General features: G+C 45.9%; 5 protein-coding genes and 1 long non-coding RNA gene across 18 annotated transcripts; 3 read left to right on the top strand and 3 right to left on the bottom strand.

Annotated features, from left to right (window-relative positions):
* The first annotated feature begins 5,664 nt into the window (after positions 1-5,664).
* On the top strand, positions 5,665-10,274 carry gabrp (gamma-aminobutyric acid type A receptor subunit pi). Its single transcript, XM_037460151.2, has 10 exons — positions 5,665-6,033; positions 6,784-6,859; positions 6,959-7,071; positions 7,207-7,274; positions 7,368-7,585; positions 8,134-8,216; positions 8,389-8,526; positions 8,643-8,795; positions 9,349-9,542; positions 9,627-10,274. Exons 2-10 carry the CDS (start codon positions 6,807-6,809, stop codon positions 9,960-9,962), a joined length of 1,356 nt encoding a protein of 451 aa, XP_037316048.2. The 5' UTR covers positions 5,665-6,033; positions 6,784-6,806; the 3' UTR covers positions 9,963-10,274.
* A 157-nt stretch (positions 10,275-10,431) lies between these two features.
* Positions 10,432-29,394, bottom strand: afap1l1a (actin filament associated protein 1-like 1a). Of its 2 annotated transcripts, none has more exons than XM_037460143.2 (19): positions 29,230-29,394; positions 18,188-18,313; positions 18,006-18,089; positions 17,808-17,887; positions 17,300-17,441; positions 17,101-17,196; positions 16,806-17,020; positions 16,539-16,718; positions 16,369-16,452; positions 15,737-15,812; positions 15,487-15,606; positions 15,183-15,394; positions 14,939-15,084; positions 14,765-14,837; positions 14,224-14,338; positions 12,575-12,742; positions 11,792-11,967; positions 11,567-11,692; positions 10,432-11,127 (listed from the first exon to the last, which is right to left on the bottom strand). In XM_037460143.2, the coding sequence occupies exons 1-19, from the start codon at positions 29,270-29,272 to the stop codon at positions 11,101-11,103; spliced, it is 2,289 nt and encodes a 762-aa protein (XP_037316040.2). In that variant the 5' UTR covers positions 29,273-29,394; the 3' UTR covers positions 10,432-11,100. The 2 variants fall into 2 exon arrangements, with proteins under 2 accessions (XP_037316040.2, XP_062416761.1); XM_062560777.1 differs by lacking the exon at positions 29,230-29,394 and adding an exon at positions 21,157-21,317.
* Positions 29,395-29,930: 536 nt separating this feature from the next.
* ablim3 (actin binding LIM protein family, member 3) lies at positions 29,931-63,006 on the bottom strand. 8 transcript variants are annotated; one of them, XM_037460145.2, is made up of 23 exons: positions 62,537-63,006; positions 56,968-57,102; positions 48,085-48,268; positions 44,286-44,401; positions 42,374-42,500; positions 42,201-42,294; positions 39,942-40,029; positions 39,752-39,810; positions 39,580-39,651; positions 38,127-38,288; positions 37,377-37,406; positions 37,125-37,251; positions 36,269-36,364; positions 35,950-36,000; positions 33,754-33,870; positions 33,497-33,567; positions 33,170-33,338; positions 32,245-32,274; positions 31,823-31,878; positions 31,560-31,626; positions 31,453-31,463; positions 31,255-31,335; positions 29,932-31,033 (listed from the first exon to the last, which is right to left on the bottom strand). In XM_037460145.2, the coding sequence occupies exons 1-23, from the start codon at positions 62,547-62,549 to the stop codon at positions 30,920-30,922; spliced, it is 2,070 nt and encodes a 689-aa protein (XP_037316042.2). In that variant the 5' UTR covers positions 62,550-63,006; the 3' UTR covers positions 29,932-30,919. The 8 variants fall into 8 exon arrangements, with proteins under 8 accessions (XP_062416763.1, XP_062416762.1, XP_037316042.2 ...); XM_037460144.2 differs by having other exon boundaries at positions 33,754-33,888; XM_062560779.1 differs by lacking the exon at positions 36,269-36,364 and having other exon boundaries at positions 29,931-31,033.
* A 3,455-nt stretch (positions 63,007-66,461) lies between these two features.
* Positions 66,462-80,979, top strand: sh3tc2 (SH3 domain and tetratricopeptide repeats 2). 5 transcript variants are annotated; one of them, XM_062560780.1, is made up of 23 exons: positions 66,462-66,746; positions 69,478-69,595; positions 70,413-70,511; positions 70,717-70,845; positions 71,361-71,488; positions 71,695-71,800; positions 72,043-72,186; positions 72,748-72,949; positions 73,110-73,183; positions 74,018-74,213; positions 74,450-74,586; positions 74,746-74,796; positions 74,891-75,195; positions 75,491-75,685; positions 75,797-76,657; positions 76,744-76,964; positions 77,053-77,219; positions 77,742-77,919; positions 77,997-78,147; positions 78,299-78,421; positions 78,542-78,692; positions 78,800-78,996; positions 79,535-80,979. In XM_062560780.1, exons 2-23 carry the CDS (start codon positions 69,571-69,573, stop codon positions 80,234-80,236), a joined length of 4,542 nt encoding a protein of 1,513 aa, XP_062416764.1. In that variant the 5' UTR covers positions 66,462-66,746; positions 69,478-69,570; the 3' UTR covers positions 80,237-80,979. The 5 variants fall into 5 exon arrangements, with proteins under 5 accessions (XP_062416764.1, XP_037317814.2, XP_037317816.2 ...); XM_037461917.2 differs by lacking the exon at positions 69,478-69,595; XM_037461919.2 differs by lacking the exon at positions 69,478-69,595 and having other exon boundaries at positions 66,462-66,629; positions 79,535-80,978.
* Positions 80,980-84,742: 3,763 nt separating this feature from the next.
* Positions 84,743-86,388, top strand: LOC134107215 (uncharacterized). Its single transcript, XR_009942707.1, has 3 exons — positions 84,743-84,841; positions 84,980-85,169; positions 85,849-86,388. It is a non-coding gene; the product is annotated as an uncharacterized LOC134107215 (long non-coding RNA).
* A 1,956-nt stretch (positions 86,389-88,344) lies between these two features.
* On the bottom strand, positions 88,345-93,305 carry adrb2a (adrenoceptor beta 2, surface a). Its single transcript, XM_037462111.2, has 2 exons — positions 93,153-93,305; positions 88,345-92,900 (listed from the first exon to the last, which is right to left on the bottom strand). Exon 2 carries the CDS (start codon positions 92,898-92,900, stop codon positions 91,629-91,631), a length of 1,272 nt encoding a protein of 423 aa, XP_037318008.2. The 5' UTR covers positions 93,153-93,305; the 3' UTR covers positions 88,345-91,628.
* Between the last annotated feature and the right edge of the window lie 27,265 nt (positions 93,306-120,570).

The following is a 120,570-nucleotide window of genomic DNA, read 5'->3' on the forward strand; positions in this document are numbered from 1 at the left end:
AAGCACAAACTGGGGTGTTTAAAGCCCTGACTGGTCCTTTTCCTTCCGGTCGTTGCCCGGGTTATGGCTAATAAGATGACCTGAAACCACGCGAGATCCCGTGGGATCCACAAGGCCGGTTGATGGATTCACACTTAAGTTACCTTGAGAAATAGCAACTGGAGCACTCCAAGGACAGGACCTTTCACTTGACTTTTGTAAAGTGGACTCGAGACCACCGAGAAGATGCTAAAGATGGAAGCTATATCTTGTTTCATAAAACAAATCGGCCTAAAATGACGCCGGTGTTTTTCCTCAACCCCCGATGGGTGGAAGAGGAAGCTCTACCACCGCGGCGCTCCATTCCTTGGAGTCTACCCTCACACTATCATTTGCTGTTTCCTGGTCCCAACATTCACACATGCATCTAAAAGCATTTCCCCTGCAAAACAGTTATGTTCCATCATTATGCCGTGTTGATAGTTGAGTTTCATGGATTGTATGAAAGATGCAAGAGAGAAGTGGTTGGCTAGTGTGATGTAGGTTAGCGGAATACAGAAGTTCCTCAGGCAGGAGAAGGTAGATAAGTGATTTATGATATGATCGGAGGACTTTCCTCCCTGCCAGGTCTATGTGAATCCTGTTCGCAGAAAGGAGCTTCCAGTCATCTCGGCAGCTGACAGTTCTTAGGAGAGCGTGATTGGACCTCAGGGCAGAGCAGACAGGTTATTTTTTTCCTGGCTGAACGTGCATGCAGTATGACTTCTTGTATGATGGTGTAAAATACAATAGTATTATTGTATCAACACAGAATTTGCCTAACTACAGAATGTGCAGCGTATATACCTCGGGATAAAAGGATGAATGCTTGTTTGATGAAGACAGGATGGGAGGCAGATGGGTAATTGAGTGTTATCCAACATTAAAAGTCTGTTAAAAATCATGCAAATTCCATCTTTGATCAAAGAGTCAGTGACTTTCTGAACTACCCAGGCGTACGTGACTTTACATTGAGTTGTGTGTCAGTTTGCCTTTTCTGTGCCTCTCTACATTTTCTACATTTTGGTCGCATGAGCCAAAGTACACAGCGAAATCCTTAGAGTTAATTTTCCGATGTTAGGCAAAAGTGTTGAAGTGCAGAGTTAAAATCACACTGCAAAAAGACTTTTACAGCGTCAATTGTACGAAAGCGCTGGAGTCAATATCCAGTGTCAAGATCAGTACGAGATGAGTTAAAGATATATATATATTATAAGAAATATTTATTATTTTTATATTTTATAATATATTTTTATATCCCTAACCCCTAAGTAGTTAGTTCTTAGTAGTTAGGTGTATTGCTCAGAGATGACTTTGAGATGGCACATGGGGCAGCCGGGATTCAAACCACCAACCTTGCTGCTCCCTGCGCATCACACAACTCCATGCATCACCACCGCCCCTGTTACTGTACATGTTTCAAACTGCTCTGTTTGAACTCCAGTGTTACTGATAATATTAAGTAAATGTAAGAGAACTACTGAACATCTGCATTGACAAATTATTCTCTTGTTGTTACTCAGTTCATTATGTCCAAAAGAAACACATAATGTTTGACTCATGGTTAAATAGCTATACATAATTGCGTAATGGTTAAAGGAGGATACAATGTCATGATAGTAATAGTCTTGTTTTATACAGGCTAGGTTTTTGAGGTTCTCTGAAACCTTCTGGATATTGAATTCTGCCTGACGAGGGCGGTGGCGAGCCACCACTGAACCGGATCATCTCCTTACACCAAGGAGTTGAGGAGTTGGACCGAGATGTTTCCTGTTGCTGAGGAGAAGACTCCTTCCCCTTTGGTTCTCGTCACCTGAGGGCACCAGTGTGGTAGGACAAAGAACTGAACTGTAATGTATTGGCTGACTTTTGAACAAACCATGAAAGAAAACAAGGAAGGAAATTGATCTTAGACGAATCAACTGAAGGAACACTGAGACAATTCAAGGATCCGTTTACCAATTCAACTCAACGGTGTTGATAATACATCAATAAGAGCATAGTCAATGTTGTGCAGGATTTTACTTGAAAGTATGTTTTCCTGTGTTTATTCGGTTTAATATAATCTTTGAAATCAAACCCTTCAGTGGCTCCATTTCCTTTGTGTGTGTCAAATTCTTATCTTGTATCCTCTCCCAACAAACCTAGACCATGGCCCAATAATAATTTTAATATCCTGCGCGGGTTACATAAACAAAACCCAATTCTAAAAACACCCATTTCGACACACACAACGTCGCTAAACAAAGTACTTACATCAGCCCAAAACTCAATCTTCCATTCAACCGAACCAAATTAGCTTTGTGAAACTGAAGAGGCTGGCTAGCCTGAGGGCTAAAAAGTGACCCCGAGGAGTCCTGGCCAACCAGATGTATGTGACGATTTGGGAATGGGAACGGGTGGTTGTTTCTAACCCTCTGAGGGAGTGTACTTCTGATAAGCTATTTCACTGATGCACCAAACACATTTGTGGTTGCTAGTCCCAGTGGCGGTTCTGGGCACGGGTGAACTGGGCAGCCGCCCGGGGCGGCATTTTTTCAAGGGTTTTCAAAGGTTAAAAGCCATCAGGTTCCCACTATAGAAAGAAAAGAAGAGGAGGAGAAACGAGCAAAAGATGAAGGTATGCAACTATGTTCTCTCTCTGTGTGATTATACATGTGTCATGAATGAAGGGCTAAAATTAATTGATGGGGTAACTCTGTTAGCCTTTTTGCTATGTTGCTTAATGCTTATACAACAATAATTTGGTTTTAACTCAACAGACACAATGTTTGTAGTTTCACAATAATATGTGCTTTGCAACATAACTGTTCCAAGTTAAGTTATTATTTATTTCCATCATTTGGTTTAACGTTAGGTCCTGAGCTAATGTTTCCTCCCTAAAAGTTAGATTAATCTAGCATGTAATGAAAGAGATTTAGCATAAGGGCATGTTTATTTACCCTGTTTTGACCCCAGGCTGTTTTAGTTGTATAAACCACAATCCTACGGCCTTTTGATTTAAAATTCAATTGCAGATCAACTACAATTTCAGGGTCACTTTCAAAATATTTTGGAGCATCCTCTGCTACTGGTCAGGACCAGCCATCTATCTCCTCAGCTACATATATGTCTCCACAAATATCTGATATTGAAGATGAAGACCTCTTTGCCTGTACTCCCCAGCATGAGCCTTCAGGTGAGTTTGTGTGTGTGTGTTTGTGTAGGTGGAGGGGGTATGCCTAGACGACATATTTTGTGCAAATGTGTGTTTCCTGTTGTAATTGCAACAGTAACTGGATTCTGTTAAGTGTGTTTTTCTAATGTAATTTTCTCTCACTTATGTTAAAATTAAAAATATATATATAACTGCAGAATTTTGTGAACTTTTTATTGGTGGGGGGGGGGGGCACTCAAAGGGGGTCTCGCCCTGGGTGCCATTCAATGCAGAACCGCCCCTGGCTAGTCCCATCGGTGGCTTTCTGCTCCCAGTCCCAAACAGAATGCTGTGCCATGCTCTATCAACATTGTCATCAAAGAATTTTAATTATGCTTTTGTGAATATATGGCTCTCAAGGGACCAGGCAGCAGTTCATGTTCCCAAAACTTTAACTGCAAAGAGATAAAAAGTACCCGACAGGAACTTCAAACACTGAGATGAGATAGAAAGAAGACAGCACTGAATCCAGGGGATTTCTTTGGGATCAGAGGGTGGAATGACACGAATAAAAAGACAAAATTAAAAAGAAAAAGTGCCGTAAGCTCCAAACCTGAGTAAGCAGTCCTTCTGGGAACCGAGGAGTTGAGAGGAGAATGTCAAAGTAAAACTCCATGTCCATTTTTGTGTGTCAGAAAGACAATAGAAAAACACTTTATCTACAACGGTCACGGAGAGACTTAACGGCACATTGATTCACGGTTCCTCGTGGACATGGCAGCCGTCACGGTTATTTAGGAGAGATTTATCCCGGTCCGTCTCAGGAGCAGTCCTGTGACATTTCCATTTGTCACATGACAGCATGTCTACGGACCAGAACGTGGGGGTGGGGGCGGCCTGGCTTCAAACGTCGTTGTGTCGTTGAAAAAAAGCTTTTTGCAGCTCTAAGTGTTCTTGACTGTGCAGAAGATGTCAGGGAAAGATGTGTGAACCTTTGGAAGAATCAATGAATTCATGGATGGGAGAGGAAACTGCCGGCTATGAAAAGGGAGCTGAGAGGAGCAATAGTGGAGACGAGTGATGCATAACTAGAAAGTGAAATTGCGGTTCATGCATTCAGCGGGGAGCCGTTAGCTCTGGTGAACGGATTGTGTTTCAAATGATAAATGAAGTGAGGTGGCGATCAAAAGAGACCAGTTTAGGTATATATGGACCATCTATGAGCGAGGCGTTTTGATTGACACAGTGGTGACAGCTCTGGCTCAGGACTAGTTGGCTTTTGGCAGCATTCAAAGGGCCACAAAGCATTAAAGCTGAATTGACCAAGGAGGAATATTCAGGGGGTTCAAAGCTGATGAAAGAAAATACAGAACGTCTGATGGATAGGGAAGATTTCACAGGCGAGAGAAGTAAAAAAATGAGAAAAATAAACACATAACCAAATGTGAAGATACCGGCAGGTAGTCAGAGGCCGCCAGCTGGATTGGTGACTAACACCGAGTTGTTTGCCACTCTGACATCGCTGGTCCAACCATAATTATTCATTAGACCCCTAACACACAGATCTGACGTCTTCCCCTTAAGGGGCTTCTCAAACGTCTCCATTTGTCTCTGTCACTGTCAGTGACCGTGTGTGTGTGTGTGTGTGTTTGTATACTTTACAGGTTGGTTGCAAATCCGATTACCCCTTGTTCATTCCGCATCATCATAAAATGTAAACAAATAATTAGCTACCAGAGCATGAAATTAAGAATAATAATTTCCCACAGATAACCACAGGTGCATTAAACCGCCTGGAACATATCAGTTTGTTAGCAGCCGGTTGACATGAGTAATGCTGAGGTACGCAGGCTGTTAAAGCAATCGGCCGCAGCGGGTCGATGGTGTGGGCTGAAATCCTATAAGGCGTTATTAGGCTGAACCCCCTCTAGGCCTCCTCACACACGCTGCAACTCCTACCAATGGGTCTTCTGGGCTCAGGCATTATAATCAGAGTTGGGAAACTGGGAAAACTAACCCCACACACGGATAAATCACACGGCTTCACCCATGCCGGGGCGGAGAGATTGAGAGCGCGTGGGGGTGGGTGGGGGGGTGGGGGGGCGTGGGCCACGGCTGTGTGCGGACAAGTCATCACCATCACAAACGCTGTGATTGTGCCCCCCCGTTATTACCACTTTCAATAAAGCTCAATGAGAGGCTAATGCGGAAAAGTGATGGTAAATGGTCTTCTCGTAGCATACTGGACCCACATTGGTATTTGTGGATGGAGCTCTGAGGAAACTACCTTGCACGATGGACACCGATGAGAGGGAAACCGTTGGAGGGGAGGAGGGGGATGGGTCTAGGGTAAATTGGATTGGGAGGGAGGTAGATGGAAAGAGTTCAAAGGGCCAAAAGAATAAGAAACGTGTGGGAGGAGGAGAAATGAGGAGCTCACTCTGGTTGTTAATGTGTGTGCGCAGTCTTGTGTGCATGTGCGCGGAGGTGGGGGGGCAGTGAGAAGAGAGAGAGAGAGATGCCGCACAAATGAGAGGGTGAGTTGCATATATAGAGTGGGTGGGAGGGAGGATGGGAGAGGGGGTGAACAGAGGCGCATATGAGGGGGGGGGGGACTCCAGATGTGCAGAGAGACTGAAGGGAGACGCACAAACAACCAGCACTACACCCCTCCACACACACACACACACACACACCAGCACCATTGACAGAGGAAGGCGGGGGTTGGTCTTTCAGATCGAAGAAACAACAGGATTTAATCACCAATAATCGAGGGAGGAGAGAAATCTCACACCCTCAACTATTTGGGGCAGCGGACGACGGGAGTGGGGGAGGAAACGAAGAGGAGCGGTGACCCGAGGCGGAGAGAAGACGAACAGGTAGGAGAGAGACAGCAAACCTAAGAATCAAAGAAAAGTGTGGTTGTCATTAAAGGAAATTACAGGTAACGAAAATCTTAGTTTATTTGGCAAAATGCAAAGCATTGATGTTCATGCTCTGGCTGTGGGAAGGTATAGATTATGAATCAACACATGCTTAAGGGAAAGATTTGAAGCGAAGTGGGGAAACATTGGAGAAGGGAGAGGCCATGAACATACTAACGCAAGAAATCGTCTAATAAAAAAGCATCTAAACGAGGGGAAACAAATTAATCAACAAGTGGCATGCATAGAAAAACTAAAAACAAACACAATATGGCTCTCTGGCTCTAAATCTTGTATTATTATTATTATTATTATAATCTGCAATGTGTCTGCAATTGGGAAAACCTCTGCTGAGGTTTCTGGCAACCGCCGGGCAATCGAGAGACTTTGATTATTACATAAAAGTAAGGGGGAGTGTGTGTGTGTGTGTGTGGGGGGGGGGGGGGCTGGGGGGGGGAGGGAGGGCTTTGTGAATAACCCGAGAGGTGGCAGCCACATTAATCAAGCCTGCTAGGCAACGCCGGTCTTGTGTCTCCCTGGGCTCTATAGCAGCTCCCAATGAAGAGGCGGGAAGGAAGGGGGGGGGGGGGGGGTGAAGAATGAACCTGCCACTTCACCTGTGGCGAGACGTCTCGCCCCCCCTCCACTTTTGGGGGGCGGCATGTGGTTCTTACGTGTTCACGTCTTTGTGTGATTGTCGCACAGCTGCTGCCCTCTGACCCGCCACAATGTCTGCCCGTCTGCACGCGCTGCTGACCCTATGGCTGACCTTCACGCAGGGGTGAGACACCTGAAGGGACACACACACGCATTGATCCGGCTCGTCTTCTGCTACAAACCCCTGGTTCCCTCCCTGTGTCACCTTTGTTTTTCCCGCCAGCGGTTGCACGCACTCCAACAACCACTGGGGAGACTGGAACGACTCGCAGCTGCAGCCGACCATTCAGAAGCTGATGAAAGGCTACAACCGTTACCTCAGGCCCAATTTCAACGGTACCACGGAACGAGCTTCTCGAGGGATGGGGGTCAAGTTGCTGCGGTTGAATCAAGCGCTGACTCAAAACAGACTCGTTTCTACCCCCCCCCGCCCCCCCTGCCCCCCCTTCTGTGTCTTCCCGTCTTTGACAGAGGGCCCCGTGGAAATCGGGATGAGCCTCGACATCGCCAGCATCGACGCCGTCTCTGAAATCAACATGGTGCACCCCTCTCCCCCCCCCCTGCGTTTTGTGTCGGTGGGTGGAATGAATGAACAAACAAAAGAATAAAAAACATCTCCTTCTTTTTCATAGGACTACACGGCGACCATCTTCCTCCGCCAGCGCTGGAGGGACTCGAGGCTCGTGTTCCCTGGCAACGAGAGCGTCAGCGTGGACGGCCGTTTGGTGTCACTGCTGTGGATCCCCGACACCTTCATCCCCGACTCCAAGCGCTCCTTCCTGCACGACGTCACGGTGGAAAACCGCCTCATACGCATCTTCAGCAACGGCACCGTCCTCTACGCCCTGCGGTACAGGTCGACGCTTATCGATTGGGGGGGGGGGGGGGGGGGGGAGTTTCGATGGTCGCGCGCGTGAGCTTTGGCGGCGAGGACGTCGGGCCAAGGGGGAGGAAGGGGAAAGTCTTCACATCTCCTCTCGGTTTTCATGATTGTTGTGGTAGTCAAGCGTGAATTGGCCTTGGGTTGTTCTGTCATCAAAAATAAAAGAGCACTTATGTATCACCACTCAGTCATATAACTTGAGGGAATACCACTATCTGGGTTTTTTCATGGCCTTCAAAACTGTTCAGGATGTTAATGAAAATTCCCCCAATGGCACTGATGCACAACAGGAATGCGTCATTGAAGACAGAAAGGGCAGTACTGGGTAGAATGTTCATATTTTATATTTTATATATTAGGACCTCATTTTGATTCATAGAGTGAAGTCCAGATTAAATACATAGTTACGTTTGTCCATTTTTGTCAAACTGCTTCTTTCATTCAGCATGTTTTTCTATAACTATACCAGTTACGCATTTGGTTTTTCACCCGATCTTGCTGTGATTACGCAACAGCATCACGGCTACGATTGCCTGCAACATGGACCTGACCAAGTACCCCATGGACAGGCAGGTGTGCACCCTGCAGCTGGAGAGCTGTGAGTACCTGTGAGCTCCATCATCCCCATCCTCTCGTCATTCTGCTCATCACCATTTTCATCATCATCATCATCATCGGTGTAGTGAGTATCCAACAGGAGAAACGCACAGGTGAAATTCCTCCAGCCTTAATTTGTGTGTGTGTGTGTGTGTGTGTGTGTGTGTGGTCAGGGGGCTACAACCTGCAGGATGTGGTGTTCTACTGGACCCGAGGGAATGATTCAGTGAAGGGTCTCGACATTCTGCGGCTGGCACAGTACAGCGTGGAGAGCTACTACACATCAGTGTCCGAGGCCGTGTACGAGACAGGTAGGACCCTTCTGACTGCCAGAATCTACCGTCACACGTGGCGCTGCACACACACACACACAAGAGAACACACACATTGAACACGTGACCTCGTCGAATCTCGTCCCCTCACGCAGGAAAATACCCCAAGCTGGTGTTGCATTTTGCCCTGCGCAGAAACGTGCTGTTCTTCATCCTGGAGACGTACGTTCCCTCCATCCTGCTGGTAGTTCTCTCCTGGGTCTCGTTCTGGATCAGCCAGTCGTCCGTTCCAGCGAGGACCTGCATCGGTCAGTTCCAGATCCCTCACTAGAGTTCCTGTGCGTGTGTGCGTTGACTATAGGTCCAAGTGTTATGACGTCGGTATATTTGAGTGCATCCATTTGAATTCATATCATCCAAAAACCTCATTAGAAGTTTGACTCTGGAACATTCCTGCACACACGGACATATTCACACGGGTGTCAGGGCGGATCTGCCGTAGGTGGGAAAAGTTAAATTCCAGACTTATTCAGGGCGGGAAGTGATTTCAGCGGATATAATGGTTGGGGAAAACACTGACATGGCATACGCTCTATATCACGGGCAGACATATATGCAGAGAGCAGAGAATGGATCTGAACATGATCCATTATTACCCATACAAAACCTTTACATTGTCCTCGTTGAAATCAGTAGCTTAACCGCTTAAAATGAATAATTAAACTTAAAAAGTGGTATAAATACTACTTTAACAGTCTTGACAGTGAGCCACTATCCCAACATAGATTGACCCTAAAGATAACAACACATCCAAGCACCATCTTGCATTATGCAAACACCGACTTTGATGTCCATTTCCAGGAGTAACAACAGTGCTGACGATGACCACACTGATGATGGGGGCCCGCACCTCCCTGCCCAACGCCAACTGCTTCATCAAGGCCATCGATGTGTACTTGGGAATCTGCTTCACCTTCATCTTCGGGGCCCTGGTGGAGTACGCCTACGCCCACTTCTACACCGTGAAGCACCACACCATAGAGGACCTGCACAGGGTGAGAACATTCAAGTCCCTCAAGGAAAACGAATGGTCCAAAAACACGGCGGGTTGGTGAATCTTAATCTGTCCCGTCTACCAGGAGCTTCGGAGGGAGCTCAACGGATACAACGGGAACGGCTCCATCCTCAGCTCCACCCAACCGGACCGGTCCGCGGCGACCAGCCCCCCAGCGGAGGAGCCCGTGGAGCGGCAGGCCGACAGCGAGGCCAGGATCAGGGCCGGGCACCGAGAGCCGGCGTCGGGGTCGGGGAGGGTCGGCGGCCTCCGGGCGGCGACGACGGACGCGTCCCGTCGGGCGGCGTCCGTCTTCGCCGTGGAGAACCCGTACGAAATCGACCGCCGAGCTCGCACCGTCTTCCCCGCGGCCTTCCTCGTCGTCAACGTCCTCTACTGGCTCTACTATCTCTTCCTGTGAGCGCCGGCTCCCCCCCCCCCCCCCCGAGCTGCCCGCGTCGCGCCGTGCGCCTCCTGCAGCTGCTTCGGGTCCTACGGGTTTTCGAGACCCGACACCGCCCCCCCCCCCCGCTGCCAGGATGTAAACTAATCGTACGAGCCGTTTGTATCGAATAAGTAAAAAGCCTCTTTGTGGCGCAGACGGGGGGGGGCACAAAGTGATGGAAGAGCAGTTGATCTCTTCTTTGTAACCCACTGTTATGAAATGTATGATTGATCATCTAAGCACGAGAGGCTTCTTACATTTTCCCATTAAACTGCCTTTTCCAAGTGACTGGTGTAAATGTGTAAACGTTCGGTCACACATTGCTCGTATGAAACCGTACTGTGTGAATTCAATTCACAGCATATCATGTGAAATCATAGCAGAAAGTCAGTGACTGAGATTGCAAAGTAGGTCTGTACTGTAACAATTGATTAAAGATCACCTGCGTGAGAATAAGACACATTTATTATTCCCAGGTTGGAGAACAGTAAAGTGCACAAGTCATCCACAGGTTGGAACCAGAAGAGTTGATAAAGTTACACAAGTTTTTTTTTTTTTTTTCCTAGAGGAGGAGCCAATAAGTGCTGTCCAAAGAAACGAGAACACCCTCAATGGCACATGACTGAAGGTTGGTGATGATGATGATGAGTAACGGACATAAAAGAACCATAAAACACAGTAACAGTAGTAAAAAAAAAACACGCTATATAAAAAGGCACATTTTGGCTTAAACCATCGCCGTCCACTTATTTCCCAAACACTACATATATAGAGCCTCGACGTGATGAATTAAACATTTCACTGTGTGCGACACGCACACCCTTTTTGTCTAGCAGTAGAACAACATGCAATTCGCTTTACAAACGTGTTCTTTCTTGTGTTTTTCTCACACAAAACTTTTCCTTTTTGTCTTTTCACCACATTTGAATAAAATGTGTCCCCGGAGACAGTGAGCAGGCCGTCCGGGCATCCGTAGGAAGTCACATGAGGAAATATTCAGGGAGTTGTGCCTCCACCTAGTGGCTGATTTCTTTCATTACGGTTGGTTTCCTCAGTAGAAGTCTGCGAATGTGACGTCATCCTTGATATCCATTCATTCTTCACAATGCTGCTCTTAGGTCTTTTTCTTTGACTCCCATTCCTGTGAAGAGTGGATCATGCGAAGGGGATTCGGTATTTGTGTTTAATGATGAGTAAAAAAAAATAGCGCTTAATAAAACCCACTGTAACAAAAACATATCCTAATTTTTGACAGGCTTACAGAAATGGCATTCATTAATCATTTTTAGAAAAAGAGATATTTAGGTTATGGCTGTATGACTTTGTCACGGCAACTTACAGTTAAAAGTTCTTAAAAAACACAGATTACTCAATGAGCAGAATATGGACGACCTCTATAAACTCTTTCTGGCAGCTTCATCTCAAAACACGCCGTGGGTTTTTCCTTTGAGTTTTCACTGCTTTCTCAAAATCCCAAACATAATGCCACAAACATCTTCAGACAACGCACATCCACTAGGCCCACTAGTAGCGGGGGCAGATGGAGGAGCGGCCCAGGGGGGGTGTCTGGCGAGAGTTACCTTCGCCTTCTGCATCACGGTCCCCGAAGCGGAAGCGTAAACCGACAGAGGCCTCCGGCGCATCTCTGCCGCGCAGTTCACCGGCAACGAGTCGCTGTAGATATTCTGCTTCTTTTTGCTGGAGGCCTGCGACAGAGAGAGGGGGACGGTGAAGTAAACCACGTGATCTCTAGTGCGCGTTTCCTCATGTTGGGGGGTAAAACTTTTTAAAATAAAAATAGGAACCTTAACCGGAGGTTTGGCCTCAACAGGCGCGCCCAGCGCTCCGCCGGCCTGGCTCTTCTTGAGGTTCTCTTGGACCTGAGTGAGCCGGAGCTCCAGGTCCACCCGCTCCGCCTCCTTGGCTCGACAGGCGTCCTCCAGCTGGGACATCCGCTTGTTGAGGGACAGCTTCCTCCTCTCTGCTCCACAGAAACACAGAACACAATGAGACAAGCGACACACTGAGAAGGTGCATTTCGTCGGTCTAAATCGACTTGATGGTATAATGACTTTTACTTGACTCTTTCAGAAAGGCTGTTGTACTTCTTATTCTCAAAGGAGGTATAAAAACTCAAAGTTTGCATAGAAACCTGTTGTGGGTTTATAATGTGGAATATATGAATGGATTAAACTAAACAAAAGTAGGCAAAGCTAATCCAATAGTAGTTGGAATGGAGTGTGTATGCTGCATACTGTGCGAAACTAAAGGAAATACATCTTATTTTGAAGGAATTTTCGTGGCCATGTTTTGGGTTTTGATAATATAAGCAATTAAATGTCTTATTTATTTATGCCCGTAGGGATGTTGTCTCCTCACATCGCCCAGAGTCCAGGGTCAGACAGCAGGAATACAGATGTGCACTTCATGTACAAACTGAGTAATGTGCAGACTAGGAAGCTCATTATTATGCTAATCAGGGTTCACAGGGGTCTTGTGTTCCAGCTACAGAGATCATTTTGAGACATCCGTGATAAGTTTGGGCTCGGGGGACATTGTCCGTTTTGCTTTGCTTTGCGTCTCCTCACCAGAGGCCGTCTTCAGCTCCTCCTTCAGCTCCCTCTTCTCCTTCCGCAGGGTCACGAGCGCGTTGCGTATCCCGTCCCGCTCCCTTTCCAGCTCCCCTTTCTCCTTCGTGTAGCGCTTGGCGTCCTCCTCTGCTCGCGTTTTCCCATAGCGTCCGTACTGGTTGGCGTCTGGGGTGGAGATTGGAGAAGGGAGCCCAGGGGTCAGGAGGTGCAGGGGTTATGGGAAGGAGACAAAACAACTCACAGCCATCCTTCTGTCTGTCCCCAATGTCACGCTCGCTGCCCGAGGACACTAATCCTGCCCTGTTTTTCGGGATTTCGGGAAATATGCGGGGTGCGGAACACGGATACAATATAAGAATAACAAATAATTACACACACACACACACACACACACACAGACTCCTGCAGAGGGAGAGGTCAGGAGGCAGCGGATCTAATGAGAGGGTCCAATAAATCTCAGGTTGCATCCAGAAGCTCTCGGCCACGTCTCTTTGATGTGTCAGACCGTCACGCCGACGGCCTGAGACAACCGAACACGGCGGTATCACGTTGCAACACACGCGGGACGCTCTCCTCATTTTTCTCCTCTCCTTTCAGACAACTGAAGCAACGGAGCCAATGGTGGAGGCGAAGAGAAGAGATTATGGATGAAAGCGAAAATAGACGATTGACAGGAGAGAAAGAAAGAAATTGAAATACTGAGCCAGATGAAAAAGGTCCAATGCCATGTCTGTGAATTGGTCCAAAGCAGAAAGGATAGTATGACGAGTGTAAGCTTGTGATAGACATAGAGCTTTGCAATTTAACCTCTCTGTGACCCAAAACTAACTAAGATGGGCCATTTGTCTTTTTCTTATTTCCCCTCAAAGAGCAGCAGGCCCTTTTTTAAATTTATTTTATTCTTGACAGACGGACGGAGAGGATACTTCTAGAACCACGTGGCCATACTGTACACGAGGTTGAGAATAATTTAGATAGAACAATGTTAAGCTCTGCCTCTGAAGTAGTACAGGTCATTGTAGTGTCTCACAGATGATGGGGAAACAAATCTCAGTGTGTTGTGGCTGATCCTCACAAAGTTCTGGGGGTTCTCTGCTCTTCACAAACGATGTCATTGACCCGAACGTGACTCCTGATGGAACTGTTTTGGCGGTCCGGGTGTGTAACGCTCGAGCGGAGATGAGGAGCGGGCCACAGATATCTGGCGAGCTCACACGTTTCCACCGGCAAACCCAAAAATATGACTCAAGAGGCGTCACATGAGTCAGCGTCTCTGTCCCACAGAAAGGAGTACCGCGCTCTGCTTATGTATTCATATGGAACCGATTCCTAAAACACATCATTATGTCATTGACCTTCTGAACTGTCATAACTATTTTCACCCCGCGTTTCCTAATCCGTAGGTTGAAGACCATCCAAGTGGTGGAAATAAGCTTTTAGTGTCTCTGCTCCTTACTAACGGAACAACCTTTAAAGTACATCCGGGCTTTGTCCCTCCGTTATTGAAAAACCGCTTGATTGAGACTGTTGTACTTGATCATTTTTTACCTGTAGATTAAGATTTCAGCCCATCTGTCAGTAGATTTCATGTGGATTACTGGAGGAATGGCAACGTTATTCCACGTGAACGCAGAACACACACTTACTGGAGCCCGTTCGTTTGAGGGAGACTGAAGGCTTCGTCCTGTCCGAGTCGCTGCTGGAGAAACTCGAGCGCCTTTTCCCTTGATTCCCAGACTGCTGTCTGCCGTTCTCCCCTGACTGGGTGGAGTACAGGGGGGGGGGGGGGGGATGCAAAGGGAAGGATGAGGTCACAGGGGAAAAAGAAAGCAAAAGATCGTATATTAGGCGACTCGTCTTCAGATTTATTGGTTTGCGACGTCCGAGGTGTGATGTTTGTGGATCTAGGTGTTGAAAGGCATGTGTTTGAGTGCGTGTCAGTGGGGTTAAGAAGGGAGTTTACAGGCTGCGAAACAGCCGTGACCTCTTGCCTTCCTGTCCCCAGTTTAATCACTTGGTCGCCCTTTTTTCCCCCCTTTCTCCCCCCTTTCTCCCAGGCCCACACACGGCTTTTACTCACACACACACACACACACACACACACACACACGGCTTCTAATCTTGTCGCGTCAGAGCAAGCCATAAATAAGTCATTTCAAGGTTGAACTCAACTCAAAATCGTCCCACCTGCATGTCCTCATTCGGGACCTCATCGTACGTCCTGGAGTCTGTGTAGGAACTGCCGGAGGACGTGGCCCACCTAGGACCAGGGAGGATGGAAACATTGATCATGGCGGCCTTGCCAGCGAACACTCGCCCCGAGTGTTGCAACCCCGCCCCTCTGCCCCCTGACCCACTCACAGGAAGGAATGCCGCGCAGCGTCGCGGATGTTGGCGATGGTTTCCACGTCGACGTAGTCGTAATGCAGCGACTCGGGATCCGTCGCGCAGCCCGTCTCCGCCAACAGGACGCCGAGCCACCTCCCGAGTTCCTCGGAGCTGCCGGCCTGAAAACAATAAACAATAAAAAAATAAAAAAAAGACGCAGAACGTCAGCTTCGACTTCCGCTGTCCGACCGCGACGAGCGTTGGAAACGCGCCTCACCTCCAGAGCAGCCACCTCCGTGCAGTGGCGTACGATGCGGAAGGCGAAGGGGTGCTTGGGTCCCAGGCCGGGGACCACGTCGCAGCCGCGGAGAGGAAGTGAGGGCAGGAAGGTCCGAGCGTCCCCTTTGTCGTTGTAGAAGTGCAGGGAGCCCCTGCACACGCAGCACCACTGACTCCTCCACACCTGATTCACCAGCACCGACACGTAGCCTGCGTGGGAAAGTTACGTTACGATCCGAAGAGCATCGGTGAGTTGGGGGGGTGGGGGGGGGGGGGGGGGGGGGGGGGGAAGGGCGCAAGACCTTGTCGAGGGTCGGTGAAGGAGGTCTGCAGATCCCCCGGCCGAGGGGGCTTCTTCTTGGAGAAGCTGATGATGCGTGTGATTTTGCGGCCCGCAGCGAAGGCGCCCCGCTTCACTTTGCCTGCATCAAACATGGAAGCGTGGAACCACTTTTGTCCCGATGCATTTCTGGCACGTGGACGTTACCTCGCAGTTACAAATACAAAGACATATATATATATATATATATTTTAGGCGGTCCCCCGTCTCACCGCTCTCTTTGCAGTTCTCCACAGTGGACACACCCACACTGTCCGAGTCCGACGTGTTCCTCTCTGCAGAAAGCCTCTGAGGGACAAGCACACAGACGTTGTGGTTTCTGTCCATCTGTCCTGCACGGGATTCTTCCATCTGCGAGGGACAGACTACTGCTAACTTGTCTTAGTTAAAAGCTAGATCTGAGAGAATTTGTCATGAAGCTTACATGCCACTGCCTCTCGATTATTTTCACATAGCGGTGTGTTTTAAAAGACTTTGCCTCGAAACAACTCCATAAAAGGCTTCTTTCTCTTCATCCTGGGCTTTCATTCATGAAAGGGCCTCGAGTAGTTTACGTTCAGGTTGTTAAGCCTTGAAGAGGATGCGGCGGCTCCGACCCTGACTCACCGCCCCCCCCACCTATAATAACTGCCTTAACACTCAATTACGCGGCAAATGCCTCCTTTGTCCTGCGAGCAGTCCCCGAGATCAGCTGTCCGCCGGGTCTCGCCCGGGGCAATTGTTTAGGAAAGGTTGATGGTACACAACGAAAAGCGCTGCAAGCCACCAACCTCTCATCACCTCAGCTGTAGAGATGATGATGACGACGACGATCACGATGTGAAGTCCTCCTCCCGCGACTTACCTTGTCGAGCTCAGTTTTCCTCGGAGTGGCGGGAGACGCAGATCCCTCTGGGCCGGCACTCTGGCCGCTCACCTCTCTCACGACCTGCGGGCAAGGTGTTCCCCAATACGTCAGCACGCGCCACTCTTCCAAACGTACAAAACGCGTCGTCGTCACAGAGGGTCGCTCACCCGGAGCCACCTGCGGGCCTGCTCCTGGCTCTGCACGGCCAGCACCAGCGCGTCGCCGTTGGGCAACGTGAAGCGGAGCTCGTGGTGCTTCCTCTTGCCGTCTTTCGGTGCGTAGACCACGGCGCACTGCGGCAGGAGCATGTCCACGTAGGGGCTTGCGTCCTTGGAGCTCTTGTAGCACTGCGGGTGGGACGGGATACTTGGGAGGTCAAAGAAGAGGAAACGCACGTGGTTCCGAGTGAAGTTTCGAGTGGAAGGGATTCCCACCTGGAGTCGGTTCTCCCGTATGACGGTGAGCTGCTTGGCCCACTGGCCGAAGCGCTTCTTGCGCAGCAGGAAGGCGCAGATGCGACAGTCCCTGGCAGGAGGCATGGAGCTCTCCTCCGAGGGCCACTGGTGAGTGAGCCGGACCCCGGGCCCCCTCTCGTCCTCCTCCTCCTCGTAGGACTCGTAGGAGCTGCTCAGAGCATCGGAGTCGTTGTCTGCAAAGGGCCAAAGAAGGAGGAGAGGAAGTCGTTACTTGTTTCCCAGCAGCGTGTTATTAACCTTGTTCTCAACTCACAGGAGTTTTTGCGCTGGGTGTTTATGCAGGTCGAGGGGTAGTTGTTTTCAGCATCTTCATAGCCATCCTCCATGGAGTTGGGGGGGCTCGGCCTGACTGAAGAAAAAAAAAAGAGGAAAACACATCCCTCATCACCTTTTAGGCTTGCGCTTTGTAATTACGGACTGGGAGGTTTTCTACAGCCAAATGAGATACTGACCTCGCGTGATGATGTACTCGGGCAACTCGCCGGGACTAAGGGGCACCGCCTCCTCATAGTACTCCTCGGGAGGAGGAGTTGTGGGCAGAGGGGGAGGAGAGGCCTGCAGGCGCGGCGGGGCCGGCGAGTCCGCGCAGTTTTGCTAAGGGAAACAAACAAAGGCAACTCTCAAATTCCCCTCATAACCAGGAGAACATTGATTTTCCATGGCCTGTGAACTACATCATCAAAGAGAATCACAGTAAAAGCCTCAGACGGAGATCCGTAAATTAGACCCGAGGGCTCGGGGGCGGGACCTTTTTTTTTTTTATCTCAACAGCTTGATGAGCATGTGCGCACGGGAAACTCCCCAAAAACGTGGAATACAATCTCGGTTTTCTCTTTGCTTTCTTCCCACGAGTCACAAAGAGGTGTATTAGTCCTCTGCAAAGTCAGGTCTCGGCTGGTGACGTAAGCATCTCGTGTGGTCAGGAAAGGGCCAAGTCAGGAACCGACGGTTTCCACTCGCCTGATTTAAGGCGCCAGTCGGTGTGATCTTGTCTTCTTTCAGATGATCTGTGACATCCTTTAGGCCGCCGAGCTCGCAGTCTGTAAGAGACGACGATGCAGGGACACTTCTATATGAAGATATAACAGTATAACTGTGGCTTATTTGAATGGATCGATGAACAGCCCTCATGGCTCTGCGTCCGGAGCTTAAACTCACCGAACGTCTCAAAGAGGGACTCTACGAAGCTGGTTCCATTTCTGTACACGGCTGAGTTCATGTAGATGTAGTCTGTACCTGAAACTGCAGGCGGGGGGAAACAAGAGGTTTGAGTGAATTCCCGGAGAGTCTAACTCCAAGAGGCCTGAAAACAGAGTTGATCTTTCCTCCTGCTCACTGACCTGATGGCTGGATCTGCTGCAGGAGGTTCCAAACGGAGGCCTTCTTCTCCTGCGTGGAGGAGCTGAGGCTCTCCTGGTCCAGCATCTTCAGCAGGACGCCCAGCTCACTCACCAGCACCTCCATCGCTGCGCAAAGCAGAGGGGAGTGGGGGGGGGGGGGGGGGGGGGTGGTCAAAGGTCAGCGGCTTCAGTTTACCAGTAGAGTGCAAAGGTCAGACGGACGAGTCTAAACAAACCAAAGGGGTGTAGTCTCTTTCTCTGTGTGTCTCTTTCATTTTCTGTCACTTTGCTTCACAGTTCGTCAATACCAATCGCCCACCTTATCAAACGGTCTCCCTCCTCCTCCTCCTCCTCCTCGCCGAGTTACGAGCCAGACTAAACAAGAGCAAGAGGTCGGTGGGACAGGAAACTAGTTTGTTAATTGCTCATTAACCCAGAAAAAAAAGGAAGGAAGGAAGGAAGGAGAGCCACCAGAAAATAACAAATGTAACCAAGAAGATCCTGCACGCAAAATAGAACCCAAACTTCAGCTGACTGATGCTCTCAATGCTAAGGACGTAAACCACTTTTTCCAGTCCAAATGTACAAGAAGAGTCTTCATCCAACAGGAGAGATTTAAAGTGCCGGCCTCAGTCAGGACCTCCTGCGAAAACGCATTCCTCCCAGGGATCTCCAGGTTTCGTCACACTTTGAGGACTCGGCCTATAGGAATGCATATGATCCACATTGCATGTTGATCCGGTCCACTCCCTGTTTTCAGAACGGGAGTTAAACAAACCCACTCCCTCCCTCGGCTGCTGGACGTCCTGGGAACAGGTCTGCAACCTGCTGCAGCTTATGAGCGTGTGTGTGTGTGTGTGTGTGTGTGTGTGTGTTTGGAGTCCTCCTTAATCCGAACCTCTGCCTGACCGAGGCCAATAGCCGGCCACAAATGTTTGTTAACAATCGTTTTAATAATCCCCAAAAGTATGATGGCTGACTCATTGCGGTGCACAATCCTCTGCCTCCCCTCGCCACCCACCTCCCACTCCCTTCGTCTTTTTCTCTCTCACCACCCCCATCCCTCCCAGCCACACATTTTCACAGTCCGGCAACATTAGACCCGCTGAAGCGTACGTCGTGCCGGGGTCATCCGCGGGACAGCTGCTGAGCCAGAAAAGTCTTTGACCAACCAAATGAACACACACACACACACACACAGAAACGCTGTCCAAGAATCGCCCTTAGCGGGCCACGGTCGAGGTCAACGTGCTGGTTTGAGCAGCGGCTGCATGAACGGTGGTGAGGTCTTGACCAGTGGGAGTGTAAGTCATCTGCGAGGTGCATGCGTTTGCTCCCATCCACCAAAGACAGGCATACTTTTCGGAGGTGGGTCTTCCTCTGGGCTTCGCAGTGCTCTGCCAAGGTGCAGGAGAGGTATGTGTGTGTGTGTGTGTGTGTGTGTTTGCCCGCGTCCGTTCCTCCAGCTCTTCACGAGCCGGTTTCCTTCTATTGTTAAGAAGAAAAAGCGCTCAGAGAGGCTGGCATGAGGCACAAATAAACGCGCAGACCAGGAATGTCTCCTGGTCCGGATGGGATTCGCCCGGAGGAAACAAGGACGCGGGGGTCCGAGGAGAAACTCTCGACTGGAAGGTTTTGGGCCAGGCGAGCGCTGTCTCTCTGCCAGAGGTTCCAGCTGTTCAGAATCTGGCTGCAGCGCCCCACTGGGCTTCCCCTGACCTAGTGGAAGGCAGAACTTTATCCCCAGCATGAGTCATCCCCATCGGAGACAAACTGAAAACTCACACCGCTCAGCGTTAAATCCAATTTGACTCGGAACTGGAGGTGGTCGCTTTCAAGGAGTGGCGCTCCAAATGCCATTTCACCGTCTCGCTTATAAAAAAAAGCCCCTTCTTTTATTCATTTTTGCTGGTTCTGTGTTATTCCGTTTCTGGCAGAATGAGCAAAGGGGAATTACTGCGTAGTATTTGGCAGGCAAGGCCCATAAGACCCCCCCCCCCCCCCCCCCTTTAAATCCCTGAGTTGATAATCAACACCACACCACTCTCACACATCCAAAACAGCACACGATCTTTTAAATCTCTGCTGCGACCCTCTGTGTGTGTGTGTGTGTGTGTCTTTGATGTCTTCAGAAGCCAGATAAAACACACGGGAGTCCGGCCGGCACCTGAGAGGAAAATACACCCAAGATAACAACACGACATGGAAACTGGTTTTTTTTTTGCCGGAATCTAAATATCTGCAGCTACAGGAACCCGACGACTTTTTTCACCCGTCAGAGGGAACTCGACGACACCTGAGAGAACACAAGAGACGGGGTGCGGGCGGTGCGCCGCGCAGGAATGCGCCGGGCCGTTCGGAGCTGAAAAACATTTCACCTCCTCACACCTCCCGTTTAAACGCCGGGCACATTCCTCGCCATGTTCACCGAGCGAGACTCTGCAAAAATGTCTTTGTGCCAGTGTGCGAACGCGGCGGGGGCCCCGAGGCAGAGGCTCTGTTTGAAAAGTGCAGACTCGGACCTTTCGGGAGAAAAAAGGCTGCCGCTGGCAGACCCTTTTTGCACAATCTGATCGAGGGAGTGGGCGAGGGGGGGAGGAGGCGAGCACCTGTGCTAACACGTCCCACTGAACCCTGATATGGAGAATAACGTGACCTTCGTCTGCCTCCTTATAACGCAGGGGGCTTTCTTCGTGCTGCGCTTGCTTATCTTGCTGCACATCGCACACCAAAATCAACAAAACACACCCACACAAAAAAAAAGGGGACAAAATCCACCCATTTGGCAGCGACTCCGTTTCACAACACTGTTGCAGGCAGACATTCCTATCGCACAATCGTTTGCATCCCACAAAGAGTCTGAAGTGGCTTAAAGAAACGTTTCACCATTAGGTCCGGCCTGAGATACCTGCTTTGATGCCTACTTCGCCTGTATCTCCCCCCCCCCCCCCCAGTGAGGCTTCACTTACCCTCGACAGCGGTGGACGAGAGCCCCACCATTTTCCGAAGTCACCGAGGAGACGAAGGACGGTTGAAGCCTCCTGTGAAGCCCTTTGTGTCGGAGGTGTGCTGCAGTCTACCTCCTGCTGAATTCACACTTCTTTCCCCTCTTCCTCCGATCTGTTATCTCCCAATACCACCCTCCCACTCTGCCTCCCCTCCGCTTGTTTCTCTTGTCTTTTAGGGACGGGGGGGGGGGTAGGCGGACCATGGTGGTGCTCTGTGTGTGTGTGTGTGTGTGTGTGTATATAAAGGCCCCTCTGCTGTAATCCCTGGGATTGTGAAGCACCTGGGAAAGAGGACTGCTGTGTAAACGCACACATGTAGACTAATGGCTAACCAGCATTTTTTCCCCTCAATACATGATTAACCTTTAACTAGTCACACATAATAGCTGCCACCCAGATGATGCCAGAGAACTCAATCACATGCCAGACACAGAAACAAGTGGGGACCTCTACATTCGAAATGCATTTGTTGGAAAAAGATCCACCCCAGGAGGGCTTGAGTGAAGGCTTGGAATCGGAGATTCGAGCAAGTCGAGACTTTTTGGGGTTACACGTGGAGGACGTGTTGCCTCAACACGAGGCCTTTAATCACCAAACAAACCCCTGAGCACAGCGATGCAGGACCCCCCCCCCCCCCACACACACACACACACAGCAAAGTATAGGCTTTCACTGTATATCAGCTGTAGGATGAAAACAGTGTCAGCTGGTTGTAGACTGCACAGCCGTCACTGTGAAGTTACTGTCAGATGAAAATGTAAAATAGCTAATTCCCAGTGGGGCCTCTTTTCGCCCTCCCCCACTGAACACTCTTTGGTGTTTTCAGAAATATGCTTATTCACTTTAGTGAGACAGATGAACAGACATCTTTCCACAACCATTTTTTTTTTTACACAAAAAGCAAACATTTGATTGACAAATATTGAACTCAACTGATATTCAACTTAACTCAACTTTTGCCATAATTTGATTAAAATTAGTTTAAAATTAGAAGAAAACAAAATCACATACATGACAATGACACTCATTAAAAAAACACCAGAATATAATAAAAAAAGGGCCAGTAGATGGAATGTTGATCTTGAGTCGTACACCACCAGACAATGAATGATGAAAGAGACACACTCTGCACAAGTACAGACAATGTCCAAATAAAGAATTCAAAAGGATGTGCGAGTTGAAGAATTTAGAAATGATTGCCTAACCGTGCAGACAGGAAGTGCCCCTACAATAAAATGTGACACAAACAAAACCACAAACATTCCCCCGAGGCCAGTCTCCCAACTCCTCCAGAAACCCTCTCTCTCTGTGACACACGGCGCTAGATTTGGTCACGGCCTGACAAACCCCTCCTCGCCGTGACCGAACGCGACCTTTGACCTCTTTAGCAAAGCTGTGAACTCGCACTGGAAGGCAACGGAAGGGACACCGCGAAGACTCGATTGGAAGGCCGACCCCCTTTCCCAGGTTCACAGCGGGTCGGGGCTAATCAAGTCCACCACACATTACACACACACACACACACACACACACACACACACACACACACAAAAAAAAGGTCGGGTGGGGTGTCAACGCGTGCTAGACGAGGCCAGAGGGAGGAACTCTGAACGATGGTGCCATCTGCGACTCCGCGAGGGATCAGCCTCTAATTGCCTTTTCCTCGGGACTCTCCCCTTCCTTGTTGTCTTTGGACATGTCGGATCTGCGGCCATTTCCCGACCCGATCCGGCATGAAAGAGAGCTGCAGGTTGAGGCATTTGAGGCGTCCACGCACATTGGGGGGGGCGGGGGGGGGACCCTCTCTTCAGGACAAGGCAACTTCTAAAAGGAAATTAAAAAAACATTGCTTTTGTGCGTGTGCTTGTGTGAATCTTGTGTTAATTCAGCCACGGCGGCTTTTTGGAGTTCAGAGACAGCGCGGTTCGAAAGGCACGCGAGGGTTAACAAAATACCAGCATCCAACTTAGACTAAGACAATCAGATAAAACGGAGGTCACATCCATCTTATCCCGCACGTACAAGCCGTGTATAAATCACTGAGGTGTGCGAGTGTGTCGACGCCGCATGCTAACGGTGAGGTAAGCCAGACGGCCAGATGTGCTCGAGCTTTTTGATTACGCCGAGGGCCGTGCCAACAGTGTCGTGTCTCCCTCGCGGGGGCCTGTGCCCCATCACGATGAGATCTCCTCTCCTCGGATTCCAGGCATTTCCCACGTCTGACGCTTCTCCTCTCCGTCAGCGCCAAACATGTCTGGGCATTTTCAAGCCAATCCCCCCCCCCTGAAGCAACACTGTTGCTTAATCGAGGAAAGGAATCAGCGCCGCGTGACCCGGAGCCCCCCCGTGCTCCTGTCTGGCCAAGGGGGCCTTCGTGCCAGCTGAGGTGGGGGGGGGGGCAGTGAGTGAGTGAGTTCCCGTTCCTGCAAGGCGCGTGGTTTTGTTCTGTATCTTTGACTGCTTGCTCCATGAAGACCCCTGAAAGAGCCATTCTTCCACATCTTCTTCAATCTGATGAAACCTTTCTGGTCCTACATCAGTCAACGGCACGGGGATGCCCCGTATGCTCCCCTCAGAGATGAACTTCCTCCCCTTCCTCTGATGACATCACTTATCACCTCCGGCCTTCTGTTTCCTTTTCCTGTCAGCTGACACGCTCCCACTTTTTCTTTACGACCCCCGGTGACCCCGCTCTCAATGCATCGCGTAGATCCTCGGGTTAGATAGCATCTACCTCCCCGTGGGCCAAAGGGTGGACAGCATAATGGAGCTATAGAATGGGCCATTATTACCCAACCCCCTGACTTAGCCGCTGCAGGTATCCCGGAGAGAACCCGTTTCTCATGGCTTGGACGTGCACATTTATCACGTGGGTGGACATTTTCGACAAACACACAATGACAAACATGCCGAACTGATCCAGGCAAAAGTCGGTCGAAGTCGAGCAGCAGGTGGGGCGAGCATGTGGAAAAAAGCGGATTTGGCTTGAAGCAGTCGTAAAGGTGCACAAATTAGGGGGAGGGGGAAAACACATGTTCTCCCCGACTGCTTTTATGGCACACGGGAAGATGCTCCAGGTTGTCATAAAACTCCGATCCCGCCTAACACACAAGTGTACGCACAAATAAGCGGCGGGTTCATTAACTCATAGACTTTCTTGAGTAAGCCGATGGCTTGCTTGAAAACAACACTTCATGTCCTTAAATCTGGAAAAAACCCCGAAGCTTTCCACAAGCACAATTACTTCCAGCTTCCATCTCGTTTAAGTCTCCCCAAGGTGAGGTAAAGATAAAAATCAACAAAATCTTTGCAGACATTTGCAGACATAATTCAAGTGGCCGTTTGTGTACGTACCGCCGATTTCTAACTTGAACGTGCATCCGCACCGGTGTGTAATCAGGCCACTCTAATTAGCTTGTCATAGACAAGAGAAATGTACTCGGTAATTGGGCCCTCTTCAGCAGGCTGGGCGTCTCCATGGTGATGTAGGAGGCGGTTATGGGTTTTTGCACTCCCACTAACCAGCACTAACCGGCTTTTGAAGTGGGACAGTGAAGAGTTATCGCTTTCATCTAACATCCACTAAGTGGATTCACTGCGTTATTGCATTTTTGTAGAAGCCTTTCGCCTGAACTCAGAGCGATGATGGCCATAATCTGACAGCTGCGAGACCTCAAACAAAGGTGTGTGCGACAAATAGTTTGGTTGCATAGTGTGACATGAAGAAAAAGTGTTTAGGACTCCTTGTGTCCTGACACATTGTTACTTGTTCGTTTAAAAAGTGTCAGATTCCTTCCTCTCAGCACTGTTACAGGCATGTAAAGCCAGAAGGGGATTCCCCCGTCTTTTCCCAATGCATTGTGGGATAGGCTAATGACCCCAGAGACCATGGACCGATAAAAGAGAGGCAGGTAGAGAAAGTGGACAGATGGTTAGAAGTCATACAACAGTAGCACTGGTCAGTTGCGTCTGGTTGTTTCTCAATACGGACTCAAGCCCAAAAGGTCAAAGGTCACAGAGCGGACCACGCTCTGGAGAGGTTTGTCCGTCTGCTCAGCCTCCACCGCCTCTCCCTCGCTTTGCCGTCTTCTGCTCTGTGATTTATTCGGGTCTGAGATGGCACAGAGGGCTTGACTCAGCCTGCTGCCAGACAAAGGGCCCACAGTGCAGTCAGTATTATTCAGATCCCAGATCTGCCCCCGAGTCCCATGAGATCACCACGATGCTATGTCTCCCTCACACTAAAGTATTCACACACTGAGAAAGATGCTGTTCGGCAAGTGGAAGCGCTGCTTTGCAGATGCTGCACAGACAAGGGTAATATAGACAGAACACACACACACACACACACACACTAGCAGTGACACTTATACAAAAAGGGGGGAAAGGAGCTGCTTTGTCTTTGTCTGGGAGTTTGTGTGTTAATGGGATTTAGATTTTGTCCTCAGTTGTTCACCAGAAAACTAGGACACTGTGTCCTCCTGCTGACAACTGTATTTTGCAAAAATGTAACGCATTCACTTGAGAAAACATTTGCCCAGTTGGTGTTTTTTCTCCAACTTTTCATGATCATCGTCTCAAATTTCAGAAAAATGAATAAAGGTTTTGTCCGATTTTTATCCAGCTTCGGAGACGGACCTTCAGTCAGCGTCTGTAGCGACTTGAAGTCAACACTAGAACCAGTTTTCCCCCCCCCTGACAAAACATTTCTTTCCAGCGAAACTTGTGTCCTGAAAAACAACAGGCGGCAACCGCGCATCTGAAAACGGTGATATAGGGCAGTCCTCGTTGTTTGGAATGAGACATGAATTGGCTAGCTAGAGTCTCTTCCCTGCTATCTGTGCACTCTACTGTTAGATCCGACAAGCTGGATGCATCCCCAGGGGCCGCAGATTTACAACGATATACCAGTATGAGTCACATCGCAGTGCCAGACTAGGACTTTTGTCATAAACTGAGGTTTAAGCTCTAAGCCAAGTCTCCAATAAATCTGAAATTTTCCCAAGAGTATGTTGCGTATACCTGTACGCGAACACACAGCCTGTGCAACAGAAGAAAACCCCATATTCAGACGGGTCGTATCTGTAACCTTGTGCAGCATATCTCCATGGAAACAGCTGTGCAGAGTATGACAATTGCCTATGCACAATGATCTTGTGTACACCCACACACAGACACACGCCCTGCACATCTCTCAGACATATGAACCAGAGCGACCTCCTCATCCCCCCACGGGTTAAAGAGGGGAATTCCACTGCTTATAGGGCTGGTCCACAATCATCCATGATTTTACAGCTTATTCATGATGGGGCACATCATGCTGGATAAAACATATGTATTAGTGTCAGCCCGCCTGCATATAATTAGGATGGATAAAACGAGGGAACTTATGGAACTTACATGTGTAATTAAAAACATGAAGAAAGGGAGATTCCCTCTCCTTGTATCTCTGTGTTATCATAGCTGGTGTTTCAATTGGTTAGAATAACACAGCATTAATCAAGCACTGCAGAGACAGTCAACCAGAGCAGCCTCGTGGGCCAAGAAATCCACAAACAGCTATGTTAAAGTTGGAAAAGATGTCATTTGTATTTAGTATTGAAGGTGAACATAACACGGTGATTCCCAAACAATCTGTAACTAGCCAAAAGTTGATTGATTTCAAACTGGACCACAGGTTGAGCCTCGAATGTTGCGTCGGCTACAGTTTGCCTGGAAGGCCGCTTCCATCGGAGCATTTGAGCGCTTTATTTTAGTTACATAGGCAAGAACACTGGAAGTATTAAGAATGATGTAAAAAGTCTTTCAAACAGACCCTGCTTTTACATTGTGCAAATGCAGATCACAGCATACATAATAATGAGCAATTCAGCACACTGAATTGTAAATCGCGCCCTTTGACTCTGCAGCCAACGACACCAAGTGTTAATTCCACTTTTAACAATCCAAACCCTTGTTTGCCCGCACGCTCGACGACTTGGATCTCATGAAAACGAGTGCGAATTGTTGCTGGCAGCTGGCGAGCGTCGGTGAAAGACAAATGCGAGAGGGGAAACGGATTCCTACAGGCATGCACGGACGTAGGCACACCCACGTGCACAAAAGCACATTGAGAAACAGCCCACAGGTTCTCTTTTCACACAGGTCTCAGCGGAATGCAGATATGCGGAGGAGGCCATGGCGTTAAGAGGAAGCACGTGGATTGTAGTGGAGCGTTGGGACTTTTGTGCACAACGCGGCAGACCTGCGCCTGCAAGAGCAGCGCAACATCTCCATCAACCACTGCGGGGGCCACGGCAGATCGCGGCCTCGTCCACAAGCTCTTCCACATGCTCCAGAAACACCACCCCCCCCCCCTAACCCGACAGTAACGATTCATCACGACTGCTGCGGCTGGATCATGTGCAGACGATCCCAGTGACCGCAATGCATCTGCGTGGGGGAGAGGGAGAGGGAGAGGGGGGGGGGGGGGGAGGAGGGAGGGGCGGCCTCTCCCCTCTCACACCCAGCGGTGCTCCGCCGAGGCCCCCGAGGCCCCCGATGCGTGTGCGTCAAGAAGCTGCAGAGTGTACGAGCTCATACCCCGCGCCCCGCGTCGACCTTAGCGAGTGGGACAATGAAACAAAACGACGCTTGTGCAGCAACAATGACACGTACTGATAGTGAACAATCCCTATGGATGGATTTAACACTTGTAACTGTGTTTAGGACAATTCCAGGAAAAGTGTTCAAACAGCAGCCAATGGGGGGGGGGGGGGGGGGGGGGGGGGATTCATTCAGAACACATAAACAGAAGGGTGTTCCCACCCCCCCCCCCCCGAGATGCCCCAGGGGCTTTCTCCTGTGGAGCTTACACAAACACAAAGCTCAGATAGAAAGCCGGTCAAGCTAAATTCCTGTTTGTTCTTGTGTGTGTGTGTGTGTGTGTGTGTGTGTGTCTCAACACATATGCGTAAGACCAGGACAAGACCTAAAAAGACTTCCTTCTTTGCAAATGTACACTCAAGACACACACACACACACACGCACGCAAGCAAGGTGAGGACGGACGGAAAATTAGTAAATCAATGGCAGGAAAGGCAAAAGTGACAAATGTGACTAAAGACACAAAAGGTTTTTCCTCAAGGCAAAGAACAAGAAAAGGTAGTGGGGGGAAAAAACAACAAGTTTGACCCATTTCGTTTCACCAGTTGAGTAAATATATCCATTGAGTTGGATGTTAGAATCACTCGCCCATGTTTACCTGCCTGGCAACAAGCCGGTGAGAAGCCCAACATAAAAAAACAACATATAACATATCAAACAAAGTTAATGCAACTAAGGGGGGGGGGGGGGGGGAATGGCTTGCACTCCACCCCCCCCCCCCCAAAAAAAAACCCAAACAAACACATGGGGCAGAAACACGTGTGTTTTTTGCTCTTCAGCTCAAAAAGGCGGGTGCACTTTCTACAAAGGACTCCGAGCTGGAGGAGTCCATCATCAAACAATGGCAGCCGCGGCCGACTAATCTCCAAGTATCTCGTCTCCACATGCAGATGTTTGACTTGACTCGGGATGAGGGAGCTTTCCTTTCTACAACAACAATCACACTTCAGATGAGGACTTGGGTCTCTGCCTCTCCAAGCAGATCGATGGGGGGGGGGGGGGCAATTTACATGTTTAAAAGGGTACTACCGTTGTGTGGAACAGCAGAAGGGAACTCAGACAAAACCAGAAGAAAAGAACAGATCTACCATGAGATAAAATTCCGTGCAAATAGGACAGACATTTAGAACATATTTACGAATAGATATTTACTTTTCCAGAAATTGTCTCATGTGTTCATAGTAAATCCAGTAAAGTGTTAGTGATAGCCTGATGGTGCAGCAGTCATACGTGCGTGCGTCTGTGTGTGTGTCTGTGTGTGTGTGTGGACGATTAACACAACAATTAAGACAACAATTGTAGTAGTGTAAAATGCGCCGTTTGCAAACTGCACGAAGAAACGCAAAACGTTCAGTCACAGTAACCAGCGGCACGAGGAAGCGAACTTACATTTGGTGCCGTTTGCTTCCATTCCTCTTTTGACGCTGTCCATGAGAGTGCTTGCATTTCAATGCAGGCCCATGAGTGAGTGAGTGAGTGAGGGCGTGAGGGCGTGTGGAGCCACCTCTGACAGATCCACACAGTCGGTATACACTACCGAGCCTGCTCGAGGCACCTTCTCTGCTGGGTCCTAGTGCCGGGACGCCACAAAGAGCTGCCTTGTGTGCCTACACGGCTCAGAGCTAAACTGAAATTCAACAAAATTAGCGAGTTAGCGAACTGTAGCCATGTTAGCCGTTTAGCTTCAATAATGCTGTGAACCTTTAACAATGAGACAATGTTATTCCCAGACAAAAGAACGGGAATGAATGGGAATACACTGATTTACGGGGGTTTTACGGGATTCGTGTTCCTGTCCTCGAGGCCCATGGTCCTGGCCAGAAGCAGCCTCCGCTGGTTGCATAGCAACACGTTCTGCAGGCCGAAAAATGGCGAAACTTCTTCAACTCTTTACTCTTTGTTTTTGTAACCATCAAACCTACGGGATAACATAAGTAATACGTCCCGACAAGCGAACTATAGCGGTGCTGGTCATGGCTGAGTGAGCTCTTTCCGTGTGCACTTCTTCAAAAATGACTCCAGTAACGCTAATTCGAAAAATTCCTTTAAAAAGGCTTGCATGTGGATGCCTCCAAACAACAAATAAAAAAAAGAGACTGAATTTATTTCATTTGAATTTTTAGTGACAAAATGACAAAAAGTATTCAAAGGAAGTCTTGGTCAGTATCCTAAATACCTTGAATCCATCTACAAAATGATTGAATAATGATTAACAGTGGGCGTCAATGTTGGGATGACCACAGCTCCTCCTAAAACATTTTGTCATTATACCATTGCAATAAAACACGGAGCAGGAGGACTGAATCTTTGTTTCAATTATCTATTTAATCTATTGAATTGCACATTATTGTAGGTTGCTATACAGCTGCACAGGTAACTGCATCTATTGGTGACCTTTAACTACTCAACCAGAACATTACATAGAAGTGATCTGCTAATCTTTACATCTGCATTCTCACTTTGGTTTTAATTTGCACACAAATCAAAGGTCACGCTTACAATAATAAAAAAATTATGCCCACCTCCGATTGTTCCATGTTCCATTCTATATAAGTGTAAACCAGAGGGACACATTATTTCAAGTGACAGAGCAAAAGTTGGGAAAAGGTAAACAAAATGCATCCCGATAAACCAAAGCAAAGTGATGCTGTACGCTCACCCGCTCCTTCTCATCTAATCATTCACACTGATAAAGTGTCATAAAGAATATACAGTATCTACATTCTACTCATTCAGATTGCTGGTGCTGCACACTCATAACTAAGAGAGCATAACAAATAAGGCAAAACAAAAATTCTCCTCTTTATGTTTTAGTACCGCGCCTCGGGTCATGGACATCCCCACAGTGTCTTCCTCCATCATTCAGGCTTGGAAAAAAAAAAAAAAAACTCTGTGGCCTTCCCTCTGTGTCTCTGGTGGGATTGGAATTTGGTTTGTCATATGAGGAAAATCTAGAACAGGTTCTCAGCCATGGCAGTGAAACAAAGCAGAAGTCTTAATATCTCTTTCTTCCCCTCCTACAACCCAAGGGAGTCTCTTAATGTAGTTATGGCAGTATTCAACAGACTTCCACAAGTTGTTAAAACAGTCGTGCCTGTTTCTTCAGCTCATTTCTTTTCCACAGAGCCAGCCGGTCAAAATCTTCCACAGTCATGCCAAACACTTGCAGGAACTCCTCTGGGGACAAGTGACGCTGAGAACACAAGCACATGGAGATGACACACAGTTATCACTTTGTACCTGTGGTATACCTTTCAAGTACCTGAATAACATACACTCATAAAATGCAATTTTTTAAAACTTGTCCCAAGGTTTTTTTTATATATATATATATATATATATATATATATATATAACTAGATCAGGGTAAACTAATCCCAGTGCAGTTAGCCCACGTGCCCCTTCATAACTCACCTCCAGTCTGGCTCTGTCTGCATCTTTGGGCAGCCTGATGCGACCTCTAGTGGTGACAATGAGCGCCTCATAGGGGTAAATCTGTACAAAGAAAGAGGCAGAGTTCGTCATCAAACAATAACACGGGGGTCGCTCGAACATGCAGGCTAACTCACACACTGCAAATGAATTATTCCAGTGATTCACTTAAAAACATACCTTGTATTCTGCTGCGAGGGAAGAAATAAAATGGAGTCAGTACAAAGGAAAAAAAGTGAATCGCTTCATTTTAGGTGGTAGGTGTTTTTCAATCCTTATCAAATTACCTCTGCTTCCCCAATTGACCTCACTGCCACTATCATACTGGTACTGGTAGCAATCAGCACTCTGAGGCTGGAGGTGTAGAAAGGAACAACAACTTAAACATGTAGATGTACTGGCATAGTTTTAGCCTACGATATGTAAACATATGTATTAAGGTAGTAACAGTCATAGCAATACCGGTACCTTCTTAGAAATGTCAGACCTATCTTAAATAAGCCCCAATTATTAATTGTATAATTAATACAGCTAATCACTGTGTTCTCACCCTCTGGATGCCGTTCCGTCCGTATCCTGGAAGCGAAGCGGTCTTACAAGCAAAATCTAAAAAGAAGAAGGCAGCAGTAGAATAGCACTAGTCAAGTCAACAGTTTTTCATTTTCCTATAATTCTGTGTACCATGTGTGGGACTTTGTGGCGGTACGATCAGTGCCAGGGCCGTGCCAGAAGATGGCGCTCCTCACTAACCCCAAAAATCCCTGAGTTCCAGATGTGAGCACATAGTACTTAAGCTTCGTTGATTTAAGGTAATTCACCAAATGCCCGTGGTTTATAATGCAATCTTCATTCGAAATCTACATATAAAATCTTGAATATGCAAACAACCCTTTTAAAAACCCACAACTTAGGTCTTCAGTATTGAGCAAAAATCATTTGAGAACAATGATGAAATATTATTGAGAAACTCACCACTATCAGCGCTGTACTGAGATCTTGGAGCTAAGAGATAAAGAGATAAAATAGACTTACACGACTGTCTCACTTATTGCACAAAAATACATATCCGGCTCCAATTGTTATCTGCCCTAATCTAAATATTACTTTGACTGTTAGTATAAGCAGCAGTAAAATGAAATGAAAAAAAAGGAGCAAGTTGGGTTGCAAGTTAGATACCCATCAAGCCCCGGGATGAACGCATGACATCAAAGGGGCAATAAGGCAGAAACATTTCCTGAAAAAAAGACATGTTCTTTGGTTACAAGCCTCTCAACAAGAGACCTGTTTGGTTGTGTCCCCTCCCATGTGAGAGACAGCTTTAATGAGAGATTCTACTGCTCATTAATAAACCAAGATATGGGCCACCAGCTGTGAGATTGAGAGGCTGAGATAGATATAGATGAGATAGACAGAGCTAGATGGATGGATACATAGAACGAATGGAGTAAGAGCGTAACCAGGACGCCAGAGACAGAGGAAGCCAACCACTGGACAGTGATGGAGACGGACTGGTGCCTCAACGTCCCAGTACGCCGCGCGACCAGTGACGCTTGGTCCTCTCAAACAGTAACTCCACTGGTAGCTTCAGACCCAGCTTAACCACATCTGCCCCCCAATCAATGACAGTCCACATCTGCTGAACCCGTGAGTGGCGGCCGGCCGCAGCAGCTGTTCGGCCATCCCTCCATCCCCATAACGCCTGCAGCAGCGCTGACCCTCTTTGACCCGCCTCCACAACCTCACTGCAGTCACTCCAAAAACCGCCGACAGCAGGTATGAAAAGGCATCGCGTGTCCACACTGGGAGGGACTGAGGCCTGGCAGCACACGCGGGAACTTGCAGGAACAGAAGAGGGGGGTGCGTGGGGGAGTGTGTGTGTGGGGGGGGGGGGTCTTACATCCGTTGACAGTGTTGTTGTACGCCGTGGTGCCGTAGCCTGTAGTGTTGAGCGTTTCCTTGCTCCCACAACGAGAATTCCTAGCACTGCCCCAGGGGTCGTTGTCATAGGAGCCAGATCTGGCTTTCATCTCCTCCTTTAGGATCAGCCTCCCAATGCCACTCCCGATCTGGGAGTCAGAAAAAGAACAGAAACACTGCTAGTTTTGAATTGAAAGGCACCACGCCATAAGAAGTGGATTATTTATGGGTGTTTTTTCTTAAGGAGAGGACTTTCCGTTCTACCAAATGTTGAAAGAAAGAGAAACGGAAATATCAAAGCACTTACTCTTTGAAGACCGTGACTCCAACTCTCTTCATCTCCCCCTGTCGAAAAGCGTCTCCTCGGCACCCGATAGGCTGAGAGACAAAATATGTGAAAGTCATTCCTCTTACGTGGGAATCGGGCTCGATGTGGAACGCACTGTGTGAGTAAATAAATACGACAGCACTGTAACGAAAGGAACTGCACTACAGAGCCCAAACGATGCAGCCTCCTATGCCGCTTGCCCCCTTTGAACTCTGTGAAATGACACAGGTCCGTACCCCTGGGGGAGCTGGTGTAAGGGTAGTAGTCCGACTCCGACTGGGCGTACGGCTCCGGAGAGTAGGTGGACAGCCGGGAGGATCTGATGATGTCCTCGCTGGTCCTGCTTTTGGTGGCTGCGTCCACATGATTGTCTGAAGAAGTAAAATGTACAGATTAGCAAAGGAAAGCAAGGAAACAAGTGTGAAAATCTATTCTCGCGTCGTGGAGAATTAATCTCGTGGCTCCAGCTTCAATTTCCAAACGGATATGAGCGGTGTCTCGTTTTGATGTGAACAAACTGATCCTCTAAAAGGTGAAAAACGGGTAAATGAAGAGCACAGTGATTCACAGCCATACAGTACATTCCCGCTTCATATCCACAGTCATCGCATCCTTCACCGCTGCCAGAGGAAATCCATTCGTCAGCCGAGAGCATGAAAAATAACATCCAAGTGGACTCAGTCACCGCTCGGCCTGCGGCACGCAGTCGCTTCCCCGGTGTGGCGTAAGGCGGTGACATCGATGCCACTCGCCACTAAAGCACCGCCAAGGGAAGTCAATGGATGCGACAGACGGATCGCTCTTCACTCAGTTTGCCATTAGCCATGCGGATCCATGAGCCATTGAATTCCTATACACACGATGCATGACACTGACGTCGGACATTGTCATCTTTGGGACACACACTTTCAGCTCGACGACAGACACACACACGCACGCACGCACGCACGCACGCACACACACAGACACAGATTGAATCTTCTTCCAGAGGAAGTATGGCTGTACACAAGTGACGTGGAGGGACAAATACACAAAGACAGAAATATACCCACACGAATGACACACAAATGCTTATCTACAACGGCGAGAGCAGAGAGGTACTTACAGTGGCAAGGTCACCGGGGGGTGGGGGGGGGGAAAGTGACGCAGAGGGTGGAGGGATGTGAATAAAAGTGATTGAATGCAATAAAAAAAGAGGTGAAAGGAGAAGGGAAACATTATTGGAGCGTCCCCAATTGGGACAAAGTGAGAGCTTTGCTGGCAACATTGCCGAAAAACGTGATCTGATTTTTTTTTTTTTTATTAAATCGGCGGCAAACTGGTTAACGGAGTAGTACATAACAGGCCTTTGAGGCACACACCAACATCACGTGTGTCTGTCGGAGCTATGATTATATGTCAATCCTGTGCAGAAAGTGCAGAAAGAAGAGCGAGTAGGAATCAATAGCTGTTAAGAAAGACATTAAGTGTGAAAAGGATCGATGCGACTGATGATTTTCCATATTCAGCTTCAAGGTTTTTGCGGAAATTGCGGATTCCTTTATTCTCCAATTGGCAAATGGAGTGTTGTGGGATCTTCGTGGCCTGCGATGTACTCCCTTTTAACCGAGACACATATGTGGGTCAAACTGTCTATACACGGGTCAACACGGTTTACTCACTACCCAACGTATACCAACACACACAGCACAGCAGGACATGCAGGGCGACGGGAAGACTTTTCCACTCAACAAAACGGGCTGAAGACCAAATCTGTTTAATGACTCGCAACGAATCCCGAAGTAGCACCCCGAGTTACCCGCGTTGCTGCGTCACTTGATTGAACAACCCCGTAAATGAGAAACCCGAGTTTTCTCTCACACACAAACAAACAGCCGTCCCTGCACTCTCCCCTCAAATCGCACGCTGACCGCCAGTTACCCGGGCTAGAAAGGGGTCCCCCCCCCCCCCCACACACCCCCACCCCGTGCTTTGTTTTCGTTGTTCCGTTCTATTCCGGTGACTCGTGTGTCCACAGAGCCCCATGTTCTCCGCACTTGTCACGCCTCGGCGACCTTCCGTTCATCCGGGGGGGGGGTCTCCTCCAGCCCAGGAACCTGGCGTTCTGCGGGAGCTGCACGCGTCAGCGGCGTGCACGCTGCGGCGCTGCTCTTTGGCATCCAGCCAATTACAAAAGGCAAAAAGTGTCTTCTTCAATTTTGAAAGGTGCCGTTCAAGTCAAATTCTGTTCGCTTTGCGCATTGTAAAGCACAGAATCTGCATTTTTTGCTATCGGTGGCTTCATTCTCGACGCCGACCCAAGCACCAATATCAGGGCTCGCTCATTAAAACGTCAACATGTCGGTAAAGACATCCACATGGAGTACTCAAACACAGTAGGACTAAAGCGACAGGAGGGCGGGCAGGCTAAGGCGTGGCTAGCTGCACTGTACCCGTTCTCGTATAGATGGGGGGCTTCTTGTAGAGATTGGGTTCCTCTGTGGCTGAGGAGAGAAAGAGGAGATGAGGGTGAACGAGGCAAGGATCTGAGTTCCTGTGATCGAAGGGAACAAGTTGGACGTACGATTGGGGATGGTGATTTAGAATGAGTTCAAAATAGAACTTGGTCACATTTTCCAAAAAAAAAGTCTGCTTTCCTGGACTAAAAAATGAAGGATTTGCCTCAGTGAGTAATGGCTGATGAAATCGTCCACATGGAGTAAATCATCCATGAGATTGTGCGCAGTGCAATGAGGAGATGGGGAATCCTACCTGGTACATGAAAATGTTTAGGGGGCTGGATTGTGGTGGGTGTGCTCGAGCGCCCCTCTTGGCCGTAACAAGGTGAACTCCTGCCGCTCTCAGAGCCTGCAGTCAGCCGCAGCCAATCACAGCAAAGGAAACATGAGAAGGAAGCAGGGCCTCAACGCGCTCGTCTCATCCATGCAGATACAAAGCAGACCGCATTCATTCACAGTACAGAGTGACACTGGATAACCATTCCACTTGTGCAATGACAAAGTAATTGCAGTGTCAACGCACATGTGTAAGAGTTGAATGAAATGTCAAGCCAAGGAGAAACTGCAGCATATGGGATAGTTAAAGAATTATTTGTAGTGAAGTGAGTAGAGAGTCTGCCTCAAGGCGGGAAATCTTTTTATCTTTTGTCACCACAGAAATACCAGGGTGGCTTATTTGTTAATATATATCTATATCTATTTATAGATATATATATATGAACTGCAATGGCGTTCAAATAAAAATGACTGGATAGTTCATCGGAAGTCGGTTATCTTAACTAAGCATAGAAACGGGAAACAGTGAGATAGCTAACCATTCTGTTTTAGGAGTCGCTGTGTGTTGAATTCTTGGTGCTCATATGCAATGCTAAGTTAAGCTAAGCTATACAGCGTCGTGTGTATGTGTGTATGTACACACTGATCATACACATTTAATAGTGGTATCAAACCTCTAATCCCAACATCAACAATTGAGAAAATAGGCATACTCTGCAAAAACTAGGGTATTTTCAGGAAAATCCTTCCCAAAACTAAGTTCATTGAGTACTGCTTGATTGACTCTTCATGAAAAAACAAAAACAACATCCTGATGTCAAACTAGGACTCACCAGGGTAGGCGTAATGCTGCGGAGAGCGAGGCATGATGGGTGACATGCCTTGACGACTGTATGTCGGCGAGTCAATATAACCTGGACTGGAGCACCGCCTCTGCTTTATATCCAGGCTGTCGTAGTCCTGGCAAGAGAGAAGAGGGGTGATGAGGAAAAAAAGAGCACGGGGGGCGTCAAATAACTCACTGACACGTTCAAATGAGACTTGTTTAAAGTCGTCTTAGGTGCTGTGCTGGGGAGAATGCTTACCTGAGAATAGGGAGAGAGTGTCCCGAGTGACTGCAGGATCAGCGGAGAGAGAGAGAGAGAGAGAGAGAGAGAGAGAGAGAGAGGGAGAGGAGGGAGCAACGTGGTGAAACCAAGGCAATATGTCAGTCATCATGTATTTACAGGATCACAAGAACAGACAAGACGGTCTTTTTAAATTCAAACTATATCATTTGTTTTATCTTACATAGGGAGATCGCTGGGGTTTCCTTCATGGGATAAAGTCTGATAATAAGCAACATCACTTGAACAACATGAAGAAATAATCCAAATAATTAAAAATAAAAAACAGATAAACGCTGTCGAACTCCTCCCCGTGCTTGCAGCTGTTATACCGTGCATAGCTATGTGAATGTTTTATCATCAAACTCATCAGCACTATCTTAAATGTATTTTCCAAAATGTCAAACTTTTCCTTAGTTATTGTAAAATGAACCTCTAACTTCAGGCAAACACAACGAAAAATGTCTACCTTTACTGAATTTCCCAGGATTAAGTTTGATAAAAAACATTTCTTATCAGTAAATTTTTTTTTTTGAAAGTCAAAACTATTTTTGAATAACATTTTTAGCATTATTTTTAAAAAATACATTCAATCATATATTTTTTTTTAAAAGAAGAAAAAGTAAGTAACATTTGTGTTATAATGGAAATACACATCGTAAGCTCAAAAAACATCTTGAGACATTGAGAGCAAAGCTGAGTCTGGCCTTAAGTGTGTGGCAGCAGTACCTCCCCATAGCTGTAAGATTCTAGCCTGTCATCAGAGGTGTATCTCTGGTACGGCTGGTATGAGGAGGATATGAGGTCTGGCTGTTGGACCTCATATATGGCCTTGACCTTTGGCAGGGCAGCTAGGTCCTTATAATCTAGGAACTGATTCCCCACTCTGGCCTGGAGAGAGGACACACACACACACACACACACACACACATACATACAGCCACCAAAGTACAGAGACAACAGCAACAAGACCCAACTTCAACCACGCAGACAACGCACGTAACAAAGTAGGATGGAATCTGCACCAGTGACGCACCAGTGATGCAAAGGTGGGAGGGGTGAAGCTCACGGAAGCTCGCGCGTGAACATATACACGCGCGCGTGTGTGTGTGTGTGTGTGTGTGCGTGTGTGTGCGCGCGCTCATCAAACGTACACATGTACACTGCAGAGCACGACAGCAGCGTACATGTGTACGTTTGCTCAGCATGTGTAAGAAAGAGAGAAGGAATGGCAATGACAGCGCGGCGGGGGGACGGGGGGTGGGGGGGGGGGGCGGGGGGGTGACAGTATGGATGACCAACGTGCTTACACCGCACTTCTCCCTCATCCATCAACCTAAACAGAAAGGTCATTGATTGTGAGACGGGTGCCGGTCGGGGCAGGGCTGGGAGCGGTGACTCTTGCTTGCATGCGGACATCCTCTGACATGCGAATGCTGCCGACATGCAGCGGCCCTCAGCGCAGTCGGACACTGTTCCATGTGGCCGAAGGCCCGCTTTGAAATGGACTGCAAAGCACAGCGTGATAACCTTCACATAAACGTGGTAGGACCGATTAAAACCCATTATCATTTATTTAAAAACTGGGATAAATTTGCTTGAAATAGGAATTTGAAATATCTTGGTATTATGTAACCGTTTCGGTCCCGTTTTCAGCGACAAAGTGCTATCAATGATGCAAATGTTACTTTTTAAAGGAGTAATCAGTTGTCAGTAATCCGATTACTTTTTCAAAGTAACTGTGGCAACACTGCTGACAACTGGCCTGCTTATGCTGCTCATTGGAAACTCAATGAGATTCATCCTCTGGGGACCATGAACGACTAAGGAACGTTTAACGCCTCCATCCGTTGATACTTGGACACAGTGACTGATCGCCTGAAACCGTCCTCATCCCCAAGGCAGAATTCTTCTTTGGCTTTCATCCAAACTCGTCCCAGTTTAACTCGACCAAGATAATTGCCTCACTTGGTTTTAACTCCTGCCACGCGACGGGGACACAGACAAGTGAGCCCGAGTGAGTGAGCAGCCTCTCAGATCAACACTTTCACCATTCATGCCTGTGGGCGTTGTGCTTGTGTTTCTAGTGTGGAGATTGAGTTTTTAGGATAAGCTCGGGGGGGGCGGGGGGGCCACTGGCATCTGGAAGTGTCTTTGAGCTGCAAAGTTCTAGGCTACTCACGCATATAACCCTACTGGGGGAGCCTATGGAGGAGCCCGGTGGGGAGAGGGAAGCCTCCGACAGACGTCTATGCTGTGAGGTGCAAACACAGAGAAAGAACACAAAGGAGAGGGTAAGAGGGCGAATGGACAGAATCGACCTTCAACATTTCACATTTCCAACTCCATCTCACCCTGAGTCTCCTCTCGGCCCTCGCTGCCTGCTTGCATAATGGGTGCCACACCTCACATCCTGCAGAAGAGGGAGAGAAGAAGATGAGACAGATTGGCGCTGGGTGCTCCGGCATGCCACGCAAAGTGCTCTCTGTGTGTGTGTGTGTGTGTGCGTGTGTGTGTGTGCGTGCGCAGTGTGTCAAGTTTCACCCGTCAGGTACATTTCCTCTCCCTCTTTGAACGTCATGCTACAGCGGGAGCATCGAGCGCAGGTCGGATGGTAGTGTTTCCCACCCGCCTGTGGGGGTGGGGGGGGGGAGGAGAAAGACGAATCATCATAAAGAGTTTGACAGCTAGGGGTTGATCTTAAAACGAGCAGGTCATTACTTCCATATGTTTTGGAGTAGTACATCACCTGACCACCGATATATAACCATCATGCCGAGGCATCGCCACATTGCCTCTAGGTCATCATCAGCATATGGGTATCACATGATAACCACCACCCATTATCCTCCATATTATAATTAGAACCAAAAACCCCTGTAGGTAAGTCACAGATACAGAGACAGAGCGAGGTGGGGGGGTCAGTGAAGGACACAGGAGTGAGATACGCGTCCTTGGATGAACAAAGCGTCCCGAGGGACAACATCTCCACAGGCCGGATGGACACATGGAAATGATGCAGTGTGATGTCAGCGTGCCCGGCCCCCCCCCCCGACGGCCCTCACATGTGACCGACAGCTGAGGTGTGGCCCCGTCAACCTCCCCTCTGACACACCACCAAGAGCATTTCTATTCATAGCAGCGCCGCTGACATGTGGCCCGAGCGCTTTCATCCGAACAAACCTAGCGCGCGCGTGTGTGTGTGTGTGTGTGTGTGTGGGGTAATGTGTCATTTTCTGCTGCATCGACTGTTCCCCTCTTTTCATTAAACTGATAGTATCTAAGAGGCATTTTAACCAACCCATGCGCTCTTTGTGTGTCTCAGGTCCCTCTGAAAGGAAAGCCAGCGGGCGAGCCGTGCTTCCCGACTAACGGGGCGCTGACTGTCTGCGGTCGGACCGCATTCGTTTAACAAACTACTGTTTCCATTCCTAATGAGGTCCCCATTCTCTCTTGTGGCATTTATAGGCCGGTGTATTTATTGCCAAACGAAAACCGAGGGAGGAAGGAAAAGGAGAAACGCACAACTAAAGAAAGGAGGTTTTATGGTCCTCTTTCTTCTGTTTGTGCTCTTTATTTCTCCTCTTCTCCATCTGTTTTAAGCTATTCATTCAAACTAACCACCACAGTTATGTTGTTTAAAATGGGTTGACTTTGAAACAACATAACAGCTTGGATTAACTAAAAACCAAAAGTAGAAAAAACAAAGACATTGCGCGTAACTTATTTGTTCCAGGCCCAGGTATCCAACACGGTCCATGGTGCTTATTTCTGGCTTTTCTTACAGTTCTTTTAGAGAAGCTTTTGATTGAATTGAAAAAAAACATGCTGTAGGGTGTTCTGAGAGGGTACGTTTTTTTTCACCCATATAGTTCCATTGGCCACATGTTTAGGAAATTAAACAGGTTGATTTACCCTAATGTTCCTTTTTAGGTTCATAGTTCAAATCAGGTGCTACACTACAAGCACACCCAGGTGGAGAATACACTGTTATCCAGATCCTAAATGAAAACTGCATGTTTGGGGTGTTATTTTTTTTGGATCTGTGCTTTCGTGACTCGAAATCGATTCTTAAAGAATGAGATCATTAAAAATTCAAAATCTGACGGGAGAACGAAATGAATGGCATGCGTGCAAACACGGCAGGAATGATCATGGAGAGAAAGACACACAGAAGAGAGAGAGAGAGAGAGAGAGAGAGAGAGTCACAGATAAGGGCTGACATGTCCCCATGTCTATAAATAGCCCAGAGAGGCTGACAGGCAGGAACAAAACACTTTACACCAGCCCGATTGACAAGCAAAAGAGCACAGGGACAACAACTCCTTGTGCGTGCATGTGTGTGTGTGTGTGTCTGTCATCCAACCCAATTTTGCTCCCTTTCCTTTGGTCCCGACGGACAAGAGAAACCCTCCAGAAACTTGAATTAGCAGGTGCACGTGAAGACCTCTCCTACCTTCACCCCCGTCTGGTGCCTTTTCTGTTGCTGGTTTCAATCCAGCTTTTGCCTCCTTGTTATCCCAAAAGTCGACGCGTAAAAAAACGTGGATGTGCGCTGATGTTTGACACGCGCTTGGCGCACCGCAAAGTTGTTTTGGTTGAGTAGAGCAGCGGATCATTTATTTTTTTTTATCCCCCCCCCCCATCTCAAGCCGCTCACTCCCTAAAGCCCAGCCGGGCTTAAACGGAGACGAGGATAAAACACAACTGCTCGACTGATAACGCTCGATCACGCTCCCAATTCGGATTCGTGTGCCACTGCTGGATTCTGCCCGGCTAAAAACCTGCCCCCCCCGTTCTCACCTCCAGAACCCTCCCACTGATGTATCTGCTGCAGGTCTCACACTTCACCCCGTACTGGGCGTGGTAATCTGCCTCACAGTACGGCACTCCGTCCCTGCAACATAAAAAAAAAAAAACTGCTGTAGCGTGTTAAATGCAAAGCTTAGTGACAAGGGTTCTCCGTGCACACTCACTTGCTGATGTACTCTTCCGTGAGGACCATGTTGCAGGTCCGACACCTGAAGCAGCTGACGTGCCACTGCTTCTCCAGCGCCAGGAGGGACTGGCCCTGCTTGATCTCGGCTCTACACCCAGCGCAGTCTGGCCAAGGTGAGTGCGTGAAAGGAGAGAGGAGAGACAATGGGAGCAAAGGAGAGAATTAGAGAGAGATGAAGTGAGTCAAGGTGTAATTGTGCGTCTTTAAACACCCATCGTGCCCATGAGGGAGGTTTTCTGCCCATCTAGCACACCTGCTTAATCAATACACCCCTACTAATGCGGGACATCAAGAGCCGTGAGGCTCGTTCTCTCAACTGTAACCACTGTTAAATGTGATTGAATGCAGGCAGGAAGGAAGAATGACTGAAAAAGCCTCAGGGCCAAACAACTCACCCCCCCCCCCCCCACCCCCTGCCGCCCTGCAGTCCAAATAAATCAACGTTCATTTGGTGGCGATAGTGCTGAGTCGATACAGGGAGGCGGGATTCCAACAGCGTGCACAGTCACTGTCGAGTCATCAAAAGGTTTCGTTTCTACAGCCAACGCACGTATTGAAGGTTTAAAAATGCAGGAATTTTTGGAGACTGAGTGAAAACCACATTTCGTACACATTCCACCATCTTGTCCGGGGCAGGTTCTGGACTGCTTTGGAAGGGGATGAGGCAGAAAAGTGGGTTCGTCATTAATTTGGTACCAGCGTCTTAAGGACTATAACGCACAACGTTTCATGATTCTGTCTCAAGCTGTTTCATTACGAGCACAGGTTACACCTTCCATAAGGGAGTCAGTGAGATAAAGTAGTAAGCCAGGGATGGTCCATACACACTGATCTAAAATATCACATAACTCAACCAGTTTGCCTTCCTGATAGTAAACATGTGGTGAATTACTGTGAAGGACATCTAGGCTTTGTCTGCTTTTAGCTCACGCAGTCTGTAAACAGCTATTAAAGGTGGCATGTTTCCTCTCCCTTTCCTATTCTACTCAAATCCTCCTAAGAACTCGTTCTCAGTACATCGTTGGTCTGAGACACGAGCTTTCTTTTTCATCTTTTTTTTATCAGGCTGTTATAGAAATATAAACATATTTATTTGGTTGAACTAACACATAGGAGGATTCTTATCAACACCACTGTATCTCACTACATACCTGGTCCGATAGTGAGCTTATTGATGTTACACAACATTGTTTGTCATGTGGCTTCAGGCTAAAACGCTTCTAAGGGACCAAGACTACGGTGAGTCCCGGTGACCTAAACATTTCCATAATTAAAAAGCATGATGCTGAGTATGACGTGACTCGAGGTCTGTGTGTTCATACCGTAGCAGCCCTAACATGGTTCGGGAGACCATGAAGTCCGTCCAACAATTGACGGTCAGTTCTACATGAAAAATGTAGATAAACATGCCACTGATGCATGGAACTGGCCTGAATTTTGCTTCCTGAGCAATTTCCTCCAAAATAATCATTTAGTATGCCAATTTTTTAATAACGTCTTTAGCACATAGTAGAGGTAACAGGTAACAGGTACCCGGGGATTTCATTCCCCTGAAGGGAGTGACCCGAGCAGGACAGTTACTCACTGCCTCTCCACCATCTGTCATCCGGAAGCCCGCTCTCTCTCTCTCTCTCTCTCTCTCTCTCTCTCTCTCCCACCTATCTGGCAACGTATAGGAACCCCCTGCACAGGATACACTCGTTCTCATGTAAGGATGTGTGCCAGGTGTACAGCGACCGACATAAAGCCCTCGACCCTCTGCGTGTCCAGTGGTGACACCGACGGACAGACAGACAGCTGATTGGCCGAATGGGCTAAGTGGGCCTTGCGGACACATCGCGTTGAGGCCCCGTCGGGCCTGAACAGACAGGACGGCGCTCTGGACTCACGGCTGGGCCCGTGGATCTTGATGGGCTCATTTGGCTTGACGAGGGTGCCGGAGCACTGCTGGCACACGCAGTCCTTCCCGCTGAACGTCACTCTGTCTCCGATGGGGAAGGGTTTACTGGGGAGGACAGGAAAATGGAGAGAGAGAATGAGTGACTCTGTATGTTTTACATTACACCAAATACTGATACGAGCTAAATACGGTCCGACACCCCCTCATGAACCTGGCAGCGCATTTCCAAACAGCTAAGGCGGTGTTGCACGTGGCTGCTCTGTGATTAAAGAGGCGATAATGGGACGCTGCCACGGGCTTCTAAAGGGGAAAGCGTCTCTCTCTGTGGGGATGAAGGCCTATCACGGGGGGGGGGGGGGGGACCGACACACATGGTGACCTCAACCACCTCTTTCTCTCTCACACCGTACGTCCAGATCGCTCCGTTTCTCTCCCTCCCAACACAGCTGGCGCCACCCGGGTCACAGTTTACCTTCCGACCTTCGACGTTATGGGCGGAGATTAGGAGGAGGGGAGGCAGGGGGGGGGAAGACCCGCACGTGCAAACAAGCAGCGGCTGTGAAATCAAATTTGCCGCATCGCGACGAAGAAGCGCTTTGTCTCTTTCCACTTGTGTAGCATTTTTTGTGTGGACAGATTGATTTGTTTATGACCGAGGGGAGGATGTGAGAATGAATGAGGGGAGGCTGAAAGGCTTAGCGAAGGCTGTTTAAAAGACACTGACGGCAATAATCCTTTTACTCCCTCCGCCGAAGCCTGGAGCCGGTGGGGGGGGGGGGGGGGGGGGGAGGCTGGAGTCTACTGAGCTCGAGCAACACGTGCGCAACACCCGCTGCTGAGGTTGTGAGCCCCAGAATGTGTGTTTCTAGGGAGCTGTGTTACCATTTGGGGGGCTGCCTAAAGATTTGCGGGATGTGCGCGTGAGAGTGTGAAGGGGCGCCCCCCCCCCCCCCCCCCCCCCCAATGATTCAACAAAGGTTCTGGTCAATAAAGTAAAAAGAATCTCTGAAAACTGTTGAAATTTTTTTTTTTTTCATTTCACCCGCCAGTTTTTAAATGATTATTTCACCAACAGGACCCCTCGGGAGGGGTCTGCATTTGACAAATCCTGTTTTCTAGCTTTGCACCTGTGCGCACCCACATTAGGAAAAACCCCAAACTATGATCAAAGAAACGCGACGACTGCGCAGGAGAGAATGTTCCTCTTTCAGTCTAACCTCGTCCCTCCCCGAGTGTCGCTCTCACTGCCCTAAAAACACTCTCTCTTTCTCATGCCGTTAAAAATTTACTGCTTAAATATTTAATGCGTGTTTTTTTTTCTTTTTTTTCCCCTAAACCGGCTACAGGAGTGAAGCTATTTCTGGCTTCGGCCCTTTATGGCCCTTTATGGCTTTGATCACCGCCGCTTGATTACCAAACGCCATCCGGGAGCAGAGAGACAAAGAGCCGAGGCAAAGGGAGGGGCGACCACATGAGGACAGTGAGATGGATGGAGCCGGACGATGACCGCCGGTATTGATGAGGAGGATGAGGATGAGGAGACAGAAGAAGAAGAAGAGGAGGGGGGGGGAGGGAGGGGGGGGAGCAGGGTGTTGAAGGTAAAAGAATGAATTGTGAGCAATGTGACAGAAGGCAGACGGAGCAGGAAAGAAGAGATTCACCCTTTGGCTTCTTGCTGTCTCTTCTGGTTTACTCCTCACACGCTGACACACACACACACACACACACGCACACAGATGGCGCCGTCACTGACAGGGCTGCTGCTCCACTGACTGTCTCTGGCTTGTTGGTGTCAGTTCAGTATTTTTTTTTCTTTTTTTTTCGCCCTGGGCATGACCGCGTGTTTCAGCCGATGTCAAGAGGATCAAACAACCGGCCGACACGACTTTCTCCTGGAGGGAGGCGAGGGAAGATCACTCTGACGCTAAGACTTTTAACAAAGCAAAATTGAGGACAAGAAACCGTCAGATGGGAATTTTTTTAAGAATGGGTCACGTAAGAGAAAGAGAAGGGAGAGGGAGAGGGACGGGAAGAGTGAAATTAAAAAGAAGGTTGCTTCGTTCCGGAGGAGCTTAACACAAACATTGATGAAGGTCAAATGAGAGATGGCCTACTTTTCCTTGATGAAGCACCAGGTCGGCTCTCTTTTTGGAACTAAGCAAATTGATTGACATTCAGGAGACTGAATCACAAGCTCAGTGGCATTAGAAAGAAATGAGTCATCATATCCTATTGAAAAAGATGCATCTTGGGTAGCATCTTTTTTGCATAGTCATTAGGCAACAAACATTGTTATTCAGGAGGTCCGTAGTTTATTTGCTGTTCTCTATTGGCTACTTTCACAAAGAGATTGGATTAAGTATTATAGGGCTGGGCACGTTAACGTGTTATAGAGGCATTAACGCAGACAATGGTTTCAGCATGCGTTAACAGCATTTCTTTTCTGAGCATTGGGAGGGGGGTATGGAGAAAGCTACGGCACTTTTAAATGGACATTTTAATATGAAATCTACCAGACGGCGTAGTCGATCAAACCAGAGCTATTTGCAACCACTGCAAATTGTAAAGTATCTTATCACGGGAGTACTAGGCGCTGAGAAGGTGTTGCTGAGAAGAAGAGAAGTTCTTTATCATCCGAAAACGTAAAGGACCTTGTGTGTCTTTGCAACGGTGCACAGGAGTAAGAAAATGTAAAGTAGGAAGAATGGATGAAATTGTGGACGTTAAAAGTTCATTTTGTCATTGTGAAACTGCTCAACCTGCATCACTGAAAGAGTTATTTTTTTCTTTGACAGAGATATATTGTTCTGATGAAATCAAATAAATGAAAGCGTGCAATACAATCGTTTTTCAATGTGTTATTGAATTTTACGCATAATGCTATTAGTCGCTTTTTAATCATAGAAAATCATGCGATTAATTGAGTTAAATGTCTTTTCCCAGCACTAAATATAAGTGGATAAATATGTACAACTAGGAGCCAATATTGATAAAGTGACCTGCTCTATCCTCTATAATACTGTAAATGTTATTTTGTGTCAATTGATGAATAATTGTTTTTTCCTGCATCCTAAAGCACACTAATGAATAATTATACAAAAATGAGGGGTGAAACTACTGTGTTTAATATGAAATAAGTCGCCTGTGTTGTAACAAAACAGCTAATTATCGAATTATCACTCAGTGGCACTCAGTTCAGCCTCAATTTTCTTTAGTGCGTTTCTCAGCTCATTGTTTTGGATTTAGGGTCTATAATCACACTGCTTGTCTCACCCTCTCACTCTGCTTTAGTCAGAAAAATCCCACTGTATGTTAACTGCAAGGCACTAAACTGCAGAGAGACAAATATTTCTTATCAGACGCTGGGTTTCCAGAAATTGTCCTCAAGATAAATGCGTATGTGACCAGGTGAGAAAATAGTCTGCGGTTTGCTTATAGTTTAAACATATTCATCTTTCAAGATGATCATTGAAAAAATTTAGTTAAAGGGTCGCAGCACTGATAGGAATTCAAACACATGACAAATCAAATGGATATTGATACCTAATATAATCTAAAATTCATCATAATGTATACATTTACCATGTAAAGACAACTTTGACAAAATATATCAACTCCAATAACCACTAACAGACGAAGGTTGGTTGGTGAACCTTGTGGAACCCAGAGGTTGTTTTTTTTTTGTCAGGGTCTGGTGAGGACCAAATCAAAGCCCAGAGAAGATATTACTCCAGAGCAATAATGTTTGTATATGTACAGCGTGTGTGTGGGTGGGTGTGCGCGTGTACCTGCAGACACTGCAGACAAAGCACTTGGGGTGGTACGTGCGTCCCAGGGCGGAGACCACCTCTCCCGTGATGAAGCTGTCACAGCGGTCGCAGCGCGTGCCGTACAGACGCTGGTAGTCGGCCGTGCAGATGTACTCGCCCTTCTTCTGGAAGAAGCCGGATCGGGCCAGATCACAGTTACACACTGCGGAGAGAAACGGGAAAAAAAAAATATCAAAACTCCACTGCATAGATGTCATGTGCAGTTAACATCAATTGACATCCAATGTTTGTTCCCCCCCATTAGACTTGACACAACGAGTTTGTTTTTTATTTCTCACTTTGAGCACCCTCCTCTCTACCTGACAGTGGCACCATCGGTACTCGTTTGTGGTTCACGCATGACTGCCGGGGGGGGGGGAGTTATTTTGCTCCCCGGCAGTGGTGAGCCAATTTGCTCTGATGGGAACATAATGACATAATCAGCCAAGAAAATCTTTTCGCGCTAAACAACGCGAAGACGGAGTCAAAACAACAGGGGCCACGAGTTCCTGGCATCGTCAGAACCTCCACTGCAGACTCATTAAATACCAATGTGGGAGGCACCAAAATGGAGTGCGTGCGTCCCTGTGTTGTGTATCCTGAGCAGACAATGTAAGCTTCCGTGTAACTGAGAGTGCACTCAGAGAGCGGGTGTAATGGTATAGCTAAGAGGCGTTTTTGCGGATCACTGGCTGCGTCTCTGGTTTCTCACAACCTCTGCGGTTCAGCCAACCGGAAGAGTTGCAGGTTGTTGTAACCTTCAGCGGGGAAAAATACAAAGACCCTACAGACATGGCCCCGATCAAGGTCATATGTTCAAGTAGATTTCCACATGTGTGATGTACCCAAATACAGTATGTATATATGTATATATGTCCAAAAGGTAAAAAATAACAATTCCAGACTGTTGAACTTCACACTCTTGGGCCTTATGGTCTAGAACCAATGATTAATGCCCATTAATTATCCAATTACAGAGACCGTGAGACACAACGTAGCTGACGTCAGCTGACAACGCACCAATCAGCCAGGTCCGACATCATCTCATCTAGATGCTGTAGCGTATTTCCCCAAACTTTAAGCGTATTACCTCCTTCTGGGCGTACGTCGACATCTGCTACGGTACCTCGTGAGCTATCTGGCAAAGATGAGTCCTCACGACAGTGCCACAGATTCAAATCGTTGGAGAGACAGGAGAACGCAAGTAAAACAGAGCGTAGCGGGAAATACTCAGAACTAAACCCGGAGACTCACCTGAATGATTCCTAGATGAATGGACCTTGTGAGACTCAAAGAACAGATTCTTAGTGTAGAGACCCTCAGATCCTCCCGATAAGTCTGCAGCTCATGTGAAACGCTTCATGAATTGGAAACACGATCAGAGGCTTTACACATCATCTCAGGACATGAGAACCAGCCGAGAGAGAAAGAGAGAGTCGGACCAGCTGGATGAAGACAAACCCCCCCGTATCATGAAGCACATTTACTGTATCGCCAAAATCAAAGCTCTTTGGTTTGACCCAAATAGCAGGTGTTTTGATTCTGTTTGCCAAATGTGTGCTCTGACGGGTGCAGTTCTGATTGTAAACTTAAAAAAAGGGTTGGTCACCCCGCTTGTGAGCGAATGAAGAGCCTTGACGACCGAAAAAACACACGGCAGATAGATGCCGTAGGCTTAGCGATGCCACAGAGGCTACAGTTTCTGCTACAGGACACATTGGGCTCCAGCCACCAGTTGTCAGTGTGCGCTGGCAGCCCGAGAGTTCGCAAACACACACACACACACACACGCAGACAGACACACACACACATACACACACACACACTTAAACCCTTCAAAGGGGCTCATTTAATCTCAAGCTGTTTATGAGTTGAGCGTATTGACTTAATGGTGTAATAAAAGATCAATGGGCCCCTCACTTAAAAACAAAACAATCTGGGCTCCCACAGGAGGTATGGAAACACATAAATCCATCCCCGATGACACGGCGCTGTGCGTTTCCCGGGGTGGGATGATGAAATGGGACAGTGTGTATTGGTGAGATATGATGATGTATCTTTATGATTGAGAAAGGTCATCGGCATGAAGGCAAAGCGGCTGCAGAAGTGCAGAGGGAAGGGAGGACGGGGAAGAATTAAGGGGAGCCATGAGGCAGACCACAGCCAAGATTTAGACTGTTTCTAAAATGTGGATGTGCGCGCGTGCGTGTGTGTGTGTGTGTGTGTGTTGTGTATCTGCAAACCACATTTCCATAACCACTGAACAATGGCATAGAACTCTGTTCGTGCTGCATGAACCAGACTTACTAAGACTGTTACCAGAAACCTAAATCACAGGCTATCTGATGCCTTAACGGAAAAAAAGATGAATGGGGGGGATATTTCCACATCTGCTAAACTCTTGGAAGACTTATTGTCTCTTGAAATGGTCCAGTGTATTCATTTAATGGCATGTTTTTAATCTTCTAAAACAAAATTGAAGTTATATTCAGTGCTGCAATTTTCAGCATTTTTATTCTCCCTCTGGCTGTCGTCCCGAAATGATTTGCTTTTCAATCTGCACCCGGATTGATTTTCCATCGACTGGAATTGGCTCAATTAGCCTAATGCACTTCATTAGCATACGGACGCCTGACCAACTCACAGCCGGCAGATAGGATCTGCTGCGACTGGATTGGACGGCCCACCTGTTCTGGCAAATCATATTGTTTTCTTCCGACTGGGCGATTGGCTAGATGCCTCACAAAGGACGTCCCCCTTCCCCAGTTGCCATAGGAGACGTAAACCTTCCACAGTTGCCCTAGAGACAGCTTGGTCCCCGAGTCTGAACAATGTGGTACTGGTGGTGGCACATCTGTTTTTGTTGTGGTTGAACTGGTGGCTGTGAGTGCCAGATGTTTTCGGTGATGATAACCCTCAAATCTGTGATGGCAAAGAAATACGTTTTGTTGAATTATAAAACAAGTGTTGCCTTCATTTTTGACAAAACCTAAATGATGAAAGTCGTCATGCGTAAAACAATAAGATAACCACTTTAGGTTATCACTCACAATTATTTACATTGACTGAAAAACACACAGCAGGTACATTTTTATCCACGTCACATTTCAGGTGATTTCCAAATGGTTCTTTGCAGGTTGAGAAAATTCATAAGAATAACTAAAAAAATGACGACCTTGGATTTTACGGGCACATCAGTGCGCTTTGCAATGTCACACCAATATTGAAACCTCCCTATTTGAACCTCCATGTTCACAGCCCACTTGCAGGCAGTGCCTCCACCTTTCAGAGATTTTATCTACCCATCAGGCAGAAGTTTAAAACCTCTCCCCCCCCGGGTTGTTGTAGCCGCCAGCGGCGTGGGTGGAGTTGGGTCGGAGCTTGGTGTCTCTGCCGCCGCAGGGACGTGGCTCCACGTGCCGACCCATACAAACAACAGCCCAACACAACCAGCGCAGAACCAGCGCAGAACTGTGAAATCATACTCATGTAGAATTCCCAAGTTAATAGAAGATTTAGCTCATTTGAGGACTTTGCATTGCTTAATGAAGACGTCGTCAGGTTTCTCGTCAAACAGCTTCGCAAGCCAAACACTATCAGCTTAGCAAGACGACATCAAAGACTTAATTTCATCGCGTTGCCCATTTTAGGATATTACCCTGAAAGGCGCTCTAATGAGGGAAAACTAAAAGATGCTGCTTCTCTCTCTCTTGGCAAGGCAGGAAGGTAGCATCTAGATCATAAGTCTAGTCATTAGAGGTTAGCATGTAGGCCGTGTCTGCAGCTGTGGTCATTACAACCGCACTGATTAGGCACCCACAGGGGGTCCGCCTGATTAGGTATTTATCTCCAGCCAACAGTCGCAATTAAAATTCTCTATTCAAAGTCGGCCCGGGCCGGAAACCCAAAGCAGGGCAGACAGCGCCGGCCTCCTCACCGTCCTCTGCCTCCGCCTTTCTGTTGAAAGACGGGCTTCCAGAGCTTTGTGGCTCTGAGCACAAGGTCTCCACTTTATCTCAATTTGCACCCTCTTTTCCCTCTGCAGAACTGCACGTATCTATATGTGTGACCTTCCCTTTCTTTTAAAGTCTCCCTTGTTCCCCCCGCTCTCTACAAATGATCACCCGTGACTCTTCGCTGAGCTCATGACGCTACCGTTAGGTCTTCATTAAGAGCTATTAGGTAAATGGACACGCCTTGCGCAATACTTCAAAGTAGACCCGCAACACATTCGGATGGTTTTAGCAGTCAACAATTGTGCTAAAATACAAGATTGTTGATTTTTTTCTTCTTCTTCTTCAAATTAACACGGGTCAGCCACACATCTGTGCAAACCAACCATGGCCCCCGGGCTCCTTTGCCCTCCCTCTGTCCCCTGGACCTGAGCCCCTCTGACAGGGGGAAACACTTGAAGAGTAAATAATGCGTTTTCTCAAGTTGTGCCAAATCCCAGGGTGGGAGAGGAGGCGGCAGCACAGGCAGGAAGAGCAGTACAAAGAAAGTCTGAATACACGCCGCAGCTTTGTGAGGCTGAGCTCTGGCCTCGGTGCTTTCAGCAACAAGTTTACACATCACTGTTTCATAATATCATGCTGACATTGGCTGTATCCTGATGGTGGCCTTAGATGAAAAGTCAGCCGATGACCAAAGCGATTTTAATTCATCTTCTGCCAATCAAATGGTTGCAAAAACCAAATTTCTATTTACCAGAAAAAGGGAACGGGATCACTAAAGTCGTTAGGATTCCCTCTCAGGGAACAATGAATGTCTGTAGAAATAAAAGTTTCAATCGATCGAGTTGATATTTTACTGAATAAGTGAAATGTTTTAGATCCTAGTGGCAAAGGAAAATATCCTCTAGGGACCTTGAGTGTCTGTAGTAGCAACCCACCTTACTGGATATTTCACCTTAAACCAAAAACGTGTACCCCAAGATGGCACTGGAGGAAAAGTAAGGCTATCAAGGTCTGTGGGATTCAACCTCTGGGGACCATGACTGTCTCCATAAAATGTCATGGCAATCCATGTGTTAGTTGCTGAGATATGTTGAGGTGGACAAAAGTGACAGGCAGACACCGCTGTCCCCAGAGCAACGCTGCTCTCTGAAGAAAACCGGCGGAGATGTGGTCGTAGAGGAAGGTGAGAGACGTGGGAGAGAGAGAGAGAGAGAGAGAGAAAGAGAGAGAGGAGAGGCTTGGGGGAGGGGGCCGGGGGGGAGGCAAAGAGGCAGCTAAAGGCTACAGAAAGAAAGGAATCCGTGCATGAGCGACCGGCGGTTTGGCTGCGGTCGTTGATGGAGACAGACGGTGGCCCAGTGGAGGCCCTTCATACCAGCACACCGGCCCTTTGGCGTTTAACCCTCTGAGGGCGGATGAGACGCTCGGCGGTGCATAGGAGTGATGATGCCATCGCTCACACACTCACACAAACACACAGAGATAAGCAAACTGACGCAGCCTTTGGAGAAGTAACAATAAAATGCTACAGCTCTATGTGTGTGTGTGTGTGTGTGATGGGGTGATCGTCCAACACAGCAGGGTTTGCCACTTAATGATCCTCTTTATTATTCAGAAATCACACCTTCACTAAGCCAGCCACTTGTACGCTAAGCAGTTCCACCTCATTGTGGTGCACGCACACACACACACACACACACACACACACACACACACACACACACACACACGCAGACACACTTAAAGAGAATGGGCCATTTGGTAAAGTCCCTCAGGAGGGGAATGCTTGAAAGAGACAAGCGGGGATCTAATCCCCGTCATCTATCCCAGATCCTGGAGAGGGGCAAGGGAGGAAGCGCCGCCGCCTGCCGCGCTCCCTTCTCTCTCTCTCTCTCTCCGCCGGAATCTCTCCCTAGCAACCAGGCATTGCCGTGGTGATTGGACCAGCGTACCAGCGGTTGCTATAGCTACAGGAAGCTCCCCTTCCCTGTAACCCCCCCCCCACACACACACACACACACACACTTTTTCCCTGTGCTGTGTGGCTCTGTATCTTAACCTTTTTCTTTTTCTCTTTCCTATTTGTCTTTTCCGCTCCCTCCTCGTTGTTTCTCTCTTTTAAAGTCCGTCCCTCGCCTTCAAAGGACAGAAGGGAGCTACAGCACAGTAGGTCGACGTTATTAACACAGAGGTTGAGCGACGGGGGCTAATGGCATCCAAAGCTGAACTGACTGAAAAAAAAGGGTCTGCTGAGAAAAAGCCTGCTGCAACTGGTGAGAACACCAGCCCTCGAGATGGAGCATTAGAAAAGCAGTCAGGTATCTATCTATCTGACCTGTCTGTGCAAACCTGTTATCCCCTTTTGCCACTGCTTTGTGACCACGATCCGTTTTGTTTCCGTGCTTCTGTGTTTTCGGGTTAGCGCGCGAGGTGCTTGCACGGTAGAACGCGCGCACATCTTGCGCGTGATCTATGTGTGCGCTAGCATCGCGCACGTGGCCCCGACGACAGGCCCCCGTTATTACTGTTGGAATCCAAGAGTGCCGATTATGCTTCAAAGGCAGGGTGAATGTGGTCACTATGTCATTAGGCCAGTATGCGCGAGTCAGCCCGTCTGCATGTAATACAACACCACATTATTCCTACTGTACAGCCCGCTGCTGCACTACAAAGTGCCACACACACACACACACACACACACTGAATTCTCCTCGTCTGGAGTTGATACATCAGTCTCTGTGAGCTGGCTTCTGTCTTTTCGGCATTTTCCACAGAGTTTTTTTCTCAAGCTGATTGCATGGCTGCTGTTTAATGGGCAGCCATGCAATCACACGAGAGGGTAAACGCTAGTGATTGGTGATCTGTTCTTCTTCTGACTAATGCATGAGTTCAGAGTCATGACGGTGTGTCATTAGGAAGATAATGTGGCTTGATAACGTGTGAGGAGATGGACGGATGGATGTGAGTGTGTCTCATTTATACAGAAAAAAACTGATGAACTTTACAGTTTTGTTTTTTCTGTGACGGGTTCATATGATGTCATCGGTGAAGGTACACAAGTACACCATCTTGCCCGTGGGCGAGGCGGGGTGGGGGGGGGGTGCGGCAAGGAATGAAGCGAAGAATGTCTGAACGCACACCCAAGTCACAGAGTTCAGAAACCCGCCTGACGGATCAGGCAATCGGCGGCTGACAGCAGATTGTCACTCTGGCGCAATGGCGTAATACAGCTGGGCTTCACACTACCCACATGCCAATGTCATCCTGTCCCAAGATGAGAAATTGATTTCCTGCTAACGCTGACTGTAAGGAAGGAAAACATGAAATAAAAGGGATAAAAAAAGTGAGAGGAAAAAGACAACTCAAAATCCCGCCATTGCATTCTCACAAAAATCAGATCCGGAAAATATACAGCGGAACGAATGGCAATCAGAGAGCACATTGAATGGATTGAGTTCATGAAGTTCAAAGACAGCATGCAACATGTTTTCGTGTGAGGGGGGGGGGGGGGTTGGACACTGAACAATGAGAGCTTTAAAAAAGCTGCTCGCTCTGCAGAGGCCCAAACAGGAGAGCATGTTATAGACAGGCATGTGACGCCGCTGAGGCCTGATGGCACAATAGTGCCTCATTGCCTCCTGGGATGAGGAGAGCTTTCTGCAACATGAGATGAGAGGGCCGTCTGATCGGTGCATTTAACATGATGCTCATCAGTGACAGTTTTCCATTACTGTGGGCACTGCTGCGAGTGAGAGGGCGAACGCAAAGGAAGATGTGAATCAGACCGCAAATTACACTTACGTGATGATTTAATGTTTAGGCGACAAACAGCACCACCATCCCCCGCTCTTTCTCTCTCTCTTTTTTTCTGCTTGCTTCCTGTTTTCAACCCCCTTCTTCTCTGGGGCACAGAGTGGAGCCTTCCGATTGGTTAACAGCACCATAGAGATGCTGAGAATATCCACCAACCAGCGCCTGGGTGCCCCTTCACACCGTTACCACAGCAACCCCTCACAACCACCCGCGAGCGTGCGTGCATGTATGGATGTGCGCACGTATTGTCGAGTGCACGTGTGTATGTGTGCACTGTGTAGTTCATGTGTTTCATGTGTGTGTGTGTGTGTGTGAGGGCTACACACAGTGAACACAACACGTAACAATGAATAACGCACAGTGAGTTCATCTAGTGGAACCGCTGTGGGCTGAACAACAGTCTAGAGCAGCTCATGGAGGAATAACTTCTTAAAAGAGTTGAAGACTCAGAAAAACTGAAGGTCTTCTTTGTAATCCTGAAAATGGCACTGAATGATTTATTGAGATGGGCGTTTGAATTAAATGCACATGGGTAAAAACACAGGGGCTTTTTGCACAGTGTGAAAATGAAAATTAAAGCTCAATTAAACTGAAATGATTTGGACTGAATAACTTCAACTCTACAATTCGTTTCCATTCTTAGAGAAAATGCGATGAACCCAAAACGATTTAATTAGCAGAGTCATCATTATATCCATCGCTGTTGGGATGTAATATGTCACCACTGGATCCCTGGCAGCCCCCCCGTGCTCACTTGCGGCGTTGCAAAGCTAGTTGGGTCACGGTGTCATTAGACTACAACTGGAGGATATCCTCTCAACGTCTGCAGCGGTGTGAGGTGTCTCAACGTGAGCATAAGTCCCCTGAAGGGCACCTCTGCTCTGTTCTAATCCCCACCGAGGGCTAATAAAGGCACTCACCATGAGATGGATGAGAAGTGTGTGTGTGTGTGTGTGTGCCAGGTAAGGATGTTCCCAAGATATATGTCGGTATCTTTTTAACTTTGACAACTCATGCTGGACCAGCCACGAAGCCCTGAAGGCCTTGTAAGACATCCATGTGTTTGTCTACACTTCCACTCGCCACGTCTTACCGGTGCAGGTGAAACACTTGACGTGGAAGTGGGTTTCTTGTACTCGCACCACCTCTCCTTTGCATACTTCTCGACATCGCTGGCACCGGATTAGTCCAGAACTTCGTTCACCTTTTGCAGATCTCTGGTGATAAGCTGCGGAAGACAAGAACACACACATTTAATATTGTTATTTGTATCGTTTTTGGTGTTTGTATAAAGTTTACAAAAAGGAATGTGAATAAAACACCATGCGTACTAGAGCACCATGTTTAACACCTCTTTAACATGCAAAAAAATGCAAGGCTGCCGTTCCTCTTTATTGTTCATGAGCTATGATGATTGGATACAAATAGGTGTAATCTCACAGTTGCTAGTCTAGAATAGAAATATAATTGCTTTTTTTCATATAGCCTGAAACCAACTTGGCTTATTGCAACTAATGTAATTAGTCAATTGACAATGCCACTGTCGATAACGTAGAAAACACTTCCCTGTTTCCAGCCCCAACAAATGTACCCATTTATTCATGTGATGAAATAGTAATAATTCAAAATCATAATTGGATCTTCTCAACAAAGGTTTCTTCGCCACCATTCATCACTAGCGCTGGGGCTGTGATTAGCCCACACCAGACTGTACTGCAGGCGGTTCCCATAATAAGATCAGTGTGTAACTCTGTCAACACTCGTTCTGAAGAAGTGAGGTCTGACACCTGTATAAGCTTCAGACTTTCTCTCCCACTTTCTCTATTTCTCAAAAAAAAAAAATGTATCTAAGAGCATTTAAGCTTTTAGAGGCTCTTTGAGGGTCCATCCTCCCCTCTGGTCTATACAGAGATTCTCCTGCATCCAGAGAGACAACCAGCCTCCCGATTCCCAAGACTGTGCCGGAACAGCTGTGTTCACTGTCTTCTTGTTCTGCTTCATCTTCCTGAAGGAGCCTTTGAGTGTGTCCCACTCGGCGTGCGAGGGGTGTAATGGAAGGGTAACCAGCTGGCCTTAATGTCTAGCTGAGTAGCTGCTTCAGTCCGAGACGCATCAGCATGCGGGCTGGCGTGACAGAACTGTCTGATTCCATTTCACTGGCTGTATCCCGAGAACTCGCAGCACTTAAAAAGTCTAACAGCCTCGCACGCCTCATAGCCTGAGCACCCTTTGCAGGCTCCCAGTTGGACGGCGCCACGCGCACCGTGTAGGCCGCAGTAGGTGAGAGGAGATACACACATTCCATGGGATTGTGGGCGCTGGAAATGTGCAACGACGATTAATTCCCACTCCAGATCCCCCCACCCTCAAGTCTCTGTTACTTCATTGTTTTCCTCACAATGCCGACAGCGCCACTGGGACCCACCAGCCGCCTGATAAGTGCCCACTGTGTGTGTGTGTGAAAACAGGCACGAAACCACATGAGCAACACTGATCCCACCCGCCGTGATTGAGAGACAATGGGAACTAATGATCGGAACATGCGAGCCTATGCCAACACCTACTGGAAACACACAATGCTGAGCTTCTGAAATGTGGCCAGAACAAACCTCTGGCACGGGATACATTTCCTCCTATTTGGCAAAGTTGTACAAAAGATAACAATCCGGAAAAAAAACTGCAGCAAGATGCTGAATGAAGATTATTAACGCGTACGTAAATGAAACAGACAGAGAGGAGCGGCACATTCCAGGGAATTACTAACAAGTGTGTTTTCATGAATGAGATGCCCCGTTGAGCTGGTCGAGTGTGCATGCCGGGAAGAAAAAAAAAGCTCCACCCACGCGGAGAATCCAGGTGCACAATAAGCTCGGGAGCCGACACCTCACGTAACTATCTTACCGGCTCAGGGCGTTCGTTCTCATCGATTCTCGCTCGCATGCCGTCCCAGCATTAAACCGTTTAAGAGCTTTCAAAGCACGCCTCGCCCTCTCCCCCCCCCTCAGCGTCCCAATGACAGCCACCGGGGCTACAGCGTCGTGTACAGGAGCGCCCACGGCAGAGCAGGGCCAGGGTTCAGAGGGGGGGGGGGGGGGCAACAACAGCCTCCCCAGGGACGCAGAGGCTGCTGCTAAGGATGCTGGGAGATCAGTGGTGACGAGTGAAGAGCATGGCGATTAAACATCAATTGTGAAAGGAAAAATGTGGTGTTTTGCTTTATGTAGCTGTATCAAGGTAAACTATAAATCATCTGCTAAAACAAAACTTATTCAGCCACTTGTATTTTGATGAGTAAATCACCTAATTTCATGTAGCATAACTGCTGCTATGCAACGGCAAAGGCGATATATTGTGCTTATTAAAAAGTTCATGTAGGACTGGTTGTGCTCTACTCAGTTTAGTACTAGCTTAGTGGTTTTTTGGAAGGCAGTAGCTTATTGAGTGAACTTTCCCAAGTTGCCACTAGTTAAAGTTGGCAATACGTTCTTTGTATTTGAGAGTAACAAAGTCGCATACTCAATATTGTCAGGAGAAAGCCAAAACCATGCTTTCCCTGTCATCCATCCGAAGCCACCAATGATCAGGCGTCTCAACCTGTCTTCATCCCGCCTCCGTCTGCGCCGGGCCCGCGGCGGAGAACATCCATCAGAGCAGTGACGGCGTCCAGTGGTATCACAAACACACCCGACACTCACCCGAGGGAGAGAGAGAGAGAGAGAGAGAGAGAGAGAGAGGGCGGGCGGGCGGCTAGTGACAGTCTGAAGGATCGCTCAATCCCCCCCCTCCCTCCAGGGGTCAAGGTCGCGGAGACAGTAACCTTGAGGCAGTACCAGTGGATCTGTGCATCTTTGCCTCCCGCCTTTGTTCTCTGTGCTGCTGAAGTGAGGCGTCCGGGAGGAGAAGGTTCACCACAAAGGGCCGATGAGCAGGAATCACACATGATGGAGCTCTGTTCCCTGTCCAGCCTCCTTCGGGCCCTTTACACAGATCCTGTGGATCCATACATTTATTTATCGTTTTGTTTCTAGAGGTGGGGCCACAAGAGGCACTTTCATACACTTTGGTCCAGACCAAGTACAATTTGAATATGAGTGGTTCCCAGAGATTCCTCATGATTACATGAACCTGCTGACATTTTACCATCATTAAACCAATATTTCCCTTTGGCCAAAGCTTTCATCAGTAACACGGTGTCTAGAAACGCTGGATTTGATCAAACTTCACATTCTGACATTGGCAGAGGAGTCTTATTCTATTGCCTCCATCGGTCATTCATTTAACATTTGGTCATTTACCCATGTTGGAGTGTGATGGCTAGTCAAGGATTCTTTGTCTGATAAATATTAAGTTCATGGACCAAATTTAGAGCCAATTCCAAATTTTCACTTAAATGAATCCCTTTTACAAGAGGGTCATGCCCTAGATAGCAGCGTAATAGTTTCATTGCATGAAACACAGACCACAGAAACCAAATGTTAAATGGGATTAAAACACACAAATACTAGAAAAGACAACTTTAATAACCCTGCTAGTCAAGTAGTTATTGAGATATTTTTGAGCGGGCAAAAGCCATTATGCAATGAATATCTGTAGTTAATTGTAATCCGTCCAAATATTATTGAGATTTGTCAGTGTGGCTCAAAGTGTCAAAGTGTCAGTCGCGGATCGACCCTGCAAGGGGGCCAAAAAGACAACACGTTACGCAAAAAAGCTTCCCATAACGGCCCATTCTTCCCCTGAGGTTGCAGGTAGAGCGTCGTTGCCCACACTTCGTCGTGCATTCAAACCGGGGCTGACGCGCTTTTTGAAGTTGGGGGATGTACTCTGTCCGCTGCTTGAGAACTTTGCCATCCAGTGAGAAGGAGAGGGAAGGACAGAGGTACTGCCTCTGATGCTCCACGGCTCTGCAGGTCCCCTCAACACATGTTTTATCGCTCCCCCGAAGCCCACATACTGTACATCTTTTACTCTGCGGGAATATTTCTTAGCGTTCATTAAGTACATCTTAAGTAATACCAAAGTTCTTACCACCTGAAACTGGCCTGCTGTGTTCCCAGTCCTGCCTCGAATGCCAGTCAGGCAGAAAACACAAGTGTGAGCAGACACACACACACACACACACACAAAGGCCAGCGGCCATGAAAGATTCAAGGCCCGGAAGATGAAGTGTAATTACTCCGCGTGTGTTGTTGGCCTCCCGGGTTATCACATGCAAGGGGGGGGGGGAGAACAGTGCACACGGCCCAACGGGCCCATTCATGTCCAACCCTTGAGTGTGCTTGAGAGTCAGAGAGGAGCGTATGTTCGGGCCGAGTGGAGGGGTCGGTTTAGGGCCCCGATAGGCCAGACGCGTCACACCGAAAAAAACTGCCAGGTGGGAAAAAGCGCTGACGCACAAACTCAAACTCACAGCCCAACGGAGTCACCTGCAGCTTCTGTTTGCATCTGCATTTTAAAGCGCGTGCCTTTAGAGCTTGTGACAGCTCTCCACGCGCTGCGCCCTCCCCTCTCCCTCCGTGTCAGCTGAGAGAAGCATTTCGAAGCTTAACAAAAGAATCCTACACATTTTCTAGGGGGGGGGGGGGGGGGGGGGGAACGTGGAGCGGCGACACCGCTCGGAGGCGCGCTGGGAGGGCCACGGGGGGGGGGACGGATCTGGGTACAGTTGAAAACTGTAGTGGCCACACACACATGATGCAGCAATCCCCGGGTTCCTCCTGTAGGCAAGAGGACAGGGGAGGGAGGGAGGGGGGGGATACTTGTCACTTTTACGCAACACGTTTAGTGAAAGCACGAACAGGCGTGCATGTGCTCATGCAGCTGACCGGTCAAGCCCTACTGGGGGGGGGGGGGAGGGGGGGGGGGGAAAGCCCTGATTCAGCTGACGGAGGATCAGGGTCACAGTCGGGCTGATGCTAAGGTCAGCTTAGCATCACGGCAGGCCCCCCCGGGATGCTCCAGGGCAAGTATGACAGAAGCCCCTCAAGCTGTCGGACTTGTTTTGTAACGCGCCGCGTCACAGCGGGCTGAACTCCACGAGACCCACCAGCGGCGTCAGGTCAGAAAGCCTCCAGCCGAAGGGGGGGGGGGTTTCCTGCTCCTGCAAGGAACGCTCGTGTTAGAGGAAAAACAGCTGAAAGGCCGGAGGGTCGCCCACCACGGGGTCAAACGCACTGCTGGTGATGGGGTGGTGGGGAGGGTAGGGGGGGGGGGGGGGGGGGGGGAATGAGGAAGAGGAAGGAGAGAAGAAGACGAATGAGGAGGGACGCTGGGAGGGACTGAGCAACAGCTGTTATGCTGATGAAGAATGCCACAAATGCTCCGCTGTGGATGAAGTGTGGGAGTATATCCCATTGACCTCCAGGTCTACTTAGCTCCCCTGTGCGCTCTTAGCCGGCTCCAAGTCTTTAAGGGGGGGGGGGGGGGGGGATTTGTGCACATTAAAAGCGGAGACGTTCCACAGCAGTTCTATAATTAACGTCCCAACGACATTGGCTGAAGGATATATTGAGGTGAAGCGGAATAACAGGGTTGAGCTTTGATTTCAAACCTGGCTTCAGTTGACACTTTCTCCTCCATCTCACACAGCCCACCATTGTTTAATTGTAGTTTTTTTTAATTTTTTTATTACCCCTTTACTTCACGTGGCGAGATGGACTTACCACTGGAACTCATGATGAACCCACTGTTGTTCTCACTCCAAACAAAGCGTCTCCGTCGAGAACGATCCCATGGAGCGAGTGGAGATCGTCACGGGTCAGTTTATTCCCTCGGAATTGCGCGGTGTAAACAAACGGTACATCCAGTGGAGGGGAACGATGCTCCTCACTCTGATCTGCCTCAAAGCTGACAAGGTGGACAGAGCCAGAAAGGAGGGTACAACAAAATGTGTAAGAAAATAAAAAAAATAAAAAAAAGCGAGGGTATTTCCAGTGATGACAAAATCCAAAATAAAGCTTCGGTTTTTTGCTCTGAGAGAATATTGCCGGTGTTTCTTTTTTTTTTTTAAATGTATTTTTCTTCTTCACAGAAACAGGTATCAGTTGCAACACAATGCTGCTCAGTCGGAGTCCACCTTCACATTTTCGCTCCAGCCTGAGTCCCGCTCCGCCGCTCTCTCGCTGGCGGTGTGATGCTGCTGTCAAACGCACCCTCTCACGCAGCCTGCGTGCGGCTGCAGCGGACTGGTTCCGGCCATCACTTTCAAAATAAAACGAGCAGCGGGAAGTCTGTTGCGCTGAGCTTTTTCTGCGCGTCACTCCAAGCGCGCAATTAACCACAATGGCAGTGGCAATCACATTAAATGATATCAGATTATTAGTGTTAATACATCATTTTAGAAAATCTAAATAGTATCTCATACGTTTTTCAGGTTTTATTATTGTGATATAATATATTCAGGAAAAATAATGTACTAAACACCAAAGTATTTTCAAAATGTCTTTAAACGTAGAATTCAGTACATTTAAAGGGCTATGGACTTTTCAGTTACACGTTTGTTTGAAATGACAGCCTCTAAAAAAGTTTTAGAAACGCCTATTATAGGTCGATTACAACCCATTGAAAGGTAAAAGACTTGGACAGTTTTGTTATTATGGGATTGAAAATACGAAGAAAAATACATACATAAAAACAACAATATGAATTCACACTAAATCTGGATTGAAATAGGCTTCGAGCTGTTTCCGTATAACAGTGCCTCCTTGTGAGACTATAGCTTGGTATATTTACAATATTATACAATAAACAGCCTTTTTGATGCCACTTGGATCTGAAAGAAGTGGTTCGTGGCTTTATTGTGACAGTGAGGTAGCCTCGTTTCCGGTAACACCCTACCCCTCTGTTGGTGACTTGATTGGCCCCCTGAATATCCTGCGTTTAGCGACGTCACCCTGAGCTGCATGTGAACGCTTCGGGGACCCTGAGCCCCGCATCACAGTCCGCGAAGTATTAAACGCTATAAAGTCATTAGTCTCAGTCGGAATTCATTTTTCACACGATATGAGACAGAGAGGCTCAATGTCTGACGTGTTTTAAAGGAATCATTTGTTAAACTGGTGTTGTTTAATTCTTGCACAACAGTACCGTGGATCACATGAGGGACATTTCGGAAGAAATTCACAGACTATGAAACACATTAACTTTAGGATTCTTCAAAGCCTTTTTTGTTGTTGTGATCAGGATTCACACTGCGTTAGGACACCGCCCTCTCCTGGAAAGTCCACGTAAGCAATTTGTTAATTGGATTATCTGCTTTTAGAGGAGTAGAGGTTAATTTCCAAGCTGTTGAGGGATTTACTTTGTTGTTTTTGGTCGTAGAATCCGAGGAGTTCCCTGACACCTTTGACCTTTAAAGCTAAACGACACGACATGACTTTGACCTGCGTGATGACTGAGAGCAGAACTGTAGCGGTATCCATGAGGAAAGATCTCCATCTAAAAAGGTGAAGCTCCCATCCGCTGTTTCCCAACAGCCATTTGGCCAAGTATCCTAATTTAAAGCCAGCTGAAGTTGGTCAAATGCAACAAAAGTCAAAGACCCGCCAAATTAAGAGACCTCAATACGCACTGAGCAGTGGGCAAACAGAAGATTTAAATCAGTTGGAAAAAGCCTGATGATCGCGTGAGGTCTTCTAGACACATATGATATGTTTATATCTATATATAAAAATAAATTGCCATGTCCCGTGTCCTGAGGAAGCCGTAGTTCTTAGAGGACAATGGGGGGATGTAAGAGGCATCTCTCTCTCTCTCTCTCTCTCTCTCTCTCAGCCCTTGTACAAGACGTTCTCTCAATTTGTCCCTTTAATCTGCTTCACTCTGCCACTCAGTTCCAACGGAGACTTTTGTAAAAACCAAACTGCAGAAGAGAATTTTTTAATTACAGGCCTACGGCGCCCCCACCTGTGTCCCCTTCAGCCAGCCTGAGGCTGTGTCAAGTTTTACATTCATGTAATGAGCTCGCAATCTTCCTCAGATGGCAAATCAAATCCAACCAAAGCACATCACGCCTGTCCTGCATCCTAGTTGTTTTACTATATAAATAATATTTATAGCTTACTGACATGCTGATTGGATGAAAAATGGTGTGGTGTGTGTGTGTGTGTGTGTGTGTGACACCCTGCAGGTGGGTGCCCTGAGGGCCTGACGTGTGCCAGGTGCTGATTGGTCTCTTCTGCGTCGGTCCGGCTGACGTGCTTTTGTCCAAACGGACTCGTGGCCTCAGAAAAACAGGAAGCTGGCCTTCCTGTGCGCCGCAGGCAGAGGGCCAGGAGGCCGTCGGGCCCGACGCGGCTTTGTCACCGGAGGCGCCGGCGCCCCCCCCCCCCCCCCCCCCCCCACCCCCCCTCCCCCCTCCCCTGATCAACATTGACGGCAAATATCTCCTTTTGTGTGTTATTGCTGGAACGAACCTGCGCCTTTCCGAATGGAAACCGTTTCCTCTCGAGCGTGACTGGCGGAGGGGGGGGGGGGGGGGGTAAAAGAGCCGAGCTCGGCACAAATGAAAATCTCTCTCCACGAGCTGCCAGCCACATGACCGAGATCACGTGTCGGCTGTAGGCCTGATGTGTTGCCACATTGTATCGACTAATCATCCAGGCAGTGTTTCACTTTTGGTGGTAAGGTGTGACACGGCCCATGTGCCCACTGTGAGTAGCCCCCCCCCCCCCCAATCAGCACTATGCTCCATTCTTCACAAATCCTCCAATCCTTGCCCTTTGTCAAATCACATGACACACACAAACACGCGCACACAGACATGTATCTCTACTCATTTCTGTCTATTTCTAGTTTGTTGCTAGTCAACACACACACACACGCACGCACACACACACACACAAAAAAGCAGAGTAAACGGTCTGTGTCCTTCGGCCGTTGCATAGCGAACTGCGTGATCACATGGGCAGCAGAGGGCTGCTATTGTGTGTTCAGTTTGACTTTGTCATAGCACACTGGGGGTTGGGGACACACAATCAGTTTATGTTTAACTAAGCGGGGCAGAAATACCAAAGAACCGAAGCAATGACGGCCTGAGGATCAGAAGCTTCCTGAACACAGAAAGGGTTGGGAGTGAAAATCCTCTAATTAGTGCGAGTTGGGTGAGGTCACTGGTAAAATACTTGACATTTGCATTACTGTACACTTTGTGGAATGCTAAAACTGTGAAGCGCTAAAACTGTGAAGCACCTTTGGAATGAAGATGAGTGTGGTCAGCAAGTGCACAAACCAGCCGATTGTTCCTGACACCAAACTGGTGTGACTGGTGTCACAGAATGAGGAAACAGACTCCAAATAGGAAGTGGTGATACATCACAGCTGGGGTTTATAAAATAATAAATGATTGAAATGCAACTACAACCTGACACATTTTCAGTGGCTGAATCTCCCTCCAGGGTTTTTCAGCTTTGAGTGACAGAGTGTGTGTTTGTAAGGGGTGAGAAAGAGAGAGAGAGAGAGAGAGAGAGAGAGAGGGGTGGGGGGGGGGGAGAGAAGGGGGTGGCTGTGTCCTTGTTGTCCCACAGAAATCATGGAGGAGTTAACAGCAAAGCTTCCTCAGCCAGTGACACGCCGTCTGGGGTAGCCTCTGTCGCACTCAGCGGCACAAACACACACGCTCACACACACACGCTCACACACACACGCTCACACGCTCTCACACTCTGACTGGCCGACGCGTTTCTTCTCTCCTGTGCGTTTGGGCTGACAGCGGAGAATGACAGCAGCTGTCATGAGACACAACCCGCCAGTCAAATGGTGAGGCAACACGCACACACACACACACACACACACTCACAGGGACATAGAGGTACACCCATCCTGCAACTCACATGAGGAATGAAATGAGAGAAGGGAGCCGGCAGCAGCACACAGGTGAGAGTTTTTTTTTACTACTTTTCTAAACCTGTTCCTGTGTGGTAAAGTGTCTCGTGTGTTTTAGCAGGTTTAACACTGCTGCACTTTGCACTTCTACCATAAAGTTCCTGTCAGCCTGGAAGACATCGACGTCACGCAGTGATTGCAATTCCTGTATCTGTTAACTGGGTGCTTGACAGTGAATGTCAACGCTTCCTCTCTCTTGTGATGGACTGACACCGGAGCACCCGGCTCTTGTTCTTATTATCTCACACGACGGTTCTGGTTTCTTTAAAGTTTGATTCAGCGTTGTTCAAATGGCGCATTGTGGGAATCTCCCTGCAGGGAGCTGTGTGTGTCCTAGCTCACTCACACGCAGGCATGTGAGTGAGCTAACGGGGGGGGGGGGGGGGGGGGGGGGGGTGAGTCTAAACTTAGAGTCCACAACCCCTGTCTCATATTACTCTCCCCTAACTCCTGATCCTTATTTTTTTTTTCATGCACGCTTCATAAAACCTAAAAGGTGAAATGTCCCCTTTTTTTGGGGGGGGGGGGATGCTGCTGACACCACATGTTTGTCGTTGGGTCCAATGCTATTGTCATGCACTGCCGAGTGTCACAACTGCAGTGCTGGCCTTTTGATGGTGGTATCAGACCCATAAGGGCATGCGTGGTATGCGGCCCGTTGGACTCAGAGGACCCGGGTCAATGTGACAGTAATTACCGTTTGTGGACTCGAATCACATGTGTGCTGCTCGTTTGAGACTAGCCACACAACGGGGGAAGCTTTTGGACCATCCAGCAAACAGGAAACAAAAAACATATCAACAGGTTCCACAGAAGAGGGGGATTGAGCTTAATGGTTTAACGGCATCGTTTTAACAGGTTCTGTGTTTTAAAGTGAATGTCACCGGGGGGCAACTGGGGGCCCCTCCTGCAGCATTTGGTGGGAACAAAGGCGTGGCATGTGACCGCACACGTCAGCCTTGAGGAGTCTGTGTTTATTAGATTAGACGGAATCTGTTGCTCCATGCGGAAAACAAGCGAGCGTGAGCGTGAGGATATGCCCTGACACGCATTCGGCCTGTTCAATGCTTTCTGCCTCACAAGATGGACCCCCCCCCCCCACACACACACACACACACACCGATTCAATCATGTCAGCAGCCACGTAAACAAGATGAAAGGACAAGTCTCGGACGAGGACATCAGCCTCTTTGAATCCGGCGTGTCGAGCCGCGGGAGGATTATGTCACCAAGGAAGAAGAAACGTTATGCGTTTGTTTTCTTTTGATGAGGAGATACGCGACAGAACTCACACAAAGCAACTTGCACAGGGGGGGGGGAAGCCCCACATCCCCACAGCGTCATTTTATAGATATAAAATATTACATAAATATATATATATATATAATATATAATATTGCAATTAGCTAGTCCTGCATGTCTCATGTTACTGGCTGTTGTATTTTCTTACGTAATACCTACGTTATGTGCTTCATTCAATTGAACAGTTATGTGTCTGTATGTGGGCAATATTTTGATGTTTCCACTGTTTTACCAAAAAAGGGAAAAATTCTAATTTAAAGCCTGATATATTAACAACTGATAATACATTTCTCCTTAACGGATCATTCGCAGCCGTCAAATAAAACAGACTTATAACGTTAATAAAGTCTGGGTTTATCCTGCAATCGCATGTACTGTAAAAGAAACCCCACACCCGACACGGCGTTAACATGTGCCACTATCAGGGCATTGCATTCCCGCCTGGCTGCTCACATTGTCGGATCATTACCGGCCAATTATCTTGTTTACCTCCATTAAAAAAAAAAAAAACCCCGTCTACACTCTGTATCCTTTAGAGAACGTTATAATTGTACTGTGAGGAAAGTCTATATTTCCTTCTAATATGTCACAAGGGTCACATGAGGTCAGTGCTTGTGATCCCCCCCGATTCCTGCACGCCCCTCTGTCTTCTCGTCAGTCTGCCAACCGATCCTCAATCTATGCCACAAGGCTACTCTCCACCCCCCCTGCCCCCCTACCCCCGCCTCCGCTTCCCATCGCTGCGACCTTGCAGCCTGCCCCCGTGTGGCATTGCCTTACGGTGGCTCAGCAGTGTGTCCTCCCAGCGGCACGCACACAAGACGCGCGAACACGCATCGTCGCTGACACACATTGTGTGCATATTTCCCCTGACGCACACAGGGAACACACAGGGAAGCTCTCACTGAGGCCTTTTCCCCCCTCCCACCCTCCACAACACAACACACAGTGATTTCAATCGCAAAGAGTGCTTTGTATATTTGCTGCCTTGACTGGGCACCTACAGCAGAGAGAGAGAGGGGGGGGGGGGGGAGAGAGAGAGAGAGGGGGAGAGAGCGAGGCTAGTGGGAGGAGGGAGATGGAGACAGTGAGAGACAGAGGGATTACAAACAGAGGCAGACCCAGACACACAGGAGAAGAAGAGACCGAAGGGGACACGTCCAGGACACACTGACCGCTGAAGGAGAGAACAGAACAGGACAGGAAAGGCAATACAGAAATAGGAAGGGAACCGGGGCTTGTCCTACAGAGAGGAAGAGAGTTGTTGTTAAAAAGGCCCGCGGAGGGTGGAGGCTACCGATGGCATTGATCTCCGGGGGCTGCCGGCTCCTGGGCCTGATGGCGTCTCGTTGCTGCAGACCGCTGCTCAACTCCTGCTGCTGCGGACGGCTCCTCAAAGACTGCCTCTCCTCCCTCACAGGTCTGTCCCGGGCGCGCCGCCCGCGCCGCCGCCGTGCCGTCATGAGACGGTCCGCCGCGCTCAGATAGACAGGAGCGTAGTTCTGTGCACAGCATGGGTAACACACTTAGCCAAGAAGGTAAAAACAAATGGGCATGGGGCGTGTTTTTTTATTCATGTGTACTTGTAGCAGCGTGGCCGTGCTGGTGCTGGTGCTGACTGTGCTCTGTGTTGTGGGGACGGAGAAGAATGGGCCGTTGTCCTCCTCGAACTCATGTCGTGTCGCGTTGTGTCGTTGAGTTGTGGCCCCCCCCCCCCCCCCCCCCCCCCCTCGTCCTGTTGTAAATGCTTTGCGTCGAGGTAATGCTGTTCTGCTGCGCTCTCGCATTGACAAAAGCATGTGGAAACAGAAGAAAAAGGGACATTTTAAACAAAATGATGAACTTTTTTTTCTCTATGATTAACATTGTGTTCTGTCTTTCTCGTAAATGGTGTGCGACGGTATGTCTGAAAAACCCCAAAACCTTTCGGCCGTGCTGACATTGAAGTGGAGGAGTCGGCTGTGTGTTTCCTGATGTCTTTGCCGCCCCTCCTAAAAAAAAAAAAAAAATAACCCAGACAACCCTTTACACTAACCAAAGGCTTGAGGTTGACATTTACAATAAAAACAGCTGCAGAAAAGCAATAAAAGCACCTCTGTGATAGCCCTTGTTACTTTCTTGGCCAGGGGCAGTAACCTCCTGGAGTCTCAACTGCTTGTTGCCTGGCGACTGCTGCCAGCCAAGAAATAGTCCAGCACGTAATTTAGAAATTGCAATAGTTTTTGTCAAAAAAAACGTATATGTCGTCAATCTTAACATTTGGCAATTGATAAAAGGGAGCCGCAAGGAGTAAATGTGTTTTTTTTTGTTTTTGGACGTTCAGGTTCATGAGCTGTAACGTTTCCCTATTTACAGACATCTCTCCTGCTGAGCTGGACGCTCTTTGGAGGGAACCACCATATACCCTCGGGGGAGCAAATGAACACTTCTCAGGAAATGACATCATGACTCAAGGTAAGCTGTCTTACGCATTCTGTCTTCTTTTTTTGTTTTGAGATGAAAGAAGAAGTTACCAAGTCACACCTTGCTATTTGTGTCATTTCGTGACTTTCACCCTGTGACTACATACTGATGTCTTTTCTGAAATGCTTGCCATCTTGACTCATCTCTCATTGTAACTCCTTTGAGCTGCCCATTCACCCTTTTCTCCTGACTTCAGGTGAAGGTGAGGAGGACGGCATTCCAGTGGCGGAGTCATGTGAAGGAGGGGCGGCGCCCGACAACTACTGGAAGAAGAAGGCGGCCCTGAGAGGAAGCACTGTGTCACTGGGAGGGAAATTCTCCACAGGTGAATTTAAACGTAGTATGTTTCAAATATGTAATGTTCGCAAACCCGGGAAGCAACCAATGATTTATCGACTCAGCAGTTTAGCTCCATCACATCCCTCTCCCTCAGGTTCTTCCTCTCAAGTAGATTTAAATGGCCTCACGGAGTCCAGTGAAATGCCTAATTTTATTTATTTATTTGTTATTCCCCCTGTGAATAACTCATGGAGCCTCACGCTGAAATATGAACTCTTAAAGGAACTCTTGAAAGTTCTGTTCCACCATACATATCCTCATCTTACTCTGTGACTTCAGGCACAGAAATACACCAACGCGCATGTGTACAGTGAGATAAATTAGAAATATCATTATAAAGACATTAGTTTATTCCTTCAATTCTGGCAAATGATCAATTCTCCCTATTCCCCATTATTGTACACTTTGTTAACTTTTCTTTTGCCATAACTTTTAATGTCTTGCAATGCCTTGCAACAATCGAAGGGATCGATCACGACGCTCCCCTTGTCTTTGAAACAGACATCGAGCTGCTGTTCACCGGGCGGCGGCGCTCCGGCGAGGACCCCGACGGGGCCCTGCAGGAGTCGCTGCGCACCCGACTCCGAGTGGTGGAGAGCAACAGCCAGGACGTCATCCAGCTCTTCAAGGTGAGGGACGGTCACACCTTACAACGCAGAACTCACCTGGGCATTAATGTACTACTCAGACCTCCTCGTAAAAAAAAAAAAAAAAAGACAAATGTGCACTATGACATGATCAGAGTCCACCAAACGCAATACGATACGTCGGGGTCGTAAATGTTTAGTGCACTGGGTAGATTCCATTATTGAAACGTGAGACTTTGTTTCTGCAGGACCTGTCGGCGCGTCTGGTGTCCATCCACGCTGAGAAGGATAGCTTCGTGCTCACGTTCAAGACCGTGGAGGAAATCTGGAAGTTTTCTACTTACCTAGCATTAGGTTAGCAGCTACGACCATTTAGCACCTCTAAGGGCCTGTTTTCTCAATCACGTCCGACACTAATGCATCCTTTTATCATTTCTGCGTGCTCAGTTTTTCTTCTTGATGTATTATTAAGCCTTTGGATGCATTATTTGTGCTCTTTGTTATCTTGAAAGTGTATTGTTTGGCCAGCATGCCGTGATAGCAGCATAGATAAGGTCAGCAGGATTTTCTTCTGAGTTGCATGTGCTCCGTCTCAGGTTACGTGGCCCGCTGCTTGGAGAACTTCCTGTGTGATCAGTCCTTCTGGCTGGATCCAGAGCTGCTCAGTGACCTGCAGATCAATGTCAGCGTGGACGAGGATCGACTGGCCACCCTCTACCTGGGACTGTTACTGCAGGAGGGTGAGTGATGCCGTGCTCTGGTGCTACGTAGAAGCTCAGTCAGAGTTTTATGGACTTTTTTAGAGTGGAATGAGGAAGGAACGATTTATCGGAAGCATCTTACATGCACATGTTTCTGTACTTATTAAGTAGCCAACCTTGGCTGCCATTTGATCCCATTACTTTAAAATCCATTTCACTCACCCCAATTAACCTAATGAAAGCCTCAGAAATACCTTACGTGCCTCACTATGTCTGAGGTATATATATATCTTTTTGACAAAACAAATGATGATGATTTCTATTCTTTTCTTGTTCCTCTGGAGAAGATCAGAGCAAAACATTCCCTGTGAATGTAAAATAAAAAAAAGCAGTGCTGGCAAATAGTGCTGAGAATTACTTTAACGTAACATCTGAAGGATGTAACATATCCATCATTCACCAGTGGCTGAGGGGCCCCGTAAGCTGTAGCAATTTTGCTGATTTCTTCCACTTCAGAGTTGGATATTTTATCAACACAAAAAACCTGAAGGCTCCCGGTTGTGAATCCAAACATGCTTTTGTTCTCTTTCTTTCACTCAGGCTCTTTCTTCGCCAAGGCGTTGTTCACAAGGACGGATTATAACAAGGACGACGAAGAGCAGCTGTCGTTCAAAAAGAACGATTTGCTGATGGTGAGGGACACGGGGCAGGAGAGCATGGGGGAGGGCACCATGCTCTCCACAGGAAACCACGGCCTAGTGCCAGTCAACGCCATGCAGCCGCTGCCGTACCCCTTCTACCAGTGAGTCACTCCGCGTTCCTTTAATGAACGACGCCTTTGTTTACCATGTCAGCCACAGTGGGATTAACTTGTTTTCTTGTCAATCGCTTTTTGGCGCAATGAGTGAAGCGGCAATGCAGACGTAGGAACATGAGTTAAACTATGCTTCCTGTTTGGTCAGATGGTTCCTGAGGAACTACCCGGTCAATGTTGGATGCTCGCCAGCAGAAAAGGAACCATACGAACATGCTATTGGTAAAAGGATTCTACATGTAACGCACATTCACACAGCGTTACACTCACATACAGGCTTCTGAACTCCTGAAACCCGTTGTGTACTCCAGCACCGAAGACCAAACAGTTTAAGTGTGAGACTCAACATATTGAGCATTTAAATTAGATTAAATAGCCCCATTGGCAATACAGCCAATACAAACAATTTGTTAAAATTTCTTAACAAAAGTCCGGCCTACTCTTTGACGCCTTCCGTGTTTCTCATGCAGTCTGATGATACATATGTGTTGTGTTGAATGCTGAGGTCAGCTTAGGTAGTTTAATTTCTGAAATTCTATTGTTTTAAATCCGTCAAGGTTCTGATTGTACTGTCTAATTTAACAAAAATGTTGTTTTTTGCCATTCTTTAGGAGTGGAAATAAAAGATGCAAGACTTTGTTCCGTGCTCACAATGGATTATTTTAGCTCAAACTTTATTGAAAAATGTTGAATATGTTGAATAACTTTACGTTTTGTATTACGTTTGGGATGTCAGCAATATCCCTTTTTTAAGAGCACCTACTGAAAGCTAATGTAAAATCCACTTCCTGTTTACTGGAATACACGGCAGTGCAGAGGCAGAGTGGATCAATACTAATATGTTTATGCATATAGTGCATTCAAGGCTGCAACCTGAAAGCACTTTTGAAACGCATTCAGACTTAATTGTCAATCGTTTGCAAAATAGACAAAAATACTCATAAAAGTACAAAGATATACCGTCTCATCATATTTATGGTCAGACCCCGTTTGAGCTCAAAACCAGGTCAGGTCTGCTGCTCGTCCTCACCCTTTTCTCCTCATCACGTACCTCAGTGACAGGTTCCTGTGCAGCTGTGGTCGACTACAGTCCAGTTGGCCCGGATGAACTTCAGCTGAGCCAAGGAGACATTGTGGAGATCCAGGGTCTTCTGGTCCGAGGCCTGGATGTGTTCATAGCAACGCACGCTTCCACGGGTCACACTGGTTTCGTACACAAGGTCCACGTCAAGCCTCTGGACACCGTACCCCTGTAAGATGATCCGTTCTTCTTTGTTGTATAATACCTGCCGCCGCCAGAAACTACTGGTCTCATGACGTTGTGCGTCATTTGAAGCGCTTTATCTAAAATCAGCATTTAGTTGCTTCTTGTGCATCTTTTTATGGAATTCCGGTTCAGTGCATGCGCCATGTGAACGGGTGGGATGGGCATGAGGGGGCCCTGCGGACTGCAGAAGTGATAATGCTGCCTTTGTTCCCCTTGCACAGGGACAGACGGCTAGTCTTTCTGACTGCCGAGGAGAGGGCGAGCCTCGCTCAGGTCAACCCCTGCAGCTCCGAGCCAAGTGACAACGGCCTGCTGGAGAGACTCTTCTCGTCCGACATCAGCTCCGTGTACAGGCTAGGTAGGGGAACCGCGGGGCAGATTCTTTGGTTGGCGTGTGGCAGAGAGAAAGCGTGATGCCAGACGTCTTGGCTCCTGTTTGTTGTCCTTAAGGTGTTTCCCTCTCGATCCCCATGTGGGAAATTAACCCATGTACCGGTTTACCTGGTGTGTTTCTCAGACAGGCTGGATGAGACAGACTTCCTGTACATCAGAAAACGGCCAACACACGGTAATGCGTTACAGTTCATAGTGGAGCTCAGCTGTCCACGAGCTTATTGGACTAAAACAACTCATACATCGTATAAATGCTCTCCTCTTCCCAGATCACAAGATCCCTGCCAGCACCCGTCACAGTGTCATGTCAGAGAAAAGTGAAGGCGCCTCCACCTACCTGTCCTCTCCTCGCACCTCTGTCTCTCTTCCCTCCCCTCGCCTCTCCTTCTATCAGTCCCACAATCCCCTGCCTCGCGAGGGCGAGCGTCTGTCCTTCCATGTGGACGACACATTCAAGGAAATGGATGAGTTCCAGGAAGACCCACCGCTTTTCTTGGAGGAGAACAGCTGGGAGGGGGAGGACTCTGAGTTCAGTGACCCCACACTGACACTGCTCAACCATGAACACTTCCAGGTCTGCGAGTCTCTGTTTATGCAATACAAGTTATCCTTCTCTGGTCTATACACAGTAGAAACCTGATGCTAAAATGTACATATGTGCACAACTACAACCATGGCACCATCCTTATTTGAGGAGATTATTTTTCTTATTGGCTTGTTACTACTCTATTCATGTCTAAAAGAATGAAACGTCCGGTTGACGCAAATTTAACGAATGATATCGTTGTGTTTATTATTGATTGTAAATTCTTTTGAACAAACACATACCACCAGCTAAGAGCCAGCTCTTTTGTTTTTTTTTGTTCTAGGAAGACTTCCTGCCACTGTACGACCTGAAGTACTCCTTCCTCTGGGTGACCTTCAGTGGCAAGACTGAGGACGAGCTATTGGGTCACCTTGAGAGTGTCAGGGAGAGCGCCAAGAGGATGGGCCTGGACTGGGCACATCGACGGGCATGCTTCCTGTTGGGAAGACTCTGTGCCCGGAAGCTAAAGCTATCCCAGGTTTGTCCTTCTTTGTGTATTCAGGATACGACAAAATGCTCAATTCCTCCTGAAAGAGACCCACAGTTTACACATTATAATCTATACAAACCCATGTTCATACTTCCTCAGGCCCGTGTGTACTACGAGGAGGCTCTCGGGGTTCGCGTGGACAGCTTCTCTGACACGCCGCTCCTCGTCGCTCTCTACACAAACCTCACCGCCGTCTACCTGAAGCAGCGTATGACGGACAAGCTGCCCCAGACCCTGGAGAAGGCCAGCAGCCTGCTCCTCTGTCTCCCCTGCCACACCTTCACCTCCACGGACGAGGTGGAACTGCTGCAGCTGCTGTTGAGAAGGTCGGTGGTGACGGGGGACAAACACCTGGAGGCTCGCGTCTGCTACCTCATCTCCACCCTCTTCCTGCTGCGCAGGAAGACCGATGACGCCCTCCCCTTCGTTGAGCGACTCCAGTTCCTCTCGTTGACGCTCTCGGCCGCCGAAGGGCGCCCCATAGTTCCTTTGGACCTCAACTGGCTCTTGAGCTGGCTCTATCATCGCAAATACATGCCGTACTTAGCGCTGGCCTCTCTGAGCCTGGACTCAAGGCAGGACCACTCACTTGACGAAGGTTTCAAGAAGATCGAGTTGTTTATCAGGAACTCTGTTCGCCTGAACCCGTGCTGGAATGAAGGAACCTCCCTGCTTCCTGCCCAGATAGTGATTTACCTTCAGCAGGCCCTGATTTTAGCAGAGCAAGCGGAGGACATCAAGACACAGAGGGACCTGTGTCAGGGCTTGGCCACAGTCTACCAGCAGTACGACGATCTAGACAGGGCGGTGCTGTGTGCTCAACAAGCTGTGGAGACGGGAGGCCACATCAACGAGGAGGAGGGCTTCGAGGCCTCCGTGCTGCTCGGCTGGCTGCTGGTGTTGACGGGCCAGGCTGAGAGGGCCCAGAGCGTCCTGCAGCCACTGCTCACCTCACTACAGGTACGGCCAACAACAACAAAAAGCGATTGGTTTTAAATGTCAGTCTTCCTGCTGCTCTTTATGAACATCATGTGTGATCTCTTCAGGGCACAGACAGTCCCACGCAGCGAGGGGTGATCCACAACCTCTTGGCTCTGTGCATGAGGCGGCAGGGTCGCATCCCAGAGGCCGGCTGGCATTTCCACTCTGCCTGTGTGATCTCAAGGGAAAGTGGAAACCAGAGGAACCAGGCCCTGGCACTAGCCAACCTGGGCTGCCTGGCACTGGATGTGGGGGCGCCTTTGGTGGCAGAACGTTTCTTGGTCAGGTGAGACATCAGTGTTGTCATTTCCCCCTCCCAAAACTAAAAATAAACACAGAGGAGTTGTTTATTGGGCTGGTGATTGCATTTCTAGATCCCTGCATCTTTTTCTGGAGCTGTGGGAAAGCCCTATTGACGAAGAGCATGTTCAGACTTACCTCTGGCTGGGGAGGAGCTACAAGGACAGGAGGAGGAGCCAGGACAGCAGGGCCTGTTATGAAATGGGGCTGCTAATTGCTCTACATGCCAGAAACTTACACAGTGAGTACAGTTGTTCACTAAAGTGAACATTCATACATACAGTAAGTCACACACAACCTGATTGGCTCTACCTATAGACTTAGAAAAATTGAACCCATTCCAGAAAGGAATTACGTAGTTTTTCTACAGGCAATATTGAAATTCTCATTGAATGTACTCAAGCAAATAAAAAACTGCTTGGATATAATGTTTGAGAATAAGCCCTCTCTGTAAATGTTTAACTGTTCCTTGAGGGAATAAAGACACCTATGAATGCATTATTACTAGTTTTAGTCTGACGAAATAGGAGTATGACCTCTTTTTATATTAATATATGGGATATGTGTTTTTTCTGTCCCTTTTCAGTCCCAAATCAATCCTCTGTCCTGTCATTTCTTTGCTAATAAAGTTTGCTAATAACATTAGCTGTGCCAATCGTACAGCAAAGGTTAAGCTTGATGTCGGTCTCATTCATTATCACTTACGTATCACACTGTATTGAGTTTCATCGGAAATCCGCTAACACACTTGTCTCCTTTAAAGGTCGGATGGTGGTGGCCAAGGTGCTGAGTCGTGTGTATGCCGACATGCTGCTGTACGGCCAGAGTATCGTGTACTACGAGCACTGTGTGTCGGTGGCCAGGGAACTGAAGGACAAGAGACTAGAGGGAGAGTATCTAGAAATCCTCAGCAGCCTCTACCTCACACTCAACACGGAAAGGTGAGTTTGTGCCTCCCCTTCCCACTGACTTATTCTCAATCCATCTCTTCCAAATAAATCTTATTTCTGGATTGCAGATCATCTCGCAAATCTCTGGACTACACCAAGCAGAGCCTAAGAATTTCCATCGATTTAGGCAAGAGAGAGGAAGAGTCAGAGACCTGGCTGCAGGTGGGGCGCATCTATTACCTCATCCAGGAGGACGAACTAGCGGATATGTACCTGCAGGTGAGGGAGGGAGGGAGGGAGGTGAACACTTTCCGCTGTTTCGTTTCTTCTGCTCTGGTGTTTGGGGAATTCGCAACAAGCCCCTGACAATCATCGTTTGACATTGTGATTGTTGAATCAATATTGATCGACAATGTGATCTGATAAACAGGCAGCAGTGAAGACCGCCCTGAGGATGAATGATCATCACTTCGCTTTGAGCATCTACGAGGAGGCAGGAGACGTCTACTTCAAGGGCTCCAGGAACCGAATGGCTTCGGTGCCTTTCTACAGGGTAAGAGGATGCAATGCAGACGCGGTTTGTTTGGGTCTCATTAAATGCTTTTTCTTTTACATCGGTGGAGGCGCCGATCTCCCTTTTTTGTGAACAATTCTCTGTGTTTTTTCGTTGCAGGATGGCAGTCTTCCATTTGCACGCAGCATCAAGGACATCCATTCAGAGTTCCGTTTGCTGAGCAAACTGACAGAGCTGTTAATGAACCAGGGAGAGCAGGAGGAGGCCTTGCAGTACGCAACACTGGCCGTTCAAATCGCCGACAAAACAGGTGCAAGGAAGTCAAGCGTGGATGGAAAATCCCGGCCTGACGACTGTTCACTTTTCACAGTAACGTAGGAGTTTGTCATCCATTGTTTTTCTCCCCCCCCCCTCCAGGGTTGCACGTGAATGAGAGGACAGCCTACCACCGGCTGGCTACCATCTACTACAACCTGCAGCAGTACGAGTTGGCAGAAAACTACTACCTCAAGTCCCTGTCCTTCTGTCCGCCCTGGCTGCAGGACCCTCTGGAGGCTCGCTACTACACCAAGCTGTACTGCAGACTGGCCAACGTCACGCTGCACAGGCTGAAGGTAAAGCAGCCCGCTGTCTCTCTGTTTTCATTCTGGTGCAGATTGAGCAGACAGAATTCATACAGTATGTTTTTTCTGAAATATTATTTAAAAGTCATTTTGAGCCAAGTGAGGGATGTTTATGACATGTTTTTCTATATTTGTGTTAAGTTCTTTATTTCCTTTAGTCTTTACATACCAATGGTGATTTTTTTATCTCACCATGAACAAGTGGCGATTTTCTGTAACAAATTGGTTTAAACATAAAAATGTTGTTTTTTTTTTCCTTTTGAGGAACTTTGCAACCTGAGAATAAGGTATTTCATTCAAAGTAGGAAGTACAATATTAACACTGAAACTATTGTAAAACGTAGCTTTCCTCTGGATGCAGGTGAAAGTGTAGCTAGTCATTAAATAGAATTTTGTTGTTCTTAACATTATCATCTTAGTATCCTTTTCACAGTATCCATACACTGTGCAATGGAAATCCAGCCTGAAAGCCATTAAATGATGGTGTATTTGATTAAAATGAGACCTGTGCTCTGTGCACTCTCCCAAGGATTCATTTGACGCTGTGGGCTACTTCCATTTGGCTCTGGCAGCGGCCCTGGAGGACCGAGCTAACCCAGAGGCTCTGTATGTGGTGTACATGAAGCTGGCCGAGATCCACGGCAACCACTTGCCCGATGATCAGCTGTGCAGAGACTACAGAGACAGAGCCCAGAGTCTGAAGACAGTTCTGGCTGGAGAGGAAGGCGCTGCTGCTGAGGAGAACATGAAGGACGTGGACACAGGGACGGGCCAAAAGACGGACAAGGACTCTGCTGCTGATACGGAAAGTTTGCTGAGAACAAACTCGAGTTTCACTTCAACTGAAAATGAAAAATGTGAAGATCACTTGCTTGTAAATACTGGAATAATTCTGAGAGACACAGAGGACGGATCCACAGACACTGCAATTGGAGATAATCAAGTGAATCGTGATGGCGACGGCCCTCTTTTGGACCCCTTGGGGCCTGGGACAGAAACCACGACCAGTCACTCGTACAGTGACAGTATTTTCACCGAGTCCTTTGATACAGCCAAGGAGCAAATCTCAGACTGCAGCACTTCCACCGACACTTTGCAAACTCACCAGAACCAAGCGGATGATAAAGACTTTGACACTGACTATCACACGCCGAGTCAAGTACCTGATCATCTCCCAAGTGCATCACAAGACACACATTCTGATGTTCAGGATGAACAGAAAACTCCCTAAAGAAGCTCCCTAATGAAAATGCAGATCCAATTCAGAAATGTGTCAGTCTTGAGAACAACAGGTGGGAACAGGGACTGTCGGCATTGAAACCGATGAAGCTGTGGAAGACTAAACAGAGAGATGAGTGGGAAACAGGTGGACCTCGACTACGTCTACTCAGAGTGTTTCTTTATGTTCTTCACTTACATTTCCAGCGTCTGGTCAAATGATTTTGGACCAGCACATTGACTCCGACGTTCCAGGCACATTATCAGTGACTGTAAAGCATGTGCCTTTTTGTATGATGCACCCTGTGCTTGTTGCGGTTTACTCTGCCTGTCGTATATATCTTTTTCTAAATGTACATTTTTGTATCTCTGGAAGATATGACAAACATAAATATTGTTATTTTGATGGCAAAGTGTTTATTTGTTTTTCTATCTCTTCAAATATAGGACAAATACCTGGTACAAAGCAAAAGAATATGAAACAGCCAGAGCCAAACCAATCAAGTGGTTTTCCTCAAATAGGAGAACACGTTGCATTTGTTTTTCTGCAGATGTAATAAAGACATAAAGTGAGTAATTCCCTGGAACTCATTCAAAATGGACAAGTGTCTCTTTGTACAGAGTCAAATGGAACCCAGTGCATTAATTGTGGCTCACTGATGTGGTCTTAATAGCTTTCAGACACCAATGGTGTTTTTTTAATCAAAAAACAACTGTATGAATTATTTCACAGGAGCGTCCTACGGGTTCTGATACATTTTAGAGTAAAAGCACTTTGAGATAACGGTAAGAAAGTGATGTTGCATCCCTACTTCGCTAACTATGTTTATAGCACCCTAATATTACACTGATAGTATTAAAGCGCGGCTATTCAATTATTATTCTACAAGGTCCAGTCAAGTTTTCCTCATGCAAAGGTCCAGAACCACACTTTTTACTCTCACAATTTGGTCTCAATTTTTTAAATTATACATTTAAAAAAATGTTTATTATAAAACAGTTAATAGTTAATAAAATAGTTTAACAATAAAGTAAAATTTAAATCAAGTTCATTAAGAAGTTTCAATAACTGTGTAAGCAGGTAATTCATGTGATTCTGATCATATCGGACCCCTATTTTTCATCTTTGTGTTCCCTCATATTGTATTGAGTAATATTCGTGCTTTGTCTCGTAGTCGCATTGAAACTCGAGATAATCGCCCTGCTCTCTGAACACGAGACGTGCTGCTTCTGAACTGTCACTGGAAGGCATTTGCAGCCGGGCCGGGCCTCCTGTCGTGCCCCCGGTGTCCCTCTTGTTTACCCCATGCCGCTCTCTGTGTGTGTGTGTGTGTGTGTGTGTGTACTGTGGGAAGAGCTCCGGGACTGACCTTCGCCTGGCTGCCTCCTCATCACGGCTCATTCACCTCACCTATCCTACACCTACCCGGGTACTCCATCCATCCTCCTCCTCTTTTTGCACAGCCGTGTGAGCAGGGCAGGAGGTGCTTTTATTCCCAATGCTGTGCACCTAAGAGCCAGAGAGGGAAGCACTGGATTAGTTTGAACATGAAACGCTGTAGCTTGAAAGCACCACAAGAGAGCGCTGTCAGCTTGATGTTGAAAAGCAAGTTGATCGGTCGTTGTTTCTCCGTTCAGCCAAAGGTGGGCAGTGAAAGACGAGCCGTCCTGCAGTGTTACATCCTCTGCAACCTCTTTTAACAGGTAACACAGACATGACAAAAGATCTAGTTTTTTTTTTTTTTTTTTGCCATCTCACTGGCAATGGCAAGAATCCAAGGTGAGCACAATGGAAAGTGTCGCCGCCATCACATTTATTTACTTGCGTTGACTTAAAGTCTAACAATGGTGTGTATCCGTGCAGGACGGTTCTTGTACAACACTTAAACCATTGTGGATTTTATCTTTTCCTGACAGTATGGGTTTGGAATACAGACCATTTTTATATATGTCATCATTATGGTATGAATTCAACTACATTTGTGAAAAGGCTTTTCCGAATGTCTTAAACTACATTAATATAAATTAATATAAATTGTAGAAAATGTAAGAAAAACATTGTAGTAGCTAAAAATGAGATGTGAGGGACAAACAAAGACTGATTATACTGTATAACAATGATGGAACTTTATTAATAATGTAGATGGTCATCAAATACAATAAACGAAAATACACTTTGTACTTTGGATAGTCAATTTAATAAAGATGAAACATCTCAGGACTAAAAATAAGCTGAATTTGATGCCAATCCTCAAAACCGTCAAAAAATCTCTCAGCAACTGTAGTCATCGCAGACTTCTGTATCCAATTTGTCAGACTTTCAATTGTGTTCTGGCTAATTTCTCTTCTTTTATTGACTGGGTGCAGTGGTGTGACTGGGACTCTAACGGAGCCAGGGCCAAAGTTCCCTAAAAGGACATTTTCTTGGTCGTTTCAGACAATACAGACATCATTTATAAATGTCATCATTATGGCGATCCGTGAATTCAACCACATTTGTGACAATAATATAAATTGTAGAACATGTAAGAAAAACATTGAAATAACTAAGAATGAGAGTGGAGGCAAGGTCAAACAAAAACTGATTAAATTCTAAAACAACGACAAAAATGAAGAAATGTTTGCAAATGTTTGCATGCTGAATACTCTTAAAGACTTCTGTCCTTCCCTCAGAGGCACGAGTTCAAAACACGTCGGATTGTGCCAAAGCAAGCATTGAATTGGTCTTTTCAAAGTTATCAGATATTCAGCCAGCAAAGCTTATAAAGTTCATAAACAGCAGAAACGCAGAAGCTCGATATCTATGTGACCCCAAGACATTCCAACAGATAATCTGACCTCCTAGGTGCACATAAAGTCGATTTTTTACTGTCCTATTTCTTTAGAACAGTAGATTGTGATAGTAAAAAAAAAAATGTGCACATATAATTCATTTTCAACATTTGAATTAACTTTCGGTCCACTTGATGACTTCCTTCTGACAGGCAAAGCTCTTTTCTTGAGATCATTTTCAGGGAACAACACCAATTGGAAACCCATGAAGCTACAAACTAATGACTAAGTATAACTATTATCACTATGTTTATAGGAACATTCTCTAGAGGTCAAACTACCATATGAAATAAAATGCTGATCTCATTTTCTTAGGTTAACCCTTGTTGTTTAATAGCACTGCTTCTTTATTTTACATTTTCTACACAATAACAAAACGGTCACACCACTGCACCCAGTCAAGCAAAGAAGAGAAATCGGCCAGAATAGAATTGAAAGTGTGAAAAGGTTGATACAGAAGTCACTTCACATCTTCAACTTGTACCCGAGATCTTGAGAATTATTATTCTTGTTCACACAGACTTGTAGACGCCTAATCTTTTCACATTGTTGTTCCTAAATGGAGATTGGCATCAAATAGAATGAAGAAGAAAAACCTTCTGAACATCTCAGGACTAAAAATAAGCTGAATTTGATGCCTCGAATCCGTTGTGTTTCAGAAACTCTCACAGCAACTGTAGTCATCGCAGGCTTCTGCATCCAATTTTTCAGACTTTCAATTCTGTTCTGGCTAATTTCTCTTCTTTTACCGACCCGACGCGACCCGTACCGTACCGCTCGGTGGAAATATTGACTGGGTGCAGTGGTGTGACTGGGACTCTAACAGAGCCAGGGCCAAAGTTCCCTAAAAGGACCTTTTCTTGGTTGTACTGAAGGCTCGGTTGGCATTGAGTGCTCACTCTTCTTTTCTGACATCTGTTCATTTTTACAAACTAATGATGCAGAACAACCTCAAAGTAGTTCTTTAATGGTTACAACGTAAAAAAAAAAAAATCAGAATAAGTGATAAATTGCTATTTTGGTTGCTTGTGCATGTTTTTTTGTTGTATTTGAATGTATGGTTGCAGTCCACATGCATTTTCTCATTAGCTCTCTTAAAATGTTTTTCATTGATTCCTGTTTCTTTTGGACATTTTGGCTCATATTTGTTTTGTTTTTTTGGTTCTTTTGTAAAAAATATATTAAAAAAGGCAATGCTACTTAAACAATGGTGAACCCAAGTAAATTAGATCCTTCAGAGTCAAAACTAAATCAGAATACTTTTCAAACCAGTTAAACTTACTTCTCAATTCAGCTGATCTCAAAATAAGAAATATGATTTTATATATATATACATATATATATATATATATATATATATATATATATATATATATATATATATATATTTAAGTAATAGTTCATGACTACTTGGGATCTTTAAGTGAATATGAGATCAGACCATAAAGAGGCTGCAACACAGATGGATTTGGTTCACAACTCGTTTTCATTTTGAATTTCTTATCGTACAGTTCAATGCCGACCGACTGCAACGCCTCGCTTCACGCTTCTCCCCTTCCATCTGCTTCTCAGTCACTGCTGCCCTTTAATGGGGAGGGAGGGACAAACACACACACACACCCCCGGATTAAGCCCAGCTGAAGCTGATTAGACCTCATCCCCGCACCGCCCCCTCGTTGGTTCCCCCTCTGCAGATGAGCTAACCCTTCCCCACCACCACCACAACACCGTTTACAAGAAAAGAGAAGACTATCAGAAGAAAGTCGTCCCGATGTGACTGAAAAATGTAAACAAGTTTGAAACATTTCTAGAAATAGATGTGGAACACTTGCACGTGTGTCTAAACATTGCACAGCTTCGTAATCGTAATCAAGAGATTTAGTTATGGATGTATAAGTGTTCAACAAGGATCCCCCTCTCCCAGACTGCCCCCGCCTCACCTGAACCCCAACGCGAAGGCTGGGTCCTCCAAGCATGCGGCCCACCGGATTGAGACACGGCTACAGGTGGACACCAGGTCTGGTGGCTGCAGGGCTGACAAGGGACAGCTGGAGCTTATCAGGGGGAGGCAGACAACCAAAAGCAGCGAGAAAACACACAAAGGCGAGAGAGAGGTGAGAAACACAATAAAACAAGACACGCACAAAACAAAGACATATTGACTGTTCAGACTCAGGAATACAGACTATTGGCCCGAGATTCTGATCTACTGTTTCACATGCAGGCCGCCATTGTTGAATCAGGGTTTGGTCTTGGTTTGAACACTAGACATTAGCCCATGACATCACAGAAACCCACACTTAGACACGCGTGTTGGCATCTCTTCATATCTTTTAGCAGCATAATATTCATTATTTATTCAATAAACACTTAGTTTGCAGAGGAAAGCTGGGGGAGATCATTCTGATTCCGACAGGGATTCCACTAGTGACGTATGAGGAAGTTCCACTTTGGATGGGACAATGCAAACATGTGACTATCATTCCTTCCTGTGTTTATGTTTCCCTTGGATGATTTAAAACCTGAGATTTCCAGTTGTCCATAAAGAGTCAGGCGTTTGCGCACGTTGGCCTGTACGTGTCGGCCTGCATTTCCTCAGACTGCTAAAATGTTTTCATATTTTTAAAGTCTGTTAATTGTGACTGATTCAGAACACAGTATACTGGACAACAATTGATTTCTTGGAAGCAAATGATGACTTATTTGGCCAGATAATTCACCTACTAGGAGAAAGGGGGGGGTCTTTTTTTTTCCTTGACCTGGGACGTTTTGCCAATTCACTCAAATCCACAGAGAGACACCCGCCCGCCCACCGGTAGCAGCAAGACAAAGAAAAAGATGAAGAAAACTAAAAATCTGGTTGACACTTGAGATCAAGTCCTACCACTGAATGTCTTTTAACATCAAAAGAAACTTCTTTCCATACTGTTAACATCTGTATTCTTGTCGGGAGGCAATTGAACCGTGTTGTAATTTACTGACGAGTATGTGCGCAGCAGACCGCAATTATATCTGTAACGGCATTAGAAATGAATAAAATCTTAAATACAATAGACTAAAATGAAGAATTTCACATTAATGTGCTGTTCACTGACAGAAACGCGGTTGAAATGAATCTTTTGAATATCCAAATGTTTGCTTTGAGCTGTGAGCTTTCTGATGGAGTTTACAGACTGGTGAGCTATGAAGGCTTCCTTTTTTCCCTCTTTGACAGCTCCGTAGTGAATTACATGATGTACGAGTTACATGATGTACAAAGAAAACAGGGTTCGACACAGCAACCCGTGAGGGAATTTACAATATTACTGCACCGAATGACGATTAACAAACATGTTGGCAGAATATCATGTTCGAGAAGTAAAACATTTTTTTTTTTTTTTTTTTGAATTTGCGTTTTATGGCGTTTTTGTTGGCCTTGAAATCCGAGCCAAGCTCCTGCTTTTTTTTTCAAGTTCATGTTTGCTTTCATAACCTCAGGTCGGGCGAACCCAATCTTTCAGATGTGGACAAGCCATGATTTGAGATGCGCCTTTGCACGCAGGGACATCCCCACGCTCTCAGACACACACACGCATGCCCATGCCAGTGGGGCCCTTGGGAGTCAGCGGACTGGAGACTTTGTGGTGCCTGGGTTACTACACTCACGAAAGTGCCGGGGGACTTATTGATCCATCAGAGAACATTTTCACATGCCACTGTACACATCACTGCCATGATTGAAATTTCTGAGAAAACGCTCATCCTGCACCAAAACAAACTCTTGTTTCCGGAGAGTTTTCCCTCCACGGTGCTTATAAAAAAAAATGGACTCTGGTGGATTTAAATATGGGAAAATGTGGATCTGAGTCATTGAGGGCCGACAGGAACAGGATTACCAAGCATGGACTTGCATCTGAGCGGCTATGTACAGTGGTTGCAAAATAAGGTGGGTATGATTTCTTCAAGTTTCCTCATCTGTACTGAAAATCGTCCATGAGGCTCCAGGGAACCCTTGGCGTATCTCCAGTACGTCTGCACACTGTGGATTGTCCACGGCCCACGTCTAAGGCCCCAAAAGACACAACTCAAACCCAAACTGTAATGTGAGGCTGCAGGGAGTCTTGTAAAGCATTAGAGGGGGACGGGTCGGTGGGGTGGGTTACTCTGAAGATGCCTCGGTGGATTGTGAAAATGAAATGCAAGAAGATTAAATGAAAGGTGAGTTGATGAATAGCTTTTTGATGATAGAATCATAAGTTTAAAGTCATTCAAGTGCTTTTTTTGATCCCTCAATGACCACATATTATAACTAATAATTATCTTGACTTCATCCGACTAGTTTCTCCTGATTGAACTGTTGGCTCGAAGTATGTATAACGGATGCTAGTAGCTGGGGCCTGTTACGCCCACATCAGCTGTCTATCTACTGGGAATTCTGGTACATTCTGTTTTTTCAAGCTTTATTACTATAGAAATACGTGACATAAGTGATTAGGCTTAAGCTGACTGGTCTCCAGTAGAAAGTCAGCATCCTCACCAGTTGATGGTCAATGCAAAGGGATACTAGGGAGCTAGTGGACGTAAGTAAGGAAAGGGAAAACTCCCACTGACCCGTACACCAGGTTGCAAGCCAGAGTATCCTGTTCCATTATTGTCAGTGCATGTGTAAATATCAAACAAATCGTAAAGAGAATGAAAGTGTGACCGATCCAGTGACAGATTACAGTCCATAGACTGACTTGTTATATAAAGTATGTGTCGTGAAAGGTTAAGTCAATGGTGTCTTTGTTATCCCTGCAAACATAATATATTAACTGATTTTCGTTGGATAAGTTACTCCGATTTCTACATTACTAATTATAAAAATTACTGCTCCTTGTTTTTAATCTGCATTCAGCAGATGACAATGTTCTTACGCTTGTAATGGGCATTAAAACCCTTTGCAGTCTTAGTAAGTGGAGTAACTATTGAAACATTTGTGGGACTATCTCTAATGACCTCCTCCTGTGGAATTTTGGGATGGAACGAGGTGCTCTGTTACTTGGAGCATTGGGCAGGCTGACTGAATGTGTTTAAAAGGACAGTGGAAACATTTTTTTTATGATATCCAGATCCTCCTTCCTGTCCATCATTCCGTCTGGATCACGTGCTGATGGTTGGTTTTCCCATACTGAAATAGACTCAACTGTTGTCAGGCTGCATCCACACGTCTCGTACCTTATTCTTCAAGGTCTTTGATGGCGTCTGTCTCTACGATACAGTCCTAGTGAGCGGGCTAATGAGGACATCACAAGCAACATGGACATCATTTATTTCAATACCAATGTTACAATTGTGTTTTCATAAATACCACAGGACACCACATGTTGTAGCAGGCTCTGTATCTTGACAAACAGTGACAGCAACTTGTGCAAAAACAGGGTTTGCAAACATTTAGTAAACATTCAACTGAGTGACGGTTCCTTTCGGTCAGAAAAAAAAAAAAACATTCACATGTAATAGGTTTGTTTTTTAAAATTCTGGCAAAAGCAACGTACACATTAACTTTCATAGAGAGATCACGTTCACAAACCGCTCAAGGCAATCCACCTTCGAAATCCGTGCCGCGACGCTGCAGTTTCTCATGACTCTCGCTTTTTTTTTTTTGTCACAAAGCGGAAAGAGGACTTCCACAAAAATACAATGGCACAAGTGAACTCTTCAGGCAGCAGTTATTTACAGTTCACAAACTCAAACTTGCTTTCAATTGTTCCGAAACAAATGTCTCGTGCCTTGAGCTAAACGACGCTACGCTAAACCGTGGGGAGTTGTGTACGTGGACTACTGTGACTTTTATGAAGTAGGAACAATGGATAAGTGAGGATAACATTAGCATGAACCCACCTCAGCGTTCATCGTAACACAATATAAATACACATGAGACGTTGCAATAAAGTCTTTTACACTTGTCTTTAACTCAGAATCCACTTTAAAAATAACCTTTCATGTGTGCAGAGTTGGTACCAGTGGTTACGATGGGTGATCTCAGGCCAAATTAGTGAGAACTGAATGTTCATCGTGTGCATCGGTAAACAAACCGTCTGCTCTACTTGGAATGTTTTAGCATTAATTAAGGATTCAAGACTCATTGCATGTGACTTTGTTGTGTGTCCTCCAGACGTGAATGACGTTCCCTCTTATTATACAGGTGTATTGATGTAACGGTAACCATTAATAACTCTGAGACAGCTGAGGTGCAAGGAGAGGCCACTGCCAGGAGGGAGCAGTGTGGACGTACCTTTCACAACCCACTCTTCTTGGACTTTGACGGATCACTTGTAAGTGGCACCACATACACATCACCATAATGAGATAAAGCAGACATGCAAAACCATCTCGTACACATGCACGCAAAGTCCTTCCTCCAATGACGGACGTTTACACCCTTTTTCAATTTAGTGACAATCGTGCTCTTGTCAAAATGTTGGTCTTGAATCTTTATCCGTTTTGTGGATTGTTGTACAGTGAAAATGCTGGGGGGGAAAAATATCAACCTGGGGAACATTTCTTATGACATTCAACCTTTGCATTTACTTTGCTGTAAATCCATGGAAAAGATAAACAGCAAAAAATATCAACAGATGGGAAACTTTGTTTTTCACATGGCAAACACTGACAGATCACAACATATTTACGTCTATTCCTAAAGTAAGGGACAACAGCACTGACCAAACCTAGCAATACAGTACATATGAATTCCTGTGAGGGGACAAAGTTCACAGTTTTGACTCGAGTCAGATGACCAGAGGCAACGCTACATGCACTAAAACACAGGTCACAAACACAGATTTAGACGCTGACAGTGAGTCTGTGCTCCCCCCCCCCCTCGACTTCTATAGCCACATTTAGCATGCTGTCACTTTGATCAGGACGCCAAACTGACAGGGGAAAAGGGCCCACACCTGTCGCGTGGCGTGGAAAAAGTCGGTGAATTCTCCAGTTCAAGCCGTCATCCAAAGTCATCATTCCGATAGGAAAGTGTATACTTTGCAATTTACTAATCTATTTCAGCGTTTCCGAAGAGGGGGTAATCTGATTATCCCGCTAAACGCTAGAGATAACGGATTTATTTGTGTTATTCACGCTGGGCTCAGCTGGATTGGCGGCATTTCCTGGAGACTTTGCACCATGCAGCAACAAAAGTAGACGGACGGAAACAGCACTGCTCCCATATGCAAATGTTAGACGCGTTTCCCAGACATCCAGACATATGTTTAGAGTCAGGGAGACTGGGAAACGTCAGGGAGACAATGGTGCACTGCTCGGGACTTATTTTGTCATCTCAATTAATCGGCCTCTGAGTAGTCAAGACCAGTCTCTGGCCTGGATGGTGTTATCGCACGGCCATATTTCGACGCACTGTTTATTATTGTGTGTGGTTTTGTACCCTGTGCCATGGCTAAGGAAACAGCTTCTCTGGTTTCAGTCAACACTGTACATGCCGAAACACAGAAACCCCACAATTTAAGAAACGACAGAAATAACTGTTTTGCTACCGCCACATAAGGGGAACAGGAAAGACTCATAGTTTACAGTATGCTAATCTAATGGCTTCATCGTGGGTCAAATACTGGTTTACATTTTCAGCAAGTTAAGCACAAAGCAAGACATGACTGGAGGGTTGTGCAGTAGAAAACCGTGTTAAACACTGTGCATTTATATCTATGACAGGTGCAAGCTTTAAAAGGTCAATACCCAGGATTAACCACATTAATGCCACCTGTTTAAGATATTATATATCTTAACAGCTCAAAATGGAATCTAGCTGTTACAACAAGCTTTTGAGGACGACCCCATGCATTTACAGGCTTGCCGCAGTGAGATAACTTCACATATCTGGTGCAATCTTCTTGCTACAAGAACACCCAGGCTGTAAAACACTAGAGCGGGCCGTGGGGCCTCACGGCACTGCTGAGCCGCTGAATAAATAGAAATAATAACTAGAATGTAAAAACTATGAGAATTATGAAATCAAGCCATATTCAGATTTTGGTAGATTGGAATGTATTTCTTCAAACTAAGCACCAAAGAAGCATTAGGTGTAGAGTAGGTGCATTCTCTGAAGGAAAAATTGCTCACTATTTATGCCAAATTGTCTAATGAGACATTTAAAGCCTCCAATTACACTTTTTTGTAATAAATCTATAGATAATGCATTAATAAATTGATGTAATACATTTTTAGATCTTGTTCCATGAACTTCCGAAAGAAGAAACATGCCCATACATTTAATCTGAGCCAGATAATAAGTAAAGAAACATCTGAGACACTAGTGTGACAGGTAGTCGTGAAATTCTCAGATGAGAGTAAAATGTTAAAGAAGTGATGAGGTAGATGAAAGTTTAACATGGGAAATGTAACAAAAGTGATCAACCTGCAGGATTCATTTACTGAGTTTATAGATAAATACTTTCCTCCGCTCCTCATGAATATTACAGTTTCTGGGAAGGAGTCTCTACCAGCTGGTTTGACTGGTCTTACCTTCATTTTTACAAAGTTTTAAAAGTCTACGGCAGCTGTGTAAACATGTGTCGATCTCCCTATTGACAGAAGTCTCAGGGGCTCCCAGTTAACACGACAGTCATTACAGTCGATAGGCCTTTGTTGCAATTCCCATTGGGGTCCACAGCTTTGTCCACGGCGCCGCAGCCCTCCGCTGTTTTACCCTGACACCCTTCGTTAGTCTCGCTGTCTTCCAGGCTACATTTACTCCTGCCGTGCGGCTCGCTCTGCCAGCTGTTCCTGTCGTAGACGTATCCGTTCACTGGCCCCGGGTTGCTGAGGCGGTTCCTCTTCATGCGGAGGATTTCCTTGAAGGCATACCTGAACTCGGCGCTCCGGCAGTAAATGAGCGGGTTGAAGGCAGAGTTCGCGTAGCCAATCCAGTTGAGTATCCTAAAGGTGAGGTCAATGCCCTTCACCTTCCATATGGCCACCACCACGTTCAGCAAGAAGAAGGGCAACCAGCAAAGGGTGAAGATCCCCATGATGATGCCCAGTGTCTTTAGGGCTTTGTGTTCCCGCAGGCAAAACCTGACCTTCTTGTTGCCACGCCCGTTGTTGGCCTCCAGAGATCTGAGGTGGCTGTTGTCGTTGTTTTGAAAACGTCCAACGCTTTGGTAAATTTTCTTCAGTTGCCGCTTGGCCTCCTGGAATACGCGGCTGTAGACAAAGACCATAATGACCAGGGGGAGGTAAAAGGAGATGATAGAAGAGGTGATGGCGTAAGCCATGTTGGTGTCGAACTCGCAGCAATTGCTGTTCTGTTTGCAGACCGTCGCCTCCTCATCATCCGATATCCACCACTTCATGTAGATGGGCAGGAAAGACGTCAAGGCGGCAATCACCCACACCAGCACGACCACAATGCGAGCCTTGCACTTGGTCAGGATCGACTGGTAGCGGAACGGAGAGGTGATGGCCAAATACCGGTCGATGGCGATGACACACAGGGTCTCGATGCTTGCAGTCACGCAGAGCACATCAGTCGCGGTCCAGAACTCACACCAGAAACGTCCAAAGTGCCAGGTCTTAAAGATGATGTAGCAGGCACCGAAGGGAACCACAACGAGACCCATGACCAGGTCAGCGCAGGCCAGGGAGGTGATGAAACAGTTGGTGACATTTTGGAGACGCTGGAAGCGAGCGATGGCTATGATGACCAGGATGTTGCCAAACACAATGACGAGGACGAGTAAGGACATGACGATGCCCAGCACGATCATGGTTAACTCGCTGTAGCCCTCCTCGTTCTTATCTTGGTCTGATGACGAGTTGAACATCCCCGCAGTCACGTTGAGGTACACTGGGAGGGTTGTACTTCCCATCTGAAGTAACCATTTGTAGATAACACACAAACAGACAGACACACACAGGGGGAAAAAAAATCAATTTAAATGTAAAATCAGCAGGCGAACTAGCAGTGCAAAACAGATCCAATGTGTCTGTTGTTGGTTGTATTTCTACACAAAAAAGGGGAAGAGAAATTAGAACCAACACCCGAAAACAAAAATCATTTCATCCTGGTTTGCCTAAACAACAACGCGCTAAACAAGCCGAGCAAAAATAGAAGTACAAACCTCGACAGGTAGTTGTGTGGTTTCCTGCCTCCCATACAAAGTAGAAAAGCCACAGTTCAGTGAGCTCCTTTACTGTCACATGTCTTTCTTTCTACTGTCCGTTTTTCTTAATCTCCGTGTGCCTCACTCACTCAGTCCCTCAGTGGAGCAGTGCTTCTTCTAATGTGTCTCCCAGGCTATTTGTCAGAGCCCTTATAACGTGCAGCGGTGACATCATGGGCAGTGCTTAGCCAATCAGAAAGCCAGCCTGCGGAGGGTGCTGAGAGCTCCGGAGAGTTTGAACACATTGTGCCTGCAGCCGCTGCATGAAGCTAAAGCTGTAAACATACAGACCTTTTCTCACTTTTTCCGAGTTCTGAAGTTTTAACGGGGCGAGGCTTTTCACAAGCATATCTTTCAGAATGCAAACACTGAATTTAAAGTTGAGAGAAAACAAGTAGTTCATCTGTAAATTTATGCAATGCGGTTTTACAGCTTATGCCTGTTGGTCTGGATAACATCAAAAACAGGGGGAGCTTTTGTCGACCCTTTGAAGGAGAAATTTGGATATAAGTGGTCCAGCTGGCCTTGTTTAACCACTCAAGTGAACACCCTATGATTTAATAGTAGGTTTGACTATTACTTTTGCCTTTTATTTACAAAAATCCTTGGTGTGTTATTGCTTTTATGCCATTGACATAAAATGTAGACCAACTAAATCAAACTAGTCTTTGCAGATACAAGCGCACTCATTTAATGCTACACTGATAGATACATAAAAGCTTAACTGTTACATATACTTTTTGAGACGATTCTTTATCTGGAATACTATTCTGTAAATGCATTATCCATTATGCATTATCCATTTGCTGCATTTGCTAAACAAACAGGTCTCAGTGCGGGAACCGAAATTCTAGCCTTGACAGTAATACAGAGAGGGGAGAACAGATCAGTGGGGTGCAGGTTTTCTCTCCGCTTCAGTTTGAGCCTCGGCCCTGCGTGTGGTGACTCAGCGTGATGCGTTTATACAGAATAATACAATGATGCGATGTATACACACATGCATAAAAAGCGGTGTGTTTTAGTCCTGACACCATGCAACTATCGAAAACTAAAATTGGCATGTGCTTTGAATGGGGAGTTTTTTTTCCAATATCTACTGCTTTTTTGTCCCTGCAGAAATTGACATATGTCTCTAAAGGATGAAGCCCTTTTCATGCTGAACAGCCTTTGAGCTTGAGCCAATGAGGTGCAAATGTGCCGTGGTGCAGGGATGCCCACACTTTTACGGCTCAAAATGAGTCGATATGAAAAAAGAGTCTAAAAACGAGTCTGTCATCTGTCAGAAGCGTGGAAACTGTCACACCCGTTCCACACATTCTTGGTCATTACCTCACTCGATGACTTGCACAGATTGGAGTCAGCCTGGGTTGCCTTTGAATTAAATGAAATGCGTCCGTTAGTAAGCAAGGATCGCTAATCAGCGTTGGCATTGGGGCACCCATGCCTTGGTGTCTCAGATAAAAAGGAATGTTCTCTATTGAATCAGCTAACATAACTTCAGTGACACACATGTCCTCATCTCTTCAACTGACAAGACAAACCCAATGTCTGTAGCTCATGCCTCATAAGCTCAGTATGGGGTCTTAAATCCCCCTCTTGTACGGGTGGGGATAACAAACACTGGAACCTTGTGTCTGCTTTTACCCATAAATAATGTAAACACTGTCTCTTGTCACACAATCATTTTATTTTAACACATTGGTTTTGGGTGCCTGCACAATAGATTCTTGAGATAGAGATCTGTCAGCTATTGCACTGGTTGAACTTTGCGTACATACCCCAAATGTAATGTAATCCAATTTCTATTTTGCAAAGTGTGAATCTGCTTGTTCGATTAATCATGACTCGTTTCCTCAGGCCGTCTTCCTGCATCCTGTCACTCGCAGGCAGAGCTGGGATCCTGTCCCCAGTCAGACACGGTGCACCACTCTGCTAAGTCAAACACCGCTAGAAAAACAGCCATCTTCCATTAGATTCACAGCTCTTTTCTTCATAGAAGGTTGTGATGTTGACTTGATGGCCCAACACTCACCTCCCCCCTCTGTATTTTTCCTGTAATCTGTAAGGAACAATACCTGGAGGCCTTGGTACTCTAGGGAAGGCAGTCAGAAGCATAGGAGGAAATGAGAGCCTAAAAACTTTCTCTCCCTTGTTTCCTTCAATTTACCTTACTGGTATTACATTGGTATTCAACCCATATTCAGATTCTGAGAGTTCTGAGTTGATTGACACCTCTCTCAGGGGTCAACAGAGACCAACAGAGTAAATGAAATGCCTCAAGACAGTGCTGCCCCAGAGCCCTGTCAGTTATTATGGGTGAATAGTGTAGTTAGATATCAACAATGACGAATCAACACTGATGCTTCAAGCAATACAATTACAGAAAGAACAAATATGATCATTTTAAAGTAATTTTGTACAAATGCGCAAATTCAAAGTGCAGATACACGTCTTTCTGTTGAAACAAAAGCCCTAACTTCATGCAATGCTGTTACCAATTAGTGCATGTTTCATGAGTCCTTATCATAGAATTCTCAAATAGGAGAGAGAAAGAAATGTAAACATCCAAACATCGACTTCTAATGTTGCGATAATGCGAAAAGAAGAAAAGAAAATCTGTGCTGCTGATTGTTCAACCATGTCTGATCCATTCATTCTGCGTTAGACCAAAGGAGTTGTTGTGAGGCCAATCGTGTTCTTTTTTAAATTCCTTGGAACACGCCACCGTGGGATTAATCTGCCTCCCTGAACCACTAATTAGTTCTGTAGTTGTGGCCCCTGGGGGACTGCGGGTGAGGTCCACCCCAAAAAAACAAATGAATGACCATCAAAGACTAAAACCTCGACACTGTTTGCCCTGCCGTGCACCTTCAGACGCACAACGTGTCATTCATTCTGGTGGCTAGTATCCAAGTTGGTGTTATGTGTCTTTGCAAATAAACAGAAACTGTAAAACAAAACTGTGAATGACAGCAAACAGGAAATAGAATTTGCCACCAGAAAACAATCGTTTCCCTGCATGGGTTGGTTTTGACAAGGGACAGCAAACTCAACTGCAGACAGCAACGTGTGGGTCACGTGATTTGTTTTATTGACTTAGTAACACAGAAAAAAAAGATTAAGAGGTTATTGGACTTATTATAGGCAGTGTACATGAAGGTCAAAGGTTGTTTGCTGGGATTGCCTTAATGAGGGAAGAAAGAAACTCTGTGTTGAATCTTAGACTTCAGGCAAGATTCATAGTAAGAATTAGATAGCAGCAGCTGAAATATTAGCTTTGTGGATCCCCCTCCTTGTGTGTAACGATCACTAGTACAGGCAAACGTGAACCAAAAACAAAGACTAAGATACAAGGCTAGTTGTGTTTGCTCAGTTTTCAGACAGGGTCAAAACCTGGACATCAGTCACTCAGGGCAAACAAATCCGAAAAAAGGGGCATGCAGGGCCACAACAGGCAGATTAGATACAGAAAGTGCACCAATAGTGAGGGACTAATGAGAGAACGGGATGCAGGGGAGATGGGCATGGAAGAACGGGTGAAGGGAATGAGTGATCACATGGCCTCAGTGGCTAAAAAGGACAAACAGGCAATTTACAGTCCATCTCGAAGCAAACAAACTTCATTTAATGCAAATAAAAATAAATCCTTCCTTCTACTAATAGTCGAGGAGGTTTCGGACATATTTTCTCTGTACTCTTAGTTTCTTTTGCCATTTGAGGTTGTTTACTGTTCATGGCTTTAGGCAATGGGGGATGTCAGTTGGTGGCTGTAGAGTAGATCGAGATATGAATAAATAAACAGCCTCACAAGCAGATTGAATCCAAGCGATGGAAGAGATGCATCCAAAGAACAATCCTGGAGAAGCCAACAATATTAATCATGAACTTTTGGACACCATTTAGAATTCATGGAATGGTAAAAAGGATGCAAACCCATTTCTCTTTACTTCTTTCTACTCCATTCGGCTCATTCGCATATTTTAAAGCAGGCTCAATATGAAATCAATTAATATTGTGTGGCCCATTATTTGTAACTTTTCAACACATCATTTGTGTTCTTTTGCTAAATTAAGAACCCTAGAATCTACAAGAGTGTATAAATCTGCATAACTCAAACGGCAGGGGATGTGACTGAACCGTGGAATTAGTCCACAATGATTCATGCGAGAATAAACACAGTGAGTGCAGAGTTCTTTCTCTTTGCCACTTAAGGAGCTACTCCATCCTCAGCGTTCTGTCCGCTAAGTAAGTGATTAGACACATTCACAATAGCCCTTTACCGTGAAAAGGGGGATAGGGTCAGAGCAAAGCAGCTGTGATGGGATATTTACGGATTAATGGAAATACTTCGGAGGAGGGAAAAGCATTCCCTTTGGCCACAGATGAACACAAGCTTGTCTCATTTGTCACTCATTAATGTTACACCGTTACGCACGTTATGAAACTGCTTCTCACCATAATCTTTTGATGCTGCTTTCGGTGTGTGTGTGTGTGTGTTTTTTTGTGTATGCATGTCTTTCCTGCAGCTGAAAAACATTAAACTGCGTTAGTGTTTTGCCTTTTCACATTTTCTGTCACTGTAAACACTTTTGTTAGATACAGATCTACAGAGATGTAAACAAGCCTTCTGAGGTTATATTGGAACATTAACATATTAAATATCTGACATGCACTGACTTAGAGTTTTTGGCAATTGCTGAACCACAATTTTCAGAAACTGTCAAAACCCTACCCACGAAACATTTACACAAGGCACGGAATACATCATAACATCTCCTGCAAAAGCAAACACGTAATCAAAACTATATAAACTCCTCTAATCATCATTTTATTTTACCTTCGATTTTAGAAGCCAAACACCAAATAAACAGCTCACTCCACGTCCCACACTGAAGTGCTGCAAACACTAACTAGGCATTTTAAATTGTGAAATGAATAAATAAATGTATTCAATACTTATCTACTGATAACCGTATCAGACACAATCCCTTTAACTGAAGATGACGTGGAAATAGTTATTTTATTTTACTGCAAACAAAATATAATATGATGCAGTTTTGCATTAACTGAATCTAATTCAGCCCTTAGAGAACCAACTAGTTGCAAAGGTTTTCACAGGTCCTTTTCGGATGCAGGGGGTTTATAGTTAAGTGCAGGAGTGCAGCACACAGGCTTTTATTTTTTTTAGTTTTGTGGCTTGGCAATGACAAAACATACAGATACAATGTGCCTCAGACAGCAGGAAGTGAAACTGAAATTGTCTCGCTAGCAGGCCCTCTTTACAAGTCATCTGCAGCCACACTTTTGGAAACCCCACCTAAAGTTGAGACATAAAAATATCAAATTGAATAAAATTGATTTATCTTTTTTATCTCGTATTTTCCATTTTCCTGTGATCTACCGTACGTCGCATTGCATCACTCGGTTCGTATTTTCAGTTTAGTGAAGGCACATATTAGATCTGATACAAAGACCAGATGGACTGTGTGTTGAAGTTATGCGTGACTAAAGAGCTCCACTCTTTTGCAGCCTTCAGCCAGAGTGCATGTGTCATTTTTGCAGATGCAGATGTGGGCCTATACATTTTTTATCTTGTCCCTGACGAATGGGCTTTAGGAACATTGATCATTTGTGACTGATTTGTGTAATATAAATATCTGAATACATATATTTATTTATATATGCGTGTGTCTGTGTGTGTGTGTGTGTAGGGCAGATTGAAATCCGGCCAACACTTTCCAGTTGGACATCAATGACTGAAGCTCTCTGGAGGATGTGTGAAGGGGAAAGAAACTTGTCTATGATCAGGTGCAAAATAGGGTCAATAAAAAAAAGCAAGGCACTTCCGACCGCTTATTTTATCGGCCACATTCATTTCACCATTGATAACTAAAAGTGTATCAAAAAAAGAATGAATTTAATTCTAAATCACACTCATTCCTTCTTTTATAACTGGCAAATGAATCAATCTGGAATATGTGAACATTTGTAGATGTACCTCCTCACAGGGCCAGAAGAATTGCAGTGTGGAGGGGCAACCACTGGCAGCAAAGTGTGAAATTAACATCCCTGGCACAGTTTGTCACTGGGTTTTTTCATGCATCTTCATGGCCACTCACTCTGGTGACTTGTCGACTTCAAATGAGAGTTAATCATCCTAAAATATCCTTAAATATCCTGAAAATGCTTTTACCATCTTGGTATTGTTTCTGCAGTGTTGATTGTGCTTTTTTTTTTCTCGCTTTCCAATGCGAGGCTTGAGTGCATCGGGTCAGCATTCACTAGGACGCACACCCTCCGCCTGACTTTGCAGGTCGACAAGCTCATCCTGTTGAGCCGCCTCTCAAAGTCCCACTCAATTGGCCCTGTAACATCGTGGAGATGAATGCAGCGCAGCTGCTCCCCCAGGGATGCACCTCTGGGTGGCCTGAGAAGGCACGACCAAGCCTGCAAGGTGGGGCTAATTAGATGGGATTGTTACAATGACTTTATGGCACAATAAAACCTCCTTGGACAGATATCCCAGGTTAAAAAGGACAAGGCTTGTGCCCTTTGAGCTTCTTTTACAGAGATTGCAGTGGTTAATTCTGGATCTGTATGTTACGGAAATATTTCAGGGAGTATTCGGCCTCACTGCTTAACAAATGGAGAAGTGCCTCATGTAGCACTGAAGAGTGCTACATGAGTCATGACTGTAAAAAAAGGAAATGCCAATATGACGTTACTATCTCACGTGGTCTAATTTGAACAAAACAGCAGTGAACCATTTACAGGGTTGTAAAGACAGTACATTTGTTTAAATGGTGCCTTGGAGGAATTCAGTATTGAACCATACAGTGCTGCTGGGATGGCATACATGTGTTGGCAAGCCCCGGAAGAGAAAATGAGTGAGATTTTTCCACTGGATTCTGAATACTTGTAGAAAACGATGTCCCTGACAAACAGGTTTGTGATACGCACTTGTTTGCAACCGCCTTGTTTAAGACAAAAATTCTCACTACACAAATACAAAAGGTATTTAAAATCCTAGAAACACGCATTAAAATGATTCTATTTATAGCCCAATCGAAATACCCACTAGCATTGAGGAGAGGGAACCAGTACAAAAAAGCTGACTAATTTGGTGGTTCAGGTCTCGTTGGTGTATATTTGCAAGTTAAATAATTCGTTGACCTTTTATGTTACAATAAACAATACAGTCGGATCTTGAAGCACTCAATTTGTTAGCGTACATTATCTGACAAATTTAACTCTCATGATTGATCTGTTTGGTTATTTGAAAAAAAACAGGAAGTGTTGATGGTTAATTCTAGGCTGCTAAACCTGACAAATGGGAGGTGTTCTTCATCTTTTTTGGCTTTGACTTCACTTCTAGTTCCTCTTTTCTGATGCCAGGGGACACACTGTTCACCACTCATCAGACACCACCCAGAGGAGGAAGCAAATTGAGGTTTCACAATCACTCGGGAGACACGAACCGGGTCAGTGACCTGCAGCTGAATAGCTTATAGAGTCAATCAAACGTGTTTTGTTGATACAAATATTTTATAAATTGAATGAATTCAAACAGATGGGTCAATGCAACATTAAAGTTATGAGCTTAATGTAATCACCATGTTAAACCTGCTGGGCATTTCTCATCCACATTACGTATATGAAAGGAAGTTTGAGTGATTGAAGTCTTTCACCCTTCTTCACCCCAAAACAATTTGTCAGTTCACTGGCAGTTTGCTGCGTGTCAAAGAAACATGTGATACTTACCAAAATGGGAGGAGTTTGCCTTTGGGGCTTTCTGCAAAAAAAAGGCTTATTTGAATCCAAAACACAATCTTTTTATGAATCTTGTTACAAATTTAAGGACATTTCTAACAGAAATCTATTAAGATTCATAGGAAAATTCAAACTAGTGATACAAACTGAAATTACAGTAATATAATGATTAAAAATGTATTCATATTTGTTGTATTTGTGACATTTGCTAATGATTTTAGTAATGTTACCAGGCAATATGGGGTGCTGAATGACTTGAAGGTATTCTTACTAGTATTTTCACAGATGCCAACATCCATCTGATCAGTCAGTAGTGTTTGGTCGAGCTTGCTTTAGCATGTTCCCCTTCTCTAGTGTTCTGGAATGTGCTGTGCCGGCACCTCTCCATTTCAGCCTCCTGACTTCTAAACATCTTGTCGCATTCTGTTGATCACATGCGGTATCTTCTCCTCTACCATCGGGGGTCAAAGCCCAGGGTCACAGAGAGAGAAAACTGTGTGTGTAGCCGATGAAGATTCAATGCGTTGATCAATGACCTTAAGCTGAATGAAAGCACGCCGTTACAGGCGTGGATGGACCCTCAAATTAGTTAGAGTCTACAGCCTCACTGGTGACTTTGCCTAGGCACAGTGGCTTTAATGTCTACTGTGTTGACCATTTGCATTTCACACAAAATGAGGTTGTGGCCGATTGGGAATGTCATTTATTTTTCATGTCGTGCTCTCGGCCCTGTTGCTTCTACTACTTTGCATGACCGGTCTGGTGGCCTTTCGTGTTCCCTGCCTTCAGAAAACAGAACTGAGAATGCAGGGAAGTCTGTTGCGATGTAGCGTTGAAAAGGATGGAGAAAGCACAAACCATTACAACGTGTAATAACATGTGTTCCTTCTTGGGATACAGGATGAACACCCATTGCCAATATATTGATTGCTTAACTTAACTTTTCCATCTGTATTTCCCTCCTTTGTTATCGTCTCTCTGTCCTCCTGTAGCTTCTGGTTTGCTCACTTACCACAGAGTGCATTGTTCTCCTTTTTTGGAGAGAGACGTGTTACAGCCAGACTCCGGCCAACAGCCTGAGTAATCAGAGACGTCATCCAGCAGACGGGTGTCATACAACAGTTAGTACCAACCCTTGCAGTCTGACACATTCACACATGGGCTCGCATTGTTAATGTACACCCATAGAACACCGTTAGCCGCTAATGTTAGCTCTGGCGAGGCTGACGAGAAGGGATTTCCCATAGGTCGGTAAAAAACAGCAGCTTTCCCTGAGTCTTATTCTTGCCAAGTAATTACAGTTTTGATAATACACACTCCGATATGAGCATATTGGATGCAATGACATTTGGAATGAGTCACTAGAAAATGATGTCTCTTTCATTTTTTTACATCCACCTGTGACAACGTGGTTCAATAAGTAGGCGTTGTGAGAGGAAAAGATGGAGGACACAGAAGCTCGTCATGAAAGCCGATATGTGCTGACGTCACAGGATCAATAACCCGAGGGTGTTATGTGCTTCTGAAGATGTGAAAAGTACAAAAGCCATGTTGTACAAAAATAAAGTAAGTCATCTGGTAACTATCATATGAGCCCGCCTGCGGCATGCCATGTGTAACCCTTACAACATGCTGAATAACAATCATGTCGGGGCTGCGTCTTCTAAGAATCCCCATTCATAACATCTAAAGCCAGTTGAATTAAATAGGAACAGGCTCCACAGTTATTCTCTACGTATCCGATTATCTTCTCCACATAACCAGTTCTGCTCCTGCACGACCCCTTGGTTCAGCCCATCCTGCTGACGCCACAAAGAGAATCCTCCTCTAGTACTTGGGTTTGAGAAGAGAAATCCTTCTACATCACTGTGGAAAAAAGGCTGAACAAAATGACCTACAACTAATTACAAACCTCTGACCTTCTCTGCGCCGCGTTTGCTCCCTCTAACCTTTGCCTTGGATTGGAACAGCAGTGCCCCTGTGGTACTGAACTGAATCAGAATTTGCATCGTACTGATATAAATATGGCTCAAAGGGACAGAACTTTGACATGAGTCCTAATGGTCGGCAGGCTGGGCTTGTCTGGCGTGGCTGTTGCAGGCTGTCTGGTTGGAGGTTGGGGCCGAGGGAGCGTGGCTGCCGCATTGTGTGTGTGTGTGTGTGTGGCGTCCCCCGTGCTGCACGGAGCGTGTGTGGTGTCTCTCCATTCGACGACATCTGCCTGTCTGAGGTCGGAGGTGGGAGAGCGTGGCCTTCAAGCCGGTGCATAGCTCCCCATGCGTAGCATTCAACTGCTACGGTGGGCTGTCTCACCTGTTCCTGCTTAGGTGTACACATGTGCCCCCCGTCCAGCTGTTTTATAGATGTCTCTGCAACCTCTGATTTGCAGTTAAAGCTGCGTCGTTGTGGTGCACCACTCTGGCACTGAAGCGTCTACGTCCCACCAGTGGCTCACCTGCTGAAGCGGGCCTCTGAATATTGCGGGACCCTCCCACTGCTGTTCTGTCTGGGCTGTTTTTCTGTGTTGTGATCGAATCATTCTTTTCCTTTTTGTTTGTGTGTGAGGGCCTCCTGGCCGATATTGGGTTGCTAATGGTTGCTTTTCTTTTTGTTTTGATGAACAGGAGCTGCTGGTGCCACTGGCAAGAGTGACTGGCTGATCCCGGTGGGGGCCGTTCAATTCATTTTTCGGTACTGCACCTTTGTTGGTGTGTGGTTTTTCTTGTTTTTGTTTTCACGTGTGGTGTAACATGAGGTTCATCTCTGCCGGTGACCCCTCAGCCCCTTTATGTTGCCCTTAAACGTTCCTTTTTTTTGGTGTAATATTTTAACATTTGTGACTGTATTTTAAGGAAATCATTTATTAAAAATTAACTTTGTGGAATCCCGTCCAGTGCCTGTGTTGTCCGAACATGTGTCCTGTGGTTAACCACTGATCGGTGGTCCCTGTTAATAAATCCTGGCATGAAATTCCCTTGGTGGTCTATATTGTTGGTCTATAATTGTAAAACAGATTACCCTCCTAGCCTTGCCACACGTGGCCTTTAATCCTCCCCTCTACCATAACAAACTCATCTTTCCTAATGACAGACTATTCAGTGGTTGGTCAGAGTATTGATCTTAATTCACAATGACCACACAAGCTTTTAAGATTTAAGATGTACGTATAAAAACTAATGGTGATAAAGACATGAGGATTGCCAAAATTGGTGCTACTTTTGGGGCTTTTACCTGGACAAACAACTTTCATTCACTGACAGTTTTGGATAAAAGGAGCGTAGCAGCTACACAGCCTCACTATGGAAGGTTCACGTGAATGGATTCATATTCAGGAGTGCACAGGCTTTATGAATGAATGTCTTTACATTGCCCATCAGCCTGCACGTTTTCACATTCAAATCCATGATTGCACACCTTGTTTGTCATTTTAGAGGACTGCATGCCATGCGTGTGTGTGGGGGTTTATCTGCGTGTTGACAGGCTAATGACACGTTGGCTACGGAGCTTTGTACTTGATGCAAAGAGCCCTAAAGATGGTGGACAATTAAAAAAAAAGGGTCAGTCAGCTTATTGGTTCTGTTAATCACGTGGCTGATATCTGACTCATGTGAAACCAGCTGTTTTGCCAAGACTTCAGAGTGATTGTAATCGGGTCCTTTTTTTAAACGTTAACAAATCAGTCGCCCTGGCAAGATTTAAAAGGTTCCTTTTTTTTATTTACGGGTTGTCTGACCGTAAACTTTTTTAGCTCTCAAACCTGATGTTGATCTCCTGTAACTATATCCAGAGGTACTATTTTCTGTTCTTCTCTTTTACTTTGTTGAGCAGAGCAGCATAGTTACTACTTGTCAAAGAGGAATGGCTGAATCCAGGTTCGAAGCCACTGTTGACTTGGCGCTTGCACTTAGAAATACATTTTGACTAAGACGCACTTGACAATCTGCATTATCCCTCGGTGTTGCTGTTTTAGTCGCCGGTTATTTGCACGAGGTATTCTTTAACGAGGCTGAATACCACCGAGTACTCGAACATCAGCAACCTCCTAATTGAAAGCAGCCGTGATGTTGTGCGTGGACGTTATAACTCCTCAGACACTCAAGGTTTAGTTGGCAACATTGGAGACACATTAGAAAGTATGCTAGACTGAAATAAATCGAAAAGATCAAACAGAGTCATAAAATCTAGTGTGAAAGTTTGCCAAGAAGCCACAAAAGTTTTTCCTTTTAAGTATAATGTGAATTTAACAAGTCAGTGGTGTGGAGATAAGACCATGAGGGACAGTGTTTCTCTGTAGGTCATTTCAAGAATTTCATGTTCTAAAAGACAAGAATTACATTTCATCATCTTCTATATAAATCATGTTTATTTTCTTCAACCCAACCCTATGAATCAAAAGGACTGATTGTACTCAGAGATCAGGGAAGCGGACCAATCAAATGACCACAATTTGTTTCAGATGTCGTTAACCTTTTCTGATGTTTTGCAGCAAATGTCAGAAGGTGGTGATTGACAATGATGCAGGAAACACTTGGTCAATACTCGAGCAAATTGATCTCATCTGAAGCGTCTTCCACAGAAAGCAATCATTACAAGTCAAGATAAAGTGACGTTTTTTAAAGCCCGTAAAGGTATATAGGTATATGATATAAGGATGAAGTTTTCATGTTTCAACTTTTGTACTTTTCTAAAAGCTCCAGCTCTCCTAGGACATGAAGGTTAATGGGATGATGATGGGCAAAATGGGCATTCAAGCATTGGGTTATAAAACCAAAGTCATATCTATTTTCATGATTGATTTGACATTTCTCTGCTCTTAGAGCCCGTGCAAGTGTGAGCAACATGAATTCCCAACAGATGCGGGTTGGTAGGTGAACAGGTAAATTTGCAGAGGCCTTTTTATCCTGATTTACCATCTGTTTACAGGTATTTTACTGTAAATATGAAGCACTTGTGAGGAGCGCTCTTTTGGTGGTTGAACCTTTTTCCAGCCAAGGATTTTCGGCAATTATATTTTTCTTAGGGAATTCAAGGATGGTGTATAACTATTAATAAACTGCTATCCTTTAAAGTTCAATTCATGGGCTACAGTACAGGGAGCCATTCTTGGCTGTCAGAAGAGTGGGAGGGTAGTTTCCCCATGTCACACAGATTAACAACGTCCAACAATGTATTGCAACCAACAACAGAGACAACATGAGTAACATAATAACATCTCTAGAGATACATGTTGAGAAAGAAAAAACAAGGAGGGGGGGGTGTATAGGTTGCAATTTGAAACAAGCCGAGGTGCTCAGTGAACTGGATGGGGGCCCACATAACTCAACAAATAGCACATTCACACCTTTGCTCTGCGGTTCTTAATGAGGTTCTTCATGGACTGATGCTAAGACCCTCAAGATTCCTAGTCATGTTTTAAACAGAAATGCATGTTCACTAACTAAAGCAGGCTTCTCATTTTGGACACATCGTAGCAACTGGCGGCATGCTAATCACCAAGTGAGTTGCTTGCTGTTTGGTGTGTAATTCCATAAGGATACTATGAAATAATTCTAATAATCCCACAAAATAATTCTAGTGAGGTAAAACTAATAACATTCCTCTCCTTTTTCTTTAAAAGATAGTCACATATGCTAACGAATGTGGCATCCAAACACACAGCGTGATCCATTCCTCGCATTATTTTTTAGCTTTTTAGTTGTTTCAAACCATTTTTGGATTAAGCAAGAATGCATTTTCTACACAAAGTATTTGGCGTGAGAGTGTTCCTTTAACCCGGATCCTTCCGGGTCATTCTCTCTGGCTCTAGAGGGCCCAGAGGAAGCACGCAGGGCTTTCATCAGATGGAAACAACCTTCACAGATTGTCCCCGCTGGAGATATAATTATCTCTCAACTGGCCCCCGAATACCTTCCTGGGTCCCTCTGTGACGCTGGTTTGCCATGGCCACCTATTCTTAGCAGGACACACAAACCTTAGACAGGGAAGAAAAGAAATATAGGTAACTTACACACGGTAAAGTGATTGTCTGTGGAGGGAGGGGGGGGGCGTAATGACTAACCTTCTCGATGGCAGGAGTCAAAGGTCTAACACTGATTGGGGTCTGATTAAAGTAGTGGATCACTCTGCTGTTTGTTAATCCTGATTCACCAATGTGACTCTGAATAATGTGTCTTTCTGCAGGGAGAGTTTTGGAACAAGCAAAAGTCGACATGTGTTCTCTCGCATCTCGCAGTTTTACCGAGCAGCGTATAGAAAGCATCAAAAGACACTGGCAGGTGGACGGGAAGCTGCCTGTTCACAGGGCTCCCACGTGAACTTTATGCAGGGAATTAATGGATATTGAGTCTCAGTGAGGTGGGGGGGGTAGGGGGGGGTTGGCTTCAGTGCGTAACAATCCCATTAAAGAGGAGAGAAAGAAGCACTGTCCAAGAACTTGGAATTTGAGAAAAGGAAAGAGATGCATGGGACAAATGGCGCATTCATGCAGAGTGAACATGGTGTGCTAATCAGCAGGTTAAAAGAAAGGGGAACTTCTTGTGTTGGGGAACTCATGTGGACAGTGCCAAAGGGGCTGTCTGATGCAGGCACTTCCCTGTTCAGTAGAGCTCCTATGAACCAGGGAATACACCCGCCTCATCGCCTCATCAGTGCACACAGAAAGTCATACATTATAACCCAGCAACAGTGTTTCAGGTGTGATGCTTTCTGTGGACCGACGCCTCTGGAGGAGTCCCGTTGCACCGACGGTTTAGGATCACGCAGGAAGCAGAACCCACGGGAACATTTCATGCGTTCATTTAGCAAGACGTCTGTCGGTATTCTGTTTGTGTGCATTGAATGTGATCTTTCATGCAGAGGCCTCCTGGTACCATGCGACTCAAAAGCACCAACGGACATTTCGCGCAAACAAATTTCATTCAGCTCTTGCAGTCACGTGATACCGCGGAAGTGCCTTGGGGGGGGCACAAGCCGAGCGCCGCGGGGCGAGCTGGTCGAGCTGGTCGAGAGTCGCGTTTCAATTCACGTGCGCACAGCTGCGCGTGCCAGCTAATGCAAATTCTGCACACATGCCTGACTCCTGGCTGGGTGTTGGTATGCCTCTGCGTGCCTGCATCTGAGTGGCGTATCGCACCAGTCCGTCGCTGGCAGTCACCATATGCTTTTTGATGGCGTGAAACGTTGCCCTGTTGAGTGTCCCTGATAGCTGGCAGTTCAGACTGGGACAGCACCAGGGTCGAAATGACCCCCCAGACACATTATTTATACCGTAGCCTACTTCCCCCGTTGTCACATGATGTACTTAAGCGATTACAATTGCTAAGATAAAAACGTGGACATACAGTACTCTTTTTTTCGTAATGAAGAGTGATTCTCATTCAGTAGTCTAACGTTTGATGTAATTTTGACAACGAATAAATAAAAATAATGATAATAGCCTTTGGTATATTTTATGAACTGTATAACAATTGAAAATCACAAAAAAACAAGCTAATTACCAGGTTTTATCTTATCAGTACGACTGAAGTGTATATAACACGTTTAAATATATATATATTTTAAGCAATTTGCTATTTCACAGTGACAAAAAAGCAAGAATATTTAAGAGCCATAGGTGCAAACAGAAATGCTTCAGTGAAAAAGCAGCCTCAAAAATGAGTACGCTTTTCCACAGCAGACATGTTCTGACTTGAGCAGTTTTACATCAGTGTTTTAGTGACAGAAATATACTCATCAGTCACCACCGTGTCTGCAGGCTGCACTACAATATTTATGCACCAGAACACTATGTGAATAGCCGACAGGCGGGAATAGAAAGGTGAGAACAGGTCTGGCTGTTGGGCCCGGTTCCCCCCGGAGCCAAAGTGTGCCGTGTGCACACACAACAAAGCTTTTCGGGGGTTCAGGCTCCCCCTTTTCGAAACATTCAACCGTCAGCACACGTTTCAACTGCATCTGGATCACACGTAGGGGCGCGTGTACATACTGTACATATTTAGTGCGCACCGTGCGAAGACACATGATAGCAATCAAGATGCTTTTAACATGACATCACTCACAAAATTCAGAAAACAAAAGCAGCAGCTAAGGCGTTGACTTTGAGCTTAAAAGGGAAGACGGATTTAAAGACAGCAGCTATGAAAAAATGGTATGCCTGAGTGAAGCCCTCAAATTGGAGAGTGCTCTGGTAATTGCCTTAGAGATGCTCTTTTGCCATGTTATCTTACTTCCTGCAGGTGTTGAGCAATGCCGCCCCGAATTGCTCAAATTCCTTCAACAACGTGCAGAGCCAAACTGTGACAACTCCGAATACAGTGTGAACCTCTATATGATGTGAAAAGTGCTTATTTTACAGTCAAAAAAAATAAAGTTAGTTAAAAACAGATATTTCTTGGACACACATAGCCTGTCATTGTTGAATATTGCAATCTTTATTATTGACACACTGCAAACGGTGACTGAATGATTGCAAACGCAGGGAGCTTTTTGATACCTGCACAGATGCCTCTTTTTGTTTACACTCCTTAAAGAACTTTCAGTTTTTTGCAGTCCCTGTGGACAAAAGTAGCATGATTTGAAAGCAACGGGATAACCTCTAAGAGTCTGTTCCGCTCAGTCAGATTTTGTGGGATTCACACTTACAATTACATGCATAATTATTGCTTTGAGATCAAAGTTCCTTGTAGCAACCCTAGTACAATGAAGCATGAAGGCGTGAGAGATGGAAACCAAAAATAACTTTTTAAACGTTTTTTTGAACACTGACATCTTCTTGAATTAGTAGAATCTGAACGAATCTGGATGCATTTGTCAATGTATTTGTGGTGCAAAACAGGCTCTCTGCAGCATATTTCTTTAGGTGTAATTGCACATTGGTCTGTGGATGGGAATGACTCACTCGTTTCTTTTTTACTTAGCTTTATTGCTGCGCTTCCTGGTTGCCATGACCACGTAGATGCACAGAGCGAGCAGAGGGTGAGTGAAAGACAAGCTCTGGGCACAGACGTCTTTGGCTTAAATGGAAGCTAAAATGCACAATGACAAAAGGGCAATAATTAAGGACTCTTAGCAGAGGCTTTATAAATAAAGAAAGAAAGAAAAAGAAAAAGACTTGATACGAGCTGATAGAATGAAACAAAACAAAAACTACCTCCTAGAAGGAGGAAAACAAGGCAATTCACCACCCTGCTTATTATCAACTTCCAAAATGTATCCATGTAGAATTGCACTCCTTGGTGACTCAATGGTGTGCTGAATTACTGCTGAGCAACAAAAAACGACTTGTTTACAGTCATATACACCTAATGTACTAATGTAATAGTATTATAATCTTATGAAATATCAACAAATGTTGCATGCGTTGCAAGATGAAAAAAATTACTTTAAAGCACGTCATCTAATTGGCCATTTGTAATTTGTTGTGTAGACATTAAAGACAAGTCAAGCAAGCCTCTCCAGGAGACCGTTTTTAACCTCAAATCGTAGCACCAGCATCACTTACGGCCGAAATCATCAGGCAGAATTCTAATAATTTCCAATATACTGTAAATGTATACAACAATTGAGTCCACTTCCTGCTGAAAAATAGATAAAAATGAAGTCGACAGCTTCAAAACAGCTTCTTCTGAGTGAAAAAAATACAGATTAAGAGGATTTTTCTGCAGTTTGCAAATCGTTCCATTGAGTTCAAGCTACTTGTCATGTGGATCACTCAGTGTGATGGCACTTCTTTATTCCTCAAACCAAGAGCTGTGGGTCAACTGGAGCCATGACGAAATACAAATAATCTATTAAAAATGGAATCCACCAATATCTAAATTTGCATTACAAACTTCTTTGGTAGAAGGATTTTTCTTGGTCCAGCACGCTGTACGTTCAGTCGCTTGATCTCTTCTGTCAGGTCAGGTTAGGTCTGGTCTTGATAGCTGTTTATCTGAAAATTAAAAAAAAAGTTCCCCCTGTACTTCCTGGTCTGTCTGCATTTGGGTTCCGCCACCACATATCATAACACACTCTGGGCCTTTCTTCTGAAGCTCACCCTTGACAAAGCGTTATCATTCAGCGAAAGCAATAGGTCACATTTATGTGGATATACGATATAGTTCAGTGTCAGTGTTGAATCACCACGGGCCTATTCATGTCTCCATAAAGGTCCAGTCGGCATCACGACATGAACATTTTTGTAGAGCTTTGCGGGGCCACTTTGAAACATTGCATAACACTCAGTCATGCGCAGTACAGACATACTAAGAGCTCTGACAACATAAGTGGCACCTTGTGAGAGGGGCCTCAGTCCTCTCTGTTCGATGTCGGTGTAATAACAACATTTCAAAAGATGCTCTAGGTTTAGTCATTGTTTGTTTTAATATTCAATGTTAAATGCTGAGACAAACCAAAGTGCCACAACTCTGCACTGGTGATTAACTCAGTGGTGGCGCAACGTTGTGCTTAAAAGGTGCAGTAGGTGCCAGTTTAACACGTGAATACACCACCCCTAGACGCCACTTTGGATAATTTGAGATTGGAAAAAAGACAACAAACATTTTGCTTCCTCCTTCTGCAAAAATCCGGTCAAATTAGCCCCAGGTGCAAATATTGTGGGCATGTTTGCGCCGCCAGACCGTTTTTATATCGATTGATGGTGCCATCAGCAACCACAATCTTTGGTCGGTTATATTTATTTATATTTATTGTGTTATAAACAGAGGACGAATAAGGACAATGATGCAGTGTATTTGCGTGGCGCTTAGAGAAGCATGAGATGGAGAGATGGCGGATAGAGGCAGCAGTGTTCCCTGTTATGCTTCAGATAAGCACGGTCATGTGTTATTAACAATGAGGACCTGTTTCATTATATGGGCCGTCACTTTCCATTCAATATGATCCACGTGAGCATGCTGCTGGGACCAGGTTTGTGCGGGGAGTGCTGTGCCATGTGCACTGAGCTAACATTAGAATAGCATTATGTTAGTACACAACCTCAAAGCGCAGCCGTTAGCTTGGATCATTTGAGTTTGAGTGAAATAGGGCTACAGTTTAAAAGTTTTCCGTTTGCAGCAGTAGGATTGCATTCATTCTTTAGCATTACATTAACAAAAGCAACGGAAGATTCAAACAATAAAGTCATGTTTAGTATGTTTGCTGAGGTAATAAATGAAGTGAGAAGAAGAGTCATTTTGTCCTGACTGACTTGTTTTTGCAGTGGGGTCAACCTCATGCTGCAGGGTCGAGGGAACGCACGTATTAAGACACACGGATTGTGACAAATATAATATTCACAGGGGAATATTTTATAGTTGTAATGATGCGTATTCATCATTTCCTTTTGATTTTTTTAAAGCAATATCTCATCTTTAGTGATGGGAAAGTTCTTGGCTCATCCGAGCCTCACCGGCCGTCACCTGACTTCTTAAACATAACTGTTTATATGTAGAGTACCAGTCAAAGGTTTGGACACCTTTTTCAACCCTTTGAATGGTACTTTATATGTTTGAAATATACATTTTTACAAATTAAATGACTAATTTATTCACTTTCCCGGGTACACATTCAAGCGAGAGAGGTATTCTGATATCTCAGTATATTTCAAAGCCAATTTACTTGAGACAGATGGATCATATCAAGCCATAAATGATAGTTCTCAGATTTTCCACTCGCATTCTGTGCCAAGATGGCAAGTGATAAATAATGCAGCTTTAATTCAGAATTTAACTGAAAGATGCATTAGCAGAATCTCTAATATTAGCGGTGTGTTCCAGAAGAAAGCCGATATAATTATAGAATATGATTCGTCTCCGTCTCCGCCATCATCTCTGACGTGTTGTTTATGAAATAGAAATCAAAGGGATAATAGACTAGCGTTCACCTACTCATTCACCTGCATATAAATGGGAGTATTTAACCGAGAGAGAACTGCATCCAAAAGAAGCTGTGAGTGTGAAAGACAACAAAGAGGCTGTTCTTTTCGCCGCTCATCTTTCCATTGAACCAAAATCGAACTACAACGGCTGAATGGACTGACTTTTTTTGGGGGGGGGGGGATTTGTTTTTATGAATTATAAATAGATTACAATTTCAAGCGTTTGCTCACTGTGGAGGGCACTATCCAAAGCCCTGAAGCTTTTCGTTTTCCCGGTTTTATTTCACCACTCGACCTATGGGGTGACGGTTGGGGCTGTTGCAAATATTCAGTAAATTACTGCTGATTTTTTTGTTTGATGCCTTTATGTTTCTGAAGTACAAATTGGATGTATGCCGCTCCCCGGCATTAGTTGCTATAGCAGCAAGATCACAGGCACAAGTAGAGGGGACTTTGTATGACATTCGATCCAAAAACGATTCCAAAATGGTATAGAGAAAACATTCCGCTTATTGTGGGTCATAAAAAAAGAGTCATTAGTAGATCAGCAAGAGCCTTCTGAATAGAAAATAGAAGAAGGTAAAAGTGAAGTAACACAACATGTTTGGTAGGTTGTTCAGGTCCGCGTCCCTGAAACCAATCTGATTTTGGATGTTTCAGTGAAGTATTCTCATTTTAATTAGAAAAGGGAAACTGTTATTAATATATTTTGTTTCTCTTTTTCTCACCCATTTACCAAACAACAATAGTTTATCCCGAATAGAATCACACAAAAAATAGCTCAATCTAAACTGAGTTTTTAAAAAAAACATTTCTATTCCTGCAATGCTCAGAGCTGAGATGATAATAGTAATCAATTACCACCACTTCAAAATCCTAAGTGAATCCAAGACTGGAGAGCTACATTCAACAAAATAATAATAACTATGGTGAAAAACCATTGTTCATGATGGATTAGTTGTCTGAGGCAAGTTTCTCACCCTAGCGAGAATAAGAGTTCACAAACATTATGTGTAACAAAACTGATGGTAGTTAAAGGGCTTCAGCAAAACACCCCCAAGTGTCGGGAGGGCAAAGACTTCCCAATCGTGTCAAATGAGGCAAACATTCCAGGGTATGAGAATAGCAAGGGCAGATTCAAGTGGTTGGCCTGTGCACTTCAAATAGCCACATCACATTTCCCCAAATGTGCACTATTATCAAATTGTTTTTCGGTAAATAGAAATGCACATCATTAAAAGTATATCATTCCATAATAGTGATTCATTGTAAAAGAGGAGCATTGTTTGTGCTGTCCAGCAGCGATTAACCCTGTTAAGTCCCTGGAATCCTCTCTGCTATTCTTAGAAGAACTTGCTCATCTCGGCAGCAAACCATCCTACGAGTGGGAAGTTATTGTTTTGCTGCTACCGATCAGTCGGACACTGTGATTTATCAGCCGCTCGGCCCGGTTTTTTAATTCTGGGTCACAATATTTTAACTCGGGGGGGATGTGTAGATGATCGGTTGTTCCTGCCCTTTAAATGGCTTTTGAGTATGACTCGCTAAGAATGTGCAGGCAAGGGTATTGGTGATTTTTTTTTCTTCTCCTCTTTGATCATGGTGTTTCCAAGGCGAAGACTCCATGGTTACTGGACTCAGAGTTGAGTTTAATGCAGCAGAGGCTCCTGTATGAATGGCCAGAGTACAGCGCAAGCTTTATACAGAGGTGTTTCACAAAAGACCTCCTTTGGTTCAATGTGAAGGCTAAGTGGTGGCGAGGGGTCTTACATACTGCTAATTTGTAGTGTGTACCCTTTACATAACAATAAACATCATTATATAATTTTTTAGTTAATCAGTTAGTGCTGATATTGTGTTGAACGAGAGGACTTTAATGGGTAGCCAAATGTGTTTGGGTTGATTGTGAACATTTTAAGATGATGTCGGTAGCAACATTTTGTCCACATTCTGAACACAATATTAGATTTTTTGTCATTTCACTTTTACCTTCTATTTTCAAAAAAGTATTCCATGTTGAGGAAAATTAAAACCCAATTTTCAGAAGGCTGTTACTGATCTACTAATGGCATCTATGTTGTTTGCTCTTAGGTTTTTGAATTTCTATCTCTGAGCTAGGGGTGTCCAAAGACTGGTCTGGGGGCCAATTGCGGCCCGCAGTCACATTTCATATGGCCCGCAGCTTCGGTCTTAGAATGTATTATTTATGGTCCACTGTTAAATAAATCATAAAACTTAAAAATGCAATTCCTTCTTTAAGAGACACACAGACAGCATTACTTATTACTCAAAAATGATGATGAGGTTAAGATATTTATCAAGTTTGTGGAGGTTTAAGGTATTCCATGTAGTTTCTTATTTTACTCTCCATGCATGAATGAAAGGCATATTAGCGTTTTAAGAGTTCTTCGTCCCTGCTTGAGTGGTTTGTATTGGGCTACATAGCCATGTGGAAAATAAAGAATATTGTGACAATAAAAATTGTGTATTATTTGCATGACATTTTTATAACAAAAGGTACCATTAGCCCCCCCAGCATCTGCATATTATCAAATCTGGTCCTCTTTGAAAAAGGTTTGGGCCCAGCTGTTCAATGCTATTTGCATTGTGATAGTTAAAAGATGTCATTGTAACGGTTACTCATGGAACTCAAAAGCACTACTCAGACAACGATGGGGCAGACAGGTAGATTTAACCCTCAGTTCAGGCAAGGTCAAAGGCGGGAGATCCGTCAGCAGGCAAACAAATCCAGGGGGGCAGGAAGGGTCAGAACCGGGATGGCAAAAAAGCAGGCAAACAAGTCCGAAAAGGTGAAGGCGGGGAAGCCAGGGTGAAAAAGGCAGGCGAGGTCAGAACAGCGGTAACTCGGGCTAACTAAGGAAACCTGGGAAAACACACAAGACAATCTGGCGGGGAGCAACAGAATGTGACAGGCCAAAATGGTGAGTGGCTGACGAGGGGATGTGCTGCAGGTGAGGAGGGCAAGGAGAACCAGGTGAGGCTGATGAGCCAATGATGTAGAAGGCTCTGGAATGACAGGAGAGTTAGATGACATGCAGGTAAGATGAAAATAAACTAGGATTTGGTCGAGTGTGTGTGACAGTAACGGTCCGGCTGCCGTCCCTAACTCACAAATGAGCAAACTAAACATGGAAAGATGCCCAGTCAAGTTTGAGGTCATTGGTGTAACTATGATTCATTCTCTTTCTGGAGGGTCCTGGGACAGTTTTTGGACACGATCCACCAGCTGCTCCATTTCCTCTCCGTCCTAAGGACTGCGAGTCGTTATGCTCGTGCCGTTCATCGGGGCGAGTAAGAGAAAACAATGCCGTGGCGTGACCCTGCCTTTTGAAGAGGCAGCCTTGTTGGACATTTGACATTCCGCTGGCACAGCATCACAGCTCTACTTCTCGACATATCAGCTTGTGCTGCTCAGATAATACAATGTGACCAGACCAAAATAGAGCCGTGCATTGATTGTGTTGGCCGGCACTGCAACCAATTACACGTCAATCTTTGATCCAACGCTACACCTGAACGCATCTGAGATATGAAGTACTCGCTTTCAAAGAAGTGTTACGGACTTAACAAATACTGGAGCGGCAGGGATTAGCCGCCGCGCTCCCCCAGGTTGGTTTTCCCAGTTAATGCCTGTTCGGGTAATTACTAATGACTGTAGGTAATTATGATTGAGTTCAAAGTTACAGGGAGACTGTTTGAAATGACTTAGCCCTTGTTTAGTGACTCATCTGGATGGTATGTGGCTTACTACTTTCGTGGGTTATTACGTTTTTTTCTTCTAATAAATATAAATTCAGAGCGAAAACTGTTTGATCGTTAAATGCATAACAAGTATATGGGGAGGAACAGAAAAGGACAGGACATTCGCGTCCTCTTTGTCTCTCCATCCCTGTCATCCATCATTATCGGGACCGCACATGGAAACAGTATTTGACGTTGCTAGGGTTACAACGTACCTCTCGCACACAGCTTTGACTCAGCTTCCCCCCGAGGAGAGACCAGACATGTCTCCCCGCGCCACTACAAGCACACTAAATAGGGAGAAACGCATTCATTGCAGAAAAAAAAAAAAAATGAAAATACAGCGACAGTTCATGTGGAGCTTGGCGCCGCGCCGAAGGTTTGGAGATAACCGCCGACCCAGAGGTTGAGCTGCTCAAAGGAGATCCGGCCAGTCCATTTGGGCCGACTGGAGTCGCTTTTATGGGCAGTTACTGGAAAATAACATTTAAAGTGAAGTGATCAGTGAGTTCGTTTATCCTCTTTGGTTGTAGGGAAACACACACACACAGACACACACACAGTCACGAGGCGCTGACCTCATGAGACAGTCTGCTTTAGTTGTCGGACAGAAACAACATCTTGTGCTTGAAACAACTGCCCTTTTTTTTATATCGCACTACCACCCACAGCGAGAAGGAAAAAAAGAGAAAAAAAAGCTTTATCCCACACCACATGAGCTCTTTGAAAGGGAAATTCTCCTGCCTGGGAATATAAGACATGAATAAAATGGCCCTACTACTCATTTGAAATATCCAGCCTTAGAATCCCGGTTTTAGTGCAATTGAATGTAAACTATTGCTACTTGCCTTACAAATCCCTCATAACTACAAAACTTCTACACACTGTCATTATTTTGTATTTAACATTTACTCATTTTGTTCTTCCCTGGTTCCGCAGCCCTCCTCCCCGGAGCTCAGGCTTTTCAAATATACCAATTATGACTTTATCATTTCAAAAGATATCAATCATTGGATGATGAAAACTTTTCCCTCGTGTCTTTATCGCTAAGCTGCATTGACCACTTCCCATCGTAACATCTTGCGTCTCAATGCACAATTGGGAAGTCAATGCCTCGAGGCGATTTCTGCTGTTTTTGTTCCTCATGTCTTGTCTATTGAGATCAATAACCAGTTCGACAAAAAGGAGGAAAAAAAAAACGATCTGGGCCGAGCACAAAGAGCTCTCCGTAGAGCCAAATCATCAGGGCCATTTGCTCGACACCTTGATGACATTGATCTTTTCACCACTTCCAACCCCTTTACTTAAAATAACAACATGTGACTCTCTAATGCGTTTCAAGTTTGAAAAAGTGAAAAGAATGGACTTTTTCTCTCTCCGGAAACTTTGAAGGCAGTCTCTGTGTGTGAACAGGTGATGCAACGCCTCCGCCTCCCCCTTTCCACCCACCGTGACCCTGTCCTTCTGAGGGAGGACGATAAACGGCGCGGCACCAGCCCCCATTTTCCTGAGAGAGAACGATATACACACTGTGGGACGCTGTTTTCATTAATATTAATTGATTCTTCATCTGCAACCAAAGTCACATCCAAATGTATTGAACTCTGTGAACTCTCTTATTTACTGATGATTTCATAGAAACACTCAAGAGTTACTGTTTGCAATATGGATATCTTTCAAGGAGGTGATTAAGAAAATTAATAACCTAATCTAGAGGAAAGTGCCATGTTTCAGCATTAAATTAAAAAGATCAAATATACAATGTGCAGAAGGAAACGCAGGTCATAGTTTAAGAGTGGCTTAATGCATCGTCTTGTGAAGTCTCTCCTCTATAATTTCCAATTATTCAATGTGACATGGATAAAGGGTTCCTTTTTTATTGTTCTTTAAATATTAAACAATGTGCATAATGCATCACAATTACAAAACTGCAAGTATGTCTCAAACCTTTCTCGTCAACACTGTCAGACTATTTCACATGGTTAGAAATCCTTCACTTGACACTTTAATCTCATTTTCTGGAAACACACCGAATCTGGTGTTGGATTAACGAGCTGTTCGCCGCTGAGAGGAATGTAAGCTGCGGTCAGTCAAATAAAGTTCCATTAATACGCGAATCTGGATATGTGGTCGCTCGAATTTTAATGGGATTCCAGAGAGAAACGTCACAGAAAACCACCTGCCAAGATAAATGAAATGCCAGCGAGGTCCGTCCATGATGAAAAACACATCTGTTGTTGCTCGGAATCACAAAGGGCTTCGGCCCGATTTCGGATAAGGAGCCGTGGATGGACCAGGCAGCAGAAACCAGACCTTTATTTGTCTTGACCTTTCTATACATCTCCCCTCCTCACTCTGCCACATCCACACACACACACACACACACACACACACATTACATCATTACTGTGTTCTCGTCTTTCTTTTTGTTTCCGTGGTTTCTTTCCCCCCCCCCCGAAACATTAGATCACTGCACTGATTTCATTCCAGCTGTTACGGTTTGGGGGCATCTGGGAGACATTCCATTGCCGAGTTCTCGTGCCCAGCCGTGTAATTCTCAACAGCTGCGGAACACACAGCTGTGACACTGGAGCAAAGGACCCACATCTGAATCCGTCCACATGTTCCGCAATCTTATGCACAACATGTTTGCGTGCGCGATACACACCAATATTGCCTTCATTGTCACACAAGGATTGCAATGACGTCATCCGGTTGGGAGCAATTTCATTCTGAATGGAAACCGCATCATGTTCAGAAACGGGTACTGTGACCCGCTGTGGACATCTAGTGGTCAGACATGAACACTGCAGAGGGAACGGAAAAGGTTTAGAAGACCTGTGGCTGAAATCACGCAGCACCTTCGCCTACTCATTAGTCTAAACTCCCTTCACCTGTTGCCTCACCTGCCTTTGATCACTAATCAAGACACTATATCGAATGCTCAATTCGGAGAATTGAGGAGTCTATATAGTGGCTTCGGTGGCAAAACCACAGATGAACCTTTGCAAAAACGTCTTTTTGTTCATCCCTGCATGAGAAAGTCATTACATACATTTAAATATGTGGTATGTCATTAAACAGATCCATAAATATCTTACCATGTATATTTTATGAATGTATTACCATCATTAATTTAATGTATGAGATAAATGTACAGAGAGAGCTATATCAGTAGCATAGCTTTTTATTATTCACGTGTTATATTTTCCAATTTCAGATCCTCTGTCTGCATAATGTTGTTTTTCCATCTTCCAATCGTACATATTACTGTACTGTAAGACCTACTTTGTGTGGTTTGTCTTGTTACAGTACATATACTGTAATAAATACACGAGTAAATTAAGTCCTGTCAAACCGTTTTTCTAAATGACCCAAAACTACACGACATCCAGACATCATTGTGGTGTTAAAATGATAAAAAATACTATGACAATGATGAGAGGAAAATGCACAGATATCATGAATGGTTGGGCGAAAACAAAAGTGACGCATACAAACTCAATTACCACCGCACCCACAAGCCTATTGTTGCCTCTTGTTCATCAACAAAAGATTCAAACACACGGAAGAACCGGTAGTGTGAACACAAATGGGGGAAATATGATACCAACAAAACAATAATAATAATAATACTTTTTTATTCTGAAGGACCTCTTTAGTGCATTTACCCTTAACATTCTTGGCCAAAGTTTTCACAGAGGACGTTTTTACCTTCCATAATCAAAAATCAGAAGTTCCTCTAATAACACTCGAAACATCATCAGTGAAATTATTTCTCATGGTAACTTTGATATCGACCAGGTGTTTGTGTTCTTCATCTTCATTCTTTTACAATGCCAGTTTATGAGGTTTTTTTCTTCATTTTTTTTAATCCCTGTTCTCCTATGACAATGTAATATTGTTAAGGAGTGTGGGACGTCACGCCGTAAAGGAAAGAAAAATACGGGAACTTTTGGGAAGAACCGCCAACCTTCCCACAGGTGC

Source organism: Pungitius pungitius, chromosome 2 (genome assembly GCF_949316345.1).
Source record: "Pungitius pungitius chromosome 2, fPunPun2.1, whole genome shotgun sequence".
NCBI classification, from domain to species: domain Eukaryota; kingdom Metazoa; phylum Chordata; class Actinopteri; order Perciformes; family Gasterosteidae; genus Pungitius; species Pungitius pungitius.

What these genes read in the sequence shown, in the direction of transcription:
- ablim3 (XM_037460144.2), bottom strand. An exon ending in TCAGTGGGAGGGTTCTGGAG is followed by an intron (nt 40,030 to 42,200) that starts GTGAGAACGGGG and finishes CCACCCCCACAG; the next exon opens with GCGGGTGGGAAACACTACCA. An exon ending in AATCTTACAGCTATGGGGAG is followed by an intron (nt 37,407 to 38,126) that starts GTACTGCTGCCA and finishes CTGATCCTGCAG; the next exon opens with TCACTCGGGACACTCTCTCC.
- adrb2a (XM_037462111.2), bottom strand. Translation starts at nt 92,900, where the DNA reads ATGGGAAGTACAACCCTCCCAGTGTACCTCAACGTGACTGCGGGGATG.
- afap1l1a (XM_037460143.2), bottom strand. Translation starts at nt 29,272, where the DNA reads ATGGACAGCGTCAAAAGAGGAATGGAAGCAAACGGCACCAAAT. An exon ending in CGACTGGCGCCTTAAATCAG is followed by an intron (nt 17,442 to 17,807) that starts GCGAGTGGAAAC and finishes TGTTTCCCTTAG; the next exon opens with CAAAACTGCGCGGACTCGCC. An exon ending in CCTCAAACGAACGGGCTCCA is followed by an intron (nt 12,743 to 14,223) that starts GTAAGTGTGTGT and finishes TCTCCACCCCAG; the next exon opens with ACGCCAACCAGTACGGACGC.
- sh3tc2 (XM_037461916.2), top strand. Translation starts at nt 69,357, where the DNA reads ATGGCATTGATCTCCGGGGGCTGCCGGCTCCTGGGCCTGATGGCGTCT. An exon ending in ACGTCATCCAGCTCTTCAAG is followed by an intron (nt 71,489 to 71,694) that starts GTGAGGGACGGT and finishes TTGTTTCTGCAG; the next exon opens with GACCTGTCGGCGCGTCTGGT. An exon ending in GCAGAACGTTTCTTGGTCAG is followed by an intron (nt 76,965 to 77,052) that starts GTGAGACATCAG and finishes TTGCATTTCTAG; the next exon opens with ATCCCTGCATCTTTTTCTGG.
- gabrp (XM_037460151.2), top strand. Translation starts at nt 6,807, where the DNA reads ATGTCTGCCCGTCTGCACGCGCTGCTGACCCTATGGCTGACCTTCACG. An exon ending in TGGCTGACCTTCACGCAGGG is followed by an intron (nt 6,860 to 6,958) that starts GTGAGACACCTG and finishes TTTTCCCGCCAG; the next exon opens with CGGTTGCACGCACTCCAACA. An exon ending in CACCCTGCAGCTGGAGAGCT is followed by an intron (nt 8,217 to 8,388) that starts GTGAGTACCTGT and finishes GTGTGTGGTCAG; the next exon opens with GGGGCTACAACCTGCAGGAT.